The 144,179-nt window shown below is 32.9% G+C and overlaps 10 protein-coding genes and 1 long non-coding RNA gene across 14 annotated transcripts; 5 read left to right on the forward strand and 6 right to left on the reverse strand.

Moving 5' to 3' along the window:
* Nucleotides 1–8,494: 8,494 nt before the first annotated feature.
* LOC105336110 (E3 ubiquitin-protein ligase TRIM45) lies at nt 8,495–10,724 on the forward strand. Its single transcript, XM_011440294.4, has 2 exons — nt 8,495–9,721; nt 9,833–10,724. The coding sequence occupies exons 1-2, from the start codon at nt 8,624–8,626 to the stop codon at nt 10,646–10,648; spliced, it is 1,914 nt and encodes a 637-aa protein (XP_011438596.3). The 5' UTR covers nt 8,495–8,623; the 3' UTR covers nt 10,649–10,724.
* A 462-nt stretch (nt 10,725–11,186) lies between these two features.
* Nucleotides 11,187–33,782, reverse strand: LOC105336109 (nose resistant to fluoxetine protein 6). Its single transcript, XM_066075069.1, has 15 exons — nt 33,397–33,782; nt 30,032–30,219; nt 25,226–25,298; nt 24,571–24,667; nt 23,639–23,844; nt 22,499–22,666; nt 21,625–21,721; nt 21,314–21,418; nt 19,589–19,745; nt 19,208–19,290; nt 18,752–18,877; nt 18,138–18,258; nt 13,098–13,287; nt 12,594–12,736; nt 11,187–12,366 (listed from the first exon to the last, which is right to left on the reverse strand). The coding sequence occupies exons 1-15, from the start codon at nt 33,698–33,700 to the stop codon at nt 12,205–12,207; spliced, it is 2,220 nt and encodes a 739-aa protein (XP_065931141.1). The 5' UTR covers nt 33,701–33,782; the 3' UTR covers nt 11,187–12,204.
* A 2,058-nt stretch (nt 33,783–35,840) lies between these two features.
* LOC105332765 (uncharacterized) lies at nt 35,841–41,586 on the reverse strand. Of its 3 annotated transcripts, none has more exons than XM_011435457.4 (6): nt 41,430–41,586; nt 40,358–40,633; nt 39,942–40,083; nt 39,036–39,430; nt 38,503–38,644; nt 35,841–38,237 (listed from the first exon to the last, which is right to left on the reverse strand). In XM_011435457.4, exons 2-6 carry the CDS (start codon nt 40,615–40,617, stop codon nt 38,199–38,201), a joined length of 978 nt encoding a protein of 325 aa, XP_011433759.3. In that variant the 5' UTR covers nt 40,618–40,633; nt 41,430–41,586; the 3' UTR covers nt 35,841–38,198. The 3 variants fall into 3 exon arrangements, with proteins under 3 accessions (XP_011433759.3, XP_011433760.3, XP_011433761.3); XM_011435458.4 differs by lacking the exon at nt 41,430–41,586 and adding an exon at nt 41,263–41,410; XM_011435459.4 differs by lacking the exon at nt 41,430–41,586 and adding an exon at nt 40,770–40,904.
* A 2,335-nt stretch (nt 41,587–43,921) lies between these two features.
* On the forward strand, nt 43,922–58,634 carry LOC105332764 (calcium-binding mitochondrial carrier protein SCaMC-2). Its single transcript, XM_011435456.4, has 10 exons — nt 43,922–44,177; nt 49,057–49,183; nt 50,038–50,125; nt 50,413–50,524; nt 52,538–52,696; nt 53,260–53,412; nt 53,760–53,870; nt 54,078–54,245; nt 55,496–55,640; nt 55,821–58,634. The coding sequence occupies exons 1-10, from the start codon at nt 44,016–44,018 to the stop codon at nt 55,988–55,990; spliced, it is 1,395 nt and encodes a 464-aa protein (XP_011433758.1). The 5' UTR covers nt 43,922–44,015; the 3' UTR covers nt 55,991–58,634.
* Nucleotides 58,635–59,727: 1,093 nt separating this feature from the next.
* LOC105332763 (uncharacterized) lies at nt 59,728–66,911 on the reverse strand. The gene is made up of 14 exons (XM_011435453.4): nt 66,810–66,911; nt 66,509–66,587; nt 66,164–66,378; nt 65,206–65,407; nt 64,386–64,535; nt 63,824–63,966; nt 62,883–63,108; nt 62,320–62,457; nt 61,937–62,086; nt 61,641–61,750; nt 61,353–61,551; nt 61,125–61,235; nt 60,371–60,541; nt 59,728–60,243 (listed from the first exon to the last, which is right to left on the reverse strand). Exons 1-14 carry the CDS (start codon nt 66,882–66,884, stop codon nt 59,966–59,968), a joined length of 2,247 nt encoding a protein of 748 aa, XP_011433755.3. The 5' UTR covers nt 66,885–66,911; the 3' UTR covers nt 59,728–59,965.
* Nucleotides 66,912–72,704: 5,793 nt separating this feature from the next.
* Nucleotides 72,705–78,087, reverse strand: LOC117681834 (protein PML). The gene is made up of 2 exons (XM_034447966.2): nt 73,989–78,087; nt 72,705–73,301 (listed from the first exon to the last, which is right to left on the reverse strand). Exon 1 carries the CDS (start codon nt 77,563–77,565, stop codon nt 75,550–75,552), a length of 2,016 nt encoding a protein of 671 aa, XP_034303857.2. The 5' UTR covers nt 77,566–78,087; the 3' UTR covers nt 72,705–73,301; nt 73,989–75,549.
* Nucleotides 72,742–92,676, forward strand: LOC105332762 (uridine-cytidine kinase 2). 2 transcript variants are annotated; one of them, XM_011435450.4, is made up of 8 exons: nt 72,742–72,886; nt 86,164–86,274; nt 86,979–87,138; nt 88,493–88,589; nt 88,948–89,090; nt 89,578–89,675; nt 89,888–89,936; nt 90,367–92,676. In XM_011435450.4, the coding sequence occupies exons 1-8, from the start codon at nt 72,833–72,835 to the stop codon at nt 90,480–90,482; spliced, it is 828 nt and encodes a 275-aa protein (XP_011433752.1). In that variant the 5' UTR covers nt 72,742–72,832; the 3' UTR covers nt 90,483–92,676. The 2 variants fall into 2 exon arrangements, with proteins under 2 accessions (XP_011433752.1, XP_019924683.1); XM_020069124.3 differs by lacking the exon at nt 72,742–72,886 and having other exon boundaries at nt 86,011–86,274.
* A 1,659-nt stretch (nt 92,677–94,335) lies between these two features.
* Nucleotides 94,336–106,762, reverse strand: LOC105332760 (surfeit locus protein 1). Its single transcript, XM_011435448.4, has 8 exons — nt 106,638–106,762; nt 104,669–104,866; nt 102,039–102,172; nt 98,006–98,188; nt 97,650–97,770; nt 97,160–97,277; nt 95,036–95,117; nt 94,336–94,462 (listed from the first exon to the last, which is right to left on the reverse strand). Exons 1-8 carry the CDS (start codon nt 106,668–106,670, stop codon nt 94,345–94,347), a joined length of 987 nt encoding a protein of 328 aa, XP_011433750.3. The 5' UTR covers nt 106,671–106,762; the 3' UTR covers nt 94,336–94,344.
* Nucleotides 106,717–108,842, forward strand: LOC105332759 (prefoldin subunit 6). The gene is made up of 4 exons (XM_011435447.4): nt 106,717–106,868; nt 107,131–107,201; nt 108,057–108,181; nt 108,306–108,842. Exons 1-4 carry the CDS (start codon nt 106,808–106,810, stop codon nt 108,424–108,426), a joined length of 378 nt encoding a protein of 125 aa, XP_011433749.1. The 5' UTR covers nt 106,717–106,807; the 3' UTR covers nt 108,427–108,842.
* A 1,441-nt stretch (nt 108,843–110,283) lies between these two features.
* LOC105332758 (uncharacterized) lies at nt 110,284–114,267 on the reverse strand. Its single transcript, XR_010710068.1, has 4 exons — nt 114,136–114,267; nt 111,633–111,701; nt 110,481–110,587; nt 110,284–110,358 (listed from the first exon to the last, which is right to left on the reverse strand). It is a non-coding gene; the product is annotated as an uncharacterized lncRNA (long non-coding RNA).
* A 10,941-nt stretch (nt 114,268–125,208) lies between these two features.
* Nucleotides 125,209–128,468, forward strand: LOC105332757 (POTE ankyrin domain family member B). The gene is made up of 4 exons (XM_011435445.4): nt 125,209–125,526; nt 125,703–125,804; nt 127,128–127,334; nt 127,936–128,468. The coding sequence occupies exons 1-4, from the start codon at nt 125,340–125,342 to the stop codon at nt 128,097–128,099; spliced, it is 660 nt and encodes a 219-aa protein (XP_011433747.1). The 5' UTR covers nt 125,209–125,339; the 3' UTR covers nt 128,100–128,468.
* The last annotated feature ends 15,711 nt before the right edge of the window (nt 128,469–144,179 follow it).

Below are 144,179 nucleotides of genomic sequence, written 5' to 3' on the forward strand. Positions count from 1 at the left end.
ATTACGAGAAAAGATTTCGTAATTACGAAAAAAATCTCGTTAGCACGAGATAATTTTCTCGTTATTAGGAGTTAATTATATCATGTTTACGAGAAAAGATCTCGTAATTACGAGAAAAGATCACGAGATATGTTCTCGTTATTAGGAGTTAATTATATCATGTTCACGAGAAAAGATCTCGTAATTACGAGAAAAGATCTCGTTATAACGAGATTTGTTCTCGTTATTAGGAGTTAATTATATCGTGTTTACGAGAAAAGATCTCGTAAATACGAGAAAAGATCTCGTTATTGCTAGATAATTTTCTCGTTATTGCGAGAACAGATCTCGTTAATACGAGTTAATTGTCTCGTTATTACGAGATAAGATCTCGTTATTACGAGAAAAGATCTATATATAATGGTGCGATTCTGAAAAGAATTCCAAGTCGACTGGATCACCCTTTAAGTCTATCTTTTTCATTCCAGAAACGTTGATTCAATTTTGATTAATATCTAAATAACAACGATCATTAATCAGTTATTTCTTCATATCAAAATGATCAGATTTGACATTTTATCTTATATGAATAAAAGGAAAGAACTTCATGTAATTTTACTACTCAGATTATATATATATATATTATAATCCCACTCCGAAGTTAATACCAGGTAATCCTATATTCGTAAAAACACAATTCTGTTAGTTACAGATAACTTTAATGACTCTATAGTTTCAGTCATGGATATACAGGATTTATCCAAATTGTGTTTTATATGTTCATACACAACCTACATGTATATTGAAAATAATCAATTTTGTATATTAACATTTTGGAGTCTGAAAACAAATTACACGCATCATTCTTAATCATTAATAAATAGTGCAATGAATTTATTGATCAATCTGCTTTGCTACTTCTTCTAAAATTTCTTTAAAACTGCTTGGCCTGATTTCATATCAAATTACGCTTTTAAACGAAGATTATGCTAAGTAATAAACATTGCAGTAGTTCATACACTTTACATTAAAAGAATAGAATAATGAAACGCGCCATTTTAAATAGACCTTTTCTCGTAATGACGATATAATTAACTCGTAATAACGAGATCTTTTCTCGTAATAACGAGATCTTTTCTTGTTAATACGAGATCTTCTCTCGTAATCACGAGATCTTTTCTCATAATAACGAGATAATTAACTCGCAATAACGAGTTAATCAATTCGTAATAACGTGATCTTTTCTCGTAATTACGAGATATTTTCTCGTAATGACGAGATCTTTTCTCGTAATAACGAGATCTTTTCTTGTTATAACGAGATCTTCTCTCGTAATTACGAGGTCTTTTCTCATAATAACGAGATAATTAACTCGCAATAACGAGATAATCAATTCGTAATTACGAGATTTTTTCTCGTAATTACGAGATATTTTCTCGTAATGACGAGATCTTTTCTCGTAATAACGAGATCTTTTCTTGTTATAACGAGATCTTCTCTCGTAATTACGAGATTTTTTCTCTTAATAACGAGATAATTAACTCGCAATAACGAGATAATCAATTCGTTATTACGAGATTTTTTCTCGTAATAACGAAATAATTAACTTAGTTTTACTCCTTGTGACCTTTGACCTCATCCACTTGTCAACAAGTTTGATATTTATATAATGTCTTATACACGTACCAACTTTGAAGACTAAAGCCTTAAAAGGCTTTGGACACTTATTGACATAACCTATTGACCTATATCAAGCCTTATAAGGTGAGGACAAAGAGGCCATGCCTGCTGTCCGATCCTATTTTATTTTGAAATAAAATATTTTTTAAATTTAATCAACCCTTTGAACTGGAGATCTACAGGGGTAATGCTAAAACATTGGGCAACCTGTATGCAGGGTTTGATGACATCATACCATCTACACACCTACCCACAATCTAAATGTGCGGTCAGACGATACGATTTTCCATCAGATTTTCTCATCCGATTTGCTTTCGACTAAAATCGTATCGTGTGATCACCAAAGTGGAAAATCGAAAGCAAAGTCTGAACTCGATTGAAAATCAGAAGTGCGTCCGATTTTCAATCGAATCTTTGGCGAGAATCGTGACGTCACAAAGACTTTTTCCCGTACGACAAAAATATCTAATCGAAAATCGATTGTAAACTCGTATCGTGTGACTACCTCAACAATCGACTTACCTGAGCAGATCGATTGAAAATTTGATTTGATGTAAAATCGCATCGTGTGACCGCACCTTTAGAAGATTGCACCCTTCCTCGAGGGGACATAATCACTGATAAAGAAAACGGGTAATTACATCTCAGATGCAACTACCATCAATTGTTTTAAATGGTGAGGAGATTTAATTCTTACAGACTTTAGAATTTTCACCACATCATGAAAACATTTTCGAGATTTAGCTCCATCCAATTAAATCTGGAAATCCAATTTATCATTCAAAGTTGCTGTTTTAAAATAATTAAAACAAGATCACATAACTGTACACAAATCATTTATTATACAGAATGATATACTCATCCCAATGAATAACATCATTTAAATGTTATTTTTTTTTTTCAAACAATCAAATGTTCTAATTCTTGATATACAAAGTATATTAATTAAACAGATTGTATTCTTTTAATGCACAAACATTTAAAGTCTGTCCCAATATATCCTTGATTCACATTTTGCTGAATTACTCTATATTTATAAATACCTCAGGGTTCAAACGATGTTCATTCAGAAGTAAAAAAAATTTTTACCATTAAAATCAATGCACTAAAACAATGCGTTTGTTTTTATGATTCACAGATACAAACTAAACAATAATATTGTTCTAAATATGTAATTCTAAATAAATATATTTAATTATTAGCATAAACAGATATGATACAGGTAATTAACTGTTATAAACAAACCAATATAATATATACAGTTATACACACAGTCAGTTGTCAGCATGTAATACATTATATAAATAGTGCCTGTTTGGGAGGGTAGCTGTTGAAATTGACACCCCGAGAAAACCAATGGTTTTTCGAGGGGTGTCAAATTCAACCATTATCCTCCTAAACAGGCATTATTTATTTTATTATACTGAATGTCTTAACTTTAGATAAATTATTACTGCTTTTTTAAAAGAAATAAACAGCAATTTAAAAAGTTCACCGGCATATGAAGTTGGTTGGTCACGGGATCAAATCCTGTGAAGCCCGAAGGGCTTCTCGGTAGATTTGATCACGTACCAACCAACTTCATATCCCGGTGAATTTTTTAACATTGCTGTTCATAGAAGGAAACATATTTGCAAATGTAAATAGGGGCCTATGATCCGACCCTGGCTGTCGTGATTTCGTGTGGCCTAAATGATCCCTTGGTAGTAGAGGAAGGACCAGTGTAAGTAAATCGGAGTTTCCCAGCCTGATTGACCACCATTACTGCACAGGCATCAAATTTGTCACTGTATTTTTAATAATAACAAGTCGAGGAATGAGACCATGTTGTACAATATACTTGGAACAGCACAGCTACAGACTTAAATTTAAGATTTTAAAATCTGAAAAAAAAATGTAAAAGATGGCTGCACATCATTTCCCCTTAAGCTGATATAATTCCAGCAATATTAACAATCTATATAGGTAAGTCGGACTCCCAAAACAGAGTCAACGGAAGTGAATTTCTGTAAGCAGAACTAAGGTATAAGGGGCATAACGTTAACTCACAGTTTGTTTACCATTTTACCATTTAAGGTCAGACGACGCGTTCCTCAATTTTAGATAACTTTTTCCAGGAATTTGTAAATGGTTTACTACTACTTTGACAAGCTTTCTTGCAAAAAATTAGGGTACCTTACCAGGCATTTCTGCAAGATACTAGAGTATGCAATTTCCTATATAATCTTCTTGAAAATATTCTTGAATTGCTGATATAAAAATAAATACATCTACAACACAGCGAAATTCACTAAATTAGAACTATATCTCCGCCGGGGCGGGGCTTTGAACTCACAATCTCTAAAACCTATACACTTCTGGCAGTGTGCGGCCACGGTTCTAACCACTCGACCATCTAGACACATAACCAAACTCAAGTAAATTTTGATCATTTTTAAATTAATTATAAAATTAATATTTTTTATTGGAACTCTTTATTACGAGGAGATACAAAAAAGATTCTCGAGGAACGTGTCGTCTGACCTTAAGGAGTCCCTACTATAACTCTGTCCCGAGTTTTTGCTTCTGCCACTTTGTGCTTGATATTTCGATAATCATAAATACCTTTGTGCTCAAACTACGTTCATCCACTAATATGAAAAATGTCCAGATTATCTGTTTTGAAACGCCCCGTCTACCGCCTCGGGTTTTAATACACATCCCAAAATAGAAAGTGTACGGAGATTTAGCATTGCATCAGCCATTAATAAGCCCGGATGATAACGTTGAAAAATTGCGCGAGGTATCCCGAGTACTTTCGAAAGGAGAAAACCTTATAAATCTCCGAAAGAAATTTTTTTTCGTTCCTGTGAAATTTGATGAGTGAAAAATGATAATTGTTCAATGAAGATATCTTTTATCGATTTCAACTGTATTTCTTTCACAGGTATATGTGTATTTTTATTAAAAATCATCAAAACGTGATGGAGGCTTTAACTTGGGACAGACTAAAGAGATGTAGGACTCTTGTAGAAAATAAAACTTTTTAAAACCGATAATTCAGATTAAATCAGAAGTTAGGATTTAAACTTTCAACAATTTGAATAACAGATACTAATAGGCACATTTAACAAACTACGCACCTTATAAAGGCGACGACAATATCCATGTTTACTCTGTTTGGTCGACAGCCAATCGTATCTAGTCGACCATTTTCGTCATCGCAAATATATCTTTCCCCTCAGTACAATTTAATTTGATAGAAGTACAATCAAACTTCATCTATCAAGTTATATTCGTTTAATTTTAAAACTATCGATTTCGGAAATGACGAGCGTGACAAGAGGCCCATGGGCCACATCGCTCACCTGATAAACAATAGGTATGATAAAATCAGCTTAATGGACTCATAATACAAACAATCTGGACAATGTACAATAATACATGTAGATCCTGTATAAATAAAATCCATATTTCCACCTGCATATTCTTATGTTTATAATCATTAGTCCCTTTTCTAACAGGATGATTTTATAGTCATATCACATGTTGAGTATTGCAGTTCTCAAAAAGATCCTTTAACAATTGTTTATATATGGGATATAAAGCTACATCAAACTCTGAACCTTCTTGTGATGCCGAAGAATTGTCCTGGAGCCAAAGTCTTAACAATTATAAAGAATCATCTGGCTGATTAGTTTCTGAGAAGAAGATTTTTAAAGATTTACTCTCTATATTCCTATGTAAAACTTTAACACCCCCCCTCCCAATGTGGCCTCACCCTACCCCCGGGGGTCATGATTTTCACAACTTTGAATCTACACTACCTGAGGATGCTTCCACACAAGTTTCAGCTTTCCTGGCTTATTAGTTTCTGAGAAGAAGATTTTTAAAGATTTACTCTCTATATTCCTATGTAAAACTTCGACACCCCCCCCCCCCATTGTGGCCCCACCCTACACCCAGGGGTCATGATTTTCACAACTTTGAATCTACACTACCTGAGGATGCTTCCACACATGTTTCAGCTTTCCAGGCTGATTAGTTTCTGAGAAGAAGATTTTTAAAGATTTACTCTATATATTCCTATGTAAAACTTCGACCCTCTATTGTGGCCCCACCCTACCCCTGGGGGTCATGATTTTCACAACTTTGAAACTACACTACCTGAGGATGCTTCCACACAAGTATCAGCTTTCCAAGCTGCTTAGTTTCTTAGAAGAAGATTTTAAAGATTTACTCTATATATTCCTATGTAAAACTTCGACCCCCCATTGTGGCCCCACCCTACACCCAGGGGTCATGAATTTCACAACTTTGAATCTACACTACCTGAGGATGCTTCCACACAAGTTTCAGCTTTCCTGGCTTTCTGGTTCTTGAGAATAAGATTTTTGAAAAATTCTCGAAATTTTTCATTAATTTCTAATTATCTCCCCTTGAGAACGGATGTGGCCCTTAATTTTCACAACTTTGAATCCCCTTTGCCTAAGGATGATTTGCTCAGGTGAGCTAAAAACTATAAGATACTCCAGTTTTAATAGGCGTTTCTGTATGGTTTTGAAAATATTTTTTTAAAATTTTAATTATAGGCAATAATTGCTGACAAAAATTCAAAGTTAAGTTATCAAGTCAAAGGGAGATACACACCCTTTTGAGTTTTCCCCCTAATTTTTTTTTCTCTACTGTATTCATTTAAGCAATTAATAAATGAAATTTTGTTTTATAATATAATAATTTTCAATCTTGAATTTTTGCGTGCTGGTAATATGAACGTGTAACTGACCAATACATTATGATCGACAAGCTTAAATAGTTATCTCAATGATCGTACATGGAAGAATTAAGGACATGTGAAAATGTCTGCTGTAGAAAGTTAATTTCAGTTTGTTTTTGTTTTTGGGGTTTTTTTTTTACTGAATAATTGTCATGTTTCTGACAAATTGACTTATCTTTTTTTTTTGGATGTACAACTGATTTGTCAGATCTTTAATTATGCTTTCTTATCCGATCCTTAGGTCAGAAAAAATATTAGGATAACTATATATATGGCAGATAATGGGCATGTATCCGTTTTTGTTTTTAAAAATTTAGCTAGACACGTAAATAATAGCAAGTCGACATCAAGATCTGACAAGACAGTATTATTATTATTTGACAAGCAAAGTGATAAAATAATACGATTGGTCACGAAAATTAGACTCCGCGAACCAGTCTATCGCCATAAATCGCGAAGTAAAGTCATCGCGAATGAAAGTTGGTTTTCAGTTTGCACCAGACCAAACGACGTTATATATACAACATCGATCTCTAAGCTAGGTTAATGACGAAGTGTACCACAGTACGTGTCTGTACATACATATATATATATATATAATATAGTTGTGTACATGTACGTAGTTCTGAGTTTTGTTCTTGTTTAGAACTATATTTTACGCCCCAATGTGTGAGGGAAAACCCTCTCATTATTTGTTTTCTTTTTTAAACGTGAATCTTTTAACATATAATATATCGTAATTTATCTTTAATGTTTTTATATTTATTAGCTATATAGGTTATTTAATTAATTTACATTATATAAGAAAAAACGCACTCTTTAACTTCCAGCGATCTCTTCGGTTCTATAAACGGACATAGCCTAGCTTTACTTAGCACCGCGATTCCGCAAAAATTAAAAAAAAAACATATATACTACAAATACAGAATTGTTGTAAATAGTATCCACAGATAGTGGGATACACGTATTAAAAAATTGTTGGGTATTTACATTTACATGTATATAAATGTACAAGGAATGGAATGCGAAACTTAATACACAATGCAATGTAAACCCATTCATTAATTTGATTTTTTTCTCCTACAACCATGCAAGTTTTCCTTAAACCTTTTGTTTAAACCTTTAAAATAAAATAAATTTTGATTGATTACTATCGCTTCTAAAATCAAAAATTTCGAAATTTCTATTTGTTTCAATGTCTTTGCTCAAACAATTCTTTTGTCATTCTTTTCTTAAAAATCAGAATGCATTTGTTTAATCATATAAAATCGCACACTATGTGCATTTAAACTCTAAACAATTAACAAGTTGCCATTTCAGTAATTGATTAAATGTGTATCGTATAGCTTCAAGTACAAATACCGTATAAAGGAAGTAATTAGTAATTAAACTTTAAAACATTTGTTAAGATGCATCGTTCTAAAGTCCATATTTCTCGCAGCCCCATGCACCACCTTTTTGTCATGGAACTTTCTCTTATGAAGGCAAGGCAGTCAATTTTCACTATTATAAGCAAAATATTCACACTTAAACTTTGTTTCATTATCTCTTATATACTTAAACTGGCTTCTTAAATCAAAAATTTCGAAATTTCTATTTGTTTCAATGTCTTTGCTCAAACAATTCTTTTGTCATTCTTTTCTTAAAAATCAGAATGCATTTGTTTAATCATATAAAATCGCACACTATGTGCATTTAAACTCTAAACAATTAACAAGTTGACATTTCAGTAATTGATTAAATGTGTATCGTATAGCTTCAAGTACAAATACCGTATAAAGGAAGTAATTAGTAATTAAACTTTAAAACATTTGTTAAGATGCATCGTTCTAAAGTCCATATTTCTCGCAGCCCCATGCACCACTTTTTTGTCATGGAACTTTCTCTTATGAAAGCAAGGCAGTCAATTTTCACTATTATAAGCAAAATATTCACACTTAAACTTTGTTTCATTATCTCTTATATACTTAAACTGGCATTAATTTTACTAAATTTGAAATGAAGGGAGATCTTTTAAACTATTGTTTCAAAGTAAATAGCGATATCAACCCTCTTTGCACCTCATGCATTTTCTACATGGATGACTTTCAATGGTTTTTCACACCGTAATATTTCATTGTATTGTTTCACGAAACCAACTCTTTAAAACTGATTACACGTCAAGAATAAGAGTAGACATACAAAATAAATTGAATTCCCTGTTTCAAAATGGTTAGCAGAGAAACGAGCAATATTGAAATCGGTGTCGATCTTGACAAATGCGGCATTTGTCTTGGAGATTTCAAACAGCCTAAAATACTGCCCTGTTTCCACACATTTTGTTTGGATTGTTTGAGGTCGTACGTTGGGAAGACTGGAAGACGTGAAACATTTACATGTCCACTTTGTCTGGTTGAGACAGAAATACCCCGTGGCGGCGTTGAGCATTTCCAGACAAATTTCTACATCAAAGCAGAGCAAACAAAATCCCTCTCTAAATTGGATGCAAAATGTGAAGTATGTGATACAGATGGAAAGCGCCAGGTCGAAACCCGATGTCTTGAATGTGACCAGAATCTTTGTGAAAATTGCAGCAAGACCCATCTTAAAATGACTTCATCAAAAGAGCATCACTTGATGGCAGTAAACTTTCCAGACATCCATCTTTCGCCTGAAGTCACAACCAAAGTCTTCTGCGACAAGCACAAGTCGGAAGAACTTACACTCTATTGCAAACCGTGCAACGATCCAATATGTCTGAGATGTAAAGTTACTTCCCACGAGAATCATTCTACAATGGATCTTTCTGATGTTGCCAAAGAAACAAGAGAATTGCTAGGATCGAAGTTGTCAGAAGCAAAAGGCTTTCTTCCTCTTCTGCATGAGCATCTCAGCGACGTCAACCAATACGAAGAACACTTGTCTCAAACAAAGCAAGACATTTCAAAATCCATCTCTGAGAGGGCATCAGACTTGATTGCAAGAGTCGATAAACTATCTAGTTCTATGCTAAGCGACGTTGAAGTAGAATTTCGTGTGGAGGTGTCTCGAATAGACTTCCAAAGACGGGCAATTGGGAAGGCTGGTAAAGTGCTCGCTTCTCAAGTTCATGCCGCAAACCAAGTTGTCAATTTTGGATCAGATGCAGAAATCACAAGAAATAAAGAATCACTCTCTAAACGTCTTGAAAAATTGATCAAAAAATCCGAAGACAGTGACGTCCCAAAGCTATCCCTTTCTTTCTCGCCGTCTAGGGACTCTGGTACAAAGATAGAAGACTTATTTGGAAGTTTAGCGATTAAAAGACCCTCTGTGGTGGATATCAAAGTAAGTTTTTATCGATAGGAACATAGACATATTTTTGTATTACTACTGAATAAAAAAAATAATTTGTCAATTAAGTCAAATAATTGTGTATCAATAACCTTTTCCCTTTAGGTGGCAGAAGTTTCTATATTTCAAGTCGATGATACGTTTAAGGTGGTGAGCTCTATATGCCCGCGGGAGGAAGGAGAAGCTTGGATAACATCAGGTTGGAAACCAGAAATTCATCTATTTAAAGTCAATGGTACAAAACTGAAAACCCAAAATGCACATCGTAATATCGACACCATTGTCTTCAGCAACGATGGATCCATGATTGTTTCCAGTAGTGATCAGCGCCAAATTTTAAAGGGCAGGAACGGTCTAGACTTTTCCGAAATAGCCTCACTTTCCGTGCACCCGCGAGGAATAGCGATGAACACAAACAACGAAATCCTGGTCTGTGCCGGACAGTCGCTAGCCTTTCAGGATTACAAAGAGGGACACAAGAACAAGGTTCTTCGCTATTCATTAGACGGGAAGCTTCTGCAAGATTTCAACGATCCATCCATTGAATTTTTGTACCCTCTCCGCATAGTTTGCAACATGACCGGCAATATAATCGTCTCCGATTGCCAACAACGAAGAATAACCATTCATCGCCAAGATGGAAGCCTCAAATTTTCTTACTCTGGGGATGACTCGGCAAATCTTCGTCGTCCGTTCGAACCTAGGGGTGTTGCCTGCGACTCCCGTGGGTATATTTACGTCACAGACAACGCGAACGATGCTGTGCATCTTCTTGACCATACTGGGAAATTCGTGAGATTGCTATTGACTACCGCTCACGAAATATACGGTCCTTACTCGATTGCCATGGATTCAAAAAACAATTTGTGGATTGGATGTAGAGACGCAACTGTCAAAGTCTTCCACTGCACATACGTTTGACGTTAACTTGTAGATTTTAAACTGAACTGTTGTGAATCTTTTTTTGAACATTTTTTTGAAATATTTTGTTAGATGAAAGGAGACATGTTTTTAATTTTATTTACACAATTAAATAATTTACGTTTAATTAATGTTTGACAAAATTTTCGACATGAACCATTTAAATTTACCGGGTATTTGAGAGTAATGTATGGGCTTAGGGTACTTTTTATGAAAAATATTTTGAAAAGCAGAGCCAACTTTCTTAACAGTTCTTAAGGTGATTCTTGTTACATACATTTGAGAAATGTTCTATTTTTCTTTGAAGAGTTCAGGTGACATCCAATGGCTCGAACATTGATCTGTCAAAATATTTGATCTCTCGGAATAAAATCACGGCCCCGATAATCTTTGCTAACCAAGGGTTTCCAATCCGCACCCATCCTTAACAACCTTTGGCCTATCCTATCCATTTTCGTAAACCAAGGTTTTTTGATCCATAACGACCAGAAACCTTTGGCTAGTAAAGATGAGTCCCAATTAGAGAATGAAAGACTCCTATGTTTTGGCATATTTAATTCTGATATCATATGACAAGATATACATGAAGATGTACCAGTATATAACAAGATGAAACAAAAAATATCTAGGTATCACAGACATCGAGGTCATTTGACAATACTTTTTAGTTTAAGATAAATTTCAGCCTTATAGTATATAGAATGGATACTTCAATACAGAATAATTTAATGGGGAATAAATTTTGGTTTCTTGATGGTCAACATTTATTAAAATTAAATTCAAAATGAAATAATTTCCTACATGGACATTTTAGATGAATTTAATCCCTACAAAACTTTTTTGGGTCAAAACTTATGAAAAATATATCCCATTAAACATTTCTGCTTCTACGGCACTAGTATAAAAAACATCATGAATGTACACTTGGTCAAAATGCAGATCTTTGAAAGAGAGAAGGCTTTTGGCAAAATGTCGTTGGTCATAGATAGATTGCAAAATATAAAAATGTATAAAATGTAAAATACTAACTAATCGAGAAATATTTAATCAGGATTTTCCTTATTCATAATACTTATTGTAAAATGCAGATCTTAAAAAAATGCTTCCTGCTTGAAGACAAATAGCCTTTGTTCACAGAGCTTAATATCAAACACAAGCTTTTAAATTGATGATTGTCAAATATATATAGATATGTAAAGAAATGATGTAAATTGCAAATAACCAAGATGTGATCTGTTTTTCAATAAAAAAAAAACATGATGTGAATAATAATTAAAATGCCTACTAGTATACACAAGTTAAAAAGCACAAACAGTACAGAAGCATAAAAATTATTTCTCTTTCTTGTGTACATCTAAATTAATGATAAATCAAATAAAAGGGTTATGCTAAACGCCCAGTGTCAATAAGTGACATGCATGGGTATCTAAAAGCACCTGCTAATTGAAGCTTTGAATCAAAGATCGATCAGTACAATTTTAACCGGTATCATATACCTGGATTTTTGTAAACGAACAAAAAAAAAATAGCAAAACAGCAACCACTGTTCCATGCTTTCACTCGTAATGCTTCGCCTCTGATGGTCCTCTTTTCTCCTCCTCGGATGAGCCTCGGTTAAAGATAAGTTTTTCCAATGATAGCATTGGAGCCTCAAAGGCCAGAGACAGGACAAACGCAAACATGTAGGTCAACACCATTATACCCGAGAAGACGACTGCCTGGAAAGTTCAGAAAAAGGATTACCATTATTTATAGACTAGTACATAATGATGTATCAGTGAAAGTTGCAAAAAGCTTTAAAAAAATATCTAACTTTTTCGTTCAAAAATTTTCACCATCAACCATATCTAAAATTGTTTATTTATTAAAATGCATGTGGATTTCAAATATTTAAGAATCAGTTATCTAGTTGATTTAATAAGTAGTGTATATTCATGTTGCTTACCAGTGTGGAATCATCCATATATAATGGAGTCCTGAGGCTGCTGTAGTAGGCATAGATAAGGATTGGATGTATCAGATATGCACAATATGTCAGACGAGCCAGAGGAGTGAAGAAACTCCATGAGAGCAGGGTGTTAATAAATCCTAAATTTGAAAATAATAACAAATCTAGTCAAATTGTAGATTAATACAATGTAAACATTTAATACATTCAGTAATCATTGAATGCACATACAGTCAAACTTCATTATCTCAAACTAGATGGAACTGTTTAAAAACTATTGGAAATATTGAGGGTAAAACACTTAAAATACAAGTGGTTTGGACTGACAAATCACTTCGATATTTTCATTGTATTCGAGATATCAGTGTTTGAGATATTCAAGTTCAACTGTTCATGTACTGGTATGTAAACTTTTATGACTTCCATTCAAATTAAAATTGAAATACATGTAATCATAACCTGCATCAGACCAACAGTCTCAAACTATGTACAGGAACTCACCCCCATTTCCAGTGGCACAAGCAAAGACCACCCAGCCCACACAGGCTCCCCATACAGTTCTGTGGGTTGTGTTGTATAGATCTTTTACACTTTGAGAAAGATGAACATATCCATTGACATCATCATACAAGCCATACACTATCAAACAGGCTAGAGTGGCAGCCACCATCCATATAAATATGTTCAGCACCTGTCATCAAACAAACATCTGATTATTTCAGAGAAATGCACAAAGAGAAGAAAAACAAGAGGCCAATTGGACTTAACGGTCACCTGAGTAGCATATATCCCATACACAAACTTGTCACAGAGTCTCATATATGCATCTAATTAATTAGGTTTCATAATGGGTAAAAAAATTATAAATTTGTAATGACGACCACAGTTCAAAAAGAACTGTGAAACCTATAATTTTGGTGAAAAACTAAAAGATCTGGTCTACAAAATCATGAATTCAGTTTTCCTTTCAGGTGTGTGGGAGTAAAGAAGATAATTTTTTAACATTATATGCATTAACATCTATACATCCATTTTGGCCCTGCCCTAGAGTCAAAACCCATCCTTCAGGGAACATGAAAATTAAAATTTCAGTAGAGGACTTCCTGGTAAACATAATTATTGGTCAGGTTTTTTTAATACAGATGTGTGAGAATACAGAAGAAAATTTTTAAACATTATATGCATTAATACTATATTGCCATATTGCGCCCCCCCCCCCCCCCCCTTCATGTCCTGAACCCCTGACCAAGGGGCCATGAATTTCACAATTTAGGTAAAGGAGATTGTGGATATCATAACCATATATTCAGTTTTTTGCCCACATGTGTGGGAGAAGAGAAGAAGATTTTTAAAGATTTAAAACAGTTTTACTATATGGCCATATTGGCCCCACCCTAGAGCCTGAAAACCTAACAAAGGGGTCATGAATTTCACAATTTTATAGAGGCCCTCATGGACATCATAACCATGTATTCAGTTTTTTTGCTCACATGTGTGGGAGTAGAAAAGAAGATTTTTTAAGATTTAAAACAGTTTTACTATATGGCCATATTGGCCCCTCCCTAGAGCCTGAACACCTAACAAAGGGGTCATGAATTTCACAATTTTGATAGAAGGCCTCATGGACATCATAATCATGCATTTAGTTTTTAACAAATATATATGGGAGTAGAGAAGAAGATTTTCTAAGATTAAATACATTTTTACTATCTGGCCATATTGGCCCCACCGTAGAGCCTGAACCCCTGACCAAGGGGCCATGAATTTCACAATTTAGGTTGAGGGCCTCATGGACATCATAATCATGCATTTAGTTTTTAACAAATATATATGGGAGTAGAGAAGATTTTCTAAGATTTAATACATTTTTACTATTTGGCCATATTGGCCCCACCCTAGATCCTGAACCCCTGACCCAGGGGTCATGAATTTCACAATTTAGGTTGAGGGCCTCATGGACATCATAATCATGCATTTAGTTTTTAAAAAATATATATGGTAGTAAAGAGGAAGATTTTCTAAGATTTAATACATTTTTAATATATGGCCATATTGGCCCCACCCTAGAGCCAGAACCCCTGACCCTGGGGCCATAAATTTCACAATTTTGGTAGAGGGCTTCATGGACATCATAACCATGCAACCGGTTTTTTCCTCACATGCGTGGGAGTAGAGAAGAAGATTTTTGAAAATTTGGCTTTTTTGGCATATTTGGCCCCACCCGTGGCACCCCAGGGGTGGTAGAGCCATGAAATTCACAATTTAGATTCTTCTTACCATAGAGATGCTTCACACCAAAAATGGTAACGATTGGCCTGGTAGTTTTCAAGAAGAAGTTAACAAGAGGCCCATGTGCCACAAATCGCTCACCTGAACAATAGTCCTTGTATCATTTTATTTCGAAAGCGTTTATTTTGAAGTGGATTCTGAATAAATATTGTAAAACTCATATATTTCAAGATTTTGCCATATATTAAACAATACATAAAAAGAAGAAACAATTTTATCTTTGGCATGTTTTTATTCATAGTTATTTTACACATCAAATGAGACTGAATTTTAAGCTCTAAAATACCCATTTGCAGTAAAAAAGAATCCCAATTTCACTGAAAAAATTGAAAAATATTCGTTAAATAATTAAAAGATGATATTGGCATCTGTTTTGTATTTTAATCATTAAAAGCTTCTTTATCAATTCATCAAATAAAAATATTGCAGGTGTGATGAGGACATTAGGCATGTAAGATTTTGCATTCTCAACGATCATGTGTCCTATAGACTAAACTCAAAAACATGGAAAGTCTATATATAGTTGATAAAGTCTATCAATGATTCCTAATTTTTTTCCATAACCATTTTTTATCTTTTGTTCCTTTATCTTTCCTAACTGTGTGTTTGTGAAACAAAACTTCGTAAAAACTAAGATCCACACCTTTTTGAAGTTGTTGAATTTATGATCTTTGATCCCGATCACTTGGATCCCGATATGTGAGTAATTGCTGTCGGGATCGAAATTCCAAAAAACAAAAAACTAGTCTATAAACATACACATATATTTCCAGATAATTTAACTATGATAAACTTATCATGGATATGTCTTTTTCTTTTTTTTGGAATACTTCTTTTAATAAAAAATGATTTAAACAATTTAGAATCTGCACTATCTTAGAATGATTGCATAGTAATCTCACAAACTGTAGCATTGTAATTCTTAAAAAGAAGAGTTTAAAAACATTTTCCCATTACATAAGTCTAGGTGGCAGGGGACAGTTTTTTTGATACAATTCATTGTAGCCAAGGGATGCATGTCTTCGGAACTCTGTAACTAGAATTTCCTCAGTTCCCATTCAGCACAAATACCTTTAATTCACTCTTTATAAGGCCAATCACCAATTTCTGAAGAAAATTACTAATCAAAACCTGTAAAATTCTCTACATACTGGTTTTTATGAGATTTTGACCCTTTCATATTTTGCTAATTTTTCATGATTTTTCAACTTTTTAGACCTCCTCCAGCTAATTCCCTGCAGAGGGTTGACCTTCAGTACCGCGTGCATGTTGCACTATCACATGTCAGAAACTTACTGGTGTATAGTTTACAATGTCCCATCCACCTACTTTTCGTGTTATTTGACCTCCCGTCTGTAACTTGCAATTTCACTGTGTAAAGTCAGCACAACAGTCATAGCCGCAGGTTTCGCATTTTACTTCTGATTCTCATGTACCTAACATAAGGGGCCTACATATTGCATATCAATTTCAACAACAGACACCCCTCTAACTAATGATAATCATTAAAAATCATTTCATGAATTTTAGCAACACTCATAAGCTTTCAAGTACAGCAACTCTCAATTTTACAAAAATATTGACGAGTACTTTATTCGAAACTGTCCCTTGCTACCCTATGTTAAACTTTGAACATATTTTGGAGCCGTACGTAGTATTAGTTCGGGGATCACGGTTTTCACAATTTAGAATCTACACTATCTTAGGGTACTTTCATAGTAAACTCACTAATTTTAGCACTGTAGTCCTTGAGAATACATTTTTAAAAACATTTTCCCCCATATATTTGTCTATATTAAATTTGTCATTTTTTATCAACTTTGAACCCCTCTTGGGACTCCAGTATTGGTCCGGGGATCGCGATTTTTACAATTTAGAATCTTCACTATATATACAAGCTTTGGTGTAAATATTGGCATATCTGGTGCAGTGGTTCTTAAGAAGAAGATTTTTTAAGACACCCAACCAATTTTCTCAGTTTCGCAATTATCTCCCTTTTAAAAAGGGTTGTTACTTTTATTTTAACAATTTAGAATCCCCTTCCCATAAGAATGCTTTGTACCAAGTTGGTTAAATTTGGCTCAGTGGTTCTAGAGAAGAAGTCAAAAATGTGAAAAGTTTACAGACTGACAGACAGACGGACGGACCGACGACGGACAACAGGTGATCAGAAAAGCTCACTTGAACCTTCGGTTCAGGTGAGCTAAAAATGTAAAATTGTTAACGCACGACGCACAGATGCACGACGACGGACGAAGACCAATTGCAATAGGTCACCTGAGTGACTCGGGTGACCTAAAAACTCAATCAAATTTACTAGGAAAAGAGTGATAAAATAAAGATCATATTACCAATGCCATGAACACCCATGATTTAACTACTAGTACAAGTAACTAGTACTGTTACTTTTGAAATCTGATCATGAATTATTGAAATAATTTGAATAGGTGTTTAGTGGCATTCTATAAACTTGAAAACATGGATCAATACTCAATTCTATGGATGATATCATATATCAGGTTTCTTCCACGTGTATCCAATATCCACATTGTTCGTGTTGATTTCCGAATCGTGGAAAATAAATCAGCATAAATTTGATACAAAATTTTGTTTTTGTAATAGAGTTCACTCTTTCCTGATAAAGTAAACAGGTAAGTAAAAGTATGGTGAACTATGTTCAGTTAGTTTAGTTAGAGGTACAAATTGCAGGATCGGAAGACAAGCGCCAGTTAATATATTTGTAAGCCTCATTGTTTATTTAATAACCCATTGACAAGCTAATTAGAACGGTCACTTTCCTTGCGTAAACCGATCATATCTAATAATACATGAGCTACTGGTATATGTAACATTACATGATCTATTTATTTATGACTGTTTGCGTCTCTGAAAATAATTATCGGTAATTATTTCACATTAAGGAAATCATGTAAATGGTTTCATTGTCCGAATTTTCATTACAAAGAGCGCCAATTTAGATACTTTTCCCCTCTTATCTCACAGGTTTAACTTGAACAATCGTGAATTACATTTTCAATATGACTTTGAAATAGTGAAAATTTGATTCGCGTAAATTTTATATACTGTTTGGAAAACACATGACTCGGAAAAAAGCCTGATATACGGTATTTTATTTTATTATACTACTTGTGGGGATTGAATTGTAATGATTCTTTAATTAGGAGGTATCCAATGAAGAATACAACTACATGTTTATTTACAAGCAAATTCCTTGACATTATTAAGTGTTACCTTGTTTATTTTCAGTTTGCAGTCAGTCTTATACAGGAAGTAACCACAAAATATCCCAACAATGTAAGGGCCTACTCTGCAGTACGGCTTTATGTAGTAATCATCAAAATAATGCAGTTGCCTGAAACAAGAAAAACACTGCAAAGCTGGATTCACAGAAATGACAGTAAGATTATTGGTAACTAGAAAATATGTCTAGAAAGGAATAATCTTTTCTTGTATCTTTTCTTACCAAATTTCATGTATAAATGAAGTTTGGTAAAAATATGTGTATCTTAAACAATTCATACTATTCAAAACTGAGCTAAATGTAAAGTGTGATACATGTATATGGAGTACAGATAGAAAAGGACGGAAGATGGAAATGATCGACAGACGCAGTCAGCAAAATATACAATACTCTACCGGTATATGAGAGAGGATAAAAATTCTACAATTGACTTTTCTCTGTACTCCTAATATCCAAAATACTGTATACAGGCAAAAATTCTCACTGTAGTCTCAAATTATCTTTCTTTTGACACAACTAAACACAGCAAGGCAAAAATAACCTTATATACAATGTATACAGTATTTCAAATGGTTCGGGAGATTTTGATGGTACATGTTCTTACATTGATGAGGATGTCAGTTGCTCTAGTTGGGAGGCTGGTAGTTGATATTTGTTAGATATAATCCCTGTAGCAATCCAGCTACCTAACAGAATCATGCCTCCAATAATCCAACCAAGGAATTTAGAGCTGCAATAAAAGGCAAAAAATATTGAATAATTTATAACTTGATATTTGCTTCATTTATCATTTTTGTGCTTGTTTTCCTCAAATATTTTATATATGGCATTAATATTTATACCAGTGAATTAAATATTTTGTTCAGTTATTCCTTTGCATCCCCTTCCCATTCTCTCCCTAAACTGTTAAATTTGCATGTTCAAAAATTTGATGTCAGAACCTTTGGTACTTCTTTAATTCTTTGATTAATTAAAATAAAATGAAACAAGAAAATATTCATTTCCTAATCAAAAAACAATTGCTAACAAGCAGAAATACAAGACAAATACTTTCTCTTACTAGTACAACGGAATGATGATAAATGGACTAAGTATGAAAAACTGCATATCATTGGCCAAATACCAGGTCCATGCCATGCACTCCTGAATAGAAAATAAATATTTAATCTGAAATGTTTTGATGCAAACTGACTGCCATTTCATGTACATTTATGTATGATGATAAATATACAGTTATGAATCCATTCATACAAATCACAATGGTTAATCAATGCAAAATGCAGTATAGAGCAAACAATCTTGTATTAAACCTAGCTAGCTTGTACATGACTGTTTGTAAATCATGATGTCAAGAAAGTATATGTAAGCAAATAAAATAGCTGTAAAAGAGGAAAAATTGAGCATTTTTTTCAATACTAAGAATATCAACATTAAAGCTCACCTCATTAAAAAAATTATTAATGTAGAGCATGTTGTACCACCAAGTTTTATTGCACTGTCCTTGTTCCAAGCCTTTCTGGGGCCAGAAGGGACCATCAGAGATGTAAGGGAACAGTGGCACATACACAAACATAAGGAGCATCAGAGACGGTGTCAATCTGAAAAAACAGAAACATCAGTTAATTTAGGACTATGTGCAATATGGTCTAATATCTGCCCCCCATTTTTAACCAATTTTTAAATAGTGTCGTATAAAAATCAAATCTTCATAAATCATTGTACAGTGGACGCCTATCACTTTAATCTTGATTTTAACCACCATTGCTCATTGGCTATTTATCTATGACGTCAACTTTATGACCTTATTCCCGCAAAGGACTATATATGATAAGGGCCTAAAATGGCCCCCTAAAATGGACATCATCATTTTACTATCATTCTTTGTTTTCTTACTACAAATATGTATGTGATGTGTTTACATAATATTCATTTTGGTTCAAGTGCCCACAATTTAGAAATATGACATTGTAAAGACAACCTTTTCCCGCCATTTTTGCATTTCTAGCGTAAAACAGCTTGTTTTCAAGCAGTTTTTCCTTCTGAAAACATAGAGCGCATTCTTGAACAAATAAAATATTTTACTCAGAGATGTATCTAGCCAAGACTAATAAGTGACAAAAATTCTTTTCCTTGTTCAAGCATGTGCTCTATATTTCCCATTCGTAAATAGATAAGAAAAATGTCTATTTTTGGCTGATTTTGATTGAATTATAGAAATGGTGTCACTTTTAACGTCATTTACTACTAGTGAGTGCAAATAAATCAAATAAATAGATGGAAAATATATTTTATATCAACTCTTCTAAAAAATTAGTTAACATTTTATTGTACCCGAAACACTGAAAAAATGGCGAATTATGGGGGCAAAATTTAACTCTTATCATAATTATATAGTTCTTGTAAACGGATGAAAATATTCTCATTTTTGCTTTATATTTTGCATTCGGAAGTATAGAGCGCAGGTCTGCTCAAGTAAGATTTTAAAATATGTTTTTCTTCAGATAATTATACACATTATACTAAAAAATGGTACTTGAGCAAGCCTGCGCTCAATGTTTCCCAGTCGAAAAATCATCGGAAAACACCCATATTTTGCCTCAAAACATCAATTTATCAAAATTAGGCAATCTTCATGACGTCATTTCTACATTATGACGTCACTGTGGTGATAACCTTTTGCACCCTTATTTTTAATATGATTCTATTTTCACCCTTATTTTTAAAGCGCTTCATAAAACTTTAATTTTGGGGGCAAAAAATGCATTAAACCACACATAGTCCTTTCATGTAGAAAAACATTCAATACTACAGTTTCTTTCATTACCAAATACAGAATATACATGTGAGACAATCATGCATGCAATTAAGAACACATATTGGTGTATATATGTATTACACAACTTATTTTATGCAAGACACTTTCAATCAAGTACTTTTAATTAAAAAGTCAACATTAATTTGTGATGACAGGCAACAAAGGAAACAAGCTCTGACTCAATGCTTTGATATAGTTACTGCATGGAGCACTGTAACACGTTTTTTCAATGACAAATTTAATCAGAAATCAAACTTTTTTTTTCTAACAACAGTTAAAAGTTTGTTAAGCATGAAAAATTTCACAAATACTGGTACAACCACAAATGATATGAATCAATGTAACACATACCTCCAGTATCTGTGGAAATAAAACTTGGGAATAAATTGAAGCCACTTTATGTTTCCTTCCTTCCTTCTGAGTTCCTTTAGAAGTAAATAGGACACCAGAAGTCCACTGAAAAAATTAATTAATACCCATGCTGTAGCAAAATGTGAACAGCAAAATTAACCAGTAAAAGTTCTGATTACAATAGAAACAGAACTCTGAATTGTATAATAAAAATGGACAACTTTAATATAAATTAAAAACTGCTTATATATAAAACTAACAATAACCATTTAATACTATAATTTTCTTTATTAAACTGATTGAACCTGTACCTCAGTAGGAAGAATGAATCAACAGACACAAAGGCATTCAGGATGGCTTGATATGACCTTCTCTTTAGGTCAACTGTGTAGAAATATCCAACATTTGCTGAAAAAAAAAATATGATCACGAAATGATTAGCCTATAAAAATAATTTGCATCGAGACAACAACATTGTCCAGCTGTATTGCAAACCCATTTGTGACCAAACAGTTTATGTCATTTGACACATTTTAATTTTCAAAGTATGTCAATCATGTTTTACTACTGGTATGTAAAAAAAAAGAATAAGAACTATCTTTGTGACAAAAATACCACATAATTCTTCTTTAATGGCATAAAAAACACAGTCTACAATACTGTAGCATCATCATTGGCTTTTGAGGGTAACCCTTGCCCACTTTACATCCCAAAAAATATATATACAAGCATTTGTTTATAATATTTATTTAAGAAATAGAACTTGCTACCAAGGAACTCTTTGGATACCCACAAAATTTGACCCCCCCGTGAATAAAAATGAATCCTCAGTACTTAGAAAAAATGAGACAATGTGCCAATGATGAACTTATTGAAAAATAAAAACAAAATTTGATATGAAGTTTTATCACTGACAAAAGACACCTGAAAAAACAAATACCGGTATTTCAAAATAAATAACAAATTGTGTAAAAACTGTATTTTTGAAATATAGATACATGAATGTCACAAGCAATCTGTAACACTTCCCCAAAACAATGCTTCCCATTACGAAATGTGAATTTAAATTAATTGACCTAGCTGATTTATCATTTGTAAACATTGATAATAATTATTTCATAACATAATAAGCATATATATTTCCATGCTCATACTTTCTTAAAAATTATCATCACGTAGACTTACAAACAACTCCAATTATAAAGGCAAATATATGGCCCAGTATGACCCAGGAAATGCTGAGGACCCGGACCCCATTGACAGCCCCCAGGGTGCCTGCAGTCTTCTTCGTGCTCAGAATCTTCTTGCCATTGGAATACACAGAAAAGGCCAAGAAAAACTTCATAAGGCATCCTGTGAATATATAATAAAGATGCAGAGAATTTTGTGAAGAAATTAATGCATCACAATGAAAGTTGTTTTCTGATTAAGCAGATTCTCAGATTTATCAATTTCTAAACTTTCTATATATATAGTCATTAATCTTGGTATTTAAGCTCAACCTATAAATCTCAATATAATTGGGATAGATAAATTAAACCACAATCAAGAGATAAATCAAACCACATTCAAGTAATAAAAACTACAATAGAATAATGGTAAAAATACTGCTGAGCAATGTGTACTGTGCTAAATTAGATTATTGAGATGCTCTGGTACTGGGTACAATGTCATATAATTCTAAGAATCAATTATTTGTACCCACCAGAATCCTTTACAAATGTCACAACAGGATATAATACTGAACAGCTTCTTACTCCATTTCAGAAACATTTTCATTTCTAACTACTCTAAGCCATATCTTTTTACCTGTGCAAGAATTTGTCGCAAATATTTTCGCCACAGATTAGTATGTCCCATATACCGGTCGTTGTAATAAAAAAAAAACAGGTGTGGCTAATGCTTAGTCAAGAAAATTAGTTACAGCGAACCAGTTCATCTCAGGTAAATTGCAAAATAAAGTTGTTCCAAATACTAGTAATTTGTTGGTTTACAATCAATCTGATTAAAATCAGATCCTTGATCCACTCTTTGTTTTTCTATTGTCGATACATAAGGATCTGAAGAAACCCCTCTTGAGGTCACCTCCTTATGAACTTTGTTTTGACTAATGATATCATCGATTCTATTCTTCAGTTACATGTTTGGAAAGTTATTTTAGCCAATCAGAGCAAGTGTTAGAAACTATATTTTACGGTTACAAAGAAAGATGGAGTTGTATGTCTGAGCGGATTGAGGATCTGATTTAAATCAGACTGGGTTAACTATGTACAAAATTGACAAATCAAGGATTCAGAATTTAATTGAAAAGTAAAGTACATGTACCTGAAGCTGGATTCTTTTGAGCCACAGAAGTTGTTGGTGAGCCAAGGAGAGGGGTTTCCTCAGAGTTGATCTTGTGTGCATAATGAAGTACTTCTACATTGGTGCTAGTTGTCTTCTGAAAGATGTCATTCTTTGCCATCCATGTTGACAAAACATCCAAAATGGTAGATATGGTGACTAACAATGCAAAGACTCCGGCAAACAACCTGTTTATATAAATACAAAATGTATTTACAACACGTAACAGGACCAGTACCGGTAAATAGAACCATTTTAACAAGAGCTTGGACTTTGGGTAGTTGTGCCAGACAGCAATGTGAAGTAGGCCAGTTTATTTCATTGCTGGCCACTCAGCCATGGTTCTTTGAAATCAACAAGATTTGTCTGGCTTTTGAGCTAAGACTATGCAATCGTTGCATATTTCGCTTGAAACCCCATCATTTTTTAGTAACTTGTTTTGACGCAAGGAATAGATAGCTAAGCCCCACTGAAAGTTCATGGTCTTGTTAAAATGGTTCTATAATGATACAGCACATACATAGTACTTCAATGAAAATAGAAATGAACACAGCTGCAGGTAAATTCATTAATATTATGGAGTTGATTTTCATACACAGTGATTTGCACTACCAGTATCTGTTATGAGCAGATGATTTTATTTCAAGTTGAAACAATTTTGCTTTGGAATTTAAATAATCCTCAGTAAAGATTTTATGTTACTTCATGAATTTGATACAAAGCCGCATGATTCACTTAATAGTTGAAAATCCAAATAGTTTCATAAAAAAAAAAAAAGCAAAGAATATAAACAATATTAAATAACATTATGTTGTTCCACATTAAGTACGCTGTTATATATACTTTAACACTGCAATGCTATAAATAACATAATGTTGTTCCACATTAAGTACGCTGTCATATATATTACTTACAATGCTGCAACAGCTTTGCCATCAAACTCTAAATGGTTTTTCTGACAGGTTGCATGTGGTTTTATGGAGGTTGTGTTTATGAGCAACATGCTCATTGCTGTAAAATAGAATCAGTAAATGATTGAATTTCTTTCATCAATGTGCTTGGTTGTACTGTAATATGCTAATAAACTAGATCTTAGATTGTACCACTGCTTAATTAATACATGTAAAGACACTTTATTTACAGTAAACATATCATATTAAGCATGCACAATTTTTTGGCAGAAAACAATTTTTTGAATGTGCCTAACCTTACACATATATGAATGGCATACAATAATGTACTTCATTTAGCACTGTCTACCAAAAGTTTTACAGTATTTAAGGCATCAATACTTAAATTTGAAATTACAAAGCCAATTCAATATCTTATTTATAGTACAGGTTTGAAGGAATGGAAAAGGGTAAATGATTTGCAATACATGTATATATATCGGTGCAGCTGAAGTTGATTAATTCTAACATTACCTGAGTCATGCATGGTTACTAAACTAGAAACAGCATACCAGTGTATACATTGTATATATATCTCAGTTCATTATTTTACATGTAATAGTTTTGTTTCATTGTATTTCACACTTTACATAATTAATAGTCCAAAACATGCTAGTACCTTGATCGATAATTTTGTTCAGAACTTTTTCAGAACAATTCTCCGACACACACATCCCAAAGGAAAATGGAAGCTGTTGAATTAGATGCAGTGCAGATAAGCATATATCAATTAAATATAAAAATCAAAATATATAATTGATATAAATAAATTTACATGAACCAATGATTGTCAAAAATATAAATACTATATTGATATACCAAAATCAATTTCTTTGTTTTAAAATCAAATCAAAATATTGCAATATAATATATAATTATGACAATGTGCTATATTGCACACATGATTAACAATGTCCAACTAAGACACAAATCTGTAACAGTAGTTTTTATGAAAACAAACATAATACAAAATCAAGAGGCCCATGGGCCATATTGCTCACCTGACCAATAATAGACATGATAAAATCAGCTTTATGGAGCCAAATACAAAGCATCAGGACAATGTATAGTAGAACATATCCTTTATTAAAAAAATTTGATTTGTTCCCCTAGATTTTCTGTTTATCATTGAGTCCCTTTTGTCACAGGGTGATTTTATAGTCATATCATGTATTGGGCAATGTAGTTCTCAAGAAGATCTAAAATAAATGGGATATAAACCTGCATTATATGTGTGAATCCTAACAATGGTCCAGGGGCCAAAGTCTCAGCAATTTTAAAGAATCAATATGTTAAAATTCCCTTCACCCAATGATGCTTTGTACCAAATTTATTTGGTTGAAATTGGATCAGTAGTTCTGGAGAAGAAGTCAAAAATGTGAGAAGTTTACAGACAGACAGACGGGTGCCAGACAAAAAAATGATCAGAAAAGATCACTTGAGCTAAAGTCTGACTAAAGCCAGCCCCTACTAATTCACTTGTAAGCAATTTAGTGAATTAGTAGGGTCTGGCTTTAGTCAGACTGCTTGAGCTCTCAGCTCAGGTGAGCTAAAAATTGGCATATTAAATGCATAAATTTCTTAAGTTTGTATAATACAAGTCTACATAACATGAGAATCATGCCAGCAACATCCCTCATAGAACTATCAAAGTCAAACTGATTCAAGAAGCCAAAATTCTTATCAACCCACACAAATTACATGACATGATATCCTTCTCTCTCTCTCTCTCTCTCTCTCTCTCTCTCTCTCTCTCTCTCTCTTTCTCTCTCTCTCTCTGTTTCTTTTATTTTAGCTCTATCCTCTAACATTTTTAAGACCTACCTTGCCTATTTTCCATCTAAAGATACTGTTCTAAGTTTGGATAAAATTAGTCAAAAGATTTTAGAGTTTAAATTCAAAGAGGAAGTTGAAAGTGAAAAAAGTTTACAGACAACAGACAGACAGAGGTCACTCACTCTTCAATTTAAGAAACCCTCTTAAGCCTTGGTCCTGTTAAAAGGGCATAAAAAAATAGATGCCGGACAAATTATATATAGGTAATCACAGATTACAAAGCTCACCGAGACGAGCCAATCACTCTTGTGAGACATCACCTTTATGAGACCACCTTTATCATATTATATGAAAATCATACTTTATGATCTTGGATATTCATGGATTCTGTTTTGACACTATATCATATATCATCTGTTAAAAAATTGTATGATAATCATATGTTCATTTCATACGGTATTATAAGGTCATTATGATATTTAAAATACAATATTGCATCCTATCATACCTACAATATATATATCATATAATACAATAAGATACTGTAATAAACAATGATGAGATATGATATTGTAACATATGATATGACATTGTATTGTGTTTTTAATATTACATTATGATATTAGATCACATAAAACAATATCATAACAAATAATACAATATAGTATTATATGATACAATATCATATTACATATTGCATCATAATATTGTAACATATGATATCATATTGTATAATATAGTATGATATTGTATTGTATGATACTGTATCATATTTGATATGTCATAAATGATATTTTATCATATGATACAATATAATTTGATATAACATTGTATCATTTCAAATGATACAATATCATGTGATAAAGTAAAAAATTATATAATACAATATTATAATAAATTTAAAACACATTGTATCATATGATACAATAATATATATTACAATATCATATAATACAATTTCATGTGATATGATAATATATAAATAGTGCCTTTTTGGGATGGTAACAGTTGAAATTGACACCCTGAGAAAACCATTGTCAACCGACGCGAAGCGGAGGTTGACAATGGTTATCGAGGGGTGTCAATTTCAACTGTTATCCTCCCAAGCAGGCTTTATTTAATGTATTATACTGAATGTCTTAATTTAAAGAATTTTTTACTGCTTTCATAAAGAAATGGCATGAATTTTGATGCGAACCGTACGCACATAATTTATGTGCATTTAACAATTCGTTGTGTTACCCGTTGCCAAGTGTGTTGCTAACGTTCAGGGTAATAGAACAGATTATCAACTGTGTCTAAACCAATCTAAACCAATCAGATTTCAGTATTTAACATGAAAGTAAAATAATATATCATATAAACCAATATCATATTATACAATATCATATGATACAATATTTATATAATAGTGTTTTGTTGTGCATGTTCTATGCCTAAATAAGAGGCGAGTGCACTATGTATCAAACCCTGACTATTTTTTAGGCAAAGTACATGCACAATACAACACTATTGTAATTATTATGCCGACTGTTGTATATACTGATGTGCTGTCTATAAGTAGCTGTGACATTTGAGTGTTGTCTAGTCCCCAAAAATAATTACCGGAAAAGCAAGTGTTTCTTCTTTCAAATTAATCAGTTGATTAGATTAATTATTTAATCAACAAGTTGTTGTACAATAAAAAAATCAACGAAGGTTTAATATGTTATTTTCAAGAAATGAAAGACGTTTGACCTTACAAAGAAAACTCGAAATGTTTAGAAATGTTAAGCAGACGTAATGTCATTGATTTTTTTTCTTTTACAATCTTTATCAAGTGTCATTTTAAAAAGCGTTTTTGTGATCATCATGTAGAACTTTTTTAAAAATGTTTAATCAAAAGTTTATCAGAAACTTTACTTTCGAAATTACCGTTAATAATGAGGTGTTTTGGAAAGATTAATAATTTAAATTGCTTTATATCAATCGTATGTATCTACGTTTTATATATAAAATTTGGTCAAGTACATCATCGGCTAATGTAGCTAGCTGTAATGCATTGGGCTTCAAGATGTAATGGTTTTAACATCGTGAGTTCAGAACTCACAATCGGGGCTTGAAGGATTTTCGTTGAAACAATTGCCGTGCTCTATTTCGGCATAGTATGCTTACACTATATAAACCCTTTGTATACTATACAAAAATAGATGAGCATTGAATATATATATATATAGCCACAGACTGACAGGAGGCATAATAATATAGAATATATACAACATTATATCATAGGATACAATATTATATATTGCAATATCAAATGTAACAGTATCATGTGATAAAATAATAAATTAATAATACAATATAATATTATACAATATTGTATCACAATAAACAATACTATACATAACAATATCATGATACAATATCATATCATAAAATATCAATAAAATTGATACAATACCATATCACATCATATAACTTTTTACAATATATAACATATGATATTATATTGTATCATATTAAACAATAGTGTTTCATATCATACAATACATGTACATTATCATAGGAATCATGTTATATCATTTAACAACAACCACATCTATCTATCAAGCAGGTTTGAGTGGGGTAGGAGATTTCTTTAGCATCCTTGATAATGGAGATCAGGCTCTGCATCTGAAGCAACCTCTGCGGTTCACTTATAATATAGGTAAATCAACTATGCAAGCTATCATCTATAAAACATGTGACCTGTTAAAAAAAAATTAAACCTCATCCAGCATCCAAAACCCATGGCTCAGATTCAGCACTCAAGCTTGTCAGGTGCATCAGTATCATAAGACACACCATTCATGCAAGTTTGATGAAGTTTGGACCAGTAGTAACTAAGATATAATCATCAGAGGGCACCTGCTCAAAAAACTTTAACCAGCTCTAAAATCCTTAACATCATCCAGCATCCATAACCTATGGCTCAGATTCAGCAATCAAGCCTGTCAGATGCATCAGTATCAAAAGACGCACCATCCATACAAGTTTGGTGAAGATAGGACTAGTACCGGTAGTAACTAAGATATAATCATCAGAGGGCACCTGCAACAAAATCTTTAACAAGCTCTGATAACCTTAACCTCCTCCAGCATCCGAAACCTATAGCTCAGATTCAGCACTAAAGCCTGTCTGGTGCATTAGTATCATAAGACACACCATCTATGCAAGTTTGGTAAAGTACGGACCAGCAGTAACTTAGATATTGTTATCAAAGGGCACCTGCAACAAAAACTTTAACCTGCTCCAAAAACCTTAACCTCCTCCAGCATCTGAAATTTAGGACCCAGATTCAGTAACCTGCTCCAAAAACCTTAACCTCCTCCAGCATCTGAAATTTTGGATCCAGACTCAGCATCCAAGTCTTTCAAGTCCATTAGCAGGTCCAGATGCAACATCCATGCAAGTTTGGTGAAGATAGGACAAGTAATAGCTTAGATACAGGACCTGCAACAAAAACTTAAACCACGTCCAGACGCCGAAGCCGACGCCGGGGTAATAGCATAAGCTCCCCTTGACTTCGTCTCAGTGAGCTAAAAAGGTACATAAAATATTTTTCAGACTTTCATAAGTGACTAGTGAGAGTTTCTGGTTTGATTAGTACATGTAATACTATACTTACAGGCATAGGCATACCAGTTAACTGAGCCTTTATGTTCAACGAACAATATTGACTGTTAAATGTAACATTTTCAGGAATCATTCCAAAAGAACTGTCTCGTCCAACACTTTTGCATTCATCAAAAAATCCTGGACTGTGAAAATTAGCCAATAAGATTCCAGGTTGTATCTTTCCAAATGAATCAAGTACTACAAAAAATAGATAAAATTATATAACAAATAAATCATATACCAGGTACCAGTTCATGGCATGAAGTACTTATATCGCATAGCCCCCTAACTCCGTCACTTTTGGAAACTCTTCGCCGTTTGAAATCAAGTGCGATTATGACGTCCTTTTTTGCATATCAAAAATCTTCAAGCAAATGTCAACAATTTACAACGGTTAAATTTAAGAATGTGTTCAAACATAACAAAATTACACCTTGTTCATTTTATGCAACAATAATTGTGTGAAATCAGCTAATACTTTTTCACGGGTGGACTAAAATAACGATATTTCTGACATGCAGGCCCATTCGATGATTTATGGTGGTCAGTCAATTTATGAGAGGTCAAGATGAAACATTTCACATGTATTTTATTTTTTATTAAGGTTATTAATACATTTTTTCAGTCGCAATAGTGTTTATGGACTACACTTCATGATATAAACGTCAAATTGCTCATGCCGTAATTTTTGCCTTATACAGGGTTACTAATATATTTACGATATGTTGGTATTTAGAATATGCTACATTTATTGAAAATGTAATAAATAAACAATATAATCATTAATATATTCATTATTGATATGATATATTTGAAATATGTAAGGACAGAAATCAAACAGCATCAATACATTCTGAAAAGGTCATTGTGATTGTTGTCACAGACCCATTTTATATTCTGGCGATCATTTCACTTTGATGAAACAAGTTATGATAAAGGTCGTATTTAGAGGGCTTATTTGAATAATAATAAAAATAGTTTTGTTTATAATTTTATAAATTATAACGTTTCAGGTAAAATTTATTGATTGCAAATGATAAAAAACCGCAAAAAACGATTTACAGAGAAACGCGGAATGTTTTCTGCTTATGGTGACAGAGTTTGAGTACTCAAGGATATTATTGATATATTTACTAGTATATGATTCCTATTATATATACATGTAGCTTTGTAAAGATCTTCAAATCTGCCATTAGTCAAGTCAACTGTTTGTGAAGGTAAACATTATCATGAATTTGCATTTTTATATCAAATTTCAAGTGATAAATGTAACATGTGATATGAATGTATTCCAGAACGTTTATAATTTTGGCTGTATAAGGGTATTCCTGCATTGAGTTCCTGCAAGACATTTCATAAAAACGGGCTTGGAGTCAGAGTAAAAAACAAGAGGCCCATGGGCCACATCGCTCACCTGAGGAACAAAAGGTATGATAAAATCAGCTTAATGGAGTCACAATACAAACTATCTGGACAATGTACAATAATACATGCAGACTCTGTATAATTAAAATCCATTTTTCCCCTGGATATTCTTATGTTTATAATCATTAGTCCCTTTTCTAACAGGATGATTTTATAGTCATATCATATGTTGAGTATTGCAGTTCTCAAAAAAATCCTTAACAATAGTTTATATATGGGATATAAACCTACATCAAACTCTGAACCTTCCTGTGAGGCCAAAGAATTGTCCTGGGGCCAAAGTCTTAACAATTATAAAGAATCACCTGGCTGATTAGTTTCTGAGAAGCAGATTTTTAAAGATTTACTCTATATATTCATTTGTTAAACTTTGATCCCCCATTGTGGCCCCACCCTACCCCTGGGGATCATGATTTTCACAACTTTGAATCTACATTACCTGAGGATGCTTCCACACAAGTTTCAGCTTTCCTGGCTGATTAGTTTCTGAGAATAAGATTTTCAAAGATTTACTCTATATATTCCTATGTTAAACTTTGACCCCCCATTGTGGCCCAAACCTACCCCCAGGGTTCATGATTTTCACAACTTTGTATCTACACTACCTGAGGATGCTTCCACACAAGTTTCAGCTTTCCTGGCTGACTAGTTTCTGAGAAGAAGATTTTTAAAGATTTACTCTATATATTCCTATGTAAAACTTCAACCCCCCATTGTGGCCCCATCCTACCCCCGGGGTCATGATTTTCACAACTTTGAATCTACACTACCTGAGGATGCTTTCACACAAGTTTCAGCTTTCCTGGCTGATTAGTTTCTGAGGAGAAGATTTTTAAAGATTTACTCTATATATTCCTATGTAAAACTTCGACCCCCCATTGTGGCCCCATCCTACCCCAGGGGGTTATGATTTTCACAACATTGAATCTACACTACCTGAGGATGATTCCACACAAGTTTCAGCTTTCCTGGTCTTATGGTTCATGAGAAGAAGATTTTTAAAGATTTACTCTGTATATTCCTATGTTCAATTTCGACCCCCCATTGTGGCCCCACCCTACCCCCGGGGGTCATGATTCTCACAACTTAAAATCTACACTACCTGAGGATGTTTTCACACAATTTTAAGCTTTCCTGGATGATTAGTTTCTGAGTAGAAGATTTTTAAAGATTTACCCTATAGTCTAGATATATTCCTATGTTAAACTTCGACCCCCCATTGTGGTCCCACCCTACCCCCAGGGGTCATGATTTTCACAACTTTGAATTTACACTACCTGAGATTGCTTCCACACAAGTTTCAGCTTTGCTGGCTGATTAGTTTCTGAGAAGAAGATTTTTAAAGATTTACTCTATATATTCATATGTTAAACTTTGACCCCCATTGTGGCCCCACCCTACCCCCGGGGGTCATGATTTTCACAACATCGAATCTACACTACCTGAGGATGATTCCACACAAGTTTCAGCTTTCCTGGCTGATTAGTTTCTGAGAAGAAGATTTTTAAAGATTAACTCTATATATTCCTATGTAGATGTAAAACTTTGACCCCCCCATTGTGGCCCCACCCTACCCCCAGGGGTCATGATTTTCACAACTTTGAATTTACACTACCTGAGGATGCTTCCACACAAGTGTCAGTTTTCTTGGTCTTATGGTTCATGAGAAGAAGATTTTTGAAAATTTCTCGAAAATTTTCATAAATTCCTAATTATCTCCCTTTGCAAAAGGGTGTGGTCCTTAATTTTCACAACTTCAAATCCCCTTAGGCTAAGGATGCTTTGTGCCAAGTTTGGTTGAAATTGGCCCAGTGGTTCTTGAGAAGATGTTGAAAATGTGAAAAGTTTACAGACAGACGGACAGACAGACGGACGACAGACAAAATGTCATCAGAATAGCTCACTTGAGCTTTCAGCTGAGCTAAAAACCACTGATAAATACGCTCTCACCTTCCAGTCCCCATCTTTCGCCTTTCACTATAGATTGAAACAAATTTTTCAAATCAGAAAGGCAAAGCGTGAAGTTGTCTTTAGGTCCATTGTTTTCAATTTCATTCAAGAGATTTTCGAAAAAATCTCTTGTAAGTGCATTTTCGACCTGGGTGAATATCTGGGACACTTCTCTGTTCACATTCGGTATTTTCGGTGCGATGGATAATTTATGCTGCGCCTCTTTCAAAATTGAAAAATATGATGTTTCTCTTGCATACACGAAACACAAGCAGAGCAAAAACACAAAAGTTTTGGAATACATATCAACGGAATGATCACTGTTGCAAAATGAAATAATATTGCTCAACTCATAGGTAAACAATCACATGATAAATATCGGAAGTTACTATTTGCCGACTAAATGTAAACCCGTATAATGTAATTTTTTCCGGCAATTGTGGATTTAATTAACGGTATTACGTTTTGCAGTTATTCTGTATATATTTATCAATGGTTTGTTTTACACTAATGAATTTAAAGAAGGCTTAGCGTGGTATTAAAATTTGTACTTACGAATTAAAACGAAAAGATTTGGTAATATATTATCAATTCGTTGTAAAAAAAAAAATGATAAGAAACAGGCAAAATCCAATCCGTGAGCAATGTGAGCGTGGAGATTCTGTGTCAAAACACATACTGAAATCGATACACATACGACAGTAATTAAAGAAGAATTTGATTATCTAATTCAATTCAACTTTCAGCGACTGATAGAATAAAGATTTTACCTTTTAGGTTTTTAAATTACTTGTACTTGCCATGAAAAATACATGCATTTCTTTAAACGTTCTCAAAGAGGTAAACAAGGCTCTTGTCATGTTTTTGTTTACATTGGTTCAATTAACCGGTGAAAGTTATTTTTAAGATGATTTTTTTTCATCTGCTATAATTCGTGTTAAACAGAATAAAAAAATCAGTTCCTTGCGTTTGTCCATTCATTTTAAATGGTCTGTACAATAAATCTCATAAACTTTCTTTTCAACGTTCAAAATGTTGACAAAATATCACCTGCCCCACCCTCACCAAAGTTTTCAAATCACTCAACTCAGTCATCAACTCAAATCCTTACAGGAAAAGTGCATGAATTGTGGTCAAAACTCAGAATTACCATGCTTACAATAAGGCAGTTGACTTGGTCAGTTGGAGACGGTGAAGTCCGAGCTCTGTATCAAACTCATACCGCGACGACCGACACTCAAAGATTGGTTGACTAATAGAAATGCCTTACCGAAGACATTTTATTAGTTTTGCGCGTTTTCTACACAACAACTAGTGGAACTTTACATATACATTGAATAAATTTCTTAGCTAAATGATGAGGTTTTTATTTTACTTGCACAGAGACGTCTTATTAAAAAATCTTTCTCGGCATGTTATTTTCAACTTGTTGACCTGTATTGTGGATATCAAGTTGGTTTCAGTAACAGTAAATTGTAATCATTGAATTTTTATCATTATTTTGTAATTTTTTTAACAAATAAAAATCATATTCATTAGAACATCTTCATGGTTTACGACTAGCTGTTAAACTTCACGACTTGAGTTAATAAACGTAACTAATAATCTGCGTATGTGAATCTTTAATTATTATCGACCAAATCTTTTATTCTCGGACAAATAAGTTCATCAACACATCTTTAAGATACATGTAGAGCCATTTTAACAAGGCCTTGGACTTTCAGTAGGACGTCACTATCTATTTCTTGCGTCAAAACAAGCTGAAGTGTCGCTGGTTTCAAGTGATATGTACACCATATTGCTAGTCCAGACAAATCTTGTTAATTTCAAAGAGCATTTGTTGAGTGGGCAGCAATGAAATAGACAGGCCCACGTCACATTGTTGTTTGACACCAACTACCCAAAGACCAAAGTCCAAGCTCTTGTTAAATTGGTTCTAATCTATATAGTTTACAATCGTTAAGTTTAGTTTACAGATGAAAACTATACTTGAACGACCCATTATTCATAGATGATAGTTTGCAAATAATAGTACATTTTACTTTTGATTTGATATGCAGAAGTGGACTTTCGAAGTTTGCCGTGTTTCATTTTCACTGCATGTTTGCAAATAAACAATTTTCAGCGAAAATAATACAATCGTACGTGGATGTTGTGCATTAATATAACTACATGTATAATTATTTTTTCTAGTAGCAATTATTTGGGTTTAAATTGGAAATTTACTAGCCTTCTTTGCGATACAGAAACTTCGCCATTGCGAATAAAATAAGACGCAAGGGAGTGAAAAACAAGATGAATTTTCATTTACACTTATAAAAGTATGATAGAATTTTCATTATTTGAAAATAAAAAAATTAATTCTCCATTAAATTAAAACCATCATGAAAGGTATACCAACACAGAAAAAATTCATCATGACCACAAAAATTGATGTAGAACAGTTGTTACTGGGGTAATGTTATTTATTTAATACACACTGAACAACACATCATTTCTTCAGTATTACAATAAATCCAGTCCTTGGTTTTCATCATGTAACATGCAGATAGATCAGATCATATGCCAGTACAGTCCTAAGTACTCAGTCTTTAAAAGACTTGTCAATCTACGTTAATTGAAGTGAAGTACATGGTGTGACTCAGTTCAAGTCAATTATAAACACAAGGTGTTACTACATTGTTAATAACTTTGTGCCACTATAAATTTAAAGGTGGAACATATGGCACTGAAAATAAAATATTTTTATTTTAAAGTTCAGTTATGAATGTGAATGCACGTGTTACTAGATAAATAACATAATGTTACTGACAATAAAAGCATGTCATAATGATATAACTAAATTAAGTACATGATGTAACTGATATTTAAACCATGTTGTCATGGTATTACTAAATTAAGTACATGATGTTACTGAAATTAAACCATGTTGTCATGGTATTACTAAATTAAGTACATGATGTTACTGAAATTTAAACCATGTCATCATAATGAGCATGGTACTACTAGATAAAGTACATGAATATTACTGACATTTTCCTGATATGAAGTCTATGATGTTACTGAATAAGTATAATACATGATGCTAAAGGTGTGATTTAATAAGCATGTTATTAAAAGACATAAAACACAGATACTGTAGACGCAATGTTAACATTGGCCCAAAATACGATCAACATCAAATCATAGAATTTTTTTTTATATCTTATTAATGCAAACTAGTAATCATATTTGCTGAAAGTGACTAAATTGGCCTGTCCACAAAATTCCTTAATACATGTATTAGCTGACTAGATCGAAGGATTGTTGCAGAATTTGCCATTTCTGTGTGGCTCTGATTTAAAATCTATTTTCAAATTTATGCATTCATGAATAAAAAATCTATCAGTAAATAGCTCACAGCATAGAAATCTAATTTAGCCACCAGCAAATAGTGGGTATGTGTAATCTTTTTTAAAGCCAAGTACTTCCAATATAACAGTAAAACCTTTTTACCCTGTTCAGCTGACCCTTGTAACATTATGCCATTATAATTACTTGAGGGCTAAAACAGCCAACCAACCTACATGTACATCATATCGTACTGTATTTGCATGATCAGCTACTTTCTCTCAATGGTCAAGAAACATGTTTGTAAACATGAAACTGAGTGTAGTGTTTTGAAATGACATCTGTAGGATTTACTATGTTCATCAATAGTGTCAAACTTAAAATGACCACATGGTGCATGATGGTTACTTCATTAAAACATACATAATTTCATGTACAAAAATAAAAAGTAAAGTGAAAAATCCTGCTAAATGATTTTTGTTTATACCTGTATAAATTGTATAGAGGAATATGTTTTATATACAATTATATAAACAGTATAAAAATCTAGGACTATATCTTATGTAAGGTAGATTGATATGGAAGAGCAAATAATACAATGTATATTAATTACAAAAAAGAAAGTACATTAAAAAGAGATTCTAAATATAATTATGTATCTTGCATATATTCAGGTAATAAATTTAAAAGAGCTATATAAAACTCGCTTAAATCTAGATAAAAGCAAAATTGTCATTAAATTAGATTTCAGATCTCAGAAAGACATAAATATAGTCAGTGATATATACAAGCAAGTATATAAAATTCATAAATGTATCAAATTGCACAATACCTAATGATGATGATTAATTGGTTTTAATTAAATCAAATCCAACTGAATTAATGCAAAGTAATATCAAATAATGCAAAAACATTATGAGTAGTAGATATATGGCATTTTTAAATTGGTTAAAAATAAACATTTTAAATTGTTGAGAAATTTACTAATAATTTTCTTCAAGAAAGCTTCTTTTTGGCTCTGTGAGACACATTAAAAGCTAGTTTTCAAACTAAGTATTACTTTTTAGCATTTTATACATGTATTAATTCCAGACATTTATATTGATATTCTGAATCAGACAGAGTAATTAAACTAATCAATTTGTGATTAAATGAATGACATTCCTTTTTTTAATATCTATAAAGCATAATACAGAACTGTAAAACATGGTTGAACCATGGATACCTAGTGGTTGATTTCATAGCACCCAATTCAGATCTCACAGACTAACCAAAGTAACTGTCATGACAATTACAACACACTACATGTACAGCACTAGAAAGGATACAAAATATAAGGTAGGAATAATGTTTTTGTTCTTAATGCTCGCAGAAAATTTTGTTTCCAATGCTTGCGGAATGTTTGAGTAATACTGCTGACTACATCAAATACACATGAATGTTAATTGTAACTGTCTGCTGACTTGGACTTCTCACTTCACATGTGACATAGTTCCCGATGCAGCCGTAACCTGAATAACGGGGCAAAAATTAGAGATAAGATTCTTAAGACACAATGAATATTTATTTATTGTAGAAAATAATAACATTGAAGTTAATTGATAAACTTGAAGTTGGTTGTGGATGCTTCTTACAGGTACATTTCCAGAAACTGTATACATGATAACAATTAAAAGAGTGATTCATTAATCTTCAGCCTATTGTAAACTGATGACATCATTTATACCAGATTGTTTTATTCCATTCCCACTGGTGAGTGATGACAATGTTACATACCTTATCCATAACGATTTTCTCTGACAGATCAGATAGCTCAGTGGCAAATATGTTGACATGGAATGGAGCAAAGGCCTCTTCTACGATGCCCTTATTGGTCGATATTTTGGCCCTCATCATTGGTTTAACATTGCAACCAACCCTGAATTACAATTCATAAAGAAAATAGCACACAAATTTAAGAGCTCAGTTTCAAAAAGAAGTTTAAAGCACACACACACCATTTACATGTGTATGTGTAATTAAGGTCACAAGCATGCTTACTCTGTAAAGCATAGTAGCTTTGAAACAATTAAATCTTGGATCAATATCATTTACATTTACCTTATTTTCCATTAGAAATTAACCATAAGTTTACAATAAATGAGTAACTAAGGTACATGGATAAAACAAAGATAAAGCAATAAAGATTTATCACTATTACTAATTTGCTAATGCATCAAGAATATAAAAGAATCAAGTGCTTTAATGGAGATCATGCCGTAGTGATTAAAAAACCCAAATAAAAATCAATTAAATTTTTGGGTCCTTACCACTGAATGTAAACGAATTTGACTGTGGTGATATCGTCCACAGTGTCTGTCACTCTATACAAGCCGTACATGACTTTGGTATCATCAAGACTCTCTTTCAGCTCGGATAGGTCACCTGACCCTTTGCCGGTACATGTAACTGGTCCTTTTGCAGTTTCGTACTCAGCTAGCATCCATCGAGTGTCATCATCATCCTTACGAACCTCTCCTAACGCACACATGACATCAGAAGTAATGTCGATTCTTCCACCGATTTTGGACACCCCTGGGGTAGCTACAGAGGACTGCTGGGGAGCCCTCTTTTGTGGGAGTTGGTTATTTGTAAACCCTCTTTCTTGCATTCCTGGAGTCTTTGTTTCTAAAACTTTTGATTTCTTCCCTGTGTTTTCTTCTAGCTAAAATTCATCACCAAAGAAGGAAATGAGTGGATTGAAATATACAGTAGCTATTTAATCATCATATAGCAATATATAAAAAATATCAAAATAGAAAAAAAAATTAAGCAAATTGAATTTGTTTTGAAAATTATAGTACTTAATATACAATGTATGTCACATTCATGCTGACTTTTTCAATACAAACTTTACAATTGTTTAAGGTAATTTTTTTTAAGGCGGTATATGTTAGCCAGTTTACAAGACAAACCAAACACTGCATCCCTTTTCAGCCCTCTTGTCATTATCAAAATAGTTCCATTATCTTTTAAAGATATAAATGAAGAGACATTTTGTTGGACCTTATAACTGTTAAGTGAACACTGCTTATTTGCTATCACATGTAAATCAACATTTAAATCAAGTTAATGGATAAAATAGTAAACCCTGAAATGATTGCAAGACCTTCAAACAAAGCTTGTTTAGGTTTTCTTCAAATTTTCCATGGTGAAACAAAATTGTGAGTGCTTACCTGCTGTAAAATTTTGTCTGTATCGAAATCATCCCTGGAGTTTGTTTCTATCATCAGGTGAAACGGGTTAAATTTCTCTTCTATGCTGCCATGTACCACTCCATAGCGACCCTTTTTGCCAAAAGGAATTTGGTCTCCCATCCTTAAATCAATACGTATTAGGCTTAGACTTTATTTTTCCTAAAACAATTGCTCACATATGGATGACTTGATTTGATAGACATTGTTCAAAATGAAACTGGTTGCTGATTATTAATAATAACAGAACATGTGAAGTGTGTCCATATCAAATCAGTTAGAGATATTACAATCAACTTTACATGCATAAAAAATATGAAAATTTATTCTAATTAGCTGTCCATTGTTAGTTTTTGTTTCAGTACATGTACCGGGGTATACATGAATATATAACTTACCATCTGAAGTAAACAAACTTGATGGTGTTGGACATATCAAAAGTAGACTCATATCTGGCAAGGGCATACATGGCCTGAGTGTCGTCTAAATAACTGGCTATTTCAGCTGGGTCCTGCCCTGTTCGGAGGACGGTCAGTTTGTTGGGGTTACCATCTACATGCTGGACAATGACATACTTATCACCAGTGCTGTCATCTCGCACAGAATGGATGGCCTCCACAAAGTTAGCACCGTCAACAAATTCTGTTGATGTACTCATGGTTATTTAAAAGAAACTGTAAAGGAAATAAAAGCTAAGTAAATCACACTTAACTCAAGTACCAGATCATTGTTCAAAATAAAACACAACAATTAAGTCAAATGTGTTGTTAGTTAAAGCAAGGAAGGAATGCATAGCTAATTAATACATACCCTATCAGACTTATGTATATCTAATGTAAAACTGACTGCAGACAATAACAGCTTTAAAACACCAGATAAGTTTAATTTCCTTATCTAAAGTTGTTATAAAATGCCTAGCTTGCTCTCTAGCTATAAATAGACACACATATCTTGACTGCTGTTTTGGTCTTAGCCCAGGAAATAACCTTTTAACAGTGTGCTTTTTGTGGTCAGGGGGGGGGGGGGGATGTAATAATTTTCAAGAAAATCTCAAGGGGGAGAGGGAGCTTTAAACTAATTAACTTGTCAAAACCTAATATTCTAATTAAATAAACACATGTTCACTTCATTGAAGACAAAATAAAATACTTGTATTATTGTCTTATCACGGATCGTGATGAGACACTATCGTAATTAACACCGATTAATTAGTATACACACGTATATTTGCTGATTCCACGTAGTTTCTTGAGAAAAGGCATTTAAATAACATTTTACTTTAAAGAAATATAATATTACTTACATCGATAAAAAAAATCCTTGAGCTCTGTACTTCAGATTAACACATGCACTAAACTATCCCAGTGGAACAGAAATATCTGTCATTCTTTTACATCCGTGTACATTACTGAGTTAACAAGTATGCGGGGAATTTAAAGAATGTCTGGACAACAAAAGTGCGTGTCATACCTGGTTAAAAAGTAGATCCTCTGTTGTCACTGCCGACAGAATCCTAGGCTCTGCAATATGCTCTTACCCACGAGATACCACACCCAACCGGTCAATCCATCATTTCCTGATTCTCGAATTAGAGTGGTCTCCCGTTTATAGGGAACATCTCAAAGTTGTACATAATGCAAGCTTCTCTTGATAGTGAATGAATGACAATGAATGAACTTTATTCTCGTTACTGAATTTACAGTGTAGAGAAAATACTTTTTTTTTCAAGTTCAAGTTCTTTATTCCAAGAGACAAACGTTTCATAGGTTATACATATGAACATATACAGATTAAATAAACAGTAAGAAAAAACAAAGTGTACATAATCAATTTGGATAATTCACATGGAGAGTTCGTTGCTTGTTTGCATAATATAAATATTTACCTTTATTACACATTTCTTTAGTATTAGAGGTAGATAATAACTGTATAACTTTATAGACACTTGGTTTTCGGGAGTAGTATTTTTTAATATACTTAATTATCTCTTAAACTACGAAGTGATGGACAAATAAGTAAAAAATAGAATTGATCTTCGATTACATTTAAGTTGCAAGATTCACATTTTCGACAATCACGTGTTAAATTATCATACCTCCCTGTTTCAATCTTTAAGTCTTGTGAGGTCAACCGTAAGCGTGTAATTAATTTACGATATTTTACATGAATTGGTTTCTTTAGGTAAACTTGTAAACAAAAATGATCAACAACATGTTATATAATATCTAAAATAACAGATTCTTTCATAGTACTTCGATATAAATCGGCTAAGCCTAAGGTGGACAATTCTTTCCTAATATTTGAAATCCATATGTCATTATTTTTCACCATGTCTTCGTAGCATGCTTTTCAAATACAGTTTTTACTGTTTCTTAATTTAAACCAGTATTGAAAAATTGTTTGTTTCCTGATAGTCTCTAGTGGAAATCTACCTACTTCATAATAAACTGCACTGTTGCAGGGTTTTTTTCTGACACCCAGAACCTTTTTGCACTTTTTCTACAGCTTGACCTTTATGGAATCCCCAAATTTCAGCACCATAACTAAGTACACTTTTTACTTAAGTATCAAAAACATTTAATTGAGTTTCAACATTAAAATTCAAATCTTTCATTTTACTAGATACTTATGTACAGTATGTACATACTACAATATAATAGATGAAAGAGTAATACTTTAAATCAGGGACATATACACTATATAGTATATACAAATAAATCAAACTAAATAAGTACATGTGTACCGTGATGATTTAGCAGTACATAGAGCTTATTTTTTCTCGAAGCATATGAATTGGGTCACGCATAAAGTGGCGGGGTAGGGGAGCAAAACAATCAAGAGACGACTTTAAAATATTATAAATACCAAACTTAATTAGACATACTACTATTATAAATGTATACTTCTATCTCTTCAGCAAAAATATTATTGAATGCACCAACTGTCGATCGATGTGGATTACCGGAAAAATCCTACAACATTCGGGGTTTTCTATTTTTTTTAATTTTTGATGTACATGTAAGAAATATACCAATGCACGAAATGAACTGTTTTCAGACCTTTAAACTTAAAACATTGTTTTAGAATTGTCCTTTACTTTTGTGGGGATTAATTTAAACCAACATATTTTTTTAAAGCTGTTCAGATATTGTGGTAGAATCTCTTAATTTTAGTGTTTTACTGCCTAGACCAATAAATGCATGTAGTTTGTTCAATAATTTAACCATTTCAGTAACCATTTTTATAAATGATACATGTAATATGCATTCCTATGCACTTTCAGTTCCAAACAATTATACAGAATATTGTTCAAACAAATTAAACTTTCATTCGGTTGATAAGATTAATTCAAGTCAAATAGTCATTAACAGTAATTTAGTGAATTTTATTTTACTTTTATTAATTTGTAAAAAGAAGATGTACATATAAACAATAAAATATGCTTCTTTGATTATTCATGTGGGTTATGAAGGTAGCGATCATATTGCAGAGAAAACTGACATAACCCGCATGAATCACCGACAAAAGCATTTCTGAATCCTTTCCGTGCCTAATGTTTTTGTTTTGTCAAATTTTGATATGAATTTTTCATTAAAATTTAGGATTAATTTAAATATATGGCTTAACCCAGCTTATACCACAGGCACTTGCGAAAGGAATTGACAGACCCAACGTCTACCTATATTTCTTTTATAGTAAGTAGGCCTACATCTTTTTTCGTGATTTTGTTTGTTTGTTTGGATTTTTTTTTTGGTCGTAATATTTAGACACAATGTACTTTTAATTAAATCCAATTATAAGGTACTAGCATAGGTTTAGACTGTTTATTGATTTTTAAAGGTCTATATTTTTGCAAAACCTTGCCCCCCTCCCCACACATTTTCCAACTTTTTATACGAACCCTTTATTAGAAAAAAAATCCAAGTTTACCTCCCTTTGTAATCGTATTATAACCAATGAAAAGTTCGTGTATGATTCAGTGCTCGTCTGCCACGGGGAAAGAGGGGGAATGGATGAAAAAATGTTAACGAGAAGGTAGATATTTAAATAGCCACGATGTCTGCGGAAGAAACAACTGTTATTTCACAGGAAGAGGAAGAGAAACTGAAAGAACTATTTAACAAATTGGATATTAACAAAGACGGGAGGATTGACATCAATGACCTGACTCAGGCCCTGTCCACCTTGCAAGTTCCACAAACACCGGGTCATGCAAAGGTTACCTTTTTAGTGTCAATTTGTCAATGTTGTTATCTTATTGATAATTGTTAATATGATTATATTATGATATATTCATCTACTGTCATTGTTCATGTGTTTGCTGGTCATCATCCATTTCTCTGACATGACGTGATCAGCTGGGGGAACGAACGAGCATGCAGAACAGGTTTAGTCCGATTTTTAATGAATTTTAAATGCGCAGTTCCGAGTGGATATGGTCTTATATGAGTATAAATTTAACAACTAATCTCTCTCTCTCTCTCTCTCTCTCTCTCTCTCTCTCTCTCTCTCTCTCTCTCTCTATTCTCTTTTGAGAAGTGGACAGGCATAGCCTACATCTACATGGATGTAGGCTATGCCTGTCCACTTCTCAAAAGAGAATATCTCTCTCTCGTTTAGGTCTTGTAAGCCCTATGTTGAAATTTAAAATTCCTTGCATTTACTAAATGTGTAGCCGTGTTTTAAAGATGCAAACAAGATCAGTTGTGGGTTTACACAATTACACACTTATTTGCCTGTCGCAGCCCAGGACTAAGGGATCAGGCCTACAATAATCAATAGACAATTTAATAGTATTCAATATACACGTAATAAATAACAATTTCATTTGCACGCTCACATGTATTTGATATATCAATAAAATGCTTTATCATTTGCATTAGAATAATTACATTATATAATTAAATAATTCAAAATGATGTCATCAACTTCATAGATTCAGTTACTCGTTATAGTTAGCTATAAAGTAATAAATCTAGAATTACATATGATATAAATGTAAAAATATGCATATCTCAGTATATATATTTATGAAATTGAGCTGAGCTTAATAATATAGTGATGAAAACATCTGTGGGCAATGTAGCACTGTAACACTGTGTGTACGGTATATACGTGGCTAGCTAGAATCACTTGTCTATGCCCTGTCCTGAGTCTGGTCACTCTCAGAACCGATTTTTTAATTCAATTTTTTATAAAACCCTCCGACCCACCATAGTGGCTTGGTCAACCTGTATATTTTTAAAAATTTAGCTTGTCCCTTTCATAGATGAAAATACTTGACTCCTCAATTTCATTTAGGTCAATCTAAATCTACAAGGGTTTGTTTACATCGACAATTTATTTTATTGTCTAATTTTTTTTAGAAAAACCATTCATGCTGAACAACTAAATCCAATATAGATGTTTCTTGTTAACTTCGGCTTTCTTGGACATTTAATTATACCCCCGCAAACGAAGTTTAGGGGGGTATATTGGTTTCACCCTGTCCGTCTGTCCGTCTGTCTGTCCGTCCGTCTGTCCGTCTGTCTGTAGACGCAACTTTGTCCCCCCTATAGAATTTTTTATTACTGCATGGAACAGTTTGAAAATTTGTACATATGTTGAACACCATCTGAAGATGTGCACCTGCAATTTTTTTTAAGATCAGACAAGATTTAATGATTTTATGACAGTTTTCATTTTCCTTATTCTATATATTGTACACTAATGTTGAAAAGTAAGGGAGGTAATCCTTACAGATTTTATTAATAATATTAATAGAAAACACTCTAAAATATATTTATATAAATACATCCAGATGGAGTTTTTTGTCTTTATGTCTTAATTAATAAAAAAAAATTATTTTTTATAAGTATTCTATCAACTGACAATGCAAAGTTTTTGTTTGTCAATGATAAATTCTTAGGAGCTAATGAGAACATCAAAGACAAGTGTGGCTGAATTCATTTGTCCCAAGGGAGCCATTATCTGAATTCATTTGTCCCAAGGGAGCCATTATCTGAGCCATGGCTCAGATGGAGCATGTGTTTAGGGGAAATTGATAATCTGTAAAATGGGTGATGGTTTTGGGGCTATTTTAAAACTGTTTCATGTAAACCAAAAGGTCTATCATTATAAGGAAATAAATAATATAATTATTAATAAAGAAGTTAAACTATTTTTAGAGGTTGTTGAAATTTATTTGTCAAGTAATTTGATGAAGTGACCCTATTGGGCATTAATTTAAATGAAATTCAAAATTACTGATATGATTGTAGTGTTTTGGCAATTTTAAAATTGTTTGTAATATTAGATTTTCTTTTTTACATATTTTTACATAGTATGGTAATTATGGTAATGTTTTGGGAGTTTATTAAATTTAACAAACTCATCAAAGAAAATCATAGTCCTATGGGATCAATTTTCTGATATGGAGTTCAATTGTGCCATAGGAGAAAGTGAGGAAAATTTGAAACAACTAATTGCATCTGTCAAGACTCTTATTAGAAAGATATTGAAAGTTTTATCAACAGAAGAGCATTGCTTGGCTACCGGTATTTCTATTCACTGCAAAGGGAGGGGTTATTGTCATTTTGTTGGTTTTTCCTTAAATCAATTAAATTAAAAAAATATATCATCAAAAACATACATTTGTAAATGTATTGCTGTTATAGATATGTTTTTACAGTGAAATTCTGACAATTTTGATTTTAATTTTTCTTTGTTAACTTTTTTTTTTTTTTTTACAATTCTAGAATTTTTTTTTTTATGTGTTCCAAACCTTAATTATTATTCAATTCAATTATTTGTCCCATTTGAAATTAGCCTAGCGGGGGTATTAGTCCCATTAGGACAGTTCTAGTTTCAAATTAGCATTTCTCCACAATTTGTGATGTGTGTTAAGTATATTTTCTCTTTGTAGTCACTAGTGTATAGACAAAGGAAACTATAAGTTGATAAAAGCAAGGCTTTACTAATCAATTTATCAAGAGACCAATTTCGAACTTTAAAGTTAGTTAAGAGCATTTGAACGTTATTGAATCCATGAAAGTTTTATTTCACTTTTCACTTGAACTAAGCAGAAATGGATGTGTACAGATTCGTTTAGTTTATATAAAAGGTTTTATATTTTTGTTTGTGGGAAGGAACTTCTCAATCACTTTTAAGAGTTTAAGGTCTAGGTAAAGTGAAACATTTATTGTTACTGTTAGTAAAATTGTACAATATACGAGTAGAATTCCTGATGGTCACTCATTAGACGAAATATCCACTTGCCTAATACCTGCAGGGGCTGACAAATCCGATTGCCCGACGCCCGGGGCAAGTGATTTTTCCGATCGGGCGAGTAAAAATTTGGTAGGGACTTGCCCGTGGGCAAGTGACTTTTTAAACTTTCGCATATGTACTGAAAATGAAAGTACCGTATCTTGCCGAATATGATACGCACTTTTTTTGCTTAAATTATACACCACGATAGGATTTTCACATGGGTTTTTTTTTCAAGTGCAGTACGGGTCATCATCATTCAATAAAACTCTCACTACTGTTTCCTTAGTACTACGTATTGTTCTTGTGTTTGTTTATCGTAATGGTTAAAAACTAATCTAATCTTTGTTAGAGCCTTCAACTGCAAAAACTGTTTTGATTATAATCTGCCGATAGATAAATACTTATAAAATGGCAATTTTTAAACGTAAATTTGAGCTGTTTATTCTATGTGTAACAACTTGAGGTGTGTTCACCGTCTCCATGTACGCCGCTATAAATGATGCTAAAAATAGATATGTGCTTGTTATCACTCGCTAATCGTAATCATAGCCGAAATCTTTTTGAAAATTAAAATATCAGGCCTAAAATGATTAGATATACTAGTAATTAGATTAAATTAAACAACTCACTAAAGATTCATTTCACCTTTATTTTTAACACCTCTGTGGCCTTATTGAAACTACGGTTGTGAACGCGTGTGCACTTGTCACCAATTATTTTGGACATTCACCTAAGGTGAAAGAAAATAACAAAACACCCAAAACTGTTAATAAAATGTTTGTTTTTACCTTTACAACAAATCCAGTTAACTATCAATATGAAAAGTGTTGATTTTTTCACATTCTCGAGAAAACCAAGAGGAAGAGATATTAAATAAACACCATATATATTTCATAAAGAGTACTAAAAGTGGGAAAATTTAAAATAATGGGCAAAAACATAATACAGTATGTTTATTGTTTATTTTTAATCACAATAAAGAAGTTGGTAGGGCTAGTAGATATTGAGGTAGGGCAAGTAAATTTTGCCTAGCTACTTGCCCGAGGGCAAGTGCCTAAAAAATGTATTTGTCAGCCCCTGTACCTGTGTATTCCTTGCGTTCAAGCGAAGAGTGATTTTCTGTCAGTGCGACGGTTTCACACCTTTCTGTAAAACAATTGGGACTAAAGTCAAATACTGTTTACTTTGACAGTCATAAAACGTTGCCTGGGTGGGGGTGGGGGTGGGATGGGGAAGGGTGGTACAAAAAAATTATTCGCAACTGATACTACATATGTGTAGTAGCTTTATATTCAACAAACATAAAATGATATCATTTAGTATTTTAAGGATAAAAATAAGCATGGTTAAATATCGGATCTGTGTTGACGGTTCTGTTGGTAGTGGTTATCAATTCAGGGTTGACAAATGAATGATAGATACTGTTTACACAAATGAAAACCCAGTTTGCTGTCACATTGACAGCTTTTTCTCTCTCTTTTTAAATACATTAAATTGATTAAAGAAAATTAAAATTGGCATATAAGATTGGTCCACATATTGTATTTTTTTTACTTCACCTTAGTCATGAATAAGTGCAATGGCATCAGTGACAAACCAGCTTATTATGATTATGAACCACTACACATACAGCATCAAGAGAGTTTCTAATTCACATGCATTATTAAACTGCTACACCATGTCTAGATTTGATCAATAAATGGAACTAATGTTGAAAATGATTATCTTAGCTAGTACATGTACTAGCAGTTTTCTCTGGAGATTCAGTTGAGCCCTTCTTTTATTACCAGTTGTGCAAAGGTTAATTTTTTGACAGTGATTCTGTACAACCTTTTTTTGTTTTCAGAAATTCTTTGACAAGCATGACAAGGACAAAGACGGTTTGATTGACTTTGCAGAATTTGTCAAGTATGTCACAGATCATGAGCGAAAACTGCGGTTGTACTTTAAGAAAATTGACACCAATGATGATGGTGAGTAATCAGTTATTGAGAAGGATAGATAACCATGAGATATTGATGACCAGTGTTATCCTCCCTGCTGTAAGACACTCAGGGATATCCTATACGGCTCAGTGATCAACAATAACTATTGAAATATTTCAATTTAAGTAGAAAAAGATTAAAATGAATTAATAAACTTTAGCTAAACAGAGATTGGAATACACTGGGGTTTTCTACAGAAAATTTTGCTAACCATCATGCAAGGACTTTAAAAATATTTCAAGTAGAAAGAGATTGAAATAATGAAATCAATAATTAACTTAACAAAAATTTGAATACACTGGGGTTTTCTAAAGAAAATTTTGCTCTTTTTTAGATCAATATGTAGATGTGCATATTACCATGCAGGATATTTTGATTCCATTATTTTTCTGTTAATTATGGCCCTTTTAACTTAAAAATTTGACCATATATTAAATATACAGTACTTATTTATAGTTTATATTCATGAACAGTTTCTAAGTGCAACTCCCCATGCATAAACCACAACATGGATTTTATTTTAAACTTTGTTCTAGGTATTTGGGACACAATGTGTAGATTTCATTATTTTTCTGCAAATATTGACACTTTTGTCATATTTGAAAACAAAAATGTAGATGTGCATACTTGCAGGAAGTTTTTAGGATTTATGCTTGTGTTAAAATCAAATTGTGTATTATTGCATATTTTGGCATTCATTATGTAGTATTGTCAAGTAATGGGGGAGTGTGGTACATGTATATGAACTTGCTCACTTTTTCTTTCATTATAGATGAGAGTCAAAGAAAGACATTTCATTTTCTTAGAGAAATTTTATTAATTTTAGTTATTAAATTTTTCAGGTTCAATTGACAAAGAAGAGATTATTGAGTCCTTCAAAAGACTCGGTGTTGCTATTGATCCAAATGAAGCAGACAAGTTGTTGTCCAAGTAAGTCATCAGAGGTTAGGAAATTGTTAACATCTAGCTTTCTATCCTTCATATAACCCGTATACTATAAAGTGAAAAGTTACAAGATGCAGAATTTGTAAAAGGTATTTCTGGGAAGAATATTGAAGTGTTTGGTTATCAAAAACCATGTTAAATACCTATATAAGCTGTGAATCATTGTTATTGATTTCTTTTCAATAGTGACAATTTGTATAATTATTGCTCATTACTATACATGTGTTTTACATGTGTCATTTGGACTGTATCAATGCATCTTTGTTGGACAGAATGGACAAAGACAACACCTTAAAAATAGAATGGTCAGAATGGAGAGACTACTTGCTCCTGTCCCCATCCCAGAATATAGACGAAATCCTCCAACACTGGCGACACGCCTCTGTAAGTCAATCTTCTGAAGAATCCTTTGCGCATTAAGTTCTTTATATGAATGATTCAAACAGAAAAAAAACATTAACAATATCTTACCTCACCATAATACTGTTGGTACCAGATATACTATTGTTCATATTCATTACACCATGTTTGTAAATAATAGTCTATCATGCTTGACTTCCTAATAAAACCAGTTTTATGGTATCCTGGAATGAGTTTTTTTGGTTTAAGCATTGAAGATTAACAGATGCTGCCATTTATGCTCTGCTCTCTGCTTTCATTATTTTTTTCTTAGTTATTCTAATACATTTTTTTTACTGTGTATTATTTTTAAATAGAGAAACTGTGTAAGTATAAACTAGGTGAGTATTGATGGTTACCTTAAAAACATTTGCTTTGAATTTCCATTAACCTTACATTACACTCCATTACAACCCAAGCTTCACATTATGATAGTGTTAAGACTAATTTGTTATATACATGTATATTACCTAAATGGTACAGATCAAAGCACTCTGTTATGTGCCGTAATGAAAAGTACTTGTATTTGTGTGGTTCAGTGGGAAAATTGAAATTAATAAAAATGCTGATTTATGATAAGGTTCAAGAATTATTAGTATTGAAAATAAATGACCAATTAATGAAATACAGAGATGTACTGCATCAGGACATGTATAAAGAAAATTGACTACCTTATAGATTTACAACCAGTGGCACTCTGTAAATATTGTTCATTTTCTTAGATTTGATGAGTAAGATAAAGGCCTCATAAATTTAGAATCTTTCTCATTGAGTTATTGAATCAAGGTCTTTGAAGAATATTAAGAACATGACTAGTGAAATGGATGGTTCATGGAACTTGTGCTTGTTGCTGATATGCAAATGGAAGAATAATTTCACAGCATGTTTACTTTTGTCTTTTTGATAAAAAAAATTCTAATAAAGAAAAAGAGTCAGATAATACATGTAAGAAAAAATCTACTCAGGAAAGTCAAAACCCAGTAATCACTATTTACTGATTGACAGTGAATGATCTTGGTTCATCTGCTGTCATGCATGAGATTTGATGATTCATCTAAGGGAATAAATTTCATGTGATTTTTTAGAGTGATTATATGATCTAGGGTAAACAATGCCAGTTGGTTCTGGCACCGATAACTACTCAAGTTCATCTTCTTTTTATGTGGAGAGGAACAGATTTTAACTATAATGAAGATAAATATTCTTTATACCAGCTGGTTGTCTGTTTCACTTCAGCATTTATTAGGTACAACTTTTTGTTTAAAAGTTTAACATTTAAATGTTGGATTACATAATGAGCAAGATTGCTACTGATTATGAGTATAGAATTACCAAAGTTTCTAAAGGATTTATTAGTACAGATTGGTTGAATCATAATCTGTTGTCTTTTACATGTTGTAGAGATTACTTCTTTATTGGAAGGGAAAAACCCATTTGTCTAGTATTTAAATCATTTAGGCATCAAGTTTTACTCAATCAGTTGGGTTATGTTGACTATGAGTGCATGGTTTGTTTGCTTATTTGTGTGTCCTATTATTTACTGTTACTAGTGAATTCAGTGATTTGCTATTAACCAGAAAACATGTAAAACCTTTGTAAATAGATTCCATGATTTCCAGAAAACACAACTTTAAAAAAGGAGAAAATGATAGCAGATTGGAATGTTGTGTAAATGAATTGTGAGGAAAGAAACATTTATAGATGATATATAAACATCCAGCAACATTTTCAATGTGAATGAATTATCTAATCTTTATTATCAAATGGCAAAGTTTCATACATGTATACATGTATATTTAAGCTCTTTTGTTACATTATTGAAATATTTTTCACCCCTGGGCTCATTTTTTCCTGTGGATCATTAAATTATTGAAATAAAGGAAAACAGATTTTGCATCCCAGCGTGAGGTGATAGATGGCTGTAGAGAAATATAATGAGTTGTCATTATAATTTCTTGATAATAATGATTGGAATTGTTTTCTTTTGAATTCCTCTAGATGATAGATGTAGGTGAAAATATCATCATACCGGATGACTTCACTGAAAAGGAAATGAAGATGGGAATCTGGAAGATTAACCTGATGGCAGGAGCGATGGCGGGGGCAGTGTCAAGGTCGTGTACTGCCCCACTGGATAGGATCAAGGTCATGCTGCAGGTACACCTCTATCTCACGATACTCAGAAAAGAGAATCTGTTTCATTTTTAGCAGACATGTTGAATATTTATGACTTTAATTCATTAGATCACTTTATGGTAGAATTTGCAAATACAAAAAATATACCCATTTTGTGGCTCAATGAATTTGGGATTTCAGTGTCTTCAGATAGAAAAATAATTCAATTTGAACTGATTCTGGATTATTTTACATTACTAAAAGAAATATTTTGCTCGATATACCAGTAATATGATAATTGCCAACATATATTTGACTTTTGCCTAGGTATGTACTGGGGGGTTTGTGCCTTTGTATATACATGATTGTACTTTTACATGGAAAGCCTTAATTTGTATGTACATGTACTTTGACTTAGAAAATCCATTCTTAACTCCAATTTCTCTATGAGCTAAAGCCACATATGCCATGATATGGTGTCCTACCAGCTACATTTACATTAGTTTGAATGATGGTTGTCAAATATTAAAGCAAAACAGTATTGTAACACATTCAACAGTTTTTGGTTTGATTATGTAGATGTACATGCATGATTTTCTGCATAGGTACATGGAACCAGCAAGAACAAATATGGAGTGATCAATGGTTTCAAACACATGCTGGAGGAGGGGGGAGTGAAGTCCTTGTGGAGAGGGAATGGTGTGAATGTCATTAAGATAGCACCAGAGTCAGCCATCAAATTCATGGCTTATGAACAGGTATTTATGGAATTTTTTTTATTGCTAAACAATGAATTTTTTACGTAAAATTATGCTGCAAGTTTTTGACATGCATTTGAGAAAAAGATATAACACAACAAATACAAACTTATTTGTTTTAAAACTTCATTGTTTCATAAAAATCTACAAAAGGTACAAATAGCTATCTGGGTGAAAAATAAATGTATATTTAGTCTTAAAAGGAATTAATCATAAAGATACATGTACTTTAAAATTAATAAAAATATATTAAAGTGGCTTCTCAGATCTTTGTTCCAGAATAAAGTGCTGTGTTAACAAAAGTAAAAAATAACATATTTATCAACTACATCACTATGCTGTTTCAGTATAAGAAAATGATCCATGGTGACACCAAAGGGGAGCTGTTAGTTTGGGAAAGACTATTGGCTGGTTCATTAGCAGGAGCTACAGCTCAAACCATCATCTATCCAATGGAGGTGAGAGAAAAGTGAATGTTCTCAACTAATGGGGAACTTGGAGGTTGTTAATGTACATGTAGATATGAAATATTGACTTGAGCATGCATCAAGATTGTACTGTAGAAACCATCCCGATGTAGTCCTTGTCTTCTCACACTCCAAGAGAAAATATTGTACCTGTTGCATGAAAGTTTTAGTATAGTAGAATTTTAAACTATTACACAGGTGCTGAAAACCAGGCTTGCTATTAGAAAGACTGGCCAGTATAAAGGAATTCTTGACTGTGCAATGAAAATCTATAAACATGAAGGTGCATCAGTGTTTTACAGAGGATATGTGCCAAACTTATTAGGAATTATTCCGTACGCTGGTATTGATTTAGCTGTATATGAGGTAAGTTTATAACTTTCTGTAGATAAATGAACAAGATCAAATGACTTTGGCAAATCAAATGGATGCTTCATTTTTTCCATTACTGTGGAGAGGAGAGGAAAGATTGACAAGTTTTGTGGAAAGTGACCAAATTCAAAGACACCTGTAGTGACCCATGCTTGTATCATGCATGTTACCTTTATTTGTGTATGTCCTAGATAGTTGTATTATTACTGAAAAGAAATTTTCGTCCTGACCTTGACCTACAAATCTGTCATCAATATTTTGTGGTTAATTGTTGTTTGGAATATTTGAAAAAGAATACTTTTCCTTTATAAAAAGTTAAATTAAGTTTGAAATTTTTAGTCAATTATAATTGATTATGACACATTCCTTGTCTTTTTCACTTCCAATGTCTGGTTCATAATTTTGTAAAGAAAAAAAAAACATCAGACGCTCATACTTGGCATAAGGAGCTCAATTTATCAAGACAAAGGTCACAATATCATTAATCCCAACTTCTTTTTGCTTGTCCATCTCTTTCCCAGAACCAATTTCAGCCAAACTTGACACAAACATCTTTTTAGTAAAGGGCTTTCAAGTGTCTGAAGATACTGATCTTTCTTGGAAACCAGGAAAAGGCAAATTTAATTTTGGGGACGGGGGTTAAAATTTATAATGAAAATTAATTGGAGAAAATCTTCAAAGCTCTTGTGATATAATGTGATAGTGAGCGTATGTGTTAAAATTTCATGTTTAATTAAATCATTGTTCTGGAAATAAAGTGGGACTGGTTTAAATACCTATTGTCCAAAATGGACATTGTTAGATGTAGTTGGTTTCTTAGATGTGTTTTAGAAATAGTGGTTAATATGCAAGTAATATACTTCAAGAACTTACTATTCATCAACAAGCCCATTAACATAAACTGTAGATTCCTTATTTCACGCTATATTGTAGTACTTAATTGAAGTTAATTCCCTGATCCTGCTGTTTTGTATCAAAACACGAGAATTTAAAATTGCGAGTGCAGAACTTTTATCCTAACATCTTATAATTCTCAACTCTCATAAATATATGCGAGAGTTTAAAATCCACAAAGGGTGCTTCACACGATTTTACGCGGATATTAATTCCTCGCGTTTAATTAGGAATCTACAGTAGGACCTTTATTGCTTTTTAACTAAACTTACTCTTGATAAATATATTGCTACATTGTAGATAATGGTTTATACAAAATATTTCTCTTAATGTTTGTAGTATTTTTGTAGACTATGAAGAAATTGTATATGAAAACATATGAAAATAAAGATCCAGGAATATTTGTGTTACTGGGCTGTGGTACCATCAGCTGTACTGCCGGACAGCTTGCCAGCTATCCCTTAGCACTTGTCAGAACCAAACTGCAGGCTCAAGGTAAGAAAGTATACTACAACACTAGACTGAAATCGGCCAACTTTGGCCATTTTTGAGTACCACCATTAGTTGACAGAAAAAAAGTTTGATAGTTGATTACTTGTTAATTAAAGAATACCAATACATATTTTTCAAGTTTGATATCACCTTGTAGTAATTGGAAGCATTTCTTTGTTACAGGTGCAAAAGCTGATTCAATGGTGGGACTTTTCCAGAAAATTATAAAACAAGATGGATTAACAGGACTGTACAGAGGCATTGTACCAAATTTTATGAAAGTAGTTCCTGCAGTTGGAATAAGTTATGTAGTGTATGAAAAGTCACGAAACGCACTTCTAAATCCATCTTAGGAATAGAAAATTTTGTTATTTATAGATTACACTTTATGACCTATACATTTACAATATAGATGTTGTGCTGTATGTACATGTATTTCAGCGGAATGTTACTGTTTTATTTATGTACCTTTGTATCGTGTACATTCTACATGTGAATACATTAACTAAGTACATGCATTCTATGATTTTTCCTTCAATGTATATTTTGAATATGTATTGTACATGTTTTGAAGATACATTATGAACAATTTTTAAAGAGAAACACCTGTAGTAACTAAAAAAAAAAATCACTAAAAAGAAGGGGATAAGGTCAGACTGTTGTTTTCCAGCATAAACCAGAAGTCTGAAGTTCTAACATGCTTTGTCTTATATACATAGATATGTTTTCTTGATTTTTTTTGTCAACATGTAAAATGTATATTTAAACTTTAACAAGTAACTATTACATAACACGGGTCCTCAATATTATATAAATAATTTTTATATGTATCAACAATTGCTCTTCAGTTGGTGTCCCCATACATGTACATGTAAATATATTGTGAAATATAATGTGGGATTTTTTTTCATTTATTTAATAAGATGACCTATAAAGCAGATTCTCAGCTTTATGTGTACATGTATCAATAAGTGTTCGGTGTTCTTCATTTTTCATTATTTTTTTTCTCACAACTCTATTCCCTTTTATTGTCTTTCAAAAAACTTTACGCTGATTCTGTGAGAAATGATTCACGTGTAGCATAATTAATCTTGCCTATTTGTTCACATATATCAGTAAACAAGTACTATTACCTTATTTTCATGTATAAATCCATACTTGCATGCAATTTACTTTGTGTGTTATTACAATAATGATAGGACAGCTCAAAAGTGCTAAATTTGGCTGTCTCATAAGTAGCGTAATTGGCTGTCTCATAAGTAGCGTAATTATCAATTTCTTTCAAATTCTGTGAATGACAGATACTGTTAAGATTAGTACATGTTATGTAAGATGTAAAATGGTGTTTATATTTTCATCAATGTTATTTCATTGCTGTTATATTCAATAGAGTTCTCTCTTTGTTATAGGATTTATAGTCTGTCCCAACTATTGCTCTATCACTTTTTGATGATTTTTAATTAAAATACACATACCTGTGAAAGAAATACACTTTAAAATCGATAAAAATGAAAATATCCACGATATCTTTATTGACGTATTATCATTTTTCATTCATGAAAGTTCAGAGGAACGAAAACAATTAAATTTCTTATGAAGATTATAATGGGAAATAGTTACATCTTTTTACCATTCAGAACTTGCTTGGAATATCTTGCACAATACCTGTATTTAAAAGTTATCATTTGGGCTATTTCATGGCTGATTCAATGCAAAATCCCTGCAGACTTTCTCTTTTGGGTTGTTATTGAAACCTGAAGCAGTAGAGGGGGCGTTTCAAAACAAATAATCTGGACATTTTTCATATTAGTGGATGAACATAGTTTGAACACAAAGGTATTTATGATTATCAAAATATCGAGCGAAAAGGGGTGGAAGCAATATCTCGGGACAGCTAGAGTATGATAATTCCAATATACTTCCATGACACCTGGTTAGACATATTTCAAACATTTTTCATCTAATGTTGATAATACAGTAAATCTTTGTTACTGGATTTTTTATTTCATTTAGATGTAAGGTCTCTTTTAGATTGAATATTGAGTTCATATCTCTTATGGGAACAATGATTCAATCACATTTTCTTACTTTTATACCTTTATCCAATTTGAATAATGTAGATCATAATGCACATGAATTTAATATTCATGGGAGGAAAGTCTCTTCAGGTATGTCACATAAATGATAAAATGTTGAAATTATTTTTGCATTACATTGTGGTATGGCACATATAAAAATAAAAGTACTTTTAACAATATATGAAGACATACATGATTGTAATACATGTACTTTATCTTTGGTACATGTGTAACAACAAAACACATAATGATTTTGCTAGAAACTTATCAATTGTAACTGTATTGGTAAGTTTTAAACATAGATTATCAATTAAAATTTTAGATTAAAATTTCTTGTTAAAGAAAATTTAGCACATCCTGAAATGATGTGAATTTCACTGGTATGTGTATACATATACCGGTACATGTATATGTATACTTCAGCATAAAGTACACAATTTCAAATCTGATGACTTGATATCCTTATGGATTAATTTGAAATCCATTGGATTTTTCTTCTCTCATGCAAGGTAAATAAGAGCTACTTTGCCTTTTATTACAATTTCTTTTGTTATTTGGTTTTGAATTTGCAATGTTATGTTTTTAATTATTTTTTGTTTAAACTGGAAGTTGTTTACGCTGCATTCCATGAATAGAATTTAAATGTTATTTTATAGTCTGTCCTCTTTTTTTTTTTGTGCAAACTTTTTTTTTTTTTTACGTGATCCCTTGGTAGACGTGTAAGTAAAAAGATACCCATCTACGAGTTCATTGAAAGCTTTTGTAATTATTGTTGCAACGTCTACTGAAGCAGTCAAAGAGAGCACTCAAGGAGACTTCTGGAAAGCTGTTATATTTTGTTCAATGTACATGTATTACTTTTTATACTTGAAATAGTGAGCATAAAAAATAATTATGAATAAATTATAAATTAATACAACTTATGTGTTTATATTTTTACTCAGGGGACCCATTGCTGATGATTTTCATTCATTGTTGTCTGTTGAAATAGTAATAAATTTTATTTCTTGGCGCTAAGATTCAAATTATGGTTAGACGCTTCTCTAGAATGAAGATTGTATTGACGCTATATTTTATTCAGTGTTTCTGTCAAACATCTCTCATCTTGAGCGTATTTTCTCTAATCTTTGCCTTATTTGGCTCGTACTTCATCTACAGAGTGCCTTTGGGGATAAGGTGTGCAGTGACTGAACCAATATCAAATGTACCAGGTAAATATAAGATCGTAAAACTGTGTTAAAAGATACCAGAATGAAGCGCTAATGCAAATATGCTCTGTGTAGGCTTTATTACTGTAAACGTACTACATTTGACTGTGTATTCTATTTAGCACTTTCGGCAGAATACGGCTTCCGCTAAATCAAGTTCATCGCTAAATGCTATGCGTATATGTATAAGAAAATGCACATTAAGGAATACGCTAATTCAAATCCACGCCAACTTGTTCAAAAACTAATTTCAGCCAAATATCGTACACGCCAAATATAATACGTTTACAGTATATTGTGATCAATTAATGCAGGAGCATGTATCGAAAAAATTATGAGCTTGCTCAATTTTTCTTTCACTACAATTCCCTTTTTTGTGCAAAATAGAAATAAGTTGAGGTTAATGGCACTATACATGCATGTACTGGGTAGGTATTGTATATCTTAGGGGAAAAATACCCTCAAAAGTAAAAGCATACAAATCAACCCAATAAAAACCTTTTAGTCCCCTTGATCCTCACATTAAAGGGGAGAACATAGCTATAAATTGCTAGCTGTCTAGAAAGATATATACCAGTATGAATGAGTGAATCTACAGTAGTAGATTTAATAAAAAAATTCTTAAAATGTATTTGTTTTCCTATTAGTCTGTGTATAAAGTGAAGATGCCTGCAATATACTAAAAAAATCTGTAAATGCTCACACAGATTATGTCCAAAAATGAGCCTTGCCATTGAGCTATAATGTGGAACAAACACAAGATCTTTGCATGGTACATGTATCATGAAAATAACACTTATTGAAAGGAAAAAATATATTTATTTTCAAAAATTTATATAAATATACAAAAGTTATCACAGGTTATATTTAAGATTTTAAAAAAATAAAATTTACTCAAAATTGTAATCTCAGATCTAGCTCATTCACCGAGCTTCTTTATGAATTGACACTTACATTGTAAGATGAAGATTTTTTCAGTCTTCTCTTTGAGTTTTATACATATGAGTATTGAAGACAATATGTCATCACAGCCATCGACTATCTATGGAACATAAAATTTAATTTGAAATCTGGCTTTAAAATCACTTGAGTTAAGTCCATCGTGATATGGATACCACAAAATATAATTTGTGTCCCATATGTTATTATATAGATTAAAAGCCACGCCGGTGATATCATTTTGTGAGATGGGTTTTAATGGTACAGGAAACGGTGATGGTGGTCTCTGTTTTGTTGCTATGGAAACCAGTGGCACATCCGGAGTAAGAAGTTGTAGTCCTTGTCCAAAATTGTTAATGTAGTAGACACCATAATCAACTCCTGAAATTGAGATAAATATGGGCGTTCAATTTAAAAGCAAGCTCTGAAATACTCTTGGTTATACACGTACTTAATTGACCATTGAATCCATATATAACCAATGAATTTAACCACATGGTTGACTTGCCGTGAACATATTGGCTCCCATTTAGAATAACGTTTCCTGGGTCAACCAGGTGGCCAACTTTGGATAATCTCCATTCCAGTCCCGTCTTTTGAGCAGGACTAAAGTAATACATAATGGATTCTGGGAGTCGTGTTGGTGTCTTGTTCATCCATTGCAGGGTGACATCAAAACCTAACAAATACAAATGAAGGACGATAATCAATGTTACATGCTATATAATGGATGAAATTCATCTAAGACTTAAAGCTGGAATTTTTTTTATCTTACATATAGTTTACATGTGCAACATGGCAAAGGACTATATTTGGTATGGTCAAATATCTGCTCCAATTTAAACAAATTTTTTAATAGTCCTTTTGCTCCATAACATTGATTTATCAAAATAAGAAAATCTTCATGACGTCATTTTTACATTATGACGTCACTGTGGTAATAACCTTTTATACACTTTCAATATGATTACAACTATCTTCAACCCTTTTTTTTTTTAAAGCTCTTTATAGAATTTTAATATTCGGGGCGAAAGGTTTTGCCCCATCTTGAATTTGTCCTGACACAGTTGTGTTTACAAAAGGATAATATAAAACATTGGGATATGCCTTGTTTAAAATTCCTCTGTTGACCTTGAAGGCAAAAGAGGTGAAATAATATGGGGCGAATATTTCCCTGTATACAGTATGCATTTAAACATGGCAAAGTAGGATTAAATTTATACACAGTTTTCAAAAGATAATTCAATTCACAGATCCTTTACCTTTTGCCTTTGACTTGTAGTTTATCCACACAGATTCAGGGGCTCCATACCAGCTGTGACTTTTGGGTTCAGCCATGACCAGCTTAAGCAATATGTCACAGGTTCCTGGTCCTGAAAATGATATATTGTAATACATGTACACATGTAACTATAAACAAAATTTCCATCTTCTATCCCAGAAGAAACTTCTGTAATGAGCTCTCATCTGTTTTATTAAGGAAAGTTCACCTGATGTTTTGGCCTGGTACATTTTGCTGACTACTGCAAACCATGGTCTGGACTCTGGGTGGGCATTCTTGGTGGAGTTTTTCTTGTTATACCCTGCTCCTCCATAGTAGTTATATTGCTTAGCCATGTCCACAAAGTTTGTCTCATTGTATGTCACATAGAGGAACTGTCCTAAAGGGGCACCTGTTGCCCATTCCATCTAAACATAGTAGAATTGTACAGTGAAATTTTAATTTTGGCAAAATCCACCCAAAAATGACAAAAGCATGTTTATAGAAAACACTGTACCTTATTGTAAGGATCATACAGAGATTGTAGAGAACCATCTTTTCCAAATCTGATAGCCATTCCATCTTCACATTTAAAAGTTTTGGACATGTCACTTACAATTTCATATTCTACAGAAAAAATAAAAGTAAAATATAGAGAAAAAATGTTATAGTATAGTGTTGATTTCTTAATTGACAGTTAAAATCGTCTTTAAATCATACAAACTACATATGTATGAATTCATCTTTCCCACATAAATGTAAATACAATTTAAGTGCTTTTTAAGGGGAAGTACGGTAACTGTAATAACTGACCACGGAGATTTGGTTCCCGTGGAAGCAGTTTAGACAGAGCTTGTTGTATCATCTGATACAGTGGCTCCATATCTCTCAGTTGATCTATGGCCATCCATATGAACTCCCTCTGTTCTTGCCATGCTTTTTCACAGTTTACATAATGATCACCTAGTGAACACAGGACAGTTGAAATTTCAAAAAAATGTTCATCTAACAGAGCAATGAACAGAGAGAGAGAGAGAAAGAGAGAGAGAGAGAGAGAGAGAGAGAGAGAGAGAGCTACACAAACAGACATATTTTCATACATAGAAGATTACACATTCTTATATGTAAACTATACACGACAGTACAGTACTTATTATTTTTCTGTCAATAGTACCGGTAACTTCCAGACAGCTTACCTAGCCTTGCCTTATTGAATTGTGGGTTGCTCCAATTAACATTGTCTGACACTGAAGGAAGTCCCCACGTGTGCTCGGGTAACTTCACCAGTAGTCTAGATGCACTCACAATTCTTGGGTCAGAAGCCTTGCAAAGCCCTAAAGTCAAAATATGATTTCTAAAATTTTTATAAATATAACAAGAACAAGTTCACATATATATAGCTATTATTACGTGTATAGGAAGTTAAACACTGATTGTAAATTTATCTAATCATTACCAGTAAGTTATTAAAATAACATTTATAAGGGATGATAAAAAAAAGTTTGGAGATTTGTGCAAGAACACTTCCAACTTCCACAAAGCTACATGAATAAAATAAACCATAGAAATATCTAAATATAGTAACGATAACTATTACTTAACATTATCATCATTTATACATTCGATGTTTATTATAGATTTTATTAATAACTCACGTACAATACCAAAATGTATAACCAAACCAAGTTCCCTTCAAAATTGGTTCCCTAGCTCACACAAAAGTATTACAACCATATTTAGGCATGCAATGTTCATGTACCTGCCATGACACATTCAGTGATTGCCTCACTGACCGCCCTGTAGTTGGCCATTTTGTATGGATCAGAAGCTATTCCCTGTATCCAGGTGTCCCCCACTTCCTGTCTAATGACTGGCAAGCTATCCCTGATCTTGTTCACTTCAGCGAAGTACTCCTCAAATGTTGACCCTTTTATTTTGGCGTTTGGGAACTCTTTTCTGAGTATCTCATAGTTGCTCAAAATCTCCTGCAAAAAGTAACCCAATTCATTCACAGGCATTATTAAGTCATTTATTGTAGAATATTTTGTAGTTGAGAAAAAAAACCCTGGTTCTGTTTCAAGTCCGTTTCGTCATGAATTCTAAAAGTGACATATCTATAAGTATTTGATTCAATGTACCATATACATGTACATGTATATCACATAATAATTACATTTGTTAATATATTTCCTATAGAATAGCAAAAACATTCAATTCTATGTGAACTTTTTTCGTGACGTCACATTGATCATAGCATGCGTTTATCACTTGTCATCTGGATTATTGTAAACATAAAATTTCTGTAAATTGTCTGAACAGTCTGCCTTTTTCAAATGTAAATTAAAGTAATAAAGAGCAGTGTTAAAAAGTTCACCAGGATATGAACTTGGTTGGTAGGAGATCAAATCTTCTGAAAAGCCTTTTGGGCTTCACAGGATTTGATCACATGACCAACCAAGTTCATATCCCGGTGAACTTTTGAACTTGCTGTTTATTTCACTAAGTGCAATCAAACTGGAAGTGCAATGTACTTCTTGTGTAATAAGACAGTAAGATATATCATATGCAACAAGTCTCAGAATGGACTTCTGCCTTTACAAGAACTTCAGTTAGTTAATAAATTTGAAATGCATGTAACATAACAAATTGCAGATTGTGCAAAAAATGTGCAGTATGGCTGCAGATGTGAAAGAAATTTACCAATACATCAATTGGTGGACCCCCGTTATCCTGAATGAAAGCATAACAAAGAGCATGTTCAAAGCCTGGTATTACAACACAGTCTTTGGTGGAGAGTCCACCGGGTCGAGCTGGATTTGGGCCTGGTCCTAGTGGATACCCTCCTATTAGAGAAAATACATGTATAATAACATCAATAAATGTGGTCAGGTACCTGTTAATCCAAAGAAATAACTACTTTCTATCTCATGTTTCATTATACATTGATAAAGTTTTTTTTAAATTCAAGTACATATGGAAATTTTCCCTGATTTGACCTTATTGAGAAAGTTGGGAGTTTAAAAACTATGAGTTTCTTCTTATTTATTTCAACCATGTAAGTGTTTGGGCAAAATTAAAACTGGTCAAAATCGTTTACAACTGCAATCATTAGAAAATAATATAGAGCAAAATAACCAGTATACACAATGACAAAATATCTCTTCACTAATAAAACATTTTCTTCATTGCCTGTAAGCGCATGAAAAGAAAATTGAAAATACAAGTGTTGAACATTGAAATAGGTTTAAAGTTTTAATCATACCTGGGTGCCAAGTTGCCATTACTTCCTTGCCTTCAAAGTTCCACCTGAACAACGGGGGCACAGCTGGGGGGCTAGTGCCAGGATTGACTCCAACAGAAACAGCAGCTATTCCTCTCTGTACAAGGCTTGGAATGACAGCCTGGGTCAGACCTGTTTTGAATTAGCTTATTGGTTTTAATTATACACCATCATACATAATATTGGCTTTATACTTATACATGATTTTCATACATTTTACTGTTTCCATACATGATTTTCATACATTTTACTGTTTCCAATCTTTTCCATAAAGTAATATTTCATTCTTTTAAAATTGCCTTATGTAGAGTGCATGACATATATATGCATGAATACATTACGGTATCTCAATTTGACTGTAATTTAAATGATGTAAACCAAACATATTGAACACAACATATATGATAAAATGTTCAATACAGGTAAATATATACATATCAATGCACTGCTTATGAAATAAAGTAGTTTGTGCTTGTTACAGATAAAAACAGATGGTTCTCCATTTAGGGTTTGAACCCAGGTCTTGGCTTCTGAATTTGGTATTCTTATCAGTAAGTTTAACCCACTAGCCAAAGTATACCTAACACAAACAAACTAAAAGTAAATATATGTACCGGTATATGAAGATATGTTTTGAAATGTCAATGTTTGCCTTGGTTAGTACATGTATTACTTTCTATCACTTAATAAAAGATCTAAATCATTAGTAGATAAGTCTATATTTTTGTAACAGTAACACCTGCATATTTCTAATAGGATTTATATCTTAATAGTACATGTAATAGAATTCATAAGCACTTACCAGGTACATCTCTCTGGCTAAGAGTTGGAAAGGATCTTTGGAAATTAAATTTTTTATCTAACTCAAAACTCATGTTCAAACTCATCTGGAATAGAATTTCATTCATGTTTTCTGGCTGCATGTTCATGGGGCCAGCATGCCATGCGATGTCCCCTCTTCTAATGGCTGCTTCAAAATACTCTTTCTCAGTTTGATTTGGACACTAAGAAAAATCCAACATAAATATCAATTAATCATTAGAGAAATGACATATGGTTGATGTTGAGCAGGAAAACCATGGACATAAATTTCTTTGTGAAAAACATAAAAATATTATCTTTTATCTTTTGTAGATTTTTAATAAAATAAATAAAATATTTGTTAACATTACTATATGTTATATTTAAATGTGCAAAAGAGAGTGCAGCTTGACAGCGCAAAGCATTGGCAAACACTCCAAGCTCTAACGACAAACCCTAAACTGGGGGAAGAGAAAACTCAATTATAAACTATACTGCTCCCTAGCTTTGACAGATTGAATTTCTGTAAATTGCATATGGCTACCAATTTTACATTCTCTAAGAACATAAGAAAATGCATTTTAAGAGAAATTCATGCACTAAAGAGATAACATTCTGCCGATTCTAAAAATTGGTTTGCAACTAATTATTTTAATCTATTCCCTTGGAAAATTGTTAGGAGCAGTTAATTATCTGCTTCTGCTAACATGATGTAACAATGTCTAGACTAACCAAACAACCTTAAGCATAATGAATATGCCAACTCCACTGTTTTTCTAATGAATCTGACAGTGATATTTAAATTTGCAATTGGCTTAATTTTCCTTCTGTATGTCCACACCATAAAATATATCAATGTTTATATAATTGAGTGTTTTTCAATTGGCTGTGTGTATTTATTCAAATTTATGCTCAAAGCTCGGCCCAATGGTCGCAAAGTAATAGATCTCTATACTTACCAAAAGTGGAATGTCTGAAAGTCTGAAATGTTCTGGACAATCCAAATACAAACTGACAAGCCATGGATGTGTTGTATAAACAAAATTTTCTACATATTCCCCAGCACGTAACTGCTCAGACAAATTAACAGCTCTTGGGAAATATTCATTAAAATATCTATTCAAAATATTATTGATGAACCCAATTTCTGGAGAGATCCCATCATATCCCACATCTGAAACAGAAGTTTTCATATAACACTACCATATACTGGGAGAATGCATATTTTATTTTTCATATTATCAGATATTTTTAATCAAAATCTAATTAACCGTCAATCTTTGTATCAATGGTAAAAACTGTACCTAAATGGTTCATAAAAATAACGTGGACGTATTTGACATTGTCTGCATCAGTGTTGAATTTCAATCCTTGTATGAATAGCTGAAAGGGTAAAAAATAAAACGTTTATATCCTACATGTATTATCGCATACATTCTTTAATAACGTTTTATATTGAACAGCTTGTTGAACTTTCTGCATGTTCAGAGGTCTATCGTTATATAATATACATTACAATGATTATCTATTTTTTTTCCGCCTTAGCGTCTCTTAGAGAAGACATACTATTTCCGTTCATATACAAGGATTTAAAAGTGAATTTACGATAAGTGACAGGACTATAAAACAAATGGCAATATTTTTCTGTGTATTGCAGGATACATCCATTTTGAATATCATGTGACTTTCGATCACATGATGCAGCTCACATGATCATAAGCAAATTAGATAACTTGTACTATGAAATGTGAGGTAGTAGTCAAGTTTTTAATGCTTTTATATATATATTACTGCCTAAATGTTTATTTGATTCTCAAAACTTTAAATGCAAGAGAATAACTAAAGAAATCGTCATTGTCAGTCGGCGATCAAGTCAGTACGTTAATTACGTTTTCCGGGGGGGGGGGGTGGGAGTCGCTAAAAAATATCCCACAAGAAAAAGAAACACCAAAATGCAATACATGTATTTACATTTGCAAATATGCTTCCTTATATGAACCTATAGAATAGCGGTAACGTTCAATTCTGTGTGAACTTTTTCATGACTTCACAACGACAACACTGTGATATGAACTTGGTTGGTCACGTGATCAAATTCTGAACCGGATTGATCATAGCACGCGCGCTTCTCGGTATGATTATTGTAAACATAAAATCTCGGTATTTGAACAATTCTAAATGGTTTGCCTTTTTCAGATGTAAATAATATGTTTTACGGTGTGACCGTTGGGGCGAGCGCAGAAGGAGCCACACATCTGTCATCATTGTTAAATGCAACCTGTGGACTTAACCAAACCAAAAAACTTTGACTTTGTCTCGAATTCGAAACGTTTACCACCGCAAGGAACCGGAAGATATCAAACTTTAATTCCAATGGTCCTTTCCTAGGCTTAAATACACTTAAACAAAAAACTACCACTGAGCATTAATAAAATGTTAAACAGACTTATTAAAATATTTTGATAAACACAAAGCCGGTTTTTTTTTTTATCTCTTCTTTACCTTTTAATAATGATCATTAAAATCAATAAATTGTGTGTCTGTGTTATATCTCATTGTGTTCCTTGTTGTTACCGGTGTTTTAATTATTTTCCTCTGAGACATCAATTTCGTTTTTAATCTTTTTAATTTTTTGTACGCTATATAAGCGTTGTAGACATATGTGCCCTCCCCCTTTTTTAGTGTGTGATATCCAATATTATTGAAAGGTTTGACCACATATGCAACTATAACAAATACATGTTGATATTTTAACAGTTTAATTTTTTTCTTTTATTCATTCATTACAAAATGACGTGGCTACACGTAGATCTAATAACGATTAGACTTTTCTTTTTTAATAATTTTTGTCACCTACCTAACGTATAACAATGATTGGATCAATATGACAATAAATTTAGCATGGAACTTGCATGTGTATTTACTGAGCAAAAAAAAAAAATCATCAAAACAAAACTAATCAGCCACCGTTAATAGCGAGCATAGTATCAGTATTAACGGTGACTCCCTACTGAGTACTTCCTACACGTTACATTCAGTACAGATGCTTGATCCACCTCTAAATGTATCGCGGGAATATAAAACGCGAGATCACTGTGACGTCATACTTAACTTTTTGCGCTCGACAGTTTTCGTAAATTGTCGGACAAATTCGGGGAAAGAAATGACGTCATAGGTACAGTTTTTTACGTAAGCATATGTGTTGTTTACGTTAATGTTTTTAAAAGGATTTTTTATTGTTAAATGAAAATGATGTATGCGATTTACAGGTAAGAATTTTCCTTAGAAACGATTCCTGTTCAGCCACGTTGCTATGCACCGCAAAGGATCACTGGGATAGTAGAACGTTTTCACGCGGGTCCACAAAATTTTCTTTGAACAATGTGCAGATTTCAACTCGAATTTCCTCCGTTCGTACACGTTGTCTATGGAGCTCGCTACGCGAGCGGCGCTTCGCGCCGCCTCGCTGCGCTCGCTATAAGTAATAAACAGCAATGTTAAAAAGTTCACCGGGATATGATCTTAAATCTTCTGAGAAGCCCACCTTCGGGCTTCACTGGATTTGATCATGATCACGTGGCCAACCAATTTCATATCACGTGATCTTTTTAACTTGTTAATTATTTCTTAGTTATAGTCACTGCAGACTTGAAAATCTCAGGTGTCACCGTTCTCGACCATTTCCGCATGATTTTTCAAATATGCAAGTCTGTGGGAACGTGTAAACTATTGCATAGGCGTCGGAACCGGGGGGGGGGGGGGGGGGGGGGGGGGCGCACTTTTTTTGCAAAGTTATACCTAACCATTAGAAACATAGCATGATAGAGGGTTCACCCCCCCCCCCAACTTTTTCTCGCAGGAAAGATCATTGTTCCTAAATTTATCTTGAAAGATTGAGAAGTTGGATTCATCAGAAGCATAGCAGCCCCCCACCCCCCCCCCCCCCCGGATTAGGATTTTCATGAATTTGGAAATTACTTTTTTCTCAATATTTCTGAGGATTAGTCTAGCCCCCCCCCCCCCCCCCACTTTCAATTTGCTTCCGACGCCAGTGTATTGTCGACCCCTTTCTTCCCTTGCAAGATCCGCGCTGCCGCTAGCTATAGCTATATATAGTCTATATGCTGAAACTAATTAACTAAAAGGAATTTTTTAAACTGAATATTGATTTTATTAACAGCGTATCGTCGCTGCTTCCAAGCAGAATCATCGGGCACGAGAACAATGAATGGTAAGCTTGATTTGACGGTCAGATTCTGGTTGAACATTAGAAATACCTTAGTGGAGCTTTGTAAGCATTTAAAATAGTCAAAATAAATTTCAAGTTTTAAGCCCATATTGTGATTATCCGGAATCCCTTTATATACTTTTCTGTTTTGTGTTGTAAAGAGGAAAATATTTTCATTAAAATGATCTCTACTTGAGATAAAACTGTTTCGAAGAATTAAAGTGCATACGCATATATATATATATATATATATATATATATATATATATATATATATATATATATATATATATATATATATATATATATATATATATATATATATATATATATATAATTTAAAAATGATAAATATCCAGAATAAAATCACAAATTGATCCTATTAACCGCAAACGTTTTCGCCATTCCTGGCTCTTCAGATATATATATATATATATGAAGGGGAAGAGTTGTTGGATGTATTGTTAATTTGAGCGACAAATGTTTTCCTGGGTCGAAACAAGTAAAAAAAAAAACACCAAAAAACAAGAGGCCCACATGCCTCGACGGTCACCTGAGTACCATAGCCTCATGTAAAATTGTTAACGGAAAATGCACGACCAACGACAATAGGTGACACAAGTGACTCAAGTGACCTAAAAATATACATGTTCACTATATGACCATATTTGCCCCCCCCCCCCCCCCCCAATATAAAATCTGAACCCTCCGCCCTGTGGGCAGTGAATTTCACAATTTAAGAAGACAACTCAAGGAGGCTGGATGCATACATGTTAACCTACAGTGATGAAAAATAGGTAGATTTTAAACCGAAAAGCGGTAGCATCGCGCGCGGCCGTTTTTCGCATATATTTGAAAGCACAGATTTTTATATTTATTTATTTATATATTAATTAATAATAATAATAATTGATTATTATTTAATTTAACGTTATCAACTAAAAAATAAAAGCCTTTGAAATTTAGTAATATTAACACTAGCAATAAAAATGTTCATATGCATTTACCATTATATATTTGATTACCGGTAAGCTATTTTTAAGGGAAAATATTTGAGTGCAGAGACTTTAACAATTGCCTTTGTTCAGAAAAATATGTTAAGTTACCAAAATTGATCATATAAGAGAAGAACTAGAAGGAAAACGTATCTACTTTTTCAATATCAAAACGATGTTCACATGCTTATTTATTACAAATGCAGCATTCAACAAATTGAAGTCAAATTTACTGTTATGGCCAAGTTAAAAGATATATTAAGTCCTCGTTAAAGCCACATGTGGAATTGCAAAGTTTCTTTTTCCTTTGCGAGGATAATATCGACATCGCTTGTAACTAATGTAATCACGGGAAGTGGCTTCTTTCATCGTTCAATGTAAAACACATGCTTGAAAACTTGTCATTCAAGCGACTTAATAAAGCCTTTGTGTGCCTCCGATTCAAAGTCACGCGCTAATTTCAAACCGGACGAGAATTTTTGAGCACAATGGCTTCCAAAATGGCTAACTATCAAAACAAGGAACGTATTTTGAAGAAAAGCGGTAGATTTTTAAATAAAAGCGGTAGGCGGGAGACAGAGCTAAAAAGCGGTAGACTTCCGCGTAAATCGGTAGAGTTAACATGTATGCTGGATGATCAACAAATAAACCATAAGATCTGCTTAATTTATTTAAATATGAATTGCTTAGCTATAAAGTATTATTTAGTAAAGGAAAAAATCCATATATTTCACCTTTTGAATTAGGAACATTCTTATATTTTATATAGAGCTCTCCTTCTTAAGGAGATTAATACAGTCTAGGAATGGCCACGGCCATCAAACCCTCTTAATAATTGTAAAAATGCATTTATTTATTCTCCCTAGACTGTGAAATTCTCTATATGTAACATTGGTCCCGCCCTTGGGACTAAGCCCATGATCCAGGGACCATGAATTTTTCAATTTAAGTAGAGGGCTTCATAGACGTCATTATCATGCATTTGTTTTGTTTCCCAAATATATAATTATATATATAGTATCATTAAAGTTGGTTTTCATCTAAGACTCACTTTATTTTCTCAATAGTGCTCCTCCCTAGCCAGTAGAGCCTGAACCTTTTGACTCAGGGGTCATGAATTTGACGATTTAGGTAGATAGCTTCGTGGACATCGTAATCAGGCATTCTATTTATCTTTCACTACTGTGGAAGTAAAAAAGAAGATTTTCTGAGTTCAATACATTTTTACTACACTAGTATGGCCTTATGGCTTCGCCCAAGCGCCTGAACCTCTGACCGAGGGACTTTGAATTGTGCAATTTAGGTAGAGGGCTAATGGACATCATAATCTAGTATATGGGAGTAAAGCAAAATATTTTCCAAGATTAGATTAATTCAATACATTTTCACTAAATGTCTATATTGACCCCGCCCTTGGGCCTGAACTCCTGACCTTAGGGCCATGATTTTTACTAATGAAAAAGAAGGCTACATGCACATCATAATCATGCATTCTATTTATTTTCTACTACTTTGCTTGAAGTAGGAAAGAGGATTTTCAAAGATTCAATACATTTTCAGTATATGGCCTCATGGTCCCACCCTAGGGCCATAACCACTGATCCAATGGCCATGAATTTTTACAATTTTGATGCAGGTTATCATGGGCATCATAATAATTTATTTAATTTTAATAATAATAAACTTGAAATATATATGGAAGAAGAGCCGAAGTTTTCCCCAAGATGTCATACATTTTCACCATACATGTCTACATTAGCTAGGGCCTAAACCCCTGACCTAGGGGCCATGAATTTTACAATTCTGGTGGAGAGTGTCATGGGCATCATAATCATGCTTTTAGTTTTCCCCAAATATAGAACAGGAGTAGAGGCAGAAAACTTTTCAAGATTTTAAAATTAATACATATTTGCTTTATGGCCATATTGACCGTTCTTCAGTATCGTAAAACATATCGGGTCAAGGACGGAGGATTTTTGTTTTGTTTTACTGCACGAATGCAGTACGTGCACTATTTTTAACTCCCCGAAGTGCGTTCTGTACTTTGTTATCTATTTGCCTTTGTAAGAGTAAGTTAATTCTGGATAAAAAGTGTCCTTAATAATATCATATATATGTCCTTGTAGTTGATATCTTATTTCATACAAGGATTTTGTCTTCAATAGGAAGGCTACGGCTACATATCTGCCTTTATTTAAAAAGAAACAGTCAATACAGAAGAACGCGGACATTATAGTTCTAGCTCACGTAATATTTGGACATGTACAAACAAGTATATAAAGCTATCAATGTATTTTATTTCGATAGAGAAACTACATACATATATAGATGTGAATCGGGCGTTTTCCTTTAAATTAATGCGAAAGTGAAAGCCTCGGGCTTAAACATTAATTTAATCATAAACGATGTTAAATCTTTCTCCAGAAAGCATCTACATCCTGAAACCATGCCATGGCGAGGTAAGTTGATGTGTGTGTTTTCACTGACACAGCCTCTTTTCACAGGTTGTTTTTTCCTCTTCTGTCGCCAGCTCTGTACAAGTTGCACAGAGAGCTTCAGCAACCTGGGCCGCCATTGTTAACCATTCTGTCACGCCTCTTGTCTTGTGGGCAAGGGAGCAAAGTCGACCCAAGTTAGTCCTGCTTTTAAGAGCGCCCATGCTTCTTGGGCCTTCGCCAACGAGTCTGCATGCAGCTTCGATATTTTGGAAGCATTTCTTGACCACGTTTGTGCGCATTTTTCGGGGTTTGCAGAATCCATAGTGGTTGATGAAGTGGAACAGAATCGCCGTTTTTAAGGAGAGCACCTCGCGTACATGTAGGGAACCTGGCACCAGAGTTTGAGGCGCATTGTCTTTTTTAAGCGCTTTGTGACCTAAAACAAAACGTGTTTAAAATATTGGTTAATCACGGCCATGTTCTAAATTTTGAATCAAGTAGTTATGATATTAAAAACCATGACATGAAACGAAACGCCTTTGTTTATATCTGTCAATGTTACTATGATTCATTGATGTACAGTTCTGTTAAGATCCTTTACCAATAAATGCTTCAACCAAATGCTTTCAAATACTGTAACGAAAATTAACAACGGTAACAATTTACTCCCATGTAACTTGTTTTAGGTCTTGATATTTATCAAAGAATAAATATATACATGTACTGTATAAAGCAGACTAGAATATATACATCAATCTAATATTGATTTTAGTGACTAAAAAATACAAGTATGGTATGTTGAAAATATAACAATAAATAATTTTTTGTTCATTGAAAACTAATTCCCAATTCTTTAAATCCCGAATACGTATGACTTAATTTATTCTAGAAATGTATCTATTTTATTACTAAAAGAATAGTTTTATTAAAAGAAATAGTTTTTATAAAAGAATATTTCTAATATCCACTTAGCTTGTTTTATTGCGAAGAAATTCAGTTGAAGAAAAATAAAAGTTTACTGAATGTACAATTAACATAATTATATTTATCATTGAATCTATAAACGTTTATATTTATCTATATAAAATACATATGAACATATATTTGATCATTTTGAACTCACCAGTTGCCAGATAACATTGTCCTACTGAGAGGAAAAGTGCGCAGGTCATCAAATAGACATTCATGTTGCGAAGTTTGTCTGATAATGTTTGTGGCTCTCTCTTGGTTAATTAAACTGAACAGAAGAGATGTTTTATGACGGGTTTACATAGTGTTGCACCTTGATGTAACAACACATTACCTAACTCACCTGACTAAGACCGAGAATATACGCACATCCTATTCACTATCACATCAGTATATTAAATACATGTACTTTCTCCTGCTTTGTTTTTTTTTTTTTTTAAACATTTACGAAAGTTATGTCGGAACTGATTTGTATGCATCATATTAATGTATTAATTAATGATCATTTATAATAAAAATCCCCCTATTTTTTATGGATTCGTCGTCATCGTCTTACGTAACATTTCAAACGTTTTACTTCTTACATAGAACCTCTGGGGCATAAAATATCCTACTCAGTATGTAAACATAACGCACTGTTTAAAAAAACTTTTTTAAAAAATTTGTTCAGTTGAAATGTAACATAATTATATATACAAGTATATATATTTGCAAAATGAAAAGGGGTCTCAAAATTATATATTTCCTATAGACCAAATAAAAAATGTTCAAAATGTAATTTATATATATATATTATATTGAACTTTGTTCAATGCTTATTTAAATACTATAGTATTGTCCTTTGATGTCACTTAGAAACCATACGACATAGGATACAGAGTTTCGCATATAGTAATGGTGAACAGGAAATACAATGTATTCAATCGAAAACTATTTTAAAGAATAACGTTAAATTATTTGTATCAGATTAAATTCATCAGTTTGTGTCATGCTGATCACAAGGAATGAATAATGGTCTTGAGTGTTATAAATACATGGATCACTCTTTTGAAAAAGTTCACACAGTATTACAAATGAATAACGCATTTGTATTTCTGAGATCTTGAAAGGCGCCATGATGAGAGCCAATGTTTTCCTTAAAAATATTTAAGGATATTTTAAAGCTCAGAAAAACGGGCTTTGTGGTGCCTGAAAAATCAATTTGTACGCATAGAATTTCGGAGACAAAACACACAAGCGCTCCTCAATTATTTTTCAAACTCTTTGAAATACGTGTTCCGCAATACCGGGTATGAAATTACACATTGTGGGAATAAAACACACAATGGAAGAAATTAACAAAACAAGACTAGTAAAAACGGAAGAATAAGAAATTAAAAACCATACAACAGGACGATCAATTTTTAAAAAAATGAAATATTTTCATAGGCAATATTAATTTATTATTCTGACATAAAACTATTGATTGTTTGAAAAACAAATATTTTGATTGTTTGTACACAGTGTTTTCAGATTCATCTGTCTATATACAAATCAACTTTGTGATTTTTCAGAAAAACGTATATTGAAATTTATGAATTGAAACTAAGAATCACACACACAAAACCATCATACGTGTGCTTTGAATCCTGAGATTTACACGATTTTTCTTGCAGTCAATTGATCGAAACTCAAGGTTTAAAGACCGTCTTTTTAAAGAAGAAAAACAGATTGCTCTAAGAAGGATACATATAGGTAATGGTGTGACTCTCATAGCTCAAGAAGATCTTTTCCCCATTGGATATCATCATAATTGGTTTCTTAAACCCGTCATCCTCCGGAGCAATGATCTGAATAAGCCCGCCTTCTGGAGAAACCTGGTGGATGTTGTTGGAGTAATGTCCAGCCACGTAAACATTTCCGCGCTGATCAATGGCCATTCCCATGGGAACTCGCAAATTTTTGTGTGAATATCGGAAAATACTTCCCCCGTCCGTAGTAATGCAGTACAGACCTCCCCGGAAGTCGGAGTCTGTGTAGTAAACGCGATTGTGGTCAGCGGCGCAGATGTACTTGACTCGCTCACCTTCGACTTTCATGGATGTTACCAAAGTCAGGCGATTTTCGGCATCAAGTTCCCACATATCTATAGACTTCATGCAAGCGACGAGGAGTTTGCCGTCCACAAAGGTAATGCCAAAGCATTGATCCACTGACTTAAAGTGGAAACGATCCATGATACTCAAGGACCTAGGTCCCACTTCCAGCAGCTGAATAGTTTTCATTACTGGTAGGGTGACAGCAATCATATAGTTACCCTTTCTATCCGGAATGAGGGTGGCATCAAAGGGGTTTCCATACATGGGACATACTTGAGTATCAATCCTGTGTCCGGACTCGGAATACCCTCGGACTTCTCGGCCTTTATTGTCTACCAAGACTAGGTTTTTGTTCATTGCAAAGCCGCCTGATATGAAGCTACTTTGGTATTTGAGCGCCAAGAAGTTGTGTCTTTTTTCTGACATTCGAATTGGCAACCTAGGAGACAACTGCAAGTGGTCGATTGTTCTGTCAGAGTGTAATGTCGTGTGTTTCGCATCAACTATCCCCAGATTTGGCATTTTTGAAACAAGGTCTGTCTCTTTGATCTCATATTGTGTTCTCACGATTTTTCCAGCTCTGTGTTGCATGTTTTCCTCCAATAATTGGCACTGCTGTCTAATTTTTGCCCCTTCAGTAAGGACTGCGAGTGGTGGAATGTTCTTTGTAGCAGCATCCAGTAGATCTTTATAATAGTTAATGTTCTGAAGTTTCTGTTCGAACACCTCAATATCCTGTTGAATATGGTTGATCTCTCTTTCATGAAGTTCGTCAAATTCTTCTTTGAGTGCCTTTTCTAGATTATCCACGTGCTCGATCACTTTTGTTCGAAATGTTTGGATTACCTTTTCTTCTTCAACTTTGTGGGAAGCAAGATCGGCGACAGCCTTCTTCCTTTCTGTGACTATTTTCTCGGCGTTGCTGCTCATGGTTTCCAGTTGAGACACAAGCACAGTTAGCTCTTGCTTTTTTCTCATGACCTCGATAGCTCTGTCAATCGGTAGAAACGAAGTGCATTGAGAGTGGGTACCCGTCTTGCATTTACCACAGCAGGCCGTTTGATGCTCCATACAGAATTTCGTCACCTCTTCTCGTGGATGGTCAATGCAAAGAATCTTTCTTTGCATTGTAAACGGGTTATTCTCAGCTTCAGTAATTGGGATAACAAGATGCCGATTCGAAGATTGTATTGAGGCGTGATTTTCGACACATTCATCACAAAGAGCTTCGGCGCATTCCGAGCACCATGACTTTGCCGTGGACGTTTTCTTTCGACGCTTACATGGCTTGCATGTCTTGGTCTTCAGTTGGCGCTTCATAACATGCGACAGAAGCAGGTTGTTGATCGGAAGCTTGGCCACAATTTTCTCTGGATCCGTGTCGGCAGATTCCGGGGCAGGGACGGAACATGTCGGACACTTGACCTGGGCACTCTCGTCTGACTGCTTGGACGCTTTGGCGTGGATATTCAAACATGCTTCACAGAAAGTATGGAGACACGGAAAATGTTTTGGAGTCGTCAGTTCCCTGTTACAAATTTTACAGATTACGAGATCTTCACTCACTTCATCGTCACCACCAAGTGACGTTGTTGGGCGTGTTCGAGCAGATAACTGGGTTCCCTGACGTGTAGTGGCGGATATTCCTGCCATGTTCAAAGTTATAGTCTTCGCAAAGTTTAACGTTGAAAAATATCCGTTATGAACTCCTAGTTTATAAATCCATCTGCTTTCGTCCTGTACTCTTGTTGAATACCCTCCCAGCTATAAGCTCAACTCCATGCAAATGTTTTATTTAAAAATTTGCATGATTAACTTCATTAATCTGTAATGAATCTACCGCATTTCTGAATACCTAAAATATCACATAGCCCTCCCCTGATCAGATATCTTGCCTCCTAAGTGCCCGTGCTTTAAACCTTATCTTAAGATGTATCCCCTGTCTTAAACTCTGACAATCTCAATTGTTTTTTAAACAATTTATCTCAAATGTTACAATGAAGTTTAAAAGTCGGTACATTTAAATTGTCCAATAAATTAGAATCAAAACGTATAACGTTAACGCACGTGATGTCGCTTTGGGATTGTGATAAACGTTGACAACAGTAACAGTCTAACATGAAAGCACCAAACGAAAAAAAATGTTGAGAATGACCAAATTCTGAATCATCGATGATAGCAATACACTGGTAGCACGGTATTATACCTTGTATGTTAGTCTTTTTAAAGATGTTGTATACATATCTTTACATGTGTCAATCTTCTCTTAAATTCCCATTCTATGATAGCTTAAAACTGTCAATTTTAAATGGAAAGAAATTTATATTTATTTTTAGAAAACTATTGTGCATTTCATGTGCATTAATACAGATAAATCGTTTATGTGGGAGTTATTATCATTGATAACTAATGATAGTATATGTAAACATTAATACATTATATAAATAGTGCCTGTTTGGGAGGGTAACAGTTGAAATCGACACCCCGAGAAAACGATTGTCAACCGAAGTCGATTTCAACTGTTATCCTCCCAAACAAGCACTATTTATTTTATTATACTGAATCTCTATTTTATGACTTGAATTCTACTGCGAACCGTACGCGCATCATTTACGCGCATGTAACAATTCGTTACCCGTTGCCAAGTGTGTTGCTAACGCTGAGGGTAATAGAACGGATTATCAACTGCGTCTAAACCAATCAGATTTCAGTATTTAACATGAAAGTATAATAATCTTCATTAAACACACTTATTCATTCACCGTTATGTCTTCAAAACATTATTTACGGTGGATTTAATGTGACAACAAGTGAGAATGTGTTGAAAAGCAATAAATCTTTTGTAATTTACTGCATCAACTGAAGGATTAGAAAATCCGTAAACTAACATGTACAATGTATCTTCTTCTGTCTTTTTTTCATGTAAATATTCACATATGTATTTATATTCTCTTTTGAGAAGTGGACAGGCATAGCCTACATCCATGTAGGCTATGCCTGTCCACTTCTCAAAAGAGAATAGTATTTATACAGTATATTTATGATTTTTCCCCATTGTTTTTATTGATTTGTACTTGACCCAAGTGGGTGATCACATTTTATTTCATGCTATATTTATCATTGATCCTTGTGTTGGGATGAAATCCTGATAATTAGTATTGTTGGGAAAAACTGCTCATTATAATAAAACTTGTATAAATTATCAAAATTTCCAATTAAGACTTTTTGGAAAAAAATCCAGATATGATCTTATTTGTTCACCTACAATGCAGGTTATCCTTTAGCGATTTGATCAAACCATGCAGCGATTCTGATATATGCTACCGCTTAATTTCGGTAGCGAAAGCTTATCAGAATGTTCAACTAATTTTAATCAGATTGGGTTATGGCATATTTGTATTTATAAGTAGATAATTTTAATAATTATGGAGAACTTTTTGGTGGTTCCGCTATCACAGAAAATTAACACCTTCACGGTAACTGCTATTTTGCAGGGCAAAATGACATAGTTTGGTGAAATATGACGTACAACGTCAATTGTTTCATTTACGTCCTTTAATCATCTATCCACTGAAATTTTGGCAAAGTATACCATTTTGCCCTGCAAGGTTATCGTGAAGGGGTCTATTAGAGGTAAAGAATAGGTAAAAATTACGTACGAATGCATGTGCCATACGAATGCGACTACTTTTATGTACGACTTATCTACTTTGGCGATGGATAATAAAAACAACAAAACCGGGTGATACTAAAACAAGTCCCACGGAGAAAACAAGTCCCACGTAAGTCCCACGTAAGTCCCACGGCAAATGCGGCTATATATCGATACAATGATTATTGGTTATGGTTAAATATGATAAAATAATCATAATTCACAAAGCAAAATATTTTTAAAAGCTTTTATTACGGATTTATCGACGAAAAATCAAAGTTGTTGGTAAAGATAGATAACTCGTACGTAGAATGCATACGCCAGCAGGAGAAATATATGTCTGCCGTTTAATTGATGGATAATTTTAATTTTCTGCAAGAAAATAAATTTTAATAGCAATAAAAGTTGACTTTATTCATTAATTAACTTAAAATTAGTAAAAATCGGGTAAGTAGACAACTCTTACGCAGAATGCATACGCCCGCCGAGAAAAGTACACACCTGTCGCTCACCCAATGGGTGATTTTAATGTTTTTCTTTTGATATTTTATATTTTCTAACTTAAAATATGATCATATTAATGAAAAAGAATTATCATATTTATTGATCAACACAAAATTAGTAAAAAAAAAAAAACATGTAAGTAAAAATAACTCTTAGTCTTAGGCAGAATCTATAATCTAAACGCCTGGCTGATGGCTAAAATTATTTTTTCTCTTTTTTTTTTTTTTGTACGTTTAACTTAGTCTTTTATTTCACTGTACTAAAAATATTGCAAGATACAATTATTCATTTCTTTACCTAAATTTAGAAAAAACGTGCGAGTGGCTTAAAAATAAAGGGAAACCCCAAACGCAGAATTCTTACGACTGTCGATTTAAAATGCACGCCTGTCATTTAGTAATGTAATTTTTATTTGTATAAACTACATGAAATTTACAAATTACTTCAGATGGTTATAGAGTTAATATTTTGCCGTAAAATTATGTTCAGAACTCCACTTATTGCTTATTAATTATTATGTCTGTCACTGAGGCTTTTATGATAAATTAAAATACAGCGAAAGATTTATGAACTACTCAATACGAAACACGCAAGGAATGTACATAAATGTACATGTATGCAGGCACGTAGCATCGGGGGGGGGGGGGGGGGCAGGGGGCCTCCGCCCCCCCCCCCCACTTTTTCTCGCAGCAACTAATTTTTTAAAATTTATATATAAAAAATGGAATTATCATGGAGTTGCCCCTCCCCCCCCCCCACACTTGTTTAGAAGGATGTAAACTCGGATAAGGATTTTGAAGATTTTGGGAAAGTCCTAATTCCCTTTTTTTCCCCCTTTTTTTTTTTTTTTTTTTTTTTTTTTGCTTGTCACGATTTTTGGATGAGTCTGCCCCCCCCCCTCCTTTTCAAAAACGATGCTACGTGCCTGGTATGTACGCTATTACCCTTGTCGAATACCTATATTATTGAATGATATGATTTTTCATTAATTTTTTGTTCAATCAACTGTACGAGGGCTGTTAAAAAAGTTCGCGGAGAGTGATTTACGGCAAAATTACTGTGTACTTTGTAGGATGGTGGTATGTTTAATTAAATGACTACCAGTTGAAAATAAGTATGCAGAAAATCATATGAAATTGATATTTTTTTTCAAAAGATACAGCGATTTTTACTTTGCGTGAATTAGATTTACGGAGCACCATTTCATATTTCCACTACGTCAGGTGACGTCAAAAAACTGAAAACCAAACATGTTACTCTTTTTCAAAGTAAACATCTCTCAGTTGCACACTCTTTTCAAAACATTTAACCGATTTATAAAATGCACATTCATACCATTATTTGTCGAGTTTTTGTATAATGTATTTTGTGGCATATCGTAGATCATTTTGGTCCAAAAATCTCTGTCTACGCAGTTTCTACTTTGGATAAGGAAAAAGGCAAAATCCATAAGTGCAAGATCCCGGCTGTAGGGGGGGGGGGGGAGAGGTTGGGTGCTGCAAGGGCTAAAAAAACCCCCAGTTTTTCCATCTTTAAACCTCTGTGATTCTAGTTGTAAACCCTAAACTATAGACATAGCAGCATCTAAGAACCTTTTGGTCTCCATCGGAGATTTTCCCGCGTGCACACAAAATTAAATGAAGTCCCGGTGTTCCAATGTGTCCATTGACGTCAATGTTTATGACTCATTTTTTAAGCGTTGTTCGTCCAATTTCAAATTCGGCGATAAAACAGTCAGAAATTCTTCAATTTAGTTGAAAATTTTCACAAAATGACCTTCATAAGTTATTGTGATGTCATATGAAATATCGTTTATTTTTATGCACTTAAACGATTCATTTTCTTAATAAGAAAAAATGCGTACAAAATATAAAAAAAAAAAAAACCTGACAGCTCCGTGAAGCATATATTATCAAAATAATGAGGCTGTGTATATTTTATGTTTAGAATTAATATTGTGAAATTTACAGATATTCTATAATTGTTATAATACATACCTACTGGTTTACAGATATTACTTAATTACTAACTAAAGTAGTACGAGTTTACTATCAAATATTATCATAACTTTTTTCGCCTGCCGCGAAAATGGGTGATCTTGATTTCATTTAACGTAACCAAGTAAACGATACAACAAATAACCATTAAATTATTAATTAATGATATATATATAAAACGTAATTAGAACCATGCGTTCATCAAGATTATTTTTTTTGTTGGGGGGGGGGGGGGTGAGGGGGGTATTCATGTTTGTCTGGGGAGGGGATCGAGGAGATTTTAAGAAATTTGATTTCTTTCACGGGGGAGGGGGGGGGGGGGGCTCCACCACCGAATCCTATCTATATCAGCTCATGAAAAGTATGTGAAGAAAAAATCATCTACAAAGCCAAAGAAAAACACTTACATCTACTCCAAGTTTTTCAAGATGTAAACAGTTACTAACATTGTACAGAACTAATTGTGTTCAAAAATGTTCATGCACTTTGCTTAAAACGTCTAATCTTTCTCCATATACATTTACTAGAATTACGAATTTAGGAGAACAAATATTCATAAAATCTGGAATGCTTACGCAAGCACGTTAGTCTGTTCTTTTTCATATATACATACAAGACTTTCACTGCCTAGTTCACCAAACTATATGTAAATCTTTAAGTCCTGATTCTGTTTCTTGAAAACAAATATTACACTCGTCATTCATTAGCCTGTAGAAAATTTTTACTATGCATGATATCAATGTAACGGATGTAAACCCGGTATTTTGTGTTCTTAATTTTCAATGGAAAAAAAGCACCCGGTTCAGTGATTAACATTGTAAATGATTCAACTCAGTGACATGGCAATACTCTTGGTTAAACGTCTGGTCTGTTTCGTAAATTATAATGAATTATAATTTCCCTTACAATATCAAACACAAATGTATACATGTTTACGGTTATGAATGGACTATATAAATTTTACGCTCTATGAAGAGACTTGAGTTTGACTAGTTATTACACTGGCTTATAACAGTTTTTGATTAAGTGTTCAGTGTAAGTGTGCATGCTATACGAGTATAAGGATAAAGTTTTATTCGCCTTCAATTTCATATAGATTACATATAAGTTTCAATTGGGTGTCAGAAACTCTGATAATGCTGTTGCATGTATCTGCCTTGCTCTATCAACGGGAATAATAAAAGCGGACTACAAGGTTTATAATAGTCCTTTTGAGCACTAGTTAATAATTAGGTGTAAGTTCATACGCTATACATAGTATCTTGAAGCATAACATTTTTGTGTTTCGTAGATCTATTCGTTCATAACTATTTTTCCTAGTCGCCTCAGATATTTGAGAGAGAGAGAGAGAGAGAGAGAGAGAGAGAGAGAGGGAGAGAGAGAGAGGGTTGTGTACACGGTGTACTTCACGGTCGCCTTCCAATATACAGGTAGGTAAAGGTCTATTGTTCCTTAAGGGACAAAAAACCGTCCAATTCACATAGAATATACAAGAAACTAACACGTGTATACACGTGTATAGGTAGAGTCAACGATCATTAATCATCTTTGGACATGTTATCCCCCCCCCCCCACTAGCCCCAAATATAGTAAAGGAAATAATGAGCAAGTTATTTTGTAATAAGTACATGGTTTGTAGAGATAAATATACCTTCATCTACATGTTCGTGTTCAGATTGTGACGATTGTCCCGTTTGAGTGAAAGTGAAGTGAATGATTGTCGTATGAAAACCATCTGCACATGTCAAATAATACATGTATAAACACTGAAGTATCAATAATATTTATTAATGCATGCATTATTCTTGAACCTTTTTTTATCAAATGTGAAACATTTCTCGGCCTTTGATTCGTTCTGTTCAGTGTGATTTATTAATTTTTTTTCAAAGTGCGTTAATTTTAGGACCAAGTCAACGCATTTAAAAAAAATTTTTTTTAAGTGCGTCGATATCGTCGATGTTGATGCACTTTGAAAAAAAATTGTCGAAATAATTTGATACTTTTATATAAAACAAATGATTGATTTTGATTTAACTCTTCAAAGCTCAATGGGAGATATTTTAAAAATGGGTCCGAGTTCTCGGCTAACTTGATAAACTGTTTCTCGATTAGAATTTTTTTTACTCGGTTTCCTAATATGACGATCTCTATTGGTTTCTATTTTTCGAAACACGATTTTTCATCCATTATGCAGAAAAGAAAACATATAAAACAGGGTTGGTCTATAGAGCCGAAGATCGTGGAACAGCCTCATGAACAAAAAGCTGCCGTAGACTTAAATGTTCTTGCTGACAATAACAATTTAATAACAAATACATGTATATGATAGTACATTTATAACTCATAGACTTCCATCAAATATTTATTTCAGTCACCATTCATTAATTTTTTGGAGTGGATGTAAGATTTTTTTTCTTTCGCTTTGTAGGAGATTTTTCACACATACTTTTCATGAGCTGATCTAGAGATAGGATTCGGAGGAGGGGCCGGGTGGAGTCCCCCCCCCCCCCCTTAGGAAAAAAATCAAATTTCTTAAATGTTCTTCGTAAAATTACCAAAAATATGCCTCGACCCCCTCCCCCGACAAATCTGAATATCCCCCTCAAAAATACTCTGGATGAACGCATGGTTCTTATAACGTATTAAAAATCGAAAGCTTATATTTGTTAAATAGTTACTTGGTTTAGTTAAATAAAATCAAGGTCATCCATTTTTGCGTCAGGCGAAAAAGTTATGATGATAATTAATATATGTAGTATATCTCTTTAAAACAAAATAATTCTTATTGAATTCTTATTCATTTAATGAAAAAATCATATCATTCATTATACATGTATGCACATATTCATGAATATTCCTTGGTTGTTTCGTATTGACTTGTTCACTTTCACTGTATTATAATTTATCATAAAAGCCCCAGTGACAGGCAAATTATTAAACTTTCATGTTTAATTAATTAAAAAAAAATGGACAAAACTTAAAAGGGTGATATACCGATTAATATATATAAAACTCGTATCACCCGACTCTATGTAATATAATAATTAAATTAATCAGCAATAAGAGGAGTTCTGAACATAATGTTAACTCTATAGCCATCTTAAATGATTTATGAATTAGTTTATACAAATAAAAATGACTTTACTAAATGGCAGGTGTGCATTTTAAATCGACAGTCTTAAGAATTCTGCGTTTGGGCTTTCCCTTTATTTTGTCTTTCGCGCGTTTTTTTTCTTTCTAAATTTGCGTAAAGATATGAATAATTCTATCTTTGCAATCTTTGCAATACTTTTAGTACAGTAAAATTAAAGACTAAGTTATACGTACAAAAAAAAAAAAGAAAAAAAAAATATTAAAATTAGCCATCAGGCAGGCGTTTAGATTACAGATTCTGCCTAAGACTAAGAGTTATTTTACTTCCATGTGTTGATCAATAAATATGATAATTCTTTTTCATTAATATGATCATTTTTTAAGTTAGAAAATGTAAAATATCAAAAGAAAAACATTAAAATCACCCATTGGGTTAGCGACAGGTGTGTACTTTTCTCGGCGGGCGTATGCATTCTGCGTAAGAGTTGTCTACTTACCCGATTTTTACTAATTTTAAGTTAATTAATGAATAATGAATAAAGTCAACTTTTATTGCTATTAAAATTTATTTTCTTGCAGAAAATTAAAATTATCCATCAGCTGGCGTATGCATTCTACGTACGAGTTATCTATCTTTACCAACAACTTTGATTTTTCGTCGATAAATCCGTAATAAAAGCTTTTAAAAATATTTTGCTTTGTGAATTATGATTATTTTATCATATTTAACCATAACCAATAATCATTGTATCGATATATAGCCGCATTTGCCGTGGGACTTACGTGGGACTTACGTGGGACTTGTTTTCTCCGTGGGACTTGTTTTAGTATCAGCGACAAAGGGTGAAACCATGTGGGTGCAAGTTTAAGATCCTTTTTCATCGCGTCATGAGTCTTTTTCATTACTTCGTGTTTCTTGTTTGATAATTAAGAGAGTTGGCTATGATATTTCGCCAGAAAATATTGAAGTGTTGTAGATATTTCGCAACAAACTCAAATTTTCAGATGATGGCTGCAGGATCTACCAACAGTTGGCAAAGAAAAAACGGATTCGAGAGGGAGAGGGTTCCTAGGCCTTTTGTTATTGGTGTTGCAGGGGGAACTGCCTCAGGAAAAGTAAAAACTATCATACATGTAAACGTTGGAAAGTTCTTACTATAAATAATTCTATCAGTCAACACACAATATTGCAAACGAACAAGGACAGTTGTTAAGGTTATAGCATCCTAGTTCAAAATGGGTTCTTGTCTGGAGACAATTCAAAAATACTTGTATGTTGTTATTGAGCTCGCATTTAGGTGAGCCATTCAAAAATTTATCCTATAGAAAATGTCCATCTCTATATGGATATCATAAAAAAAATAATAAATCTAATGTACAGAATACAGACTAGATATGCTCATTGAAGATTGAATTTGCACAGAAATAGCAAAGTATCATTTAACCCTCTGACTCCGTTACTAACCTATCTCAGTAACTTTCATGAAACTGTGTCTGCACCATTTGTAAATGATTAAATGCAATTATGACACCGGTATCTACTTGCCAAATATTTCTGATCAGATGTCAATATTTATTTGATACATAATATAAGAAATCAGATAGTCTAGAGCCTTTTCACTGATGCACTAGATAATTGATATCTCCAACATCTAAGGATGCATTAAAAAATTAAGTTTAATTCAGCCTTTTACCCACATCTGCATTCCGCAGAGCTCCAAGTACTATTATGTGCTTTGCGCTGCACATCTCTCTCTGTATGTCTTTGTCTGTCTCTGTTTGTCTGTCTCTCTCTCTCAAGCTTGTTTACTTTTATTTAGTCATCAGTATGTGCCAAAATAATGCAGCAGCTTGGCCAGGATGATGTTGATCACAAACAGCGACAGGTGGTCATCATCAACCAAGACACATTTTACCGCCCCCTCACAGAGGAAGAGAATGCAAAGGCCCTAAAGGGGGAGTTCAACTTTGATCATCCAGGTACACACTATGTATACACTATACATAACTATAGGACAATTGTGATATATTTCTTGTGTTGTACATGTAATAGTTACTAAACCAGTATATGTATTCCCATATTTAGTTCTTTATAACTTTAAAACTGTGGGTGCCAATAGATGTAATCTGATTTGATTACTCATCTAATATTAGAATTAAGATGTGAAACCACTTATCCACAGGACTTAGTATACACTTAAAAAGGTTTGATTCTCTCTGTATTGAATACAATAACATGTGCAGCTTTTGACCAAACTTTGGTAAACAAAATTTAATGCCTTTTTAATACGCATGTACTTCTGCTTTTTTTTTTTTTTAAATTCAGAACATATGAAGTACAAATATTTGCACCTTACTTACCGGTATGTTAGTAGAGAAATATAAGCTCAATTCCCTGAGAAAATCCAGACACTAACAGATTGTGTTCTGATGATGATACCTGTATATACCATATATGGTGAGCAAGATAATGCCTTGTTTAACTAATAGCATTAGACTAACAAGGATGCATCTTATCTGTACAATCCTCATTATTAGGTTGATTCATTTCATTTGGTATTTATTTACCTAAATGAGATCTGCCATAAAGTTTTATTTACATATATTTAATTAAGTATTAAGGAGGCTGGGTGGTCAACCAAGTTTTACATATGGTATTTTTGGCCATAAACTTACATGAAGGTCAAGATCTAGTAAATGATTTTATAGTGTCTTTTTGGTGGTAAAACCATTATGATGTCATAATTGATTTGAAGAATATTTTTCCTGTACTTTACCTCTTTAAAGGAATATGTAGGAAATTAAACAATTTCTTGACATTCTATGTTAAATCATGGAAAAGTAATCCCGATACCTATATTAAATTTGACATCATTTGAAAAAGGAGGTCAAAAGCTTGTTAAATTCCGTTTTGGGGGAGACTGTAGGCATTCTAGATGTATTTCACAAGTCAAAAATGGACAAAACTCCAAAATCTGTTCCTTATTTCCTTCACATTTCATTGAAAATGACAGATTAAAACATGATTTTTCATTGTGTTTACCAACATTTTTAGCCCCGGTACACCCTATCAAACAAAACTATTGTTATGAAGCATCATTGAAAGAATTTATAAGTTAAATTTTATGAACCTGTACGCACCTTTCATTTACTAGATCTTGACCTTAAGTAAAGAAAAATATCCAAATATTTTAGCTGTAAAGTATGATAATTTTCCTATATCTTTATACAGAGCTCTTCTTAGAGAGATTAAAATGCTATATAAATGGCCCTGACCATCATTTCCTCTAGAAATTCTCAATTTATTAGCCTTACCGGTATTTTATATTTTTAGATGCATTTGATAATGATTTTATGGTGAACACATTAAAAGATTTGGTAGCTGGAAAGGAAGTAAAATTACCACAATATAATTACAAGACAAATGCAAGGTGGGTGTAAAAATTAAATGAAACTTGTTCACCTCTTTGAAAATTTTTGAGAGAAAATGTGAAAAACAAACAGGAGAAACTAATATTTCACTAAAACTCTAATTATGTACTTTTTTGATGTATGAATAATACTATGTTCAAAGTCCAAATGAAAATTGTTTATTAAAGGGTGAAATGATGCATGGGTAAAGATACCAATGATATTGTAATGGTATATGATTTAATACAAAATTTATGTGAGAAAATGTTAAACAGTTATTTCTTTAGATGTTAATACTGCAATAATCATTAAAAAAAGTTTGATTTTATCAGAAGTTTGACATTTGTTTTAGTTTGAGCAATGATTGGTTTATTGTAGAGAGGAGAAGTGGCACACAGTCTATCCTGCTGATGTTGTTCTGTTTGAGGGCATCTTAGTGTTTTACTTCAAAGAACTCAGAGACATGTACCACATGAAGCTATTTGTTGACACAGATCCAGACACCAGATTGGCCAGGAGAGGTATACCTTTATATGATAAATTTGGGAGATGGGATAGGCATGATAATCTTTATCCTGAGTTTCTTAAAACTTAATCACGAATTTTATTTAGGTTTTGAAAATGAACTGAAATCTTTTGGTATGTTATGTACATGTTCATATATTAACACCCCAATCATGTTCACAATATGCATGTGTACATGCACATTCCTGACAAAAACATACCAGTAAATGGATAAAACAATTTTTTGTTCATGCCTGTTCAATGAAGAATTTGTATTTGTAAAGTTTGTCAGGTTTTTCATGTAGTTTTTAATAAAGATGAGAAGATTGAGGTTTCATGTACAAGTAATGTTACAGTAATCAAATTTTTATTGTATTAGCAACTAAGAAAATTTTACTTTTAAACTAACATAGTATTAATTGACATTCAAAAGGATAAGCATTTGATGATTGTGTAACGAATTAGATTTTAAAATGCATAAGCATTTCTCTGACATTTTAATAGTACTGAGGGACACAAAGGAAAGAGGCAGAGATATAGAAAACATTCTACATCAATACACCACTCTAGTCAAACCTGCCTTTGAAGAATTCTGCCTCCCTGTAAGTTGCTCTAGTTTTCCTGAATATTAGACTTACCTGTTAATATATTGGTGTAAAGTTGAATTACATGTAAATGATTTAAATGTAGATCTTAATTATATGAATATCAATTCATACATAATCTATTCTATCCTGGAGAAACATATTGCACAGTATTATTAAGCTGTTCGACCACAAGTTACTTTATACCATATATTTATTTACTTTCACAGACAAAGAAATATGCTGATGTTATTATTCCCAGAGGAGCTGATAATACAGGTACATGTAGATCTTTTAAACACAAATTTCATAAGTCTTTTTTTCAGATCTTGGTTTTAAAATAACATTTGTTTGTCCTCCTCTGACTTGATGCTGAGACTGTGGATTAATAGGTAGAAAATTTTATTTCTTTCCCAAGTTATATGAATTCAAAGAATAAGAGAGATGTTTTTTAGAATATTGATAAAAAAATCAGTCTCAAACTTTTGTTGGTTTGTTGAGAAAAGGTGGATCAATTGTTTTAAGATGGCTTGAAACTAATGGTACCGTGTTATTCATTGCAAGTCAACAGAATTATTGATGAGGAGTTTAATGTTAATTTGTTATTCTATACATTTCTGAATTGAACAGCATTTGTAAAGAAATTAAAGGAATCCAAAAATGCTGCTTGAGGCATTCAAATATTTTATGATAGGTACTCTCTTTACAGTGGCAATTGACTTGATAGTACAACACATTCAAGAACTACTTCGTCCATCAGCAAATAAAATAGGCAACAAAAGACCGCGCTACAATTCAGACTCCTTTGTTGGAAGACCGCATTAATATTTGTTAATGCTTACATGTGCATATGTACATAATATGTTTCCATTATAGGTAAATTATGTTGGAATTGATAATTTACTTTTGATTCCTTTTCTTTCTAAAAAAAATTGAAAACACCTCTATCAAAAAATTACAACATTGAACTTTTTGGTCAATAGAATTTTTAGGGGGGGTAGTTTTGTAGTCCAAACTTACAAATTCAAGAAATCAGTAATTTTTGTCTCATAGTTGATTAAAAATTTTGTATAGGAAAGGCTTCATTTATAGAAAGATTTGTCAAGCCTTTTAATGTTAATTTTACAAAATTTCATCTGCAAAATACTCGTACTAACCAACCTAAAAAGTATTAAAGTGGAATAGGACTTCATAATATATGTTTCTAGCTGGGAGATATCGCACTATTGTTTTATCATTATCTTATTGCAAAAAAGAAATTATGTTTATATTTTCAACAATTTTGTTAATGCTGTGAATCATAAGAAATAATGTTAACCTATTAATTACATATCTGTAATGCAAGTTTGTGTTCAAGTACCAAGTGAGTACTCTGTTCTATTTCTGGAAAGTGTTCTTTATTATTTCTTTTTATTTCTTTTTAATGAAGTTATACTTTAGCACTTTAGAGATGTTTACTTTATACCCATGCAGAAATTTTAAGATCAGCATGATCTCTTCTCATAAACACTTTGTATTTGCCTTGCTTCGCTATTTTTATGTGTACATTTGTATTACCGGTTATACAAACGTTCCGTATACTTGACATACCGGAACATGTACAGTGAAATGTACAGTTTATTGGCATTTTTTGTACTGTATCATCTTTTGATGAATTTTGGTTGTTTTTATATTAGTTTAGTATAACTTTGTTGAGGTATACAGGGAAACAATGATTGGGGCTGAGACACATACTGTTAGTTTTACTGTTCATTAAAATATGTGTAGATAAGAACATAATTACACAATTAAAATAAATTGTTCATTAAAAGAGACAGAAATGCACCCCCTATAGTTTCCCCAGTCATTTACAAGATTGTCAGTACTTTGTTCTACTCAATAACTTTTGGTAGATCTCGATACATTATTACAGTAATACTGGTGTGTGACCAATTCTCACTGAGTACTATTTCTCACCAGGGCATTGTAATGTCATTTTATCAACACAAAAATTTACATACGAAAAATGACATAACAATGCACTGGTGAGAAATGGTACTAAGCGAGCACTGGTCGCATGCCAGTATATCTGTGACATGTTTTTCTATGGCTGCAGCCCACCACTACTCTATCCATATTGATTATCTTATCCTAAAGAAAGTAACTTTTGAATTCTGAACTATGATTTGGGGCAAAATTCTTTTTTACCATTATTTACATTTTAGCAATGAGATCTATCATAGTGTTAAGTAATGCTGATAGAAAACTACCGGCTTAAAGATGGTGCCCCTCCTGCTATAAAAGGAGCAGACTGTAAATATAAATTATAAATACAAATTGAATCCTGCCAATATTTTGGGAGGTATTATGACAGGTTATTAAAGAATTTAAATCTTTGCATTTGTTTTAGATTATGTTTTTTAATTAAATAGATAAGGTTTCAATTTTCATGCATTATGAAATTAGTATTAAAGGTTAACATGATTTGATGTATGCAATAAGTTTTATGCATGCAGCATGCATGTTTTGTTCAGAAATAGCAAGATACGATATAGTTTTGAAAAGAGTATTAGGATTCTTTATCATATATACCATACACAGAAACATGCATGTTGATTTCTATTATAGTTTTGTTCAATATATTTATATTTCTTCTTAAAGTGTTCATGTATACATGTTCTTTCCAATGCATTTTGTATTTTTGACGTATAAATGGAAATCTTTCAAAACAATCTGAGAAAAATCAGCCCATTTAATATACATACTTTGTATACTAATTATATTACATGTATTAATATCAATGTTGAAAATGTGTGCGGAAAATTCCAAAATTGTCCCAGTTTAAATTGTGTCCTGGTCAATCTTTCAACTGTTATAAAGTAAAAATATTATTTATAGTTTTTGTGTGTGTGTCAGTCTACGGCGATTTTGTTTAGTGTTACTGTATTTACCGATATTCATATATCTTTTTTCTGTTTAAAGTACAAAAGGCTCACACTGGTTCATTTTATGTAGTAATAAAAAACAAGGATTTTTTCAATTGTTTTGTTTTCTTTTACCTTCTTTCTTTCTACATTTGTTGAATTCAGAATGCAGGTGTATATTCAAATAAAGTTATTAGGATGATCGAAAAAGTTCAGGGAAGATGGTTCAACACATTCTTCTCAATTATAATATTTATGATAACAAAAAAGATACATACATCTGCTGCTTGTGACCCATTATGTCTTGTGACCCATTATGTGATGATTTTTTGTGCTTTATAAACTTTATAATACAACAATGATGTATTTTTAGCTCGCCAATATGAAGGGGGGAGCTTATGCTACACCCCAGCATAGCTAGGCATCCGAACCTGGTTTAAGTTTTTGGAGCAGGTCCTGTTTCTTGGTTATTAAGAGTCCTTTCTTCACAAAACTTGCATGGGAGGTGCAAACCGAACCTACTTATGAACTTGATAGACTCAAATACTGAATCTGGGCCATGAATTTCTGATGCTGTAGGAGGTTCATGTTTTATAAGCTCGTAAGAATTTTTGGAGCAGATGCCCTTTGATGACTATATCTTACTTTCTACTGTTCCTAACTTCACTAAACTTGCAGATGGTGTGTGTTATGATACTTATGCACTTGACAGTCTTGAAGGCTGAATCCGAGCCATGGGTTTCGGATGCTGAATGAGGTTAAACTTTTTGGAGCAGGTGCTCTTTGATGGCCATTTCTATTAAGTTACTGGTCCTATCATCTACAAACTTGTATGGATAATATACAATTATTTAATGTTTGAGCAGTCAGTAGACCAGAATATTTTCCCCGAGGTGCAGGGAACATCACTGTGTGTTCTACTGACCGGCGGCCCAATAGATCGAAGTCTCTTGACCGGCGGTCCAATAGACCGGCAGTTCAATAGATCGGTTTCAATAGTTAAGCAAAACTGTATACACAAACAAAATAGATGCAAATATTCATCTGTAATAGAACAACAAAATCCCCTTGATTAGGCAATAATACGTTTTATGATTCTTTGCACTTGACAGGCTTGATTGCTTAATCTGAGCCATAGTTGGAATGCCAGATGAGGTTTTAAGGTTTTTGAAGCTGGTAAAAGTTTTTGGAGCAGGTGCCCTTGGATAAACACATTTTAGCTATTAGTTTAATTAATATTTACTAAATTTGGAAAAATGAAGCATTATGTGATACTGATGAACTGGTAGGCTTGCTGAATCTGAGCCATGTTTCAGATGCCGGAGGAGGTTAATGCATGCAGGCTTGAATGTTGAGAAAGATGGTCCTAACCAATTTACACGGTTCATGAAACTTTAATTTGAAGATTGATATTCGATAATACATGTATTATATAAAATTATATATTATATCATATGACACAATATTGTATTATATGATACAATATTATATTATATAGAAGTATTTTGATAGAGATTGTATCATACAATACAGTGTGAAATTTACCAGTAATATGATAAAAGTGATTTAATAAAGGTGATGCCTCGTCTCATTGAGCTTTATAATCTTTCCTATTCAAAAAAATTGGTTGCAATTTATGCAGATTGAAACTCGTAACTTAAGATGACTTAAAGACGAATATACGCAGTCCAGTGTCAACTCAAGATTAGTATATATTGTGTTCAGTCTGCCTTACCCATCAATGTTACTTCATTAATTCAAAGCAAATACAGATACATTTTTGGTCACATTTTATTGGCTTGATGTTTACTGGAAAAATACATTTTAGCATATCTTGCAGCTGCTCTCTGGGGGTGTATTTTTGTGAACCAAAATAGTGCTATTGATCCAAGAATCAACATACTGAAAATAAAAGGAAACCAAATTAAAAAATGTGACTTAATTCATATCTAGAGCTTAACCGACAAGTAGAAAAGAATACGTACAATATGTACCACTATATACATGTACATGTATAGTACTAGTAAATACACATACAACTATAAAACAATCTTTTTTGATAACTGCTTCTAATGCCGGTACCATACATAGAAATTTTGAAACTTGCTTCAATTTTGAACAACTTTAAAAAAATTCAGTGCTTGTAGGTGAATTAATTATCATTGGCCCAAGTCTAACAGTCAAATGGACTATGTACATGTATGTGCATATTCATTGAACCTTCATTTGCCTGTGCAATGTCTCAATGAAAGTAGGACTCTCATTGCTTGGAAATTAAAAATGCAGTTAACTAAATCACTTATGATACATTAATCTTACAAGTTGTGTATATTGTTTCAAAATACTAAGCCTTTCTGTAATTTCTTCCACATGACCAAGCAACAAAATTCAACAAGCTATTCTAAACATTTTCATGCAAACATAGCATATGTGATTTTTCTAAAAACAACTGGTTAAAGAATTCCCCACACTTACAGCATCAAAATTTCATCCCGTCTTGAGTGGGAATATGCTATTTTAGTTTGTCCACCAATAGGGCCATCTGGGAAAGAACTCACTAGAGAAAGAACAAATTAAACCAATAATAACAAGATATCTGTGAGCTAATGCTCACTAGTGATACCCCCGCTCTGATGTGAATATGCAAAATAAGCAACAAGTCGACATTTAACAGAAAGCTGGCATCCGATTGGTACAGAAATATACCCCACAATATGGCATGCCTAAACAAATAGTGTGTTAAAATTTCAAGCATCTGCGATAAATAGCTGCTGAGAAATCTTTGACGGAAGTTTGTTTGAAAATTTTGGCTAAAATAAACAAAGTACTCATTTAACAGGAAGATGACGTCTGATTGGTACAAAAAAATATATCCCACAATATGGCATGCCTAAACAAATAGTGTGTTAAAATTTCAAGCATCTGCGATAAATAGCTGCTGAGAAATCTTTGACGAAAATTTGTTTGAAAATTTTGGCTAAAATAAACAAAGTACTCATTTAACAGGAAGATGACGTCCGATTGGTACAAAAATATATCCCACAATATGGCATGCCTTAACAAACACTGTGTAAAAATTTCAAGCATCTCCGATAAAAAGCTGCTGAGAAATCTTAGACGGAAATTTGTTTGAAAATTTTGGCAAAAAATAAACAAAGTCATTATTTAACAGGAAGTTGACGTCCGATTGATAAAAAAATATATCCCACAATATGGCATGCCTATACAAATACTGTGTAAAAATTTCAAGCATCTGCGATAAATAGTTGCTGAGAAATCTTTGACAAAAATTTCTTTGAAAATTTTGGTTCAAAAATAAGCAAAGTCGTCATTTAACAGGAAGTTGACGTCTGATTGATACAAAAATATATCCCACAATATGGCATGCCTAAACAAATAGTGTGTTAAAATTTCAAGCATCTGCAATAAATAGTTGCTGAGAATTCTTTGACGGAAATTTGTTTGAAAATTTTGGCAAAAAATAAACAAAGTCGTCATTTAACAGGAAGTTGATGTCTGATTGGTACAAAAATATATCCCACAATATGGCATGCCTATACAAATACTGTGTAAAAATTTCAAGCATCTGCAATAAATAGTTGCTGAGAAATCTTTGACGAAAATTTCTTTGAAAATTTTGGTTAAAAAATAAGCAAAGTCGTCATTTAACAGGAAGTTGACGTCTGATTGATACAAAAATATATCCCACAATATGGCATGCCTAAACAAATAGTGTGTTAAAATTTCAAGCATCTGCGATAAATAGTTGCTGAGAAGTCTTTGACGGAAATTTGTTTGAAAATTTTGGCAAAAAATAAACAAAGTCGTCATTTAACAGGAAGTTGACGTCTGATTGGTACAAAAATACATCCCACGATATGGCATGCCTATACAAATACTGTGTAAAAATTTCAAGCATCTGCGATAAACAGTTGCTGAGAATTCTTTGACAGAAATTTGTTTGAAAAGTTTTGCTAAAAATAAACAAAGTCGTCATTTAACAGGAAGTTGACGTCTGATTGGTACAAAAATATATCCCACGATATGGCATGCCTATACAAATACTGTGTAAAAATTTCAAGCATCTGCGATAAACAGTTGCTGAGAAATCTTTGACGAAAATTTGTTTCAAAATTTTGGTTAAAAAATAAGCAAAGTCGTCATTTAACAGGAAGTTGACGTCTGATTGATACAAAAATATATCCCACAATATGGCATGCCTTAACAAACACTGTGTTAAAATTTCAAGCATCTGCGATAAACAGTTGCTGAGAAATCTTTGACGAAAATTTGTTTCAAAATTTTGGTTAAAAAATAAGCAAAGTCGTCATTTAACAGGAAGTTGACGTCTGATTGATACAAAAATATATCCCACAATATGGCATGCCTTAACAAACACTGTGTTAAAATTTCAAGCATCTGCGATAAATAGTTGCCTAGATAAATGAGACAGAAATTTTTGTTACGGATGGACAGACGGACGGACAGACAGACAGACAGACACACAAGGGTAAAACAGTATAAAAATTATGTATGCATTTGCTGAGAACGGATTACTTCTTTTTTTTTTTTAGAGAAAACTAAATCCTGAATATATACCTGCATCAACGAAAACACACTTTGTTCCAAGATATTTTGCAATATCGTCTACATTCAAATAGCTGAAAAACTTTTCATTAAAAGAATCTTGACTTGGTCGGAAATCAAAAGGATTTTTCTGAAAAAAAGAAGACAGATATAAGTGTCGGAGAGTAAATATTTAGAATGCATTCACAAGAGAAGCATTGATTACAAAGCTTATCTTGTCCATATTGATTATTGAATCAATGCATTTTCTCTCATGCAGAAGACAAATAAATAGATATTACATGTATCTATGAATTATTTCTGCTTTATATATACATGTAAGAGGGTGAAGAAAAACTTTAACCTAGTAGAATGCCGACACCAGTGTCAATGCATATCTTCATTGTTGATGTGAGCTTAAAGGCTTACAAGCCTTGTCATGACAAAGAACTATTGCATACAAAACCATTTTATGAAAATCGTTTATCTTATATATATTGTGAAAACAATAAAAATAGCTGACCTTTTCTGTGCTTCTCAGCAGACCCAAGATTTTCAGAGTCCCTGTTACCTGACCTCCCACTCTCGCCTTGGGGTCCGCCAGTTGTAAGGGCACCCACCCACGGTTCACCAGGACTGTATCCCTGTACAGCAGAAGAAAAAAAATTAATCAAATGACAATCATTTATAGCAAAACGAAATTATCTATGAAAAATTAAACATGGGACATGCTCCTATAACTTCAACCAAAAGCCAGTGATGAGGGTACATGTATACATTGGAAAAGCATGAGCAAACACCAATGGCATACCCCCCACCCCCACCCCAACGGTTAGGGGCCCTAGCTACGAATTCAATTACATGCCTTGACAATCTTACCCAGTTTCCTTCAGTTTAAATGGTGTGACAATGTAGACTCCTTTCTGCCATCTACTTCCTTTAGGTGTTAGGTGGGGCTGTTGGTTAGCCCTGTACCCTATCACTACTTCACGGTCATGGTCAAACTCTCCCTCCAGCTCCACTCTGGTAAATTCCAAATCTTTTAAGTCTGCTTCATTTTTTCTGTGAACATATTAATATCATAAATGAAAACCTGTATGCATGCAAATGTATTTATTCTGAAAGAATCATACCTGATCTACTTAATGATACAACAGTACAAAGAGATTTAACCATAAAAAATATTTCAAGAACAGTTTTGCAAATACTAGAGTGTGTAATACCTTGGTAAACATATGCATTTCTTATATATGGTAATTCATACATAGATATACATATACCAAATAAATGGTCTGTAGAGATTTGAATATAATTACCTACGCAAAAAACATGTTTTCTCTGGAAGCTAACAAAGTTGTTGCTGTGATAATGCTGTCCATTTTTCGTTTTTTTTTTTTTTTTTGGGGGGGGGGGATTAGAAAACGTCAGACAACAAAAATTGGAGAAGGCTCCATTATTGCAGCATATAATATAAACTCATATTAAAAGTTATGAAATAAAAATCAAACAATGTATACAGTAATATGTGTAGCTTTTGTTTACATGACTGCACATAGCGAAAGCTTACCCAGCAAATTAATTTCCTGCTATACTAGTACAGTAAAACTCGGTTATAGAGAAGTCCTAGGGACCAATTGATTTTCTTCGTTATATCTGTAATTCGTTATATCCATGTAACGAATTCGTAATAATAGCTGTAGCGAATTCACTATATATATGTTTTCTTTCACCAGACTAAAATTTTTACTAATTGAGGCTTAGAATAAAAATATATTTCTTTGAAACCTGTAATGATCGGATTGTGAGTCGAAAAATTTATATGAAATTAAATTTATTCAAAGTATTATGTTAAATAGTAGTGCAAACTTTATTAAACTGAAAGAAATTCGCTATAAAAGTGTTAAATTTTGTTATTATTAACTTCTACGGGAAAATTCCTTATATCCAAATTCGTTATGACCGAAAAATTTTGCAAAGGTTTGTTGAGATTTTTACCGGGGACTCAAACAAGAGGCCCAGGGGCCACATCGCTCACCTGAGCAACAATTGCCTTAATTCTGATCAAATTAGCATTACAGTATCAAAATATCTTGACAACTAAGTACAGTAGATCTTGATAAAAAAAATTGAAAATCTGCCAATTTTTATCCACCTCTTTCTTTTGGTAAATACCAAGCCCCTTTTGTTGTTGTACCTGTAAGAAGATTTTTCTCTATTCCTATATACCCCCCCCCCTCCCATTTTGTGGCCCCACTTTTCTCTAGGGTATCATGGTTTCATCAAACTTATATATGCATAACCTGTGCTTTCACACTAAGTACTGAGTTTTGGACCAAAAAATTTTCCCAGAATATTTTTAAAGATTTTCTCTTTATATTCCTATGTAAAAATTCAAACCGCCATCACGGCCCCGCCCTACCACTAGGGACTGTGATTTTGAATTTACACTACCCAAGGATGCCTCTACACAAGTTAAAGCTTTTCTGGCCAAATGGTCTTTAAAAAGAAGGTTTTTAAAGATTTTCTCTATATATTCCTATGTAAAAATTCATCCCCCCCCCCCCTGTGGCCTCACCATACCACTGGACTATTATTTTAACAAACTTGAATCTATACGATTTGGAAATGCTTCGACTCAGATTTGGGCTTTCCTGGCCTAATAGTTTTAAAAAGAAGATTTTTTACAGATTTTCTTTATGTATAAAATGTATCCCCAATTGTGGCCCCGCCCTACCCCCAGGGACCATGATTTGAACAAACTTGAATCTACATTATCTGAGGATGGTTACCCACCAATTTGAGCTTTCTTGGTCAAACAGTTATTGAGAAGAAGATTTTTAAAGATTTTCTCTATATATTCCTATGCAAAACATGATCCCCCAATTGTGGCCCCTCCCTATCCTCGGGGACCATGATTTGAACAAACTTGAATCTACACTATCTGATGACTCAAATTTGAGCATTCCTGGCCTAATAGTTTTTGAGAAGAAGATTATCTCTATATATTCCTATGTAAAACTTGATCCCCCATTGTGGCCCCACCCTACCCCGGGGACTATGATTTAAACAAACTTGAATCTAGACTACCTGAGGATGCTTCCAATTCAAATTGAGCTTTTCTGGCCTAATAGTTTTTGACAAGAAGATTTTTAAAGATTTTCTCTCTATATAAAATTGTATCCCCCATTGCGGCCCCGCCCTACCTCCAGGGACCATGATTTGAACAAACTTGAATCTACATTATCTGAGGATGGTTACCAGCCAATTTGAGCTTTCTTGGTCAAATAGTTTTTGAGAAGATTTTTAAAGATTTTCTCTATATATTCCTATGTAAAACTTGATCCCCCAATTGTGGCCCCACCCTACCCCCAGGGACCATGATTTGAACAAACTTGAATCTACACTACCGGAGGATGCTTCCATTCAAATTTTAGCTTTCCTGGCCTAACAGTTTTTGACAAGAAGATTTTTAATATATATTCCTATGTAAAACTTGATCCCCCATTTTGGCCCCACCCTACCCCCGGGGACCATGATTTGACGAGCTTGAATCTACACTACCAGAAGATGATTCCATTATAATTTGAGCTTTTCTGGCCTAATAGTTTTTGGGAAGAAGATTTTTTAAGATTTTCTCTTTATATTCCTATGTAAAACTTGATCCCCCAATTGTGGCCCCACCCTACCCCCGGGGACCATGATTTGAACAAATTTGAATCTACACTACCTGTGGATGCTCCCATTATAATTTGAGCTTTTCTGGCCCAATAGTTTTTGAGAAGTTTTTTAAAGATTTTCTCTATATATTCCTATGTAAAACTTGATCCCCCAATTGTGGCCCCACCCTACCCCGGGGACCATGATTTGAACAAATTTGAATCTACACTACCTGTGGATGCTCCCATTATAATTTGAGCTTTTCTGGCCCAATAGTTTTTGAGAAGAAGATTTTTAAAGATTTTCTCTATATATTCCTTTGTAAAACTTGATCCCCCCATTGTGGCCCCTCCCTATCCTCGGGGACCATGATTTGAACAAACTTGAATCTAGACTATCTGAGGATGCCTCCACACAAGTTTTAGCTTTTCAGGCCGAATAGTTTTTGAGAAGAAGATTTTTGAAAAATACCAACAAATTTTCAATAATTCTCAATTATCTCCCATTTAAAGAGGGCGTGGCCCTTCATTTGAACAAACTTGAATCCCCTTCATCTAGTGGTGCTTTGTGCCAAATTTGGTTGAAATCTGCCCAGTGGTTCTTGAGAAGAAGATGAAAATGTGAAAAGTTAACAACGACGACGACGACGACAGACAACGGACAAATTGTGATCAGAAAAGCTCACTTGAGCCTTTGGCTCAGGTGAGCTAAAAACTTCACTATATCCGAGAATTCGCTATATCTGTGTTTGTACTAAACGAGCTTTACTGTATACAATAATCATTGTTCACATGTCAGTAAAACTAGTTTCTTTTTTTATTCAATGTGAGCTCATATTAAAACTGAACTGAACTGAACTTTATTTATTTTACAACGATTGATAAACAAGTTCTACAACTTATATTAATATCTCTCGTTGGCACGGATGTTAGCGCGAGGGGGTCATTGGTGTGGGAAGAAGCCGGAGTACCCGGAGAGAACCCACGTGTCCAAGCGGGCGACCGCCATACCCTATCACATACTACCTCTGTCGATCACGGGATCGAACTCGGGTCGCAGCGGTGAAAAGCGAGTGCATTGTCCACTACGCTACCTGGACACCTGTTTATATTGTTTATGATGTTTAGATTTTAATTTAAAATACTGAAATTTGGGAGAATAATTTACATAATAGAGAGTATAATTATAAAAATTTTGGAAGAAGGATAAACCATTTCGTTTGTTAACTGTGTGTCTTAACTACAAAAGCACCTACAATTTTGACATCAAGGTAGGCAGAGGAATAGGTTTCTCTTCTTTTTGTAACCTAACTCTGTCTTGAACAGCTTGTGACTTCAGTCTTCTTTTATATTCAACACAAACAAAGGCCACTATCAAGATAGGTAGTGTCTGAAAAAAAATCCAGTTAAAGAACAGAACAAACATACCATACTTGTGCAAATATTTTTAATGTACTTGTTAACCAAAAAGCCATAATGTATAAAGATATTACTGGTATGTTATCTTTGATTTTTATGATGACAAGAAAAACAATATAATCAAATCTATCTAAATGTAGGGTCCTGTACTATTCAAACTTACAAATTATCTAATCAATGATTATAGTCAATAAAAGGTTTAAATACAGCACAAAAGAACACAATATCATCCTTTTTTATTCATGTACAATATAATTATATATAAATTGAATGAATATTAAGGAAATCCTATTCTGGGATAAAATTTACGATAACTTTTAATAGATAATATTTTAAGGCCAAACATATTGGTTGAAATATTTTTTTTAGGAATGGATTCGTGAACGTCTTCATGTGCTATATATAGAAAATATCTATTTAAAGGAGGGCACGTTTATCAAAGAACTCTCTGATATGTTGCAGCATATATAAATACCAAATTGTAAAATATTATCTAACAAGAGGCCAATTGGCCTTAACGGTCACCTGAGTAGCATATATCCCATACACAAACTTGTCATGGAGTCTATGCATCTAATTAATTAGGTTTCATACTGGAGTAGAAAAATCATAAACTTGTAATGACGACCACATTTCAAAAAGAACTGTGAAACTAAACTAAACTAAAAGATCTGGTCTACAAAATCATGAATTCAGTTTTCCTTTCAGATGTGTGGGAGTAAAGAAGATAATTTTTTAACGTTATATGCATTAACATCTATATATACATCCATTTTGGCCCTGCCCTAGAGTCAAAACCCATACCCCAGGGGACATGAAAATTAAAATTTCAGTAGAGGACTTCCTGGTAAACATAATTATTAGTCCTTTTTTTTATACAGATGTGTGAGAATAGAGAAGAAGATTTTTAAACATTATATGCATTAACACTTTATTGCCAGATTGCCCCCCCCCCCTCATGTCCTGAACCCCTGACCCAGGGGCCATGAATTTCACAATTTAGGTAAAGGAGATTGTGGATATCATAACCATGTATTCAGTTTTTTGCCCACATGTGTGGGAGTAGAGAAGAAGATTTTTTAAGATTTAAATCATTTTTACTATATGGCCATATTGGCCCCACCCCAGAGCATGAACACCTTACCCAGGGGTCATGAATTTCACAATTTTAGTAGAGAGCCTCATGGACATCATAATCATGCATTTAATTAAATTTAACAAATATATATGGGAGTAGAGAAGAAGATTTTCTAAGATTTAATACATTTTTACTATTTGGCCATATCGGCCCCACCCTAGAGCCTGAACCCCTGACCCAGGGGCCATAAATTTCACAATTTAGGATGAGGGCTTCATGGACATCATTATCATGCATTTAGATTTTAACAAATATATATGATAGTAGAGAAGAAGATTTTCTAAGATTTAATACATTTTTACTATTTGGCCATATTGGCTCCACCCTAGAGCCTGAACCCCTGACCCAGGGGTCATGAATTTCACAATTTAGGATGAGGGCTTCATGGATATCATTATCATGCATTTAGATTTTAACAAATATATATGATAGTAGAGAAGAAGATTTTCTAAGATTTAATACATTTTTACTATTTGGCCATATTGGCCCCTCCCTAGAGCCCGAATCCCTGACCCAGGGGTCATGAATTTCACAATTTAGGAAGAGGGCTTCATGGACATCATAATCATGCATTTAGTTTTTAACAAATATATATGGTAGTAGAGAAGAAGATTTTCTAAGATTTAATACATTTTTACTATATGGCAATATTGGCCCCACCCTAGAGCCAGAACCCCTGACCGAGGGGCCATAAATTTCACAATTTTGGTAGAGGGCCTCATGGACATCATAACCATGCATTCAGTTTTTTCCTCACATGTGTGGAAGTAGAGAAGAAGATTTTTGAAAATTTGGCTTTTTTTTGCATATTTGGCCCCCAGGGGTGGTAGAGCCATAAATTTCACAATTTAGATTCTTCTTACCATAGAGATGCTTCACACCAAAAATGGTAACGATTGGCCTGGTAGTTTTCAAGAAGAAGTTAAAAATGTAAAATTGTTAACGCACGACGCACAACGCACGACGACGGACGAAGACCAATTGCAATAGGTCACCTGAGTGACTCAGGTGACCTAAAAAGCATATTTCTTATATATTTTAGTTTAACAATCTGTGTTATTTGGAAATTGTTCTCAAATTATAAAAATTATTTAATTATTAAAACAATCTAATTAAAGTTAGACTTGTAATTCCGCTCCTCTACGATACGCTATAAAAGCTTGTATAGCGTATCGTAGAGGAGCGGAATTACAAGTCTAATTTTAATTAAATTGTTATTAAAATATTTATGTTGAATCCTCTTACATAGAATAGAGTTTTGTATGCCTTTAACTATTAACTTTTTGATCATGCTTCATTTATGTATGCATTTGAATGATTGATACTCACAGTGTAAAAGGTATTTAAAACCATAGTTCTTGACCTAACCAAAGGTTTCGTTCTTGGTGCATTTTTCAGATTAATTCCTTTTGCATAATGTCTGTAAGGTATTTTCAATCCATTATTCACTTCTTTCAGATATTTTACCAAGTATCCTTTCCTTAATCCAATAGTCCTTCCACAGTCACACTTATGAAGCAAAATGTCCTATCATAAAAGATGTCAGTTTAAATGGTAAATCAAAACTTTTTAACAAAAAGAATGAATACAGATACATGCTATTCTGAAGACCACTACTCATGAGCATAGGCAAACCCCAAGCAAAATATATATCCGACATGCTTGACATATTTATGCATGGTGTTTAACATATTACTATACAGAAGACACTGTATTGAGTGTATAGAAACATACATATATATATACTAATTAAATGTTCATATCTGTCCTAGCTCTTTCAATCATCCAACTTTTTCCCTCTTGTATACATGTATGTTTATTGTATGTTTATTGAATGTTTTATGTACATTGGATGTTGTATGTATACAATCTTCATGTTGCCCATTGAGGGCCCTTAATTGGTAAATAAAGAAATTGAAATTGAAATTGTTTGCATCCATAACTTTGGCATTTATGCATCAATTTTCCTAGCTGTCATAATCTCTCCCCCTTCATGATTCTACCAAACTGTAGTACTGGTAATTAAGTTACATATACAATTATACATGAATGGGTAGACGGACATCTCGGCCCAACGACACCTCGGCCCAGCGCGGTTGACACCTCGGCCCAGACAGATTGGCCCAAAACTATTGACACCTCGGCCCATGTACAAGACACCTCGGCCCACAGAAATTTTTATTTAAAAATATGTACAAGACACCTCGGCCCAAAGAAACAATGATTCTTAAAATATTTGATAGACAGTCGAACGTATGTTCTTGTACTCATAAAGACATAATTAATTCAATACAATTTTTTTTATGATAAACGTTTCATCCAGTATCTTACAATACGTATTTTTCTAATACACTAACATACTTACTTTGTTCCTTAACTGACAATGTATTATATTATTATTACGTGTCCCAAAATTTAATTAAATTATTGCAATATTTGTTTAAATTATGACATGTCAATTATTTTTTTTTTAAATGAAAAGCAGAATTTATAAACAGTAAACACAATCCTTTTTTCTTAACCTTGGATCATTTTTGTTAAGTTTATCACATTCTTAAACAAAGTAAAAAACTGAATAATTCATGATTTAAGTTTAATAAACAGGGTGAGAATATTGCTGCTTTGTTTGTCTAGACATGTTTTTATTCATTTGCGTATAAGACCATGGAACATTAACTGGCAAGATTGGAAATATACAGCTTACTAACACAGAATATACAAGATCTATTCAACAGGTGTGTCGTGTGCCCATGTGGGCGGGGGGGGGGGGGGGGAGATTGGAAATATACAGCTAACTAACACATAATATACAAGATATACCCAACAGGTGTGTCGTGTGCCCATGTGCGCGGGGGGAAGATTGGAAATATACAGCTAGCTAACACAAATATTTTTTTAATTAAAAATTTTATATATCAGATAATTTATATTCAATAAAATATAAATAAAACAATAAAACATGAAAATCATTGATATTTTATTTTAATTCTGCTTGAGCCGAGATGTCTTTTGCTTGGGCCGGGGTGTCTCAAAATTTGGGCCGACCCGCCTTGGCCGAGGAGTCCTGGGGCCGAGGTGTCCTGGGGCCGAGGTGTCGTTGGGCCGAGGTGTCTGACATTCCATGAATGTACTCCAGTCATTTATGTTATTTATGTCTCTGGTGTTATTTAACCACTCCGGCTCTCCCCACTGTATACGTTCTTTAATTACTTCATTTACTTGCATATTGCTATAGTTATCATGGTTATAATCTAAATTTTAAATACTGTGATTTTTTAAACCATTTAAAATGCCTTACATTAATAATCCTTGATATCACACGACTTGACATTTTGAGGAACTCTTCTAAATTAGAAATAGCTTTAGTGGTCGTCGCACAAAAAGTTTTTTCAAGACCTCTGAATGGCCAAGCACTTGAGAGAAACCCAATCATAAACGCCGTTAGATAGTAGTTTGTTTATCGACAAGATGGCGGAGCTTCAGAAAAAACTACAAACAGAAGTGGAAAAGTTTCAAGCTGTTCAAAAAGGTATTGGAATGAAGCATTCAAATGATGTTTACTTATAACTAAATCAATGACTTAAAGTTTGTAATTATTGTACTTGATCTGACTGATCTACTTTTAGAACATCCGTGTAATTTGTTGTAGTTAAGTGAAAACCACGAGTGTTTGTTCGAATTTTCTCGACTATTTTTACAGGCTTTATCATATTTTTTTTCATTATGGTTATGTACTGAACTCTTATTTTATAGTCTGTTAAAGAATTACTGTTTACTTTTTTATCTTACAGATTATCAAAAACATGTGAACCTTAGGCAACAGCTTGATGCTCAGTTGAATGAAAATTCTTTGGTGAAAGAGGTAAGGTATTTACAGTGGACAATATTATGGGAAATATTGCATAAAACGCTTAATTTTTTCTCGAAATTTTATATTTATTTTGTTAAATATATGGTATATCCACATTAAAATAGATTAAATGTGTAATAATGATGGACGTGACCCGGACTTAAAATTGGGCCCTCTAAATCTCTAGTTAGGTTCTTCTCCAACTGAGCCATCTGGTGCTGGTATTCAAGCCAGTCTGAATATCACATTTCTCTATCTTAAAAATGATTGGGTGCTGGTCACTTTGCCCCAAAACCATTACGCCCCAGGCATGAGTGCCCCAAATTTGTTTAGATCGCTGTAATTACGTTTCACAAGTGCCCCAAGTAGGTTTCAAGAGCGCCTGGAATGTTGGTTTATTCATTAATAATTTTTTTTTTCAGGTAAGAGCGCCCCTAATAAAAAATCCATTATCTTAAGAAATAATGTATCAATATCTTGGGGACTTTCCAGTGCTAGTTAAATTATGCCAATGTAAGTGTTTTGTCGAATGTCGAACAATCTAAATTTGGGGCACTCGTGAAAATTATGCAAGATTTAATCTATTGACAATTTTTTAATTTGGGGTACTCATGAAAGATACGTGGAGCGCCCGTGAAAGATCTTTGGGGCGCTCAGGAAACATAATTTAAGTGCTCCATAAAAAATATGGGGCACTCATGCATGGGGTGCTTTGGCTTTGGGGCAAAACGCCAGTAACCCAAGTGATCTTTCCCCTCAAAGATCTTAAGATTTTATTATTAAAGCTCTAATTAGAAATGAATTGATGAAAAAAACCCACTAAAAGTGTAAGTCTGATAAATCAAATTATAGAAATTGTTCATTTAGGAGCTTGATCGAGTGGAAGATGGTGCCAATGTATTTAAAATGATTGGCCCAGTCTTGGTGAAGCAGGATGTGACAGAAGCCAAACAGAACGTGCAAAAAAGAATAGATTACATTAATGGAGAAATGTAAGTTTGTCGATAAATTCATGTTGTACCTAATAATAAATGTTGTAATCTAGTAATTTGCTTGTATGAATGTATATTATGATGGTAAGATGCAGGCACTCATTTCATTTATCTATGATTCCAGAAAAAGACATGAAGGTGCAATTAAGGATTTGGAGAAGAAACAGGAGAGTCAGCGTGAGGCGCTGTCCAAACTTCAGCAGCAGTTACAACAGCAACAGGTCAAAGCTGCAGCCCGCTCCTAGTTCTATTTTAACATAGTTAATCAATTAAACCCTTAAAGACTGCCAGTCATTGGTCATTGTCATGTGATATAAACAGACTTTTGTTCTGTTTTCCATGTCTATTATACTTTGGTTACATGTATGATATGCAATGGCAGTTTCCATTTTTTCATGAACTTACTCTTTTATCATGTGGAATGAACAAAGATATATGATGTTGCTAAATGCTATGTATACTGTTCTTACGCGGGATAGAAATAAAATACAAATTGAAATTATTATACCCATATTTTTCTGAACTGTATTTAGAACATGTCAATTTAAACTTGTTAATCAACATTACCAACAAAATCTCCTATGCCTTATTTGAATTTTGATAATGAAACAATTTATGAGAACGCTTTATTTGTATGTAAATTAAACTAGCAGAAAAATTATATGTTTTTCAATGATTTCTTAATGGGCAACAACAGAATTTAAAAACTGTTGTTTTATGAACAAAAAGGGAACCTTGTACTTATATATTTCCCTTACTGGTGATAACATATTTTGCAAAGATTCATGTTTATTTATTAATCACATTTTCATTTAAAAATCAGACCCAAGTTTTGAGTTAAGTTAATGACATCTTTGGTTGCCTAGGGATTTTGATCAGCAAGAGAAAACCCTTGGTTGGTGAAGGGTTTTCATTCATTCCGCTTCCAATCATGGGGGAACAGAACCCTTGGCTAGCGAAGATGAGTTAAATGAGACCGTTAAAGAAATATACAATTTTTTTTTAAGCTCACTTGAGCCATAGAGTCTTTAAAAAAACAATTGGTCACATGTTTGAAAGCATCATGAGCTAGTGTATAAAGTTCAAGTACGGGTATGTTCAGTTATTATCCCCAGGGGTAGGGTTGGGCCACAATGAGAGATTGGTTAAACTTTTACATAAGTATATAAAGAAATATCTTTTTCTCAAAAACCAATTGGCTTAAAATCTGAAACTTTTGAGGAAGCATTCCCAGGTTAGGAAGATTTAAGATTGTTCAAATCACGATTTAAAAAAAAAAACCTTTTGCCTAGAAAAGTTGAAACTTTAGTGAAAGCCTCCCTAGATAGACATGTAGATTAAGTTTGTGAAAATAATTATCTTTAGGGGTCAGAGGGTGCCAAATTGGGGATAAAATTTACATAAGAAAACATTTATTTTTATATCATTCTCAAAAACTCAAATGTTATACAATATAATAATATAAGGTATTACTTTTATGCAACAATCTTGACATATTATTGATTCTCAGACTGTGGCCCATGGACAATTCTTTAACAAGGGGGTTCAAAGTTTAATGTTGTTTTATATATATGAACAAATGCTTAAGATCTTGAGAACTTTAATAGCTTAATATGTGATAAGAACATGAAATCATCTTGTTAAAAAAGGGGCTCGATGTTTAACATAAGAATAATTGGAGATAAAAACTGAAAATATTTTTATGCAGGATATATAACCTTTTACCATACCGTGCAAACATTTTGTTTTTGAAACCATAAAGCTGATTTTATTTTGGATATTGTTGCTCAAGTGAGTGATGTGGTCCATGGGCCTCTTGTTAATTAAGAGAGAGAGAGAGAGAATTAAGCATATACCGGAGTAGTTATGGTCCATATTCAACATCATTTTTTACAAATTTCTAAAATCATGATTGTAAAAAAACCCCAACTAGATTTATATACTTTTAGGCTTATTCAAATTTAAAAGAAATGTTGTGTGAGCTGATGCAATTACTAGCTAGTAAATGACAGCACAATTAATCCAACTCTTGTCAATGCTTAAATTACGATGATCGACAGGTATCCCAAACAAAGAACTTTAATGAAAAACGGAGACCCACATTATAAAAAAAAAATTTATTATTAATTTAATTTGTACAACTCCACCACATTTATCGTCTGCTTCACCATCCGCCTCTGTCATAAGGAAAAAGAAATGAAATTTCGTTGAGCAAAATTTTTTAGAAATCAAACGGCTGAAAACTGATGTGACATAAATTCACACACGATGTGAAGATCATGCTTGTCTTGTTGTTTACCTTCTTTGCCAGGGATATTCGCATCGAGGTCTGGGAATGCTAGCGTCAAACTGCTGGAAAGCTCTACAAGTCATTCCCTGCCTCTGGCAAAAGTATCGCCATTCGTACTGTAGGAAATAGATAACAATTAAGAGGCTGGATGGTCACCAAGGTACCCATCAGATCAATCTTAAATGATTTGTTTGGCTATAAACTATTGTTTTGTAAACACAAAAACAATACATGTATATTATTACTAAAAATTGAATGTTTTCTTATGTCTTTTTTTCATATAGTTCTACTAGTATACAGTATAGATTAAAAATAGACAAGACCATTGAAACATTTCGATGCAGTTTGTTCAGTATAATTTAAGGTACTCCACAACACCTAGACTTACACTTAAGAAAATCGTCACCATAGTCACAAGATGGCGAGTTAGATATTTTTTTCCTGAATAAAAAATCTTTTGTATTTTGCTATTTACTTTTGATATCTAAATCGCCATCTTGTATCAATTGATTTGGTTGTATATCACCATAGCTCAGTGGTTAGGGTATCAAGCTTGTGAACCGCAGACTATGAGTTCGAATTCGACTGGAGCATTTGAATTAGTTTTTTTTATATTTTTGAAATTAGAATTTTCCATTCAAAATTGCAAATATTTTTGCCTCTTTGACATATACTTCTTATCCATCTTGCTATCTATCATAATCAAGTAATTTGCTGCTGATTTGAAGAAAAAAATTATTTCAAGGTGTAGTGATCGAGCAACCTTAAGGGAATGTGGAAGGCAGCTAAGATTTAGAGAAGTAGGCAATACTGTTTATATTTTAAAGTACATTTACATGTAAAAAAAAAATCATCATTAACCCAATAATTGTTCTGCTGAGGGACGCAGACATTTCCCCTTGATAGTAATGCGATATGAACTTTCAATTTTTTTTTACCTCGCGAAAATTCAATCATTGAATACATTAACATCTTAACCTTTTTATAATGAATTTTACGCATACATAAAATTCACGAGTCAAATGTTCTTCATGACAGTATCAAAGAGAAACAGTTGTTTCTTTATATTGGCATATATTGAAAACCCTGCGCTATTTGACTACATTTTCTAAACGTCCTGTGGATATAACTATGTTAGAATTCCATATTTTATAAACTTACAGTACAAACTTGACGTATAACGTTGGGATCGCTCTGCAAATGAAAAGCAGACGTCACAGCAACCAAAACCTGCGAAATCAAAGAGAATATTTATTTATTGCTTTCTAAATAAGAAAAAGTATAAGATTTTTACGAGCAAAAGACCAATGTCCAGATGAGGCTCTTATAATAAAAAGTATCAGGTATTTAACCTTTACGGTCTTATCTATACTCAGTATATATATACATATATACATATATACATATTTTTTAATTGAATTAAACTCCTTGAACCCCCTCCTCCGCCCATCCCTTGAACCCTTCTCCCTCCCATCATTCCCTAAGCTGAATGTGAATATTAACATCGTTATTCTGTGTCGACAAATAAGTGAACATATATACTCTCGCTATCCATTAGACAAACAGGGAAAACACCAATGGTGTAATAAACTTGTTTTCTTTTCTAGAACACAGACCAATGAAAGGCTGGTCGTTGTTCAAGAATCCATCATTACCAGCATTTTTACAGTTACACGGAGTTTCTGGCAATAAAACCATGTACCTCTGCGAGCAGATCTTGTCAACATGAAATAATACCATGACATGCAATTTATTCTGCCATTATGGCTTGTTAGAAACAACCAAGTATCATCATTAGGTGCATCAATACAAACCAATGATTGATGTTACGGGGAAATACAATAACCCAGACAGAACTTAACTGTAAGCCATGTAAAATTAAATGTTTGAATGAAATAAAAATTCAATATCGATAAGTCATCGTCCTAACAAAGCAGATTGCTAAATGGTAATGTTTGCAAGACATCATTTTATTTAAGATTTGAAGCTAACCATCGATTCAAAGAACATAGGGAAATAAAATGGCACTAATCTAAATTTCCTGCTTTATACCATAATGAGATAATACATAAGAAGAATTTCTAACATTGATATGTTTGATTATTTTAACAAATTAAAATGTTTTTGTAATAAATATTCCATGAGAGTTTGGACTTCTATTATTTCCCCGAAAAGTTCAAATGTCACGTTACAAAATGATATTTTTATGTATAGACTAGTAGGTCATCACTCAAAGCTTTTGTTTATTGAAACTGGTCATGTTTTATTATACTTTTATGATACCATGACAAAAATATGGAGTACAGTTCTATACTCTATTGAGAGGACTCAATGGTCGTGACTATTTTTAGACTGTATTGATCTCCTTTAGAGAAAGAACTCTCTATAAGGTACATGATAGAAAATACCCAGATTAAAGGGTAAAATACCTGATCTTATATATAAGTACATATAAAAAAAAAATTCTTTATCAAATTATTAATCTTTGCGAGATATATTTGTTGGTTTCTTTTAGTGTGATATTATAATGTTTGGTTAACACTCTTATTTTGACCAGCTTTTAATAATTGTGTGCGAATACAATTATAATTATTATGGCATGAAATAAAAATGTAAGGAACTGATTTTCAGTTTTGGTAAGACATTTTTATTTTTGCCACATTATATAGTAAAATATAATAATAATGTGAGGGTACTGCACGGCTTCACATGCATACAATTTTTCCTACTAAACAAATCATATCCTTCAATTTAAGAAGATCTAATGGTTACCAGGTAATCTGTTGACCATCCAGACTCATTAAGTAATAGGCAATAAAGTCCTAAAAATGAATAGCGGGTGCTATTTGGTTACTCATTCTTCAGTTCGTGACATGTTTCAACTTTTTCTAAGCTTTAGAAATCGATGCTACGATAGTATACTAAATCACAGGGAACGAAGTTTTTGAAAGTTACCAACGTAATTTTCCCATCTTCTTTGCATAAAGGCAAATCATTAAGCCTGATTGTACATACCATGGCCAATATAAAATGCTAAGTACACAAGATTTTCAATTTTCTCAGTTTTACCATTTTTTGTGGTTACACTACTTCACAATTGCAAGTAATACTGTAACAGAACACGATATAATAAGAAATCACATATCATTAAAATAATTTAATTTTCAACATAACCGAACGAGACTTCATTTTAACCCGTTCATCCACTACTTCCAATTTTTGTACTGTGGTTTATTTTAAACTTTTTTGGCAGCTTAAAATAATGTAATTTTCAACTTAACTGAACGAGACTTCATTTTACCCCGTTCATCCACTACTTCCAATTTTTGTACTGTGGTTTATTTTAAACTTTTTTAGCAGCTTTCATTAACTCTGTTTTGATGTAGATACATGTATTCTAACCCTTATATATACGTGTATGTTTACGAGATTTCCTCAGCAGTTAAAACATCAATTCAATAAAACGTTAAATTTAAAAGATGTGGATTGATTAATTTTAAAGAATACAACTACATTGTACAAGTGATCAAAATGCAATTGCTTTTCAAGAACGATCAAAACTTAAAAAAAAAAATCCCTTCATTGCATTTTATATTTCAAAATCATTAATTGACATCAAATTCATTATCATGGTTATGTAAATAAAAAACAAAAACAGACTTACCAGAACTAGAGCAAGAGCTTTCGACATGGCTGAATGAAAATGGTTACGGTAGCTTACGTGCGGCTCGTATTTGTACTGAATACACACACCTTCAGGCAAAGCATTTATGACATGATCAAACATTGCAGCGCGACCTTTAGACAAAAGAAATTAGTTCCTCTTTATTAATCAATTATGTATCTGTACAAAAAAATTGTCATTTTTGTTTTGCGGTATATCATCATTCGAATTAACAAAACTACTAATTGTAGTAAAGTTTGTTATAAAGGACTATATACGGTTTGAGCCTAAAATGGCCCCCTAAAATGAACATTGTCATTTTACTGTAATTCTTTATTTTATTTGTACAAATATACATTTGAAGTTTTCTCATAATTTTCATTTTGATTTTAGTGCCCACAATTTAAAATATGACATCATAAAGTTTACCTTTTCCCGCCATTATCTCATTTTTTGCATAAAACGGCTTGTTTTGAAGCAGTTTTTCTTTAAGGAAACATTGAGCGACTGCTTGAACAAACAAAATATTCTCAACAAAGACGTATCTCCCCAGTATTTATAATTGACAAAAAGTTCGTTCTTGTTCAAAGAGTCGCTCTATATTTCCCATTCGAAAAAAGATAAGAAAAATGTCAATTTGTGACTGATTTTGATTGAATTATGAAAATAGCGTCACCTCTGATGTCATATACTGCCAGTGAGTGCATAAAAATCAAATAAATAGGTGAAAAACATATTTAATGTCAACTCTTTTATTAAATAACACAACAAATTTATGTACCTGAATCACTTAAAAAATAGCGAATTATGGGGGCCAAATTTGACTAATATCACACTGCCTTACTGCATGACCACTATTCAATCATTAATTGCTGCCTCGGTTTCATTTGTCAGCGAATACATATACTTTCAACGTCGGATATTGCTTGTAAAAAAAAATAAAATGTCATGCAGAGAAACAAGGAAAATAAAATATATATTTTATGCAAAATGTTTGTTAATGCTTAGCATTGGATAAATGTGTGTAAATATCCCGCTGTTTGATAACATTGTTTAATATTTAGCTTCTGGTATACAGAACATATTTGTGAAAAATATCGATTATAAACTGGTCAAAATCATCGCGATAATCTGGTTTGAAATCGTCGTTGCATTTTTTGTTAGGATTTATCACATTTTCGAACGAATCTTTTCATCTTTTCATTTAAGTTTCCTTAGGTCAAGATTATGACACAATGATTAAAATTGTTAAGAAGAATGTACAAATATGTCTCTTTTAATTAAAAAAAAAAATGATCACATATCAATTTGATTTATTATGATATTTCGTAAGTTTAAAATAGTTTTACTGGAATACGATTTTCACATTTTACTATTGTAGCGAAAAGGTTTCATTACATACTAGTTTTTCCAATGCAAAAAGGTTTAAATTATTTCCCCTAATTACTAATGTAGGACGTAATAACTCAAACCAATGTTTCTGTGACGTACAACATCAAAGTTGTTTTGAAATTCAACAATAAATAAATAAAACTACTTTTTGTAAAGTTTGAAAACGAATTTCTGTTCAAATTGTCCAAAATATACGAAATATTCAAGTAACTGATAATGAAATTGCCCAATAGAAGGCGTTTTATCGGAAACCGTCGCCTTTGAATCAAATTGGCTATGCGATATTTTCATTGTATCATAATCTGTTTTGTTCAGCAAATACCTCATTCATATCCCCCTCTCGGAAGGCAAAGCATTTTAGACACTGGCGATTGTTGCCCCTTCATGTACAGTTGTCATCGGCAAAATCAACAAATTCACAACTTGCCTCCAACTAGGTACTACTCTTAAGGTGCATGACTCTACACACTAATGAATTATTTGATGTCGTTTTTTTTAAAAATTATTTCACAAATAAAATACCGATATAGACTCTATATTATTTTTTATAAGAATTTTGGTATTTTTCCTGAGAAATTGGAAAAAAACCTCTTGGTTGTCTCTTGAAAGCTGTTCCCAGACCCACTCGAACTGTGTTGCAGTACAACTTGACACTGTCCTTGTACAAGCACCTTTTTTTTGGTAGATCCAAATTTCTGCTGTCCATCATCAGTTGGCCATAGATCATCTGTCTGGAAATCCCGCACTGTGCACCAATCCATGCGAATCAGGTGCATTGATAAGCATAAACACCAACAAAATAATGCACATCGAATGACAATAATAGTGAAATGTATATGATCCATCCACTAACTTTGATACATACAGCGACCGATGCTTTTACCGGAACTAATTAACAACAGATGCATAACATGTACACGTACTCTTAAAGTCTAACTTTTATATTATTTTTTAATCATGAAAATAAGAATTATGACGCAAATTAACTTGCATCACCACTTTTGGCTCCTTATTTTCATGCTCGAATTATCTATTAAAAACGCACTGCATGCAGAAAATTAAAATCTTGAAATCACAAGTTTTGGCAAATATGTTTTTTTTTAAATTTTCACAATTTTACATACCCCACAAATCCATGTTTTCCACATTTTTGAAGCACACTTTAAAATCTAAAAAAAAAAAGTTCAGATACCTAGTATTGTAAAAGATTTAAAATGTCTTTAACTCTTATGACCACACTAATACATTTAAGTCGACAAATAGCTTGTTACTGGTAGTTTCTGAATAGACGAACATATATGAAAATATAAATGCAAGTCTTTTTCTTAATTAGTCCCATTAGTCAGGGACGAATTTTTAAAAGCTGATTAATTAATTGTAAAAAAAAAATGAATTCGGATGCTTTATACATTATAATATAAGATGAACCATTAAAAAAGAGCTTATAAAGAAGATGGAGGTATAAGATAGCGCAAATGCCCATTCGGTTTAGTCGTGAAATATAATTTTGAATTGATTTTTTTTCAATTAAATTTATTCAAATATATTTATATTATAATACAAGCTTGCAAAAGTACAATATCTAACTATATTCAATTTTTAATATATTTTACAAAAGGTAGGATAAAAAAAATATTGCCTTATGGTTTGGTGGTGTCGCACCCACAACATAAAAAGCTTTGTGGTATAAGGAGACCTAATGTCTGGTGCTTTAACCACAGAGCCATTTCAGTCACAACACACTGCGCTTTTTAAATGCTACATACGACTTTGGCCACGAATTTACGGACTTGTATTATTTTTTAAAACTTTCAATTGTTGAGATAAAAAATGATATTTTTAATGTATAGTGGGTCATCTCTCCACTTTTTTATTGATTGAAATTGGTTTAATTTCCATTATACCTTATTTTGACAATGAGAAAATATGGAGCACTGACCCACTCTATAAAAGAAAATGCATTGAAGTTCTAAAAAATGGCACAATTTGGAGGTTTTGATACATATACGCCAGTTTGAATAAACATATCTTGAGTATTGAACACATTTAATGGTTACAAATCGATGATATGTTAAATATATATTGTTTTGAATGATATTTTGAAAATTAATCAGATTAGTTGATATTTTTGCTTTTCAGCATCTTGTCCGTTCTTGTGTGGGCATTTTACACGCCTTATCCAGCCATCTTCTTTTGTTTTTTTGGGAAGGGAGAACAAATAATTGGTAATAATGTATTTTGATATTTACAATGTTTAAATCTGGCACAACACAAACAAACTGAAAAGATCTATCATTGCTGAATGAAAATTGAGCTATGGCTTTATATCAATTGCACTCGAGAAAATTATTGGGCTTATCAATATCACATTGCTTTTGATATTACTAACATGTAGATTCCAATTCGATATATTCAGCTAATATTATTATAAAATATTAATCAAAAATCAAAATAATTCAATTGAATTTATCAAGTTTCAGTAAAAGTAAAAATATCTTGAGACACTTGCAAACTACACACAGAACAACTTTTCTTTTTGAGCCCAAAAGACAATTCTTCTGTTTCCAACATGCGAATGCGTGTTCACTTGTATACCTGCGCAAAGTTTACAAAATATGGGCGTTATATCGTGTTGAGAATCGTGTTCAAACAACACTGTTTTCCAGAAGAACCATTCTAGAAATTACGACTATGAAATAGAAAACTAGAAAACCGTTACTAGAAACCTACTGTACTTTAAACATGTAAATGTATGATCAAGGCACAATACAGGAAGTCAGAAAAGCTGAGTGTTGTGTCTGTCTCAGAAGATTGCCGTCGTAAATGCAGAGGTTTCAACCTATACTTAAAATAATTCTTATTCCCTAGTGCTTCTTTATATTATGTCCATATTAGACATTGCTGAATCACCATTTTTGAAAAGCAAGAAGTTAATGTTTCGATGCGGTGTCGCCGGTAGGTAAAGGTCAGTAACAGCTGCCTGAAGCAGGGAGGTACATTATATACGTGTCCAGTGTGACAGTCCTGTCGATCTCTGGGCATAAGTCTGGCTGTCTTACGTATTCTGGAAATTGATAAAAAATTCCCCTGGTCCAACTCAGGGTCATAGGTTGATCACGCACTACACCGCTGGCGTCCGTACAACGGAGACACGGAAATTTGAATATCGTCCAATTACTGCAAAAAATAATGTCTTTTAAGTGTAATATATATATATCTAATTAATGTTTTGTTTATTCCTCTGAAAAGAATAAAGTAATATTAACGAGATTAAAACAAATATTTCCAAAAATTAATGATATGCCAAATTTTATTACAAATTAAAAATCCGAGATTTAGAAACACTGTGTGATAAAACACATATAATACTGACACTAGCCAGTGTCAAGATTGTTCTTTGGATGCTTTAAGATGTCGTTAAATACGAACCGCTTAAATCTTTTATTGTTACACAATGAGAAAAACCCTATCCTTAAATGTGCCTAGATCTGCATCTTATTTATTAGTTTTTTAAACTAGTCTTTTTGGATGTAATTTTTCTTAAGGAAATGACATTGAATTAGTCATAGCATATGTACTTGGTATCTATCTTTTTATTTCCCCAAGTTATGGTACACCGTACTAGTTAGTGTCTGTAATGACACCATTGTGGTTGCTATACGCGGTGTATTGGTGGTTGGTGTACATCTTGTATTGCTCTACAGTCTGGGAACACCCAGGGACAGGTGATTTATTTCAGCCTGTATAGTTCCTTGGTTGAAGAAACATTCATTGCATCTATAAATTTACAGAAAATGCATACATGTACCTATTACATGATATATGATATAATGTGTACAATGAATTCTTTTTTTTTACAAAGACAATTTTAGTTATTTCGTTTGTTTGAAAATCACACATTGTGGTACACAATAAATAACATTGACGATACTAGCATAGTTAAACTATTGTGGATTAATCCGTATATGAAAATATCATTTTAACAATAAAACGCTTTCTTTGGTGATTCATGCAGGATATGAAGGTGGCAACATTGAAAAAAAAACTCAACCCGCGTTTTTGTTCATTTTTACATTTTTCTTTTAACAAATTAATAAATTGGTCGTAAAAAGAAGTAAGGAAACTTAACAAAGTCAATGTTAATGTACATGTGTGCATCAGTACGTTAGAAGATTAAAAAAAAAAACCAGCCAAATCGTCTTCTGTGGGAAATTGAGTCTGACATCATCATGATTATTTCGTGCAGTCCGTGATTTTTCTTAGGTCTCTGTAGGTTTCGACCAATCGATAAACAGGGCTTGTCCATTTCAGTTCTGTCAGTTTCTTGTCAGTTTAAGCCGCTGTAGATTTCGACAAATCGATGAAAAGGGCGTGTAGATTTCAGTCTAGCTGTTTCTATAGAGCTATGAATTAACTATAAGTTTCCGTAAGAAATAGAGGGAATAATACTTGGTAGATGTAAATTTAATATAGAAATATACATGTATAAACATTCTATATACAATTTATTTCATTTGAAGTTATATTGTTATTAGTAATAAACAAACAATACTTTATCATATTTGGATTCTTCCTCTCAAATAACCAAATCTAGATGTATAGGTAAGATAAGAACAAGTTACCGCTCTGATATCACAATTGCTAAATAGTAATTTCATTTAGCATTTGCATGTCAGTGAATAGCACACTTTAATCCCAATTCTCCATTGTCTTTTTTTTTTTATACAAAAACAAAATTAACAAGTTTGATAAATTGGTAGGTACATGTATGTTGGTTGTACTATTATAGTATTGATATAAAAGACAGTGCAAAGAGAAGATGGGTTCCGATGGAAACGAGAATTACTCCCCTTTCATCGCAAAAACAACAGTTTTTAGTACAAACATCACTACACCTGTCGCTGCAGAAAAATCCTGCAGCCCAAAATCGAGTCCAGAAATATCAGATTACTTTTCATAAAACTTTTTAATGAACACCATCGGACAGGCAAAGGGGCAGGAGAGTGGGGGATATAATGTCCTTGTTTTGGCATCAACATTTTTTGAAACAGATTGAAGATAAGACATAAAAAATATTAGACGAGCAAAGTCAACATCAGCAGTCTTAAGAATATACACATGGTATGTAAAGACATTTAAAAAATACGACCAAAAACTATCACACAGTTTGTACACAATATATTAAAATTTGTTTTTGCATATGTATATATGTTGTGCGGAGCAGAAATATCAGTTTGCACATATCCAAATATCGTCTAGTTCTAAGCCAGACGTAATCTTTTCGGTACTTAGGAATCTTAGGAATAATAGGAATGAGAGAGAGAGAGAGAGAGAGAGAGAGAGAGAGAGAGAGAGAGAGAGAGAGAGAGAGAGAGAGAGAGAGAGAGAGAGATTAATTATATCTGACTAAGGTAGAGAAAAAATAGCTACTGGCTCTTCTTCTCTCGGCTCTACTTGGGATATCTCCAGTCAAAATTGACGGACTGCATCATGCCTTCACATTGTGGTGATTGACTTGGTGTACGCTGAAACACAGGTGCGAGCATGTCAGTGTAACAGCTAGACAGCCCGGTATGTTGTCAACATCAAAATATAATTACTTCCTCCTTCCCTAAATCTTAGAACAAGTTTTATAGTTGTATATTTACCTATATTGTGTCATTCACAATGCACAAAGCTGATCGTTTTCTGAAGACCTTTTGTTTTCAATTTTAATTTCAATTTTAATTTTTACCACAATGCATTAGTAAACAACAGTAATTGTCGTGATTTATATGATATGGAAATCGGTGAGTGTGCGCTCTGACTTAGATGCATTACAACATTTTATAGATTAATATTTATTTCGTTGTGCATACGTTAAGTAATTACAATGTATAAGAAAAAGGATCGTTGATCTAATATTACATGCCCAGATAATATTTGATATCTTGTTTTTGTGAATTATAAAGCTTCCTTACAAATACTAAAACGATATTCATCTTGGTTCTAAGATATCACTCCATGTACATGTGCTTCCAATTTAAACATACAAAATCCATTTATAGCTTAATTATTCATCTCATTGTAGACAGAGTACTATAAATAATGATTAATCTAAATAAACGTTAGTTTTCCGTAGAAAAACACCGTTTTCTAGTCATAACAACTCTATGTACAATACATGCAACTCATAAAACACCTTTCCGCAAGTAAACAGACATAATGTAGACCGTGACGGTACGAGACGTCCACCACAAGGTCCGGGTCTTGTAGGTGTTAATTATCAATCAATATGTGTGCACACGGACAAATCGATCAGGGCGGGGTCTACAAGTTGTTCGTCTAGAAAATATCACAATACCAAACGACATAAATTGATCTCTCTCTCTCTCTCTCTCTCTCTCTCTCTCTCTCTTTCCTATATAAGTCACAATGCTTTTTATCTTATAAAAAAAAATCAAATTAAAATTTTTGAATCCGGTATCTAAAATTAATTACATGTAATGTATAGGTGTTGTATTTCAGACAACTTATTATAAGCAGTAAATACAGGTGAGATATTTGAATACTATCCAATACTAAACCATTCTCTTCATTAGACACCTAACTCTGCTCTGCCTATGTATAATCATTAAACACATGTATACAATGAAATATCCCACAAGTCAGAACAAAAGAAAAGAAAACGATTTCTACAAGTACATTCATACCATTTCATACCACGAAGTCATGATCAGTGGCATCTTTAGGTCATGATAGGGTTGTATTGCTTTAAGATAAAAAGAATCATTCTTTGAAGACTGATCCCTTATTACTTATATATATGATTTCAGTAATTTGATGAAATGTATTGGAATATACATTACAAAATCGATTTGTAGTATTATCATAGACAAAGACACTGAAAATGTAAATATTCTAATATGGCTGAAATGATTTTAATCGTCAAATGACCTTTGATTAAATCAGAATCATAAAACTATATGCAATAATTATTCTGCTGGAGTCTCATTTAATTAACTAAATGGTAGAATTATTGTGTTGATAATTTACGGTTTTATTTACGAACATCAACAATGTAGTATTGTCAAAATATCAAATGTCACACGGAGTTTTGACATTAAGACAATTATTTCTGTTCAATAAATGTAATCGTTTTTGTCCTGTTCAAAAAGCTCTCCTCTATTCTTATCCAATGCTGAGGCCAGAATTCGGACAAAACCTGTTATTGCTTTAAAAAATATTCAAATAATTCGGACATGGTAAACAAAGAGATATGAAAAAGAACGGTGTTGTGTGTTATAAGAACAAGGGAGTATTATGACTTCACCGCCAAACTGAGTTTTTTTTCCCAAAAATTAGTTGAGACAGTTCAAATTTATTACTTTAAACAAGATAAATTATGACACTCTCTTCAAAATTTAAACAAACTAAATATGTTTAGTTCAAAATAATTAACCCAATTTAACAACGCAAAGAAACATTAAGAAGAAGTCAAGTTGAGCAATAGACTGAACCCTTAACACAAAGTACAAAAAGTCATGCGCGCTTCGCCATTCTTACCACGATATGTTAATGCGCCCCCTGTATCGCACAGCTGACGGAGATTCATGGGCTGTGGTTCTTAGACAAACGATGTAACTGTTTGAAGACGTTGGTACCTAGTCCTAACCAGGGAGAAAGACGAATAATTATATTATAAGAGAGGGGAACTATCATACTGAATATCACACAACGCTTCAAACTCACCCCCCCCCCCCTTACCATATAACTTCGATGTTATGTAGAATGTTAGCAACTTTTTTACCATTATAGCGAGGCTTTTGTGAAATACGATAAAATTTCTATCAAAATTTTCAAGTTCTTTTTATTTTCTGTGCAAGTTGATTATTCAGATGTTTATTACATTGTCAATTACACTAAGATTTATTCAGTTAAAAAGTCAATGATTTCAAATAGAAACGCACATGTAGATAATAATTTAAAAAATGTGTCAAGCGGTTCATTAATTTTCTGTGATTGAGTATATTTTTGTATTGACATCGATTTTCCATCATATCGCTCAAAAAACCAACGGTGCCTCTCTCAACTCCACCGCTTAATGCTATATATATATATAGTTATCTATCAAAACCACACCCAAAATTAGATACACAATGTACCGGTAAGTAATTTCCAAAACAATATTGGCAGACAATCATGCGTCGTATCACTAAGAATATTGATCGTACCTTTTTTGATTCTGAAAAAGGTGTTGCCTCAAAAGGTGCACCAAAGAACCGGGGTGATAAACAATTATCATATACGGTTATAATAGTTATATTATCCTGATAGTAGGACAATCATAATCGGACGCCAAAAAAAACAAACTTAGGGGTGCTAAGCAGCCATCTTTAATCCCATCACTATATGTACAGTCCATGGACAAAAGCAATACCAGCCTTTGCGGGGAATTTTGCAACTTGATGGCTGTTATTTAGTAACGTAATATTTTTAGTAATGTGTATGTGGTACCGTTTTTATACTTATAAATCTGATACATCCACATCGTGTGCAGTTCATATTTCTAAATATTTTAGTTTTAGATCATGGGAGGTTCCGCTAGTCGCATTATGTTCATAACGTATGCTATCATTACTAAAAGTATTACCCAGACCTCTCCTTTAGCTTGTCATATATTGTTTTTAATTACTTATGATTAAATTTCATGTGTCAGTGAGACCTTTAGGTATGAGTTATATAACCTGGTCGGAAATTCCATCGGCTTATTCATTAAAAATAAATGCAGCTCCCAATTTATGGCCATTCCGCTAAATAATTTTTTAAAAACATTAAGTTAATAGTTTTACAAAGCAAACCACAACATATGTTTGACATTCTAAAACACATCTCTATTGTAATTCCTAAACATAAATATTCAACAGAAAAACTATGCTATTAATTCCGTATCCCCACACAAATTGTAAGCCTAAATAATTTCATAAAAACATTTATTTTCCCTGCTAACGTAATGATGTTTCTTTTCAAAAGCATTAACGTAAAATTTATACATGTACATGTATTAATCAAACCACAACATATTAGTTTGAAATACTAAATGCAGTTTCTCTAATACGTAAAAAGTCGACAACATAATGAAAAACATGCTTTTAATTCATATCCCTATAACTTTTATTTGGGATCAAATTACGCTTAAAATTGAACTGGATTTTGAAGGAAAGGCGTATGTAATACAAATTTGAATGAGATGAGTTGAAAATAAAAAAAATATCATATCTAATTAATACCGTACTTCACCAAGTTACTATGTACGGCTCTTCTTGGGGCAGAATCTTTTACCAAATTCATAGTTAGCATTTAATTTGTTTAAGATCTTATTGCCTTTTTTTTTTTTACAATGAATAAACAGTCAAATTACTTTATAATTAACACGCTGCATATACAAGTGTACTGTCTTGTATATTCAAACGGGCACCGAATGCGGAAAAAAAGCTAGTGTGCAATTTTCTAGATAACTCAGGTATAGCATTTGTACTTGCTCGACATATATTCACAGATAATAAAATGAAAAGTTACATCCACGCTCTCTTGTTACATGGAGAAAAAAAATATAAACGTAATTGAAAATAATAAAACAGCAACATTACTGTCAACCGCGCCACAGTAAGGGGCTGGGCAACTCATTATGCGGAACCAGTGCACCTTCTACCTGTGAACATCACCTGGCCTGTATAAATAGGGGACGATGGCCGACCCATCGTGTTAATCTATCTACTTACTCTGTCACGAACTTATCGGTGGTACTTTTTTTTCCATACCTATCGGTTACAATGGAAGTGAACACAATTTCTGACAAAGAGTTTGTGAAATGTGTTAACAATGGGGACTATAGCACTGTGAAAAAGCAACTGAAATTAGGAGCAGATCCCAATATTTACGATGAAGAAGGGAATCCGCTGCTATTTCTTCCAATTATTAATGGAGACGATGAAATGATGGACATTCTTTTGTCCTTTGGTAAGTATTGACCATTACCTATATTTGTACATGTTGATACTACTATTAGAAAGAAGCCCCATCGTATTCCTTGACGATCTGAAGAAAAAACTTGACTTGCCATTGTTGTGATCTGTTTCCAAGTTAAATTCATATATTTAAGTTTTTGACTCGTTATTGTTACACCTACATTTCAGACAAATGCAATATAAACATCATAAGCTACGACCTACGAACACCATTGCTGATTGCTGTGGAACTGGATGATCTAGAATTTGTTAAGAGTCTTATTAAATCAGGTGAGTTATTGTTCATACTAGAAACCAAATTTACAGGGGAAACGATGGATTTTCAGACATTTCAGATATCTTAGTCAGTGTTAAATATAAAGTTTTTGGATTTACTTAACAATCTGTAGATTTCTAAGCCATCACTGGAGGCCTTTGCTTTCAGACTACTAGTAGTTTCCTACCACTAACCCGAGGTTCAGTGCGTCTGGAGTTTTCGGATTTTACCATTAAGCCTTTGGTTCTCCGAGTTAATGTTCTTCAATTTGAGCTCATAGTCTAAAATTATCAGATTAACCCCCGATCCGAAATTTACTGAATCTGTGGTATCACAGCAACTACTGACCGAGTAGTAGTCTGTAGGGTTTAGTCTGCCTGGACATTTGGTTTTTTTTAACTTTTCAAGAGTATGTTTTTCAGAAACTGTTTGACAACTGATTCTGTGGTTTTCACACTATGGATCAAGTCTGTGGCTTTAAGAAAATGTGGTTTCTAGACAGACTTACTCCAGAGTCTCTGTTTTACCCTAGAGTATGTAATTTTCAAGGCTTACGGCAGAGACCATAGAATAAGTTTCAAAATATCTTAGTATCGAGAAGAATTATAAGAAAAAAAAGACATTTTGATGCAGTTGAATATTGTTTCCTAATTGAATCTAACGTCGATCCATTACCCCAGTTTTATCCAGTGTTACAAGGTCGTTTCTAAAGTTTCGTTTCTAAGGTTAAATAAAATATGACAACATAAAAAATACATTTATCCATATATTTAAAAAGAAACGTCGACAGATCTGACACGATGTGCGTGAATTTGATGCGAACATATTTTATTATGCTAATAAATTACGGAATTGGATTAGGCAGCAGGCAATGCCTATGTAAGCCTTCTCTTTCGCTCTTCAATGTACGTTCGTAGATGTTTTAAAAAAAGTTAATTGGACCAAGTCCACGAAAACCATTTATCTTGGCATTTTAGTTAGTGAAATAATTAATGACCTTTTTCTACGTCCCTGGGTCAGTATTGTTCATGGTGTCATGACCAGACAGTGCTAATAGGTCGGCTAAAGGGCATCACATGGTATCAAAATTGTATGCTCACGAAGGCCATTCAGATTATTGAAACAAATTTCAGAGTCTAGACCTCCATCCTTGTACATGCAAATTTTAAATTGACAGTAAATCGACCACGCCGATGAAAACAAAATACCTAACTTGTATATTTTAACGAATAAAAGTTAGAATAATTATTAATATGCATTTATTTGACATGGTAATTGTTTTTGGAAAAAAACCGCAAAATGTGAGGATTAATGAGTGTACTATTCTTATTTTACAGGAGCAAACATAGACTGTATAGATGGATCTGGGAAGACGCCCCTTCTGTTGGCGCTAGAGGAGGGTCGGTTTGAGATCGCCGAGTACCTGATGAAACGGGGATGTAATGTCAATGCCGTAGACGGCCTCGGTCAGAGCGCCCTTCACTTCGTCGCCAACGGCACCCACAGTCACTGTATCAAAATGGTGGACAAGATAATGAAAAACGGTAAGTATAACCCAGGGCAGCCAAATAGTAATGAGAAGGATTTATACGACTGAAGTGCAACAAAGTAAGACAACATGTAGATAACGCACCATTATAATTGGGGGACGACATTCATAATTGGGGGACGACATCAATTGGCGTTTTTTCAAGGGATATGTAATTTTTTTTCTTTAAAAAAGAATTGACCAATCTCAAAATCTCCTTCACTAGTTCTTTGGATAACAATATCGATTATTAAAAGTTAATGTGATATCACATGCCGACAGTATAGAAATGACAAATATCGCTTAAAAATAGATCTGTATTCTGTACCACAGTACGCCTTGATTACAAAAATCATACTAGGATATACTTTAAGTAACCAGTCCTATGTTGTTGCTTGTAACAGACCTATACCTGACTTTTGCAAATGTTACCTATGTTCTCATCATTTAAATTGTACAATCAAAGTTACTAGTACATTGTATAAATAAACTACAAATCACGCCATGTCCAAAACAGATATATAAACACTTTTAATGTAACATTTTTGATAAACAAGTTGAGGTTGAATCAGACAATGAAAATGTATTGCATTAAAGATGGGTAATTGTTTTCACAGGTTTTAAACTAGAGGAAAATAATGAGTGGATACCCGCAGCAAGTGTGAAATCTCGGACGATTGGACGAAAAACCAAACTGCCTAAGGTCATGCGAAGCCTCAGCATGCGTGTGAAGAATTTCCCTAGTTTCAGAAAACCTAACCCCAACACCCCCAAAACATGACTCAATGTATAAACCCAATTTCATCAAGTCAATGAAGATGATGAATTGCAGAAGCACGATCAAATCAGGCAGCGCAACCATCTTAATGCCATAAAACCACATCTAGAGCCCGATTCCTGGAGGCACATTGCAGCGCAAGGCTGCCCATGTTTGACCATTAATTTCATCACATGACAGTCGGTGCTCACTGGCAGTGGTTATGCAGTCGTACATAACTCGTAAAATCACACTGAAGTAAGGACGGAAAGAGGAAATGAATAAAAATTACATTCACCACGGACGAATTCATTTATTGTAGATTGCCTCAGAGATGGAGCAGAGTATGACTACATGTAGTAATTGGAGCGGAATAAAAAACGTCAAGCTAAATTATGTTCGCTTCTTTTTCATTCTCTTGACCACGAGATATGGGTCAGTAGAACATCTCACTGCTTGGAATAAAAATGACACATTTGAGGAAATCAATTTATTTTTCCTCGATTGAGGACATGAAATATATGGTGCTCCCCCAAATCGAATGTCTGAAATGATTAAGCGCAGAATTAAAGAAACCTAAAGAAAATCTGAATTGTTAAAATTTAAACATGATTTCAAACTTTTACTATTTAGAATAAATAACCAATTTGACTAAAAATATTGATCCTCTATTTTGAAATAAAAGTAGACAAATGTTGATGGTAAATAATTTTTTATAATTTAGATACACATTATCCAACTCAAAAGGAAAGCCACATTAAAGACAATTGAAAAAGATCTAATTCTATATGCGAAAGACGTACACAACAGCTTTGAAAACAAAAATATGCAGTAATTTTCAGCAAGTATACACAATTATATAAAAAAAAATATTTGTGTTTTCTAATCCGCGTCAGTGGGTATTTTATTTTATGTATAAAATATTTATTATTTTAATCCCCCCCCCCCCCGCATTTGTCTCTACCTTCGTGAAATATATCAATACCAAAGACATCATTTTAATGTGTATACTTGCACCTCTCTTTGAATATCCCTTCTACTACCCATATTAAATTAATACTAAATTATCGTGATTCTCGATAGTACTTTGAATAAAAGAAAATTAAATAACATTAATATATGGAAGATTCACTTGGATTCCTCGGAACACATCTGTCTCTTTTTGTCTAAGACCCGAGATGTTCCGGATAATGGAAGGTAAACTGTTTGAGGTCCTTGGGACTGTGCTACTATTGATGCCTAAAAAGTTCACGAAATAATTCACACATAGTAACAAATAAAAGTATAAAACTAGACACAGTTTAACAATGTAAACACTAGTATAGGTATGTAAACTTATTTAGATTAATGTTGTTATTTTACAAGGAATTATATATTTGCTCTTCACTGTAATTCCTATACAGTTCTAAAACTGTTTAGCTTTAATTTCGGCTATATATTAGATTTTAAATGCAACAAGGAAAAAATACTTAATAGATATAAATGTTACCTCATAACAATATTGTTTATTAATGGATCAACAACTACTACCATGGAATTTCCCCATTAAAATTTCCATTACTTTTATTCAGAAAAGTAACGTTGCAATTACTTTGTCTCAGTAATTATAAATGGTTATGGTTTTATTTGAAAATAAACAGTTAATATTTTGAGAGCGAAATTCAATTGTGAATGCGTATCTAAGAGTCATGCTATTGACTAATAAATTTACTCAATAAGAAAACAATTATTAAATGTTAAAAAAGATTAAAACACTAGGAAAGTAGCCTACTAGATTGGAAGTTTGTCAGCAAAGACCAAAATCTTATTTAAATAATAAAAGTCATTATACGGGTAATTTTAAAAAGTAATGCATAGAAAAAGAATGATCGATTACAGTTTTTACTTAAATGAAGAATGCCAACATTTTCGAACCAGTTGTGAAAAGATTCTAAGCCCTATAGCTATGTTAGCAAATTCAAGATGAATGTAAAAAATAGATTCTCTTCATTAACATAAAAAATTTTAACCTTAATATTTTTCCCTGTTAAATAGAGGCTTGTGTTAGTCAAACATGTTTTCATCGTTGTTGTGATTTTTCTGACTACAATGTCATCAACGATAGCCCCCTAGACCTCTTATTTGCATTTTGCCAGCGAAACAAAAGCAATTCTTGTGCTGTTGACGGCCATTTCTTACCACAGACTGTGTTTTATGGCTGTTATTACAAGTGTTTTCACTGTTTGTGGTCAATTCATATACAGCTACGACTGATAAATACTAACGCAATTACCATAAGAAAAACAGTCATATCACATCCAGTGTTATAGTTGATCTAGAGCCTTCATTGCACACAGTATCAAGTTGTTTTGATAGAGCCTATGATGAATAAATATGTTGTTAATAAACACCCGATTTACGAGTTCAAATGTTCAAACTCACAATACGTGAGTAATTTATTCTCATTTAAACGCATAAAAATAAACAAAAGACCACAGCCAACATTGTTCAACGTTATAAATGTCCCAATAAATAAAACCATAATCACTTTGACACTTCCATAATATGGTAAAAATGACATTTATGGAAAAATCTAATAAAAAGTTACAGTTACACAGGACAGATAGAGTTGGGATTATTATCATTATTTATATTAGAATTGGTTGAAATATTAATAAAACCAGCTGCGTCTTGATTACAGTAAATGATGTACAGCGATAAAGGAAGCAATATTTTTGCAATTAAACAAGATGCCCTTTATTCTTAAAACTGTGTACAAAATAGTTTTATTTAAAACATGTAAATGTTGATAAATGATACATACTTGTGGATGTAGTAAATGTTTTAACAGAAAAAAACCACTTCTTTTCTTTCAATTTATGTAAGGCTTTGACTTTAGTAATCTTTTTACATATTAGAAAAAAAACCAGTTTCCTGAAAATGTATGATTGATTCATATTATAAAACATGTAACTATAAATGAACATAACATCGATAGTGATAAAAAAAACCAATCCTACAACTAAATATTCACGTATAGAAGAATAGAGTGCGCGAACCAATGTCTGAAAAATGAACTAAAACGCGTAAATTTGTTGACAATATAAGAAAGGACTGCAGACTGCATTTAAGTATGACAGCCCCCTCCCAATATATTCATGTAAAGATTCTTGTAGAGGTTGATAGCCAGGGTACACCTAGAAAATGATGCATATGCTTACAAACTGAATGCCCCCAGGTTTGCATTGTAGTTTTTCGGTATGTTAAATATTCAAATTCTTCGATAGTTCTGTAATGAATCTATATCATAAAAAATTCCAAGCCAGGTTTTAATGTTAACATCTAAAGTATAAAACAGAGGTTAAAGAGACATGATTTGAGTTCAATTTTGTCAACATTTGAAAGTCAAATATCGAATTAGAAGCGAGTTACATAGATAAGAATTAAATTGCTAATTACTAACTAAAGCTTTAGTCCTGTTATTATTTACACAAATAGTTTAAATCTAATGTTGCTTTTTGTTGTTCATAAAATTAATTATGAATTCATTATATCAGTTTTTCTTGTTTGCCACAAATTATTTTGTCAAAGAAATGGTAATCATAACTTTATATTATTTGAAAATATTTACATGACTCGAGCTTTGTTAACATAACACCGACTTCTTTCCTCTGTATCTCGCTTACAAGTACTTGATATTTTTGGTGAATCATTCAAAGTACACAAGTAAACCAGTTTTTACATATATAAAAATTATAAATAAATTTTCTTTTATCTTAAATCGTGACTAGGCCCCTTTAATGTACAGAGCAGACAGAAAGATAAACAAACAAAACAATATATCACCATTTTTCATTAGACGTAAAACGTTTTTTGAATGTTATAAGAATGCAGAGGTTGTCATTCTTTAGTTACAGAAATCATACCATGGCGTTTATAAAAATGCAATGAATTATTAGACTAATGAAGGATTTTTAATAATTACTGAAATAAGGTTTAGATGATCAATTGATGAAATATTGTTTTTAAATTATTCCCGTCCACTTTCTGCACTGCCGTCTGCAGGCAAATAAATTCAATAACTGACTACACGTAAAAACTTTAAGTGCTCACCCAGATGAAAAGAATAATTTGAAAATTAAATTAAGGTATCCGATGTACAATTGACCAAAAAATGATGCCTGGTAAGGTATATATTCAATGTACTTGTTTGATAGGTAAGAATATGTAGTTTCTAAAAATAGATGTTTTTCCCGCCAAATCACTATGGGGAAGTAACTCTAGCTCTGCAAATCACGCATGGTAAAATACTACTTTTCTTTGACGAAAACATGTGTAATCATTAATAATATTTATCAAATAAAAATTGCCAACATATATTAATAAAAATAAAGTTTTTAAATGTAACGTGAAATTTCAACATTATAACAATTACAAATTTTACGTTTCCGAAATTTTTTTAAACACATTTTTTGGTCAAACATTGTTCAAAAATTAAAAAAAAAAACGAAGAAAAAAACACCATGTATTACAATTATGATATACCATATTAATATCGACAAATATCCCATACCGAGTTAATTAATATGAATGGCAGATTTTGTGATTGATATTAAACTTCAGTGTCTGCTGTGTGATGCGTACAGTGTGTATGCCTGTCTGTGTCTGAGCTTGCCATTTTTGCTTTCAGCTCCACACCTGGCTAGCAGCTTGCTGTGAAACAGGAGCGGAATTTATTTGTAAGTCTTATCCTCCAGTAAGTCTTATCTCTCCACAGATAGACCATTGTGGCCTATATATTGGATTCTGCCAGAGTTAACAGATGGAAATTGGGTACCTTGCGGTCCCAAGCAGAAGCACAAGGTCTTAGAGAAGACAAGGCCCCTACATGCGCGACATGCATGGCCCACCGGTGAGTGAATATGCCCTGGGCCTGCAATCCTAGTCCCCAGCTATGGTTCAAATAGCTTCCCTGTCTTGTGGAGGTTTTGGAAAAGTAAATGACCATGAAAGAAAATCCAGGCAGAAAATCTGTGTAGATGAGCACGAAAGCAACGAAAAGCAGTCATCTAAGGGATGGAAAACCCCAACAGAAAACCACTGGTTCTCCGATAGATTCCAGGGGGTTATTCTTAGAACCAGTAACGCTATCAATTTTACCAGAGAACAAAATGATGGAAGAAGTATTGATACCATACAAGATACTGAAGGTATGATGTGTGTATTTCTCACCCCAATAGGAGATGCCCTTCGACCGAAAACAACCCGCAGGAAAACTGCTTTTCTATAAAAGCCAACAAAAGATCATAGACAACACACCATCTCACGATGTACTACTGCTCAGGAAAGCAAGACAGAAAGACCAAAGACCACCTCCTATAAATACCCAAAAGCTAAAAGACCCTAAAGTTATGAGAACATTTCAACAAAAAGTCCAAAATAAGTTCTCCCTATTCATGATAAAGTCGAATGAAATTGATTTAGAAACAATTAATGATGTACTGTTAGAAAATGGACAACAAATACTTGGTCCTAAAAAAAAAGAGAAATAAAGAAAGGATTTTAGACAACACATGGAAGAAAGTAGAACAGCGAAAAGAAAAGAAAAAAGATTCTGTCAACTAAATCTTTGAGACAAAGAGACCAGCTCCAAGCAGAATGTCGAGCTACTGACAAGGAAGAAAGGAAGAGTTCAAGAGCAGACCGAAAGGCATATACAAAAAATCTTATGAAGCAGAACAAGCCGTTTCTTTGCAGGATATGCAAACCCTCTATAAAATTTCAAAACACTAGTAGGTAAACTCCAGTGACCTTATTTACCAGTAAAAGATAAAAAAGAAGTCAATGATTTTGTGTATCTAGGAAGCAAAATCTCTACAGACGGGGACCCAGCTGATATCCTGCCTCGAAATTTTAAGGCCCAAGGAGTATGGGCTGCATTGCGAAACATTTGGGAATCAGCATAAACACCAAAATCAGGATCTTCAAGAGTAAATGTCTGGGGTCCTTTTATATGGTGCTGAAACTTGGAAAGGGGCGAAAGCTATCTCAGATAAAACTTACACTTTCCAGACCCGATGTCTTCGCAGATTATTGCGCGTAATCTGGCCGAACGCCATCTCCAATGAAGATTTATTCAAAAAGTGGCAGTGGATTGGACATGTTTGTCGAATACACGCAACTTCCATCCCAAGGGTTGCATTGAGGTGGACACCAACTGGAAAGAGAAAGAAAGGAAGACCAAAAAGAGACCTGGAGAAGATCAATAGAGAAAGAAATGAAGGGGAACAACTGGACATCACATGGGGACGGGTTCAGAGATGGTTACAGGACAGACCAACATGGAGATCCCTGGTAACGGCCTTATGTGCTAGCCAGCACAAAGAGCACTAATTAAGTAAGTATTAGGCATGAAAGTTTCGAAAGAATAACAAAATGACCAAAATGACAGTAAACAGAGTCTTTGGAATAATTGTTTCTGGATTGTTCTTACGAAAGATTGTACTCACTTTGAATCTGCTATTTATTTTGTCCTCGACATTGTTTTAAATCTGAACAATCTGAAAGAAACGTTATTTCAATATAATTTTTCATCTTAAACAATCCGAAGCTCTAGACGAAATTCAATCAAACTGGAAGTGTTCGTAATATTTGGCTAAGGTCAAAGTCTCGGATCGCAATCAGAGGTCAAGGGCAATATATCAATGTTAATTACTTGAAAATTAATTGGAAATTAGTCATCCCGACAGCAAGACGAAGAAATGTGTTTTATCATCATATAGTATAAACACCATACTGGGTGAACACTTAGAACCTTGATTATTAGCATTTGAACCATTAACGATAAAGAGTCTTAAAATTTACATTTGATTAACAGGAATTAAGTCCGTTAAAAAAATCAGCCTTCGTGTTTGTCTATTTCCTGATGATCTTTATTATTCTCTAAGAAAAAACAGAAGATTTAAAAAATATCGCGTTGCTACATTACATCATTTTGAACTTATCAATCGTTTCATTTCAGAAAGCTTTTTTTTAAAATTTGATTTCTTAACAAAGCTCACCTCTTATCTTTAAAGTATGCCAATTTCGCAAATATAGTTTTTATAAATTGCATCAGATTGACATTGATTTTATTGCGTCAGCAATATTTGCAAACAGAAAGATATCAGTTTTTGAAGAAGTACCTTGGATAACACCAATCGCTTTACAGCAGTTATTGAGATAAAATCGTTTTAGCATCGAGCTAAAGTATAAAGTCTTTCAAGTCTTAGAAATCTAACAAATCGGATCCCAACACTGGTAAAGAAGAAGGATAGTGTTAGAGGGACTTTGCTTCTTGCTAATAATGATTCATCTCAATATTAATTAAATGTTAACGTAACGAACATTTTGTTTCATACACTTTCACATGCAATGTGCAGGTGTATGTAATTTAGAATGCTTGAATCATACATTTGATATTGCATTGAGTCTTGCCAGAAAAATAAATATTTTGCTAGAGCATATTGGTTTATATATAATTATTTAACGCATTATGCGAGACCACTGATGACTAATGCCAACCATGAACCTTTGTTTCGAACACCTGTTTATTGCAAATCTTGGTTTGTTTTAATTATTATTGCACTGGATATTGCATTGACCCTGGCGAATTATATAATTACATTGCGCAAACTTTGCGTACTACATAAGCTAATGGTGCGCAATAGAACTATGGATCACTTCACTTCCTTGACAAAACCAAAGTGACCCAAACAGCGAACTAGCGTTGACATACCTACTGCAATACGTCATCATGGGTTAGTGCATAAAGAATCATTTATTTCAAGATATAAAATTAAATGGTTTCTTATTAATTTGTATAATTTTGGCATTTTCCTGTATTCTTTATAAAATTTAAAGTTGTTGTAATTCCCGTTTAGGCATCTTTCTGATCCATGGGAGTCCCGTTTTCAACAACGTACACTTCTTTTTGAAAGCGTGCTTGCATATCATTTGGCAAGTTATTGTTCTCACAAATCTTACAAGGAAATATCTCTACAAAGTTATTTCTAATGTAAAACGTAGCCTCCTGTTTTGCAGCCCTTTCTCACTTCAGCAGGATGGAGAACAGAGCACACTTTATCTTCTAAAAAGGTATCTTTTAATGATTTTATAATAATTCTTATAACAAATTTATTTATATTTTTGATGTTTTTCAAAGTAAAATGTTTCTATATTAATTGTAGCCCCGTCATTAAACAATCTTGAATTCTATTTAACAACAAATCAAGAAATCGATCGTTCTTTTTGTGAGGTCAAACATTAATATATAAATATTACGAATCAGTGCATTTTGAAACTATTGCCCAACTTTAAAAACTTTTCGCCTGAATATGTTGCGGAAATACTTTCTACATCAAAGATTGTGGAAAGCCTACAACATCAGTTTGAAATGGAAATAGTAAGCTACATTATTCTACAAATAAAGAGTACAAAATGGCACTCCTGTTCACTTTCCAAGCTTTACCAGTTAACCATGATTAAAAGTGCATAATAATGCAGAGGTCTTTCTAAAATGTAGTAGCAATTTACATGTACCACTATTCTTTACTTGATCAAAATATTTATAAATAACGACCGTGCTTTTAGAGCTTGATATCTTGGATTCTTCCTGGAATGTTAGGAAATTGTGACATTAGAATCATGACATCTCTTAATTGTTTCATACTTTTAACAGTATTGATATAAATGTCGGGACGTTTATATCCTGACAATTGATTACTATAGTATCAAAACGGAATTACATCTGTATTTTCGCATACAGTTACACCAGTTCAATAGGATGTTCGAAATGTTTTGCAAATGTTCGTCCGTTCTACTGCCTTCTGACTTCAAACACTTTGGCTGAATCTTCTGAGCTAACCGTAAAGAGTATTAAAGACAAAAAAAAACTCCTTTAACCCTCCGTTTGAGTAAACTAAAATACACCAAACACCACAGAATATGAGCGTTGTTTTTGGCTGCTATAATATCAGTTCAGGGGTTGTCTTTCTTCAGTTGTATTCTAAAGAAAGCTCAACACTCTTAAACTGATCTTTAGAAACCGCAAGGAAAAATTCCTACATTAACAAGTGTTATTATATTCATCGGGTCGCTCGAACCATAATTGAAATATAGAAACAATTACAAACATAAATATAAAATCTATAAATACTTGTTATGGAGGCAGGTTCAATAGATCACCGATCAGATCGACCTTAAATTAACAAACATAATTCTATCAGTTTTACACTGGCATTCAATCTTATATATATATATATATATATATATATATATATATATATATATATATATATATATATATATATATATACCCCGATTTACTTTAAAAATTGATCATTTTTTGTAACTCAATACAAAGTTCTTCTTTCTAAGAGGTTTTAAAATTAACCCCTTGTGCAGATCTTGTAGGGGTGTTTCAAAATTATTTAATTTCCATTGTAACGTTTCCGAAAACAGGCCTTAGTAACCATTTGGGAGAAAAAATACCTAAATATGTTTAAATAAATAATAACTAAGATTAGGTAAACAGTCATTAAAGAAGTGACTGTAGCACCATAAAATATGTCTAAAAGTTTATTCTAAAATTCTTTTAAAATATATTAAAAATCGACAAAAACTATTTAATAGTTTGAACAATGACGAAGGCATTTTAACCTATAATTTATTCCTTTAACATGTCAGAAGTCCTTTTTATTAGCACTTGTACATAAAAATCTAATTCTTAGCTTTATTTATTGCATGAAATTTTGCGTTGAGTCTGGCTGATAGAGGGAGTGCTTGGTCTTTATTAAAGAGACAATAAGGGCTGTATCGCATTATTTATGATATTGTATAGTTATTGTATTGCAACTTACTTTGATAAGTATTGGTTGCAATACAGCATTCAAAAATGTATAAAACAGTATTCATGTCCAAAATAAACGGTTTTATACGCTTTGTCAAAATTGTGTTCTTCATAAATCCGCTTCATAATATGAAGAGAAAAGAAGGCGTTTCTTTTGTTTTAATTCAATGCAATGGACGCAATGGAATAATTTATATTCAGGTATATGTATTGGGTAAACAGCAGCACCAAAGATCAAAGTTGGGCAACATTAATAAGGTTTTTTCTTAGTTTTTATATATATTATATATAACCACCCACCAACCCCGGCATTTTCATCGACCTTTTGCTTTATACCCGTTTCATACTTTTTATGCAAATGTATGTTTGTTTTAATAACCTATACTATACTTGTATCTTGATGCGTAGATTGTATTAAAATGTATTGAATGTTTATAATAAGTATTCAAGTTTATAACATGGGATTCAAACAGTAAGTAATGTTGAAAAAAATTAAGCACACGTGCAAAAAACTTCATTTTGGTATTTCCAAAATTATCAACATACATTACCTTACCTTGCGGTTAAGAGAAATATTTTATAGAATTACAACTGTTCCGAAATTCGGAACCTTCTAACTGGAGACCACTCAACTAATTATTTGAAATAAAATGTATAAGGCGTTCTTAAATTTCAAGCGCATTTATGTTTTCTTCCTAAAGTTAATTTAAAAAAATATGCCTCTTTGAAAGAAAAACGGAAATGCCAATTTTCAAGATATGTTCTGACTCTTAACGTTCACATCAAATTAAATGTTGATTCAAGGAGGTCGTTTTTCACAACAATGAGGATTCCAATTTTGAAAAGTCTGCCACATTTTTCTGTGTATTCGTTTTCAAATTTATTCCATGGTCGTATGGAAGTCAGTACAAACTTTCCAGATAAAGTCTACAATGCCTTTTGTACAACGTTGCATGTAAAAAAAAAATTGCATCGAAATCTGTAACTTTGTTTTATCCATTTTATCTGTAACACATTAATTTAGGGAACCGCAGTACTTCTTTAGAAAAAAGTACCTCCATAGTTTTACCCTTTGTAACAGTCAAGTCGATAATGGTGTAGCAATTCTAATGTTCAGCCATACACAATGATTTTAGACATTATGGCTTCTAAACAAATCAAATGAATGTCGTCCTATTTCACTCGATCTCCTGTTTTACCCTCTTCTTATCCATATGATTCATGACATCAGTTAACTTGGTTACAATATCATTTATACAAGTCGTCGCCTTCACTTCACTTAGAAAAAAAATGGTCCTAGTATATTTATGTACAGCACTAGTCCCCATTGTTATAGAATGTGTCTATTATAAGTCTGTCAGAGATAGAGGTAAAAACAAACCTGAATCTAAATATACAGGTTTACTATTATGACCAACAGAAAATTAAATCATTGGTTTTCTTTTTAAATCGTGATTATTCTGTGTGTTTCTGATAATAATTGAATGATAAATTGTCAGCTTTCTGTGTAATCTCTCTGAATTCTTTTATTTAAGGGTAGCTTGCACTATTATAAACTACGCGTATTTCTGAAATACGCATGCTCAACTTCACGGTCGGGCATTCTTGAGATTAATTTTCATTGTGTGTCCCTTGTGTGTCCCTTAAAGGTTTTACATTGTCTGTAAATATTACGTCGAATACTTAGAGTTAAAAAATGGTTCATGCCAGATATGGTGAAAATAACTTTGTAAATTTATCCGATGTAAATTTTTTATGGACACAGTTACAAATAAAATGATTTAAAAGTACTCATGTAATCATTTTACGGAAATTTACCCTTTTGCAGACTAGAATTCTTGTACGTTTTTTTCAACGCAATGCTTAATGAGAAATCCTACAAAAAGTGCACTCGACATTGTAAATAAAAGTTTATTTCAGGCAAAAATAGTATTTGATTCTCAATTACACAAATTTTATTGACGGTTTCTAGGAATAAATCAGGTTTTGGCATGTTTTACGGTATTATGGATTAAAAATGTCTTGTGCCGGGCTTGTTGTTCAAAGATGATTAACAGCTGAGAACAAAAATAGCATGATCGGTCATTACCCGTGATCAAAAAGGTTAAACATTTGATTAAAGATTGATAATCTTTTGAATTTAGACACATTGCTTTGCAAAGTACACATGTCTTTGCTCTAATCAACGCGTCGCGACGAATAAAGATTAGCCAAAATATGTATTTTTGGTAAAAAGGTGTTTATGGTGATGGATTGTACTTATACAGTTTCAGAACTGTTCAAAGAAATTAAATACCGAGGTCAGAAAAATTATAGATTAAACAATATTTAAAAATTTTACCTCGTAAACTTATAAAACCAGCTTTTGTCGAAGAAAAGACATCCCTTAAACAAAATAAAAATCTCTTTAATCTGGTGGAAAAATAAATAAAAGTGGGAAAATTCCGACAATGTGTTTTACAAAAGTAAGTTTATATTTGTTCGAAACTGTAATGCAAAATATTGCATTATTCAATGCAATCCATGTTTAATTGCATGGTGTGGTGAATCCATTTCCCCTCTAAAATGTTTCTTAAAACCAAAAACCTTTCTTCATGCGAAATTTATTTTAATATGCATCGCCTCCACTAGGAGGAGGTACTAAGACTTGTACACGGCTTGATGTCCGGTGGCTATATTAGTACTAGCTCTCTCTGTTCTATGGCAACATTTGCAAAACTAATGCAGTCTACTCAAAGATTGTCAGAATGACACATGCTCATCATACTGTTATTGACAGATTTCAATTTTTGTTTTTGTTTCAATGATACTGAATATTTTGAAGAAAATCTTTGTAGAACGATAACTGCTTATCATCAAGATACATGTATTGGCCAGTTCTACGATTTACACAGATATCGCAACAAAACAGTTATTTGGTTGTTAATAAAGTTTTGCGATATCGCTAAAAGCAGTAATAATGGATGAAGAAATAATTTCTAGATTCTTTTATTTTAGAAAAAAGTCCGTTGTAATAGGACCTGCACGTTTATGGTTTGACAATTCATGTTATTTTGAAAAGTGGACACAAATGACTAATGATGGGCGATATTTATTTCGCCCATCACGCAAGGCCAGTCTGTATGTAATCACCACTGCATGTCATAGATAATTAAATGGATGAATCGAACATAATATAAGGAAATGCTTACAGAAAATAACGGTTTATGAATGAAATCGAAACAAATCAAATATAATTAAAACAGCAGTGTCACTCATTATGCGAGATTCTTTAAACTTTCTTTTAATTCAAGGGGCATGTTACAATGTATATACAATTAATAAACATGGGAGATTTACACACGCAGTCTATGTGTGAAGAAGTCGACATTAATTGAAAAATGATGGCCCAGGTACTTTATATTTTGTAGTGGGCGTTAATATCTCCAACGTCATTAACAGATTGCAGGCACAGGAAATTACACTAATTAAGCTGTAGGAAGAAAACTTTCATTTTGACCGAAGTAAATATGTTCTTTATTTCCTATGTAGCTTGCAACATGAGATTTGATTAGCTAACAAGCCGAGTGTAAATTTCCGTACACCCGACATGAGCCGGTTGTAAATAAAATGTGACGTCACAATGCAACTCTTGTTAACTGTACAAGTGCACATGCGGCCTCAGAGTGTATGGAATACAACCCGGGGTAAATCCCCGTACACCCTTGATTAGACCTGGATAACTAATAATACAGATGTATGTAGAAGAACAAAGAAAAATCGAAAAAAAAAACAAATCAAAGATTGTTAAAATTTCGAATATATTAACGTACTTGTGCATACACCAATAATTTTGGTACATATACCTGTAAAAAAAAACCCAACAAAACAACTTGCAAAGCAAACATGTTTGTTCCATAAGGCAAAACGCCCAATTAAACGTCCACTTTCCGGTCTACAAGAGAAGAACTTCTTTGAAAATAACATATTCAAACTTGTATATGATATCATTGGCTAAATTAGTTTAGCCATACAATATACTGTTTTTGAAACTATTAATGGAACCAAATGTTATTATGTCTTGAACTTTATCCTATATCTATATCAGTTGGTAAGTAATGACTTCTTGAGATAAACTACATTTTTGTGTTCATGCACTAGTTGTGCTAGATTAGTATTACAAGAGCGAGAAGTTCATTAAACTTCACAAAGTGAATTGCGCACACCAGAATATAAATAAGCGACGCTTTTAATATATACTGAACTGTATGAATCATTAAATGAATAATAGAATGTTAATTTTTTTTATATCATTATTTGATCAATTATTAACCAATAATTAACTATCATCATTTCTATTCGAAAATGACCTTGTATTTTTAAGAAGACGTCTGCCTACAAAGGTCGTCTCATTCATCTTTGCAGCACAGACTAAATTAAAACTATGTTTTAAAGAAGGAAAAATTTGCATAAAATTTATGATCAAAAGTAAAACACAAAAGAGGCGATATCTCTATCATGTCCCCTTCTGCTAAATGCAATGATTTATTTGTCAAGTAAGTGACCCTTCAAACCCGGTTTTCTCATATCATTCTGTAAACGTCTTGGGCATTATAATTACCGATATACTTGACAAAGTGCCGTGAATATAATAAAATGTTTATAAATGCAAAATAAATATTTTTCCATTTCTAGTTTCCTGCTGATGAAATAGAAATTAACATAACGGGTTGACAAATATCTACCTTCAAGTTGAAACAGAAGTATTGTTGCACAGTGGACGACTACAGTGGCTATCAGAAAGATTTGTTAGCAAAAAATACATAGAGAGCAATATATGTCTGATATTACAAGACAGATATACAAATGTAATCTATTATCGCTAGTACATGTATCAACAGAGCTGCAACAATGTTACATGTCCACTTGGTTCGACGATTTACATGCAAATAAATGCGCATGTATACAAAGCAGAATAAAGGTTCTAGTCTGGGTTGATTTGTGCATTAAACTCGTTAAAGAATCTTTCAAAATTTGTCTTTCATTGTCTTTCGGCCTTGATTTGAGTTAACAAGGCATGTTGTTAACCATAACAGTGTTTTGGTTTCAAGGCTGATTGATGATTCATATTTGAATGTGTATATTTCATTAAACCAATACAAGGACATTAAAGACTGATTTGCATCTTTTTTCTTTTGATTCTATCATACCATACTCATGTCATATAATTTACATTTGGAAACAATTGATGAATGACCAGTCACACTGTTTAATAAATAAATGTGAATGACCTATGAAGCCATCAATAAATCTGTACGGCAGCATAGTATGATTTACATGATTTTCAAGGATTAGAAGAATTCAAATATTACGACGATTTTATTCAAACACGCACCTGCTGCTTTATTAAAAGACCCACCTGCTTTATTATTGAGATGCAAATCATGTAACATATTTACCGCAGAATTTTAAAATTCCTCACAAATTACAAAATGCTCATAGTTTACTGCATTGCAGAGTTATAATTTCACTATGAACGTTTTCTTATGTGCTTTAGACACGACAAAGATAATGTGAACATATCAGGCCAAAACAAATATAGTATAGTTAGAAAAGAAATCGCAAGTCTCTGACATCTGAAACATTTTGAAAATGTTTGAGAGAGGTATAGTATAAATATAGATGATTTAAAAAATAATGGTATTTAACCATACTGGTTTCTTTTTTATATTAATGACACTAACAGAAGGATATAAATAATTCAGGTATTAATAATTCTTTGATTACAGTTGAACTTTTAATTCTTCTGATATTTTCGAAGGATAAAGAAACGCAGAGCCATATAAAATGGTTAATTAAAATCATAATATATGACATGCATCTGACAAAATAAAGGGTTTTTCGACATTAATCATCAATTTTACTACTTAGTATGACAGTCTTGATTGAAGCTTCTCAGGTCATGGAAACGTGTAATTATTAATGGAATATGGTCTGCATGTCAAGGTCAATGAATTACAAATTGAATGTTTTATCATCATCCAGATGCGTAGACAATAAAAGTTCATGGAGAGAGCATACTGATATATCAGGTTTGGACCAATCGCCCAAATGGCATATAAATTTGAAGTGCGAAAAAAGAAAATTTTTATTTTGCTAAAAATGTGGCAAATCCGCATTAGAAAAAATGAAATGTAACAACTCTGTAACCGTACTATTACGGAGATTGAACCCTTAGTATATCCAAAATCTTCAAA

This window comes from Magallana gigas, chromosome 2, assembly GCF_963853765.1.
Source record: "Magallana gigas chromosome 2, xbMagGiga1.1, whole genome shotgun sequence".
NCBI classification, from domain to species: domain Eukaryota; kingdom Metazoa; phylum Mollusca; class Bivalvia; order Ostreida; family Ostreidae; genus Magallana; species Magallana gigas.

Coding starts and splice junctions, on each gene's coding strand:
- LOC105332763 (XM_011435453.4), bottom strand. CDS start 66,884: ATGATATTCAAAATGGATGTATCCTGCAATACACAGAAAAATATTGCC. Junction 66,379..66,508: donor TATTTTTATGAACCATTTAG/GTACAGTTTTTA, acceptor CTTCTGTTTCAG/ATGTGGGATATGATGGGATC. Junction 61,236..61,352: donor GTACCAGGCCAAAACATCAG/GTGAACTTTCCT, acceptor TATCATTTTCAG/GACCAGGAACCTGTGACATA.
- LOC105332759 (XM_011435447.4), top strand. CDS start 106,808: ATGGCGGAGCTTCAGAAAAAACTACAAACAGAAGTGGAAAAGTTTCAA. Junction 107,202..108,056: donor AAAATTCTTTGGTGAAAGAG/GTAAGGTATTTA, acceptor TTGTTCATTTAG/GAGCTTGATCGAGTGGAAGA. Junction 108,182..108,305: donor GATTACATTAATGGAGAAAT/GTAAGTTTGTCG, acceptor CTATGATTCCAG/AAAAAGACATGAAGGTGCAA.
- LOC117681834 (XM_034447966.2), bottom strand. CDS start 77,565: ATGGCAGGAATATCCGCCACTACACGTCAGGGAACCCAGTTATCTGCT.
- LOC105332765 (XM_011435457.4), bottom strand. CDS start 40,617: ATGAGTACATCAACAGAATTTGTTGACGGTGCTAACTTTGTGGAGGCC. Junction 40,084..40,357: donor AAGTTTGTTTACTTCAGATG/GTAAGTTATATA, acceptor TATTGATTTAAG/GATGGGAGACCAAATTCCTT. Junction 38,645..39,035: donor AAATTCGTTTACATTCAGTG/GTAAGGACCCAA, acceptor ATTGTAATTCAG/GGTTGGTTGCAATGTTAAAC.
- LOC105336109 (XM_066075069.1), bottom strand. CDS start 33,700: ATGTATTCCAAAACTTTTGTGTTTTTGCTCTGCTTGTGTTTCGTGTAT. Junction 24,668..25,225: donor GAACAAAATTATCGATCAAG/GTACTAGCATGT, acceptor TCTATTTTACAG/CAATGAGCATGTTGCTCATA. Junction 18,259..18,751: donor CAACTGACATCCTCATCAAT/GTAAGAACATGT, acceptor TTCTTGTTTCAG/GCAACTGCATTATTTTGATG.
- LOC105336110 (XM_011440294.4), top strand. CDS start 8,624: ATGGTTAGCAGAGAAACGAGCAATATTGAAATCGGTGTCGATCTTGAC. Junction 9,722..9,832: donor CCTCTGTGGTGGATATCAAA/GTAAGTTTTTAT, acceptor TTTTCCCTTTAG/GTGGCAGAAGTTTCTATATT.
- LOC105332760 (XM_011435448.4), bottom strand. CDS start 106,670: ATGTCAAGTCGTGTGATATCAAGGATTATTAAT. Junction 104,867..106,637: donor TGATATCAAGGATTATTAAT/GTAAGGCATTTT, acceptor CTTTTATGATAG/GACATTTTGCTTCATAAGTG. Junction 97,771..98,005: donor TTTAAACTGAAGGAAACTGG/GTAAGATTGTCA, acceptor TCTGCTGTACAG/GGATACAGTCCTGGTGAACC.
- LOC105332762 (XM_020069124.3), top strand. CDS start 86,101: ATGATATTTCGCCAGAAAATATTGAAGTGTTGTAGATATTTCGCAACA. Junction 86,275..86,978: donor GGGGAACTGCCTCAGGAAAA/GTAAAAACTATC, acceptor ACTTTTATTTAG/TCATCAGTATGTGCCAAAAT. Junction 89,091..89,577: donor CACCAGATTGGCCAGGAGAG/GTATACCTTTAT, acceptor ACATTTTAATAG/TACTGAGGGACACAAAGGAA.
- LOC105332757 (XM_011435445.4), top strand. CDS start 125,340: ATGGAAGTGAACACAATTTCTGACAAAGAGTTTGTGAAATGTGTTAAC. Junction 125,805..127,127: donor TAAGAGTCTTATTAAATCAG/GTGAGTTATTGT, acceptor CTTATTTTACAG/GAGCAAACATAGACTGTATA. Junction 127,335..127,935: donor GGACAAGATAATGAAAAACG/GTAAGTATAACC, acceptor TTGTTTTCACAG/GTTTTAAACTAGAGGAAAAT.
- LOC105332764 (XM_011435456.4), top strand. CDS start 44,016: ATGTCTGCGGAAGAAACAACTGTTATTTCACAGGAAGAGGAAGAGAAA. Junction 49,184..50,037: donor AATTGACACCAATGATGATG/GTGAGTAATCAG, acceptor TAAATTTTTCAG/GTTCAATTGACAAAGAAGAG. Junction 55,641..55,820: donor AACCAAACTGCAGGCTCAAG/GTAAGAAAGTAT, acceptor TCTTTGTTACAG/GTGCAAAAGCTGATTCAATG.